This window comes from Rattus rattus, chromosome 16, assembly GCF_011064425.1.
Source record: "Rattus rattus isolate New Zealand chromosome 16, Rrattus_CSIRO_v1, whole genome shotgun sequence".
NCBI lineage: Eukaryota > Metazoa > Chordata > Mammalia > Rodentia > Muridae > Rattus > Rattus rattus.
The window spans coordinates 4200187-4343748 of record NC_046169.1 but is presented as its reverse complement, the minus strand read 5'-3'; the positions used below and the strand labels follow the sequence as shown (position 1 = coordinate 4343748).

General features: G+C 47.9%; 2 protein-coding genes across 2 annotated transcripts; one reads left to right on the top strand and one right to left on the bottom strand.

Moving 5' to 3' along the window:
• Positions 1 to 47184: 47184 nt before the first annotated feature.
• LOC116885856 (WD repeat-containing protein on Y chromosome-like) lies at positions 47185 to 97266 on the top strand. Its single transcript, XM_032887189.1, has 19 exons — positions 47185 to 47357; positions 49280 to 49385; positions 57457 to 57608; positions 63431 to 63533; positions 65232 to 65329; positions 65413 to 65492; positions 66374 to 66428; positions 68149 to 68194; positions 69513 to 69572; positions 73353 to 73513; positions 76608 to 76612; positions 78325 to 78420; positions 79655 to 79713; positions 80098 to 80239; positions 81233 to 81272; positions 82279 to 82367; positions 84542 to 84735; positions 92046 to 92143; positions 96945 to 97266. The coding sequence occupies exons 1-19, from the start codon at positions 47185 to 47187 to the stop codon at positions 97180 to 97182; spliced, it is 1995 nt and encodes a 664-aa protein (XP_032743080.1). The 3' UTR covers positions 97183 to 97266.
• A 5682-nt stretch (positions 97267 to 102948) lies between these two features.
• Hsph1 (heat shock protein family H (Hsp110) member 1) lies at positions 102949 to 122217 on the bottom strand. The gene is made up of 18 exons (XM_032886479.1): positions 121836 to 122217; positions 119687 to 119744; positions 117776 to 117916; positions 117143 to 117265; positions 116579 to 116678; positions 116152 to 116285; positions 115608 to 115852; positions 115037 to 115265; positions 113302 to 113408; positions 113023 to 113156; positions 111223 to 111431; positions 109743 to 109874; positions 106487 to 106624; positions 105833 to 105958; positions 105091 to 105198; positions 104871 to 104990; positions 104508 to 104669; positions 102949 to 103801 (listed from the first exon to the last, which is right to left on the bottom strand). Exons 1-18 carry the CDS (start codon positions 121940 to 121942, stop codon positions 103598 to 103600), a joined length of 2577 nt encoding a protein of 858 aa, XP_032742370.1. The 5' UTR covers positions 121943 to 122217; the 3' UTR covers positions 102949 to 103597.
• Between the last annotated feature and the right edge of the window lie 21345 nt (positions 122218 to 143562).

Sequence of the window (143562 nt, the reverse complement as noted above, 5' to 3'; positions counted from 1 at the left end):
AGACTGGGTGGGGGAGGGTGAGCCAATCTCCACTTCAGGCTGTTCTTCCCGGTTTTTTCAAGCATCTTCTGGGGAAAAAACAATCACACTGGTACCCAGAAGCAAAAACGCACTTCATGCTGTGTCTTGTCTGCATGTCCCAAGGGTACTGTACAGGGTGTGGATTTCAGTCCGTAGAATGTACCGTACTTCGCAAAACTTAACTTCCTTCCTATTTTGAGTTCCTACCACCGATAATAATATCAGCTACCTTGAGGATTCCTCAGTAATGCCGCTTTCTAGGGCGCTTTGATGGGCAGTGTCTACTCTTGATCAACTGACCACATAGGGAATACTAGGCAGATTTCTGTCACTATAACACAGTACTTGGGATAATCAACTTATAAGAAGCGAAAGGTTATTTGGGTTCACACTTTTAGAGATGTTAGTATTGCCGCTGTTACAGACCAATGGTGGTGTATGGTTGAACAAAGCGGAAGGGAGGAGACCACAGGTCTCCCGGCCCCTTCAGGGTCATACGCACCCCACCTCCCCACCCCAGTGGCTAACGATTTAGGGCCCTGCATCATTTGACCCGAGCCTCCACACACAGTGTCCCACGCCAGCCTCTTTCTGACTCTGGGTTTTAGCTTTCTGTCATACCTGGGTTCGCTGAGAGGTTTCCGCCCCCTAGCCAGCTGCATCCATTACTTCAGACCTGAGGTTGAATATCATGGCAGGTAGATGAGCAGGAGGAAGCTGCTCACACATGGTAGACAGGAAGCCGCTGGCTCTAACTCTAACCTTGATAAAGTGCACGCCCAATGGCTTACTGCAAATGGTGGGTCAAGTCCTTCCTCCCAGAAATAAGACTCAGACTCACAATGTATTTACAAATACCTTAGCCATGAAGCCAGACTCTTCTCTGACTAGATCATAACTTAATATAATCCAGTTATTCTGATCTACATTCTGTCACATGGCTGGTACCTGCAGTTGTCTAATTCCATCTTCCCAGGTGAATCTCCTGCACCTGGCTCTATCCCAGAATTCTTTCTGCCTTCTGGAATGTCCTGCCTTCTATCCTACCCTTTCCTGTAGGCCATAGGTTTTTAATTGACAGGTGACACATCCAGACAATGCATAAGATACTCTCTCTACAACTTAACTCCAGCCAAACCCTCCTCTCATGGGTTCTTATTACCTTCCCAAAAGGCACCAGCAGCTGGAGACCAAGCACTCAGCATGGGAGCCTGTGAGGGTCATTTCACATTCACCTTCACTCCTCTTTGGATGCTCACTGCCTTCCTGCCCACACCTGGCCCCCACACCTGGCCCCACACCTGGCACCCACACCTGGCACCCACACCTGGCACCCACACCTGGCACCCACACCTGGCCCCCACACCTGGCACCCACACCTGACACCCCACACCTGGCACCCACAGCCTTCTTTGCCTCCCTTCTCTTGTAGTTCTTCTTCACCTAGTTTTCCTCCAGCTTGGAGGGTTCGTTTACACTTGGGAAGATCTTCCCATTATGCCTGCCTGCCGAACCACCATGTCCTCGTTCTCTCTGACCCCTGCTTATTCACTTTGCTGCAGGACACCCACTTTTCTGTTCTTCAAGCACCCTACACTCCCTAGCAGCAGAGCATTTGCATTTAGCATTATCTTGGAAGGCCCTCCTACTTGTGCTCCTCAATCCTTGTACTCTGCCCAGAGAGGCCCTTCTCCCACCCGCAGACCCAGAATTCTTTGTGACTCTCACCTGCTTCGTTTACCTCCATGACACTTTCCATCACATGACGTATCTTATACATTAGGCTCAACTTGTTTTACAGACCCCCGCCCCCATAAAAGCACAAGTGTCATGATGGGAGAGTCCTAATCCATTAATGCCCCAAAGGTCTAGAATGAAGAATGGATGGATTTGGAAAAGTTCCCAGAACCTGCCAGGCCCTGTGCTAAACGCCACACTTATTTAATTGGAAGCAAGATGCAAGCAAGCCCTGGTTCGTTTGATCGGCAACTTGATTGGATTAGTAAATGCTTGGTCAATTAGTGAAGCTCACCTCTGAGTGCATCTGGGAGTTTCCAGAGACCATGAGATCATAAGGACTCCCACCTGGTGGATAATTTGATTTCTTGACAGCCTCATGGGTGGGAGGCGAAGTAACTGGAGACGTGTCTTTGGGACTCCATCTTGCTCAGGTCCCTTTCTGCCCTCCTTCCTGGCCGCCATAATGGGAGCTGTTTGCTCTGCTCCCTGGATGCCAGAGTCAGATAACTCTGCACCACCATGCTCTCCCCACCTCAGGGGGCTGAGCCCTTGGAAGCTGTGAGCAGAATAAGCATTATGCTATAACTCCCGTTTGCTCACAGCAATGCAACGGCCTCCATCCCGCCTTCAGATTCCTGCCTTAAATTTCCACCCTTGATTGCCTCGAGGGACTGCAACTTGCCCCTCCCCCCGTGATGCTTTTGTTCACAGTTCTAACACCCCAGGAATGGGTAGGACAGCACCCTTAAGATGGGTGTGTGGCGAGTGCGGATAAAACATCTGGAAGGTTCAGGGATGTGGGAGGGTGCGGGGGTGGGGGCAGAGCTACAGAGGCACATAGTAGGAGTCCTAAGTCTGAGGCAGGAATGGATCCAGATGGGCCTCTCCTCAAGCAGTCACAGCAAATGGCAGAGATCTGGGAATCTACACGTTGTACGCGGGCAGACGTGATGCCAAGAGGTGGGGGTCGAACCATCCAGTCAGTACATTGAAGTTCTGTCCTGCATGTTGATTGGCACACAGCAAACAAGGAGAGCTTTATGAGCGACTTCCCCTCCAAAAGCAGAGGTCGCTATGTCTTCTGTGCTGACCAAACTGCAGGGAGAAAAAATAAATAAAACCCAGTGGGCTCAGGAGTTCATGCTGGAGTGGAAAGAGATGAACAGCCGTGCTAAATCCACACACTGTCTCAGAGAGAGTGAGGGTTGAGGGGAGCCCTGTGACATAGGAGAGACCAGAGAGTGACAGGCAGGGGGCTATGGCAGAGCAGAGGCCAGAGGGAGAGTGTCAATGGCCCCTGGGCAGCCACGTGAGTCTGGAAGCTGGACGGCGTTAGCACAGCTGGTGTGTACACACAGGCAGTGTGTGTGGTGGCTTGGAACTGCTTGACGGTTGACAAAGCCCCTATGAGCCTGACATTATTCCCCACACAGGAGAATGGGTGGGAACCCCACACCAGTAGAGCCCAACCCCTAGATTAGTGTTTCTCAACCTGTGGGTCAGGGCCCCTTGGTAGTCAAATGACTTTTTCACGGGGGTCACCTAAGACCATTGGAAAGCACAGGTTTTTACATTAAGATTCGTAACAGTAGCAAACCTAGGAGTTATGAAGTAGCAGTGAAAACAATGTTATGGTTGGGGGTCCCCACAGCATGGGGAACTGTCTTAAAGGGTCTCAGCATTAGGAAGGCTGAGAACCTCTGCCAATGGTAACCAGCCACATAATACGTGACCGCCAGGATGCCAGCAAAAGCAACCGTAGAAGGGGGAGAGATGGCCAAGCTGTTCTTGCAGAGGACTCTGGTTCAGCTCCCAACACCCATGCACTGACCCCTCATGACTTCCTATAACTCTAGCTCCAGAGGATCTGACAGCCACATGGACTGCATGGGTGCCTGTGTGCATAGGGAGCACATATGTACACATGTATGCATAAAATACATCTTTACTAAAGACCAATGCTAGGGACTAAGAGGAGCCAGGTAAGGGCATCAGAAAAGCAGTGTGTGTGTGTGTGTGTGTGTGTGTGTGTGTGTGTGTGTGTGTGTGTCTGTGTGTGTGTGTCTGTGTGTGTGTCTGTGTGTGTGTCTGTGTGTGTGTCTGTGTGTCTATGTGCATGTGTGTCTGTGTCTGTATATCTGTGTGTATCTCTGGATGTGTGTGTATCTCTGTGTGTGTGTGTGTGTGTGTGTCTGTATATCTGTGTGTATCTCTGTGTGTGTGTCTCTGTGTGTGTGTGTGTGTCTGTGTGTGTGTCTGTGTGTGTCTCTGTGTGTGTTTGTCTGTGTGTGTCTCTGTGTGTGTTTGTCTGTGTGTGTATATCTGTGTGTGTGTGTCTCTGTGTGTGTGTGTGTCTGTGTCTGTGTGTCTGTGCCTGTGTCTGTATGTCTGTATGTCTGTATGTGTCTGTGGGTATGTCTGTGTATCTCTGTGTCGGTGTGCCTGTGTGTGTATATATGTCAGTGTGTGTGTCTGTGTCTCTGTGTGTGTGTCTGTGTGTATATATCTGTGTGTGTCCATGCATGTGTCCTTGTGTGTATGTGTGTGTCCATGTCTGTGTCCGTGTGTGTTTGTGTGTGTCAGTGTGTTTGTGTCTGTTTCTTTGTGTATGTGTGTGTCCATGTGTGTGTCCTTGTGTGTGTGTGTCTGTGTGTGTCCATGCATGTGTCCTTGTGTGTGTGTGTATGTCTGTGTGTGTCCATCCATGTGTTGTGTGTGTGTGTGTGTGTGTGTGTGTGTGTGTGTGTGTGCTTGTGTGTGTTAGTTCAGAGAACTGAACCGGAGTTAAAGCCTTGTGACCGATAGCTGTTCTTACCAGTAGCTCATATGCAGCAAGCGAGGGCTGAGTCTGGAGAGATCGAGATCACAGGCAACTGCTGAAGAGAAGAGGGCTGAGGCCGTCCATGAGCTTTGTCAGCACGGAGACCACAGCACACTGTGTGGGCAGCTGCGGCAGGAGCTGTCAGAGAGCACGGGAAAGGAGAAGACAAACGGTATTACAGCACCTCGTTTCTCTCCCCTGGTGGGAGAAAGGGCATGTGCCCGTGTACTAGAGGGAAGACTCCAGTAAAAACTGAAAACCATACAATGTAGAAGAAAAAGAGGAGAAGGGCTGAGCTGTCACCCAGGGTGAGATGGGGTGCGACCTAATGCATGTGTCAGGGCTGGCTTCTTGGGTAGCGTGGCTGGTTTGTCTGGAGGGACCGAACACACACACACACACACACACACACACACACACACACACACACACACGTACACGTACACACAACACATGGACACACACAGTTGTATCTGTCTGGTCCAGATACAACTATGTATGCTTGTGTGATAAGAACTAATAGAGGGTTTCTTTGGATCAATTTCTCCATGCTCTAGAAAGTTCCTGGGCTGGCTAGGTTTTGTCACGCTGATACAAACTAGAGTCACCTGGGAAGAGGGAACCTCAGTTAAGGGATTGACCACATCAGATGTATCTATGTAGCATTTTCTTGATAGATGATTGACATGTGGGGGACCAGCCCACTGTGGGCGGTACCATCCCTAGGCAGGTGGGCCTGGGTTGTAGAGGAATCAGCCTTGGCACACCAAGGAGAGCAAGCCATAGTTCTCCATGACCTCTGCTTTCAAGTCCTACCTCCAGGCTCCTTCCTGGAATTCTCGCCCTTGGCTTGTCTTAATAATGAACTGTAAGCAGTAAGACAGAAGAGACCCTCTTCTCACAGCCCACTCTCTTCAGGTCCCTGTTTGATCAGAGCAACAAGAGATGCAAACTAGGACAGCTCCTGTGTGCGAAAGGGCCCTGAGGATGAGGTCATGGAGATTTGCACTGGAAAGGGGAGAATAAAGATGAGGACCAAAGTGCCCGGAGCACTCAGAACCCATTAGTGGTTTGTGGCCATGAATTCGATGACAAGCCACTCAGTTCTGTGGTTTGTCTCCAGCCACATTCGAATATGGAGGAAGGCAAATCAAACCAGGCTTAACCTGGAGTTCTGCTTTGCTAAGCAAGGACGGACAAGGAAAAGGAGCAAGGGAACCATGGGGGTAGAAGGAAAATGGCTCTGCTCTGTTGAGGGGTTCAAGCCAGGCAGGAAGTGGGGACCGTGCCACAAGGGTCTGTGTATCAGTGTGATCTTACCCATCAGAGCTGGATAAGAAGAGAGTGTCCCAGTGACTACCAACGACAAGGTCAAGGCAAGGACAGTGGCTGAATTATGGTAGAAGGCGAGACTATGAGGAGACAGGAGATCAAGGAAGCGAAAGACCAGCAGACCACAAGAATTGTTTAAAACGGATACGACAATCACCAAGATGTATATATACAGGTGCTTTCCGCTTTATTCTGCCTCTGTGACAAATTCCATTGCCAAAGCAACCCAGAGAAGAGAAAGGCTTTATTTCAGCTTAGGAGTCACAGACCATTACTCAGGGAAGTCAGAACTCGGGCAGGAACTAGAAGCAGAAGCCCCTGGAGGAGCAGTGCTTGGAGCTTTCCCTGCTGAGCCTTGCTTAGTTTTCTCCTCCAGCTCAGGATCACCTGCTCTACGGGGGGCGGAGTCCTTGTCCGGTGACTGACAGTTCACAGGCACACCCTCAGGCTGTTTGTCTCCAGGCTTTCCCTCAATGGAGATTCCCTTCTCAGGTAGCTCTAGACTGTGTCAAGTTGGCAGCTTGAATTAAGCGCGACAGCAGGTTATAAGGAACTAAATTCTTTCTTTAAACTCTAACGTAGAAACACAAGCTGCAGAGTAAAACAATTTTCTGGTCCAAAGAGGCATCTTGGCAGCAGTGTGGCTTCCTCCTCCTCCTCCTCTTCCTCTTCCTCCTCCTCCTCCTCCTTCTTCTTTTCCTCTTCCTCCTTTTCTTCCTCCTTCCCCCTTCTTCTTCTTCTTCTTCTTCTTCTTCTTCTTCTTCTTCTTCTTCTTCTTCTTCTTCTTCTTCTTCTTCCTCTTCTTCTTCTTCTTCTTCTTCCTCTTCTTCTTCTTCTTCTCCTTCTTCTTCTTCTTCTTCTTCTTCTTCTTCTTCTTCCTCTTCTTCTTCTTCTTTTTCTTCTTCTTCTTCTTCTTCTTCTTCTTCTTCTTCTCCTCCTCCTCCTCCTCCTCCTCCTCCTCCTCCTCCTCCTCCTCTCCCTCCTCCCCTCTCTCTTCTTCCAGATCTATTCATTCTATTTTATGTATATGAGTAGTTTTGCCCTCATGTGTATATGTGTACTATGTGTATGCTCTGGTGCCTCAGACATCAAAAGAGGACGTCAGATCCCTTGAGACTGGAGTCATGGATGGCTGCTGACCATGGTGTGGTGGCAGGAACTGAGCCTGTGTCCTTGCTGCTGGCTCAAGCATTCAAACACTCTCACCTAACACTATCGGTATCCCGGGTGACAGAGTGTGCCTTTGCTGGACGCTCTGCCTGGTCTCTGCCAGTCAGTAAGACAGGGCTCACTACCCACATCTAACACTCCACACTCCTCTTTCCCACTTCCACTCTGCCTGAAGGCATGGGTTGGCACATCACACGTACCCAGAAAGAACCTTCACAAGGACCTCGCCCAAGACATCAAAGAAAGCTTGTATAGACAGGAAGTCTCCGTGGTCCTCCATGGAATACTCAATGCGGTCAAGATGCTGAAACACCAACGCTAGATTCAGCATCCAATCAGAGCTTCTGTGAGATCGTTTTTGGTTTTTTGGAGCTAATCCAATTTATTCTAAGTTTGTTTGGAAGAGTAAGTATGTGCCAATGCTAAGAAAATTGTTGATAAAGAGGAAGGACTTAATTAGAGCTGCCAAGCCCTACCATCGAATTAAAGCCGGTGAGAGCAGTGGGAAGTGGCTACAAAGGAAGTGTGCAGGCCGGAGAGCGTGCGTGACACAATCCAGATTCCAAACTAGGGGAGCTGTGAGGCGGCTTTTGTTGTTTGCTGTCTGAGTTAGCTTCAGTGGCAAGTTCACACAAACCTAGTCAGTCTGGGGAGACGGAACCTCCTCAGAGGAACTGCCTTCGTCAGGGTACCCTGCGGGCATATCTATGGGACATTTGCCTGATTGCTGATTCCTGTCAAAGAGCCCAGCTCACTGTGGGCCATGGCAGGGTAGAGGGTTCTGAGTCATATAAGAAAGCAAGCTGTGTTAGCCACAGGCAGCAAGCCACTAAGCAGCGTTCCTCTAGGGCCATGGTTCTCAACCTTCCTCATGCCGTGACCCTTTTTAAAAAAATAAAGGCTTATTTATTTATTCTATATAAGTACACTGTCGCTATCTTTAGACACAGCAGAAGAGGGCATCAGATTCCATTACAGACGGTTGTGAGCCACTACGTGGTTGCAGGGATTTGAACTCAGAACCTCTGGAAGATCAGTCAGTGCTTTTAACCACTGAGCCATCTCTCCAGTCCATGCTGTGATCCTTTAATGCAGTTCCTCATGTTTTGATGACCCCCCCCATACTGGCTGGTTTTGTGTGTCAACTTGACACAAGCTGGAGTTGTCACAGAGAAAGGAGTATCAGTTAAGGAAATGCCTCCATGAGATCCAGCTGTAAGGCATTTTCTCAATTAGTGATCAAGGGGGGAGGGCCCTGCCCATTGTGGTGGTGCTGACCCTGGGCTGAGGGTCCTGGGTTCTATAAGAGAGCAAGCTGACCAAGGCAGGGGAAGCAAGCCAGTGAGTAACATCCCTCCATGGCCTCTGCATCAGCTCCTGCTTCCTGACCTGCTTGAGTTCCAGTCCTGACTTCCTTTGGTAATGAACAGCCATGTGGAAGTGAGGGCTGAATAAACCCTTTCCTCCCCAACTTACTTCTTGGTCATGATGTTTGTGCAGGAATAGAAACCCTAAGACACCACCACCCACCCTACCCCCAAACATAAAGTTATTTGTGTTGCTACTTCATAACTGTAATCTTGTTACTGTTGTGAATCCTAGTGTTAAATCTGGTATGCAGCACATCTGATGTGTGACACCCAAGGGGGTCCAGACCCACAGGTTGAGAAGCCCTGCTCCAAGGGCTTTGTAAACTCCCTGCCCCCACGGTCCCTGGATAGTAGACTCTGACCTGTAAGCCGAAGTAAACCAAGATTGGTTTTGGCCAGTGTTTTACCACAGCAGCAAAGAGGCAAACTGGAGCACACGTTACCTAGGGAAGAAATTGACCCCCTGTGTTACGTATGACAGTAAATCCCAGGCACAGGTGAGGTGAAAGTGCAGAGGTCAAAAGAGGGAGGGGGTAAGGGAGAAGAAGGAGGAAAGAAGAAGAAAACCAAAGCAAATTTTTTTTTTTTTTTTGGAAAAATGTCATAACAAAACCTAATGCTTGCATGCTGAATGAATGAATGAATGAATGAATGAATAGTCCAAGTAAGGCAAAGATTTAAAAGTTTTTAAGCTGTATGATAGAAGAAAATATAAGGTAGTTTTTTTGTTAATTTATTATTATTATTGTTGTTGTTGTTGTTTTTGAGATAGTGTCTCATTAAGGGCTGTAGCCCTGGCTAACCTAGCACGTGCTATGTAGACCAGGCTGACCTCGAACTCACAGAGCTCAGTTGCCTCTTCCACTGAGCACTGGGATTTAAAGGCCTGTGGTTCCGTGGTGGGTCAGGGGAATTTCTTCACCATGGTGGGGCAAGAAAAAAATGTCTGCAAGGACAGGATGGCAAAGGTGAGAAACAGAGCTCACAGGGATGGAGCACCAGAGTTTGTCATTTTAATTTTATTTTTTTGTATGCAGTAAAGGGCTAAGGTGCCGGAACATCTAGGACAGGCAAAATACAGCTACTTGGGCTTTCACTTATGACCATACCACTGTCCAAAAGAGGAACCAGAGGTACTGACAGTGCTCAAGACAGAAGGCAGTGTACAACGGGATTCTAACACACACGTTCAGAACGAGAGGAAAAGTGAAATATACACACAGAGATAAAAGTCAATAAGTGAAATATAGCCCTTAATACCCTCGACAATCTTAAGAAACAAACACCATCTTTCTCCTTGAGCTGCCCAGATTTCCGGAAAAGCACAGAAACAGCCTCTGGCGTGGGGTTTAGGCAGCGTCTAAGAGGGTGGTTCTAATTAAAGTGTTCCAGAAAGGGGCAGTTCTCAGATGTTGACCCAAGAAAGAAACGCGTTCATCTGCCCCTCTCCGTGTGGAACTGGGTAAAGCTGATATTCACGGATGCATGACCATTTAAAGGAGTCACGCCATGGCCGCCAAGCCTCGCAGTGACTGTGGGAGGGATGTAGCTGGTATTTTCACTTCCTCCTGTCCAGTCAGCATTGTGGGAGTTCTGAACACAGTCCTGGGGCTTGTCATGTTGCTTCCTGTCCTGTTCCATCTACCCCCTCCTACACAAGTCTTTCTCCATTAGGAGACTTGCTCCCCTAAACTCTACTCGCCCCCAACACATAACGGCATCGGAAGGTAGACAGTCACTCAAGTGAATTTCCCCTTCCTTCTGATGGGACAAATGGGTGGATAGCCATGTCGGGGGAGTTCCCAAGCCACTGAGATGGCACATGACCAACTCAGAAAGCCTACTGGCCCATGCATCTCCCTACGGGTCTCTCAGCTCCCCAACTGCACCATTTTGTTTGCTTGTTTTTGTTTGTTTTTGTTTTTGTTTTTATCATGAATCTGCATAGCAGAAGTAGACGATTAAAGAAAGATAGAAAACACTGCACGTCCAGGCAAACAAGTGTGCTCCCAAGACTGTGACAAACAAGGCTTGATGAGGAAGCCTTAGGGAGCTCCTGTTCCCCGTGCCCTGTGTGAAGATGGTGTTTTGTGTTTCTGTCTTTGCTTTAGCTCCATGGAGCCTGACCGGTGCCTGATCCTCTATGGCGATGACCAGGTAGGTGTGGTGGTGCCCTGAATCAAGAACCATAATGATGTCTACTGTGCTTTCCAGGGGTGAAGTAGGGGTACTCCAGTGAAGTATCTGTGTCCTGAGCCCGAGACAGACCAAGAAGGAAAATAGAAAGGGAAACAAAGTGGGATGAGAACAAGAACATTCAGAGAGCACACAAGTGGTGCTCGCTAACCTTTGTGGTGCTCCCTAACACTTGAGGGGTGCTCACTAATGTGAAAGGTGCTCCCTAATGTGTGGTGCTCCCTAATATGTGAGTGATGCTCCCTAATCTCTGTGGTGCTCCCTAATATTTGAGGGGTGCTCACTAATGTGAAAGGTGTTCCCTAATGTGTGGTGCTCCCTAATATTTGAGGGGTGCTCCCTAACATGTGAGTGGTACTCCCTAACATGTGAGTGGTACTCCCTAACAGGTGAGTGGTGCTCCCTACCATCTGCGTGTGCTGCTATCATGTGCATAGTCCTCCCTAATTTATACATGCTGCTCCTTTACATGAGTGAGGTGCTCTCTAGTGTGTGAGGTGCTCACTAACATACAAATCAGACTCACTAATACACCCACTGTGCTCACTAAGAAGCCTGATGCTTTTAGTACTTTCTATTCACATCACTACACTCCAGAAGGCAGTCACCATCACTGCTTATAAGAATGAAGAAACTGAGGTACAGTGCAGCTATGCAGTTTCCCCCAGGTTCTGTCTTCCAGAGATGAGTGACTAGGCTGTGCGCTTGGCTCCAGGCTTTCTTTCACGATCACCAAGTAAACAAACAAAACTGTTTCCCATTAAACAGATGCTGGAAGACCCCGGCTAAGGATAGAAGACCCTATCTAGAATCCCTGGAGCCCTGCTGAGGAAAGAGGGAGGGAGGCTGCCTCCCCCAAGATAGGTTTTCACTCAGCCAAGATAGAGAAATCCTTCAGCCGCATGCATTTTGCTTCACAATTAGAAATAAGCTTTAAATGCTGATTTCCCCAGCAGAGGAGACTTAGTGACCCAAAGGCAAATTGTGACTGGATAACTGGATTTTCTAGACTCTTCCTGGCGAGCTGATTTAGGGAGGTCAGGAGGGAATAAGGCAAGCATAGAACTGCACCCGCCCTCTGCCACTTCCCAATCTCTCTCAGGCACTGTCTGTCTGTGGTACTTGAAATGTTTTCACACAGAGGCTTTTCTTAGGAGGAGAGGGAGCAGACAGGACACACACACACACACACACACACACACACACACACACACACACGCATGCACACGACATATTTAATCCTACAGAGACCTGCAACCCAAGCCCCACATGATGGAATTGGGGACAGGCAATGTGCTGCCTGCTGTAGGGAACACCATTCATAAAGACTGGTACGGGAACGGTGCCTTGGATTAGCACGACACAGCCTCCAGGCTGGAATTCCCCAAATGGAAGCTGGCACGACTGTGTGGCAGGGGGAAGCCTCTCTGTGTCCTCGATGTCCTGTGGCAGCCAGCCCCCGTGAGTGGAGTTCCCTGCCTCTGTCTCTTCTTGGATGCTTTCCTGGGTATGGGCAGGCCTGGTTACTGCCTTCCAGCACAAGCCAGAGAGGGAAGCCAGAACAGGTCCGGGCAGCGCGGGCTGCTCATTAGAAAGGAAGCTCATTGCTGAAAATGCAAATGACCCATTTCACCTTATCCTCCTGACAGACACGCTGGGAGCGATGACTGGTTGCTCCCTACCTGTCACCACTGCAGCTCTGATCATTGTGTGAAGCGCCTGCCACACTTGAAGTGCATAGACAGCAGCCATCACGAGCGCCCTCCAGTTGGAGACGCAATCATCCACTGCCCCCTAGTGGAGTCCATGCGAATGGCACGATAGGCGCCCTGTGTGTGCTGATTTAGGATTTAAGCAAACTGAGGTTGCGGTTTATTTTAAGAATGGCTTGCAGTGCCTGCTGATTTCATCTCTGCTGCTCGTATCTGTGCCTCTTAATTAGCAGCCCTGAGATGGAATAAAATGTCAATCACGGGTGACTTTGCGGAGCTGCGTTTGAATGTTAAAAAACTCTTGGCATTTTCAAATCATATTTAAGACCTCATTTGATGATCATTCAAAAAAATTTTTTCCCCTTTAATCTGGGAAAAGATTTAAAACGAATGTAGTGTTAAGTATCTCAGGTTGGCATTTCGCTGAGGTTTGGGGTTATGTGAAAGAGAAACAAGATTATTTGTAAGACAGAGGCAGTAACCGAGACTGCTTTGCCATCTAAACTGTCTCCTGACCCTGCTCTGGTAGATTTCAGAGGCTTCACAGTTTGCCTCGTTCTTTATTGTCCTGTAGCCATGGCACCAGGGACCCAGTCATACTTAGCATGAGGCGAGCCACATGTGTGACAGGGGACCTTCTTTATCACTGCCCTTGTGAAGGTTGCTTCCTGAGTGACTGTCCTGTAGTGTCTGCAGACCCAAGGCTCATAGCATGAAAAGGGACAACAGTATTTAGCTGTGCCACAGTAAGTTCATTAAGGGCTCTGCTTCCTTGGGTAGGAGAGAGGGGGGGAGGGAGAGGGAGAGGGAGAGGGAGAGGGAGAGGGAGGAGAAGGAGAGGGAGGAGAAGGAGAGGGAGGAGAAGGAAAGGGAGGAGAGGGAAGAGAGGGAGGGAGGAGGGGAGAGGGGGGAGAGAGAGAGAGAGAGAGAGAGAGAGAGAGAGAGAGAGAGAGAGAGAGAGGCTTAATTTGTTATTTTTCATTATGTGGGTCTCCATGTGTGGGTATGGACACATGGGTGCAGGTAGCCACAGAGGCCAGTAGAGGACGCTGGATGCCCTGGAGTTAGTTGTGGATGCTGGGAACGACTTGGACCCTCTGAGATAGTATTCACTCTTTTTTTTTTTTTTTTTTTTTTTTTCGGGGCTGGGGATCGAACCCAGGACCTTGCGCTTCCTAGGCAAGCGCTCTACCACTGAGCCAAATCCCCAACCCCCGATAGTATTCACTCTTAACTGCTGAGCCATCTCTCCAGCCCTGCTTCTTTTATCATTATTATTATTATTATTATCATCATCATCATCATCATCATCATCATCATCATCATCACATCATTATCACTATTACTATTATTATTATTATTATTATTACATTTTTAGTGTGTGTGTGTGTGTGTGTGTGGGTGTGTGTGTGTGTGTGTGGTGTGTGCAGGCAAGTACGAGGCACTCAGAGGACAATTTGCTGGAGTCGGTTCTCTCCTTCCACCATATGGGACACGGGGATCAATCTCAGGCTTGTCAGTCTTGGGGCAAGTGCCTTTAGATAATGAGCCATCTCACCAGCCCTAAACTGAATACCCTGTGGATGATGGGAGCTGGGCCAGGTCCTCTGGAAGAGCCGCCAGTGGCCCCTAACCACTGAGCCACTGCCCCACCGATCAGTCCATAACTTTTACAGTTTCTACGGGAGTCTCTTATGGCTAGGACGTTTTACAAATGGAACCATGCCAGAGTTCAGTGTCTTCCTTGTTCTTTCCTCCCCGTGACTCTGTACCAACACCTTTCTAGCAGTCAGGACTTTTACCATCCAGACCTTTGTGGGAATGTCTGGGTCAACCCAACCACACCCTAAGGCTGTGCTACATGTGGATTAGCTTTCAGCGGTACTTGAAGAAGGATGGTTTGAGAACATTATCTCTCAATGCTCTGGGCTGTGAGGCCCTGTTGGGGAACCTGAAGAGACTGATTTGTTGGGGGCAATCTGGTCACAGACAGTGTATCCTCCTGGTGAGACAGTCAGAGACCCTCCTTCCCAGCCTCTCTGTTCAGTGCATGTGTTCCCATCCGGCTGACTGTGGGTCACTTAGCCCCAGGGAGAGGAAACTTCTAGAAGAGGAAACCATTCGCGCATACACAGGAAATAGAACGCAGGCAACAAAATTTTCCAGCCCGTGTAGATCTGAAACCACGGTACGCAAGGTGCTTTGGGGACCTTCCTCAGCAAACTGGTTTTTCCCCAGCATGCCGCGCAAGCTTCTACTGGTGACTCATTGTTTTAAACTTTTCCTCTTGAGTCAGAAAGGAACCGAAGCGAGGCTCAGTGTGAAGGGAAAGCTACTGTCTGGCAGGTGACTTCCGTCGAGGGCGGGTCTAGACTGCTTACGGCAACGGAACAGAAATCTCCAGGGCCGCTGAAGAACTCTCTCTAATCCAAATCAAACTTGCCGGGGGTGGGGGGTGGGGGGGTGGGGGTGTGGAGTGTTGCAGCCTGGCTCAGTGAAACCAGTTTGTAAAATTGCTTTTTTATTTATTTATTTTACCCCATTGCCACCTGGACATAATGTTACAGTGCGGCCCATGCCCCTCGGGTGGCTCCAGACCGTCTGGTTTCAGTCAGTCGCTGTTTCATGTACCTTGAATGCTTATCTAACACATAAAAAGTCCTGGGTTCAGTCTTCAGAACTAGGAGGGGGAGGGGGGCAAAACTCATGTAAACAATTTTAAGTAATTTTTTAAATAATTCATATTTAAAATTACAGCATTTCTGCTTCCTAGGCTTCAACTAGTTTCATCTGGTACTAAGGTCACCTGCCCAGAGAGCTGGTGTCGTATGAAGTCAAACGGTAGGCAGACAGGGAAGCCCTGTTCTGAGCTGGCTGTCATCGGGCTAAGAAGCAGTTGTCTTAGTGGCGTCCCAAGTGTCGATGCCAGGCACCCGCTCCAGCTGCCTCGTTGGAGCGGCTAGAGTTCCACACCAGGAGAGTTTTATGTAAGGGCTTCAGAGCTACAGCAGCCACCGCAGTGGCTCTAACCTGGCCTTTCATGTCTCAGTCCAGACAAACGGGTGATTGAAGAAAGGTTTCATCCAAGCCCGTGTCACGTTGGCCATCTGGAAAACCGCCAGCCGCTCATTTAGCAAATGACTTTGTTTAAAGGCTGCAGCGTTTGCGCTACCAGGATGGATCGCGTAATTCCTCCGCCTTGGTTTATCCGCGCGGGCTCCTCTCGATCTGCCTAGCAACTTAAAAGGCTGTTAATGTGTGACAAGGCACTTGACCCGCATGATTTCCAAGCCGAGGGAGAGCATTCGTCTTGTACTGGATTGTCCTCTCCTCCAAAGCAAGGGCACTACGCCCGCGCTTCCTGTCTTAATGAAGCCTGCCTTTATTAAGAAGCCCATTAAGCTGCACAGGGCCCAGCCATCCAGCACCGTAAATATTACCCCACAGAAAAGCACGCAGGGCCTGGCGCAGGGTGGGGGTTGGGGGCACGTTAAGTGTTCACCCATCCTGCGGGTCTGGAGGGGACCTCGGCTCTCTGCTGAGGGAAGGTTGCTGTTTGAAGGTTGCTGGTCCCTCTTTGTTTGGAATCCTTAGCAGGTAATGTCACAAGGCCCCTGGGGTGGTTTGAATCAGAGAGTTGGAAGCCACCCGACTGCAGAATAGCAATGAGTTCTCAAGTGTCTGATCTGGGTTTTCTTCTCCCAAAAGACGAACGAGAAAAGAAAAAAGGAGCCCACGGAGGTTCAGAGGGTTTCTTATCAGGATGCTGCCGGTCACTTTGTCCCGATGCGCTTTATCATCTGTCATTTACCAGGGCGAATGATCTCGGTGACTGTTGTTTCTATAAATTGCTCGTGTGGGGTCATGGTATTATTAAGTCTGGGAACCAGAAGCTCGAATCAGTGAGTGGATCAAAGACATAGCATGCGTTCAGTACCCAACTAGGCCCTTTTGGGGGTGGGGTGGGGGAGGATCGCAAAATAAATGTGCTTTGGAAGACCTTTTTAAAAAGTGTGTCTGTTTAGTGACTAGTAAAGACTCAGACTCGGTGTCAAACGCTGATGGGGAATTAGACCAAGGTTGTTCTGGTCCCCTCGGAAGGAAAACAGGACATTTACCTCTCTGAACTATTTTTGTAGAAGTAACTGAATTAGTGATTACGTATGGTAGGATGTTATCCCACCTGATATGTTTTGCAAAGTACAGTATGCTGTGGTGGGAGGGGGTGCCTTAGTGGGTGCCCCCCACCCCCAGGTACCAGCCATACAACGCCTACCCAACTACTATAAAACGAAGTTTACTTAAGGCATGGGAAGGGGGTTGAGAAAGGAGTAGAGGTAGAGAAAGAGAGGGGGCAGAGAAAGAGAGAGAGAGAGAGAGGCCAGAGAGGGGGTGGTCAGAGAGAAAGAGAGAGAAGGGTCAGAGAGAGTGAAGAGAGGCCAAACAGTTCTTTTTATAGCAGCCCAGGCTCCTACTTGGCTGTTGCTAGGTAACTGTTGGGCAGAACCTAGAAGGGATGCTAACGTGCTGACACTACTAAGAACAGGTATGGGATGGTGATGTTAGCATTGGCTTAGAGAAAGTAGTCGTTGGACTGGAGCAAGGGAGGAGACCTTTATGAACCAACTCCATACTACAAGTACCGAGCCCAGGTAGGGAAAGGATAACCAATGAATGGCACCCCATAAACCAGGCACAGCCATGGTGGGCAGGGAAGGAAGTGGGCAGCTAGGCGGACCGGAAGGAAGCTTTAGTTCACAGCACAGGAGTGGAAATAATGAACGGATGAGGGGCCCCCTTGGTGGAGGCTTGAAGGCCGAGGTCTCAACATGATCTAGCTGGTGAACCACATGACCAAGGCTGCCATCTTGCTTTCTTGCAGGAGAGCAGCAGAGCAAGAACTCTGGGTTGGTATGGGTGAACGGATAGGTCACCAGAGAAGATCGAAGCTAGGACAAGGGGTCCAAGGCCAGCCATCACCCCAGGACAGATGGATGAGGCGTTCGGTGGAGGATGAATGGGAGGGAATGAAGCTGGGATTCCCTTCCAAAGCAGCCAGACCTGACTGACACCCAGAGAGCACACGAGGCAGGAGGGAGAAGAGAAGGGGAAGGTAGCCTTTTTGGGACAACCAAGCTGGTTGCTTTCCCTGCCATGTTCCAAGGATAGGTCCCTGGGACATCAAGAGAGTGTCAAGCCTTTGGAAGTCAATGAAGCCAGGGAGTTTTCTGGCTGGCTACAGTAGGGATCATAGGTTTGGCTTTAAACACGATCTGAGTGAAATGAAGGGCAAGTGCAGGGGTCCATGGAAAGGCGCAAGTCTCAGAGTCTCATGGGAGCCACACAGGTGTGAACACCACGGGTTTAGGGAAGACAGCTCCATGATAAAAATATAAACAAATAAAAAAATAAAAAATAAAAATCCTGCAAGGACTCAGAGTGTCGCAGTGGAGCTGCAAACCCCTGAGACCCCAACTGTAATACAAGAGAGGGGCTAAGAGAAGCAAGATGCCTGCACAGCCCCGGGGCTGAGAGGTGCTGAGGTGGGAAGGGGTTGATCATAGCTGAGGGAGGTAGTCACCAAGAAGATGGCATTCAGAAGCTTGAGAAGTGGCACCATCTTGAGAAGAGCTGTGGGTGGGTGGGGCAAGGAGAGAAGTCAGGTGGCAAGGCTCTAGGGAGGGGCGCACAGGGAGACCGAGGGGTCTTGGGGAGAAAGGGGGTGGAGATTCCTATATAGAGAGTGAGTAGCTCCATGACAGTGTAATGGCATGAGAAGGAGGTGAGAGACCCACAGATGCTGACGAGACCCCATTAATAGAGTACGCACCGGAATAAACTTACGTAAGAGATGCGTTTCCAGGGGTGTGTCATGCTTGGGTTTTAAAAAGCCAAGGAATACACGCGCCCAGAGTAGGTGGTTGCCTCAGCTAGGGTTTCATTGCTGGGAAGGGACAACATGACCAAGGTAACTCTTATAAAAGAAAACATTTAATTGGGGCTGGCTTTCCGTGTCGGCGGTCTAGTCCATTACCATCATGGCGGGAAGCAAGGCAGCCTGTAGGCAGACATGGTGCTGGAGAAGGAGGCAAAAATTCTACATCTGGGTCTGAAGGCCGCCAGGAGACTAGACTGTCTTCCGCGGGTATCCAAGAGAAGGGTCTGAATCATCCTGGCCAGACCTGAGCATCTGTATGAGACCTCAAAGTGAGCCCCCCTCCACAGTGACACACTTCCTCTAACAAGGTTGCTTCTCCTCCAACAAGGCCACACCTTCTAAGAGTGCCACTTTCCATGGACCAAGTATATTCAAACCACCACAGTGGCTTATCAAAAAAAATGACACAAGGGCTGGAGAGATGGCTCAGGGGTGAAGAGCATTGTCTACTCTCCCAGAGGTCCTGAGTTCAAGTCCCAGCAACCGCACGGTGGATCACAACCATCAGTAATGGGATCTGATGCTCCCTCCTGACACTCAGGTGAACACGCAGAGAAAGCATGCATGTGCATAAAATAAACAAATCCTTTAAAAAGGAAACAAAGAAAAAAGAGAAAAGAAAGAAAGGCCACAAACCACCCAGGAACCAACCTGTTCTGACTCAGCCAAGATTCTGGCTACTTAAGTTCATCTTTCTAAACTCAAAGACACCCCACCCCCACCCCCACCCCCAACATGGCCCCGCTCTGCAAATTAGTTTCCATTGCCTCGTGAACATCGTTCCACTTCATTCTCCCCATCTTGGAGAAAAGAAAACAAAGCAGAAATCATAAACTCGGCAGCCAAATGACCTCATCACTGTCGCTGTCATTGTCGTCATCATTGGTTTTTGTTTTTTTTTTGAAAATATGTCTCATTCTGATGTCCAGTCTAAACTTGAACTCGTCATCATCCCTCTGCCTCAGCCTCCTGAGTTCTGAGGTTGCACATGTGCACCACCATGTTCATAAATCCTACAAAACTAGTGTGGAAATTTAACGCACTAAAATATGCAACACCATCCCCTGTCATATGGGGGTGGGGCCTGGGGGCGGGGCCTTATTTCACACCGTGCTCTTATGCCCTGATTTTCCGCCATATCAAATGCAATCCCGAACACTGCTCACTCTGCTGCATGTGCTGGCGTGATCAAGATCCTCTGGGTGCCACAGGGCAGTGCCCTGTGACTCTGAGGCCTGACACTCGGACAGGTGCAGTCTGGCTGAGCTCATGCCCCACTCAGGGTTATAGCAGCCCAGTGTCTCTGCATGTGACATCCCATCTGCCTGGGGAGAGGGGGGCCATCTGCAAAGTCACCCACCCCTTTCTTGTGGAGAAATGCTGGTTGCTGCCTCTACTGAGAGTGCACGTTGCTAGTACTCTCGGGACAAGTGGGATATTGCCTTTTCGCTCATTCTTCTCTTTCTTTTTCAAATTGATTGCAGGGATGTGTGAACATTCTGGTTCTGACATCTGTAGGTGAACTACTGAGGTAAATATTGAAGCTTAAATCCAGTGGCGGAAGAAATGGAGCCATGTGTTTTCAAAGCAAATTTTTTCCCACAATATTTTGTATATGTATCGTCCTAGAGTTAAAAGACTCAAGCAAATGTTCTCAGGATGTCCGAGGGGCTTGGGGAAATGGCTCACCCGGTAAAGGGTTTATTGTTCAAATGTGGGGAACTACACTCAGGTAAAAGATGAAGAAAAGATGGGTGCAGGTGCAGCACACCGAAAGTCCCAGCAGTAGGGCTGGAATGGCGACAGGTGAGTTGCTGGGGGAGGCCAGCTGACCAAACTACCTTAATTGAGCCCCGTGCTCAGTGAGAAGCCTTGTCTCTAAAGAAAGTGGAGAGCAAGTGAAAAATACAGCTAATGTCAACCTCTGACTCCACATGCACTGGACATATGAACCTGCATGCTTGCACACATGCATACATGCACACATGTGCACATGCACACACACATGTACACGTGTATACATGCACACATGCACAGCACACATGCACACACACATGTACACATGTATACATGTACACATACACATGTACACATGCACGTGCGCACACACGTGTACACATGTATACATACACACATGCACATGCACACGCACATGCACACATGTATACATGTACACATACACATGTACACATGCACAGCACACATGCACACACATGTACACATGTATACATACACACATGCACATGTACACGCACATGCACACACACATTTCGGGCTTGAGGGCTTTGCTCTTCTCCTTTCTAATTTCCTTAGGCTCGCATTCCCACCTCACACTCTCGTTCCGTTCTGTATTCATCTCTCAGCTCTGCCTCGTACTCCTGTCATGACTACAATACCAGACGTGCCTCCAAAGCCAGATTCATTCATCTATTCAAGAAACAGTTCTCCATATAACAAAGCACATGATAATAAAACCAGTAATACAAAAAAAAAATCGAGATGGGTATTTCAAGTAGGCATAAAATATCCAGAGGACCAGATAATCAGCTCTATAACTCAGAGGGAGCAAGCCAGGTGTAGTATTTTGAATAGGAGTGGCCACCATAGACTCATAGATTTGAATGCTTGGTCATTTGGCGGTCGAGCTACTTGACAGGGATTAGGAGGCGTGGCCTTGCTGGAGTGGGTGTGGCCTTGTTGGAGGAAGTGTGTCACTGGGAGTGGGCTCTGAAGTTTCAAGTGCTCAAGCCAGGCCCAGTGTTTGTCTCTTGCTGCTGCTTGCCGATCCAGGTGTGGAACTCTCAGCTCCTCTCCAGCACCATGTCTGCCTGCACGGCCCCATGCTTCCCGCCATGATGACAGTGCTTAGTTAAACCTCTGAAACTGTAAGCCAAGCCTGAGAACATGTTTACCTTTATAAGAGCTGCCCTGGTCGTGTTGTCTCTTCACAGCGATAGAACGCTAATTACGTAACAAACATCCCCCAGTTCAGTGAGTTTTCACCCGGGAAATTCATTTGCTATTCAAATCATAGTTTAAGTAATTGTCCAAGTAATAGATGGGTTTGCTGGGCAGCCTCCATGCAGTGACTCAGATACCAAGCCTCTCCGACACCCAGAGAGCCAAGTGGGGAAAACACAAAGAAAAGGAAGAGTTTCCCACTCCTGCCTAACATATTAGTCACTTTCCTGTTGCTGCGATGAAAAACGCCATGAGTGAAAACAACTTGTGGAAGTAAGAGTTTATTTTGGCTTACAGTTCTCGGGGGGAGGGGGGGTTGCGTCCATAATGGTGGGGGAGGCCTCTCAGCAGGCTGAGAGATTCTTATTTCTCATTCAAACTGACACAGCCTGTGTTCCGGGGGCCAGTTACAAAGCCACCTTTACTGCACCTTTCTCCCACGCCACCATCCCGAAAGTTTCTCTCCAACAATCCTGGGATCCAATCCCGTCTCTTCCAGAAAGTGTCCCAGAGCACAGTTCAGAGCCCTCTTCTTCGATGCCCACGGCATGAGTCACACCCAGCACCTTTCTTACCACCAAATGCCTTTGGCGGGCTTTCGGTTCACAGTTGTGAAGGCAGGGATGGTGTCTGTCAGCTTTGTAGCACCAAGATAACATACCCAAGATAGACACCTTTAAAGAGAAAAGGGTTCCTTTTGCTCGGTTTGGGTGATTTCAGCCTTTGGCCACTTTGCCTGTTGCTTGTAGCCCATAGAGACACAGTACCATCTCATGGTGGTCTACAAAAAAAGGAGACAGGAGGAGGAGGGGCCGGGATCTCTTTCTCCCTCTAAGCTCACCATTTCCAGGTTCTAGCACCTCCCACCAGCTGGACAAAGACTGAGGACAAATACAGCCTTTGGGGAATTCTCTACATCCACACTGTAGGGGTAAGAGGATAGAGCACATCAGCCCAGAGGTGTGGTCCCTGGCAGGGACTTCCCCTGCCTCTGAGTCCTGCACAATCACCCAGAAAATGTTACCACCCACCCAGAGCTGGTTGAGATTTGAAGAAGGTAATTCAGACACATCCAGGAGGAAAGACTCACTCAACTAATGAGGCGATACAGGATGTTCTGAGGTCAGGACTTGAACGGCAAACCCATACCTGTCCTGGAGAGGAACAAACTGACCCTGCGGACTGGCTTGTTGGAGATTGGTTCTAAGGCTTTGATTCAATAGGGAATCTGTGTGTCCAAATGCTAAAGGTCCTTGTCCTCAATTGGCTTTTTGATCCATCAATAAAAATGCCAGTGGCCAATGGTTGGGCAATGGGAGACTGGGTGGGAGGGCCCTTTAGAGTTCCCCGGGCTAGGATGCAGGAGGGAAGAGATGGAGGGTGGCCAAGATACTATAGGAGAACTGCAGAAGAAATGCCAATGAGCCATGTAAGAATTCCCGATTGGGCATGGCGTAGCAGGGGAAGGTTTAGGAGTGACCAGGAGGTAGCCAAGGCATTTAAAAATTAACTGGTGTGTGTGTGTGTGTGTGTGTGTGTGTGTGTGTGTGTGTGTGTGTGTGTGTGTGTCCCATTTGCAAATCCAAAGAGTTCTTAGAAGCATGTGACCCACTGGAACTTAAAGCAGTGTAGCAAAAACTCTCTGGACAGCTACCTGGCCTGCTTCTTGAAAACTGGAGATGGTGTCCTGAAGTGACTCAGAAAGTATAAGTCAGAAATAAACTTGTCTTCTAAGTTAGCTAAAAAGGCCTTTTTGCAAACAAAAAAAGGAAAGATGTTCAATCACCATATAGCCACAAGCTAAGGATAAACACCCCTCCCCATGTGTTCCGGGTTCCAGGCCATTCCATACCAACACGTACAGGGACTCATGTATGATGCAGACATGATCCATCATTTGATACTATTTGATGGGGCCTCTCCTGTGCTCTCTTCTGTGCTTTATTTATTTTTTAAAAGATTTATTTATTTATTAAGTACACTGTAGCTGTCTTCAGACACACAAAAGGGCATCAGATCTCATTACAGATGGTTGTGAGCCACCATGTGGTTGCTGGGATTTGAACTCAAGACCTCTGGAAGTGCATTCAGTGCTCTTAACCACTGAGCCATCTCTCCAGTCTTCTTCTGTGCTTGAAACTGTCTCCGGGTGACACGTAATACTTGACGGAATGGAAACGGTGCGCAAACATCGTTGGTTGTCCTGTTTTTATGGAACAGTGGCAGGAAGACTCTGTTCAGTCTAGAAGTTGTTTGTTCCGAGCATGTTTGACGCTTGCTTGCCTGAACCAGAGGACGCAGAGCCTGCACAGAGGCAGGCTGACTGTGCAGCTCAGGCCTTAACAATCCCCGTTCAGATGCTTTTGCTGCGGCCTGGGGTTGATTCCTGAGATGTTGCCCATGCTGCTAGGGACCTAGTGGAGAGGACCCATAGATGGGAGGGGAGCAGGAATCGCTCTCACTGATGAGCAGCTGCTAGGTGAGCCTATCCCATGTAGGAGCCTTGGGTAAGAGGGTGAACTTCCTCAGCTCAGGTCCCTCACAGCGAGACTGGGAGAAAATGCCAGTCTCCCTGTACCCTGAGCATGCTGGTAGGATAGGGTCATTCCTCCCGAGCATAGGCTGCAGAAGCAGTAGGAATAACTGTCCTAATGTGGCCTCTCTGTGAGGAGATCTGGGACTCTTCCTAACAGAAGTGTCCTTGTTTGATGTTCTCTGTGGTGCATCTTATTTCCAAACTCCCTCTGGAAGCAATGGACAGAAGGGCAGGTCTGTCCTTGTGCCACACTTGCAGTGCCCTGCAGATTGGCAGGTAGGGAGGGCACTTGACACACTACCTCCTCAGCGTCCACCAGAACAACACTGGAGGTGAGTACGTGTTTGTGACACTGGGGTATGAGAGGGGTGTTAGTAGGTGACCTAGGGATGGGTGTAAACACTGCATGACCGAAGTGTACACACACACACACACACACACACACACACACACACACACACACACACACGGTCAATACCACCTCTCTCCATAGCCACTGGGAGGGAACTATCCTCGCATCAGACGATCAGGCGAAGGCTGGTCATTTCACCAGAGGCTTTTGCTGACACTTACTTGTAGCTCCAGAGGGGGTGGGGAACACCTGGAAACAAGGAGACATATGGGCAGATTCCTCCCCACTCCAGAGTCATGGAGAGCATTACAGATCCTCCAGGGACCCAGTACAGACAGTACAGATGTCCCACAGTCACCTCTAAAGATCCTATATATCATACAGAAGCTCTCAAGATAACCCAATGGACATCCACACCAGAGACTTTAACATATACCCTTAAGCCCCACCCCTAAAAAAAAAAAGTTCAAATACATCCCCCGTACAGTGTGGGACATCTCTGACACATTCTCCACAGGTCACCTTTGTCACATGTCCAAATGAAGCTTCTAGTTTCACCCTATGAGCATGGACTATGAAGCAGACACCCCTTTTCCAAAACACCCCATCGGGGCTCCTGATTCTCACATAGTACGCCATAAGTAAGCTGCAACACACCCCAGTAAAAATGGAAAGAAAAAAAAACCTTATAATGCCTGAAAGAAACCCAATCATACACCTGTGCACACACCGTCACTCATACTGATTCTTCATGACAGACAGACAGACGGATGGACAGACAGACAGATGGACAGATGGACGGAATCCCCTGTAAGTACAGTCTCCTACACACAGCCTTGCTCACTCAGGCGCAGGCACGGTGCTGGTACCCATGATAGTGCCCCCACCTCAGGCAGATTTTGCAGAAACCACTGGGGGCTTCCCAGATGCACTCCCCTCAAACTCAGGAGGACACGGATGGACACTCCCTGTCCTGACACACTCAGATGCAAACACAGACAATCGACATCTCAGACAACCTTCCAGCCAGGATCTAGAAAATCAGTGCAATCCGTTTATAGTGAACAACCAGGGTTACGGTACGGTACTCCAGCACGAAGTGGTAGGGAACAGAAAAGCACGCAGATAGGATCACGCGACCCAGTGTCCTGCCACTCTGGCTGACCCCTGTAGAAGCAAGCAGGTAGGCATCTCTTTTGCCAGGATTTCGAAGAAAAAGGAGCAGAGAAAATTGGAGAAAGCTGTTTCAGGAAATAGTCAGTTCTGACCTCTGTGACGCACGGGGTTCCCAGGCTGCCTTCAAGGCAGCCACCCATCTGCCTGCTGGGTCATAAGGGCTGGGGCTCTGTGTGGCTCTGCAGCTGGCTACCCCTATGATCCAAAAATTACAGGAAAGGAAGGGGGCTATTCCCCAAAAAGAATCTTCAAGATTTTCTTAGAAAATTGGTCCTCTCACACTGAGCTTAGAATTACGGGTGGGAGAGGGAGGAGGGGACAGACCTAAGTGATCAAAAAGGAAGGATCAAAGGGTTGGAATGCAAGAAACAGCCCTAGGCGGAGGACCGTCTGGGAGCTCTGAGAACGGGGAGGATTCTAGCAAGTGGGCACCGCTTATCATGAGAGGAGTTTACAGTCTTCCAGAGCTGGAGCGAAGCCAGACTCGTGGGGCTACCTACAAATCTAGCGTTCCCCACCCCACCCCCAGGTTTAGTCTGCAGTGCATCTGTTCCTATCCGCAGTGGACTGACTAGCCAAGGGCATCCCTAGTTTTAGGGGATACCAGAAGGCTTCTGGGGGATGTACCAGGATAGAGCGCATGCTCTCCGGATGTCAGTGGGAAAATAGAACATGAATAAAAATACTTGACATTTGCCTTAGATGGAGTTTTCTGTGAGCTGTACGTCACCACGCCAGCCTACCTGACAGAGAGAGCTTAAGGAAGAACGTCTTTTGACCACCCCGTTTTCAGAGAGGGTTCGGCTCATAGTGGATCATCTCTTGGGCAGAACGCCACGGTTGCAGTGTGTGGTGAGAGATAGCCTCACTTCCTGGCAGACAGCCTTCAGGATGACAGGAAGGAGCCAGGAATAATGTCCCCAAGAATCCTCACCGAGGTGACAAGCTTCCTCCAGCCTTGCCTCCCATCCAAAGTTTCGACAGCATTCATGGCAGCGGCGGCAGCTAGCACCAGCACGTGCCGTGTCCTTTGTACAGAGCATGAACCTGTGTGGGGCGTCCATCATTTCAATCTGACAGGTTTTGGGTTTTGTTTGTTTGTTTGTTTTTAATGGTTTATATAAAGAAGAATCATCCTAGCTTGGCTATTTTTCCTGTCCCGATACCGGGCACCAAGTTGTGCCTATTTTAACTCCCATGATAGCTCTAGCCTTTGGCCATCTCCAAGGGACCACTGTTCTCATTCGACCTGCCCTCAATATCGCAGACACGAGCTTCTACCTGGTCCCTCTTGCCCTCATTGCCGACCCCTTGTTTCATTTGGTTGGTTTGTAGGGTGTCTTAGTCAGGGTTCTCTGGAGTCAGAATGTATGGACCTTCTCTGTTATATTGAAAGAAATTATTGGAACGACTTACAGGCTGCAGTCCAACTAACCCAACGATGGGCAGCTACAGATGGAATATCCAAGCGTCTAGTAGCTCAGACTCACAAGGCAGGTGTTTCAGCTGCTTTTCCATATAAGATGGGATCCTGAAGAAGCAGGTTCTAACAGATGTGCAGGCCAGTGCAAAGCAGGCGAGGAAGAGTGAGCCTTCCTTCTTCCAGGGTCCTCATATAGGCCTCCAGCAGAAGGTGGGGCCCAGATTAAAGGTGTGCACCACCATGCCTGGACCTAAGCTGTTCTTGGAACTTGCTCTGTCCCGGGCTGACCTTGAACATGTAGATCTTGCTTCTATCTCCTGGGATTAAAAGCCTTGCTTGGACCGAGGCTTTTCATGACCATTACGCCTCAAGATCCGGTTCAAAAGCCTGTGCCTTCCAGCCTCAAGGTCTGGATCGCAGGTGTGCCCTCCATTTCCGGAATGTAGTTCATTCCAGATGTAGACAAGTTGGCAACTGGGAGTAGCCATCACACAGGGGAAGGGCATCCAATTGTATGTATGTTCAGCCAATATTAACTGAGTCTCTACGATGGCCTGTCTCGGCTGTATGTGTTTACAATAAACATCTCAGTGAACGAAACAAGAAATCTCTGCCCCTGTGGAAATTTCAGTCTAGTGGGAGCAAAATGAAACAAAATATAGCAAGTTATATGATGTTTTCGAAGCTGGTAAATGTTCTGAAAAAAAATAAAAGAGTTAAAGGTGTTCAGTATCCACATGTATGTGCATGGGTGCCCAAGGGCAAGTATGTAGTGTTTGGTGAGGAAGCTGAGATAGGCCCTATTGAGACGTTCATAGCATCGAAGGGGGGAGGAAGGGAAGGGAGGGCACCATGTGAGGGCCCAGGGGAGGGGTATTTTCCTGAGAGAAGTGCCACCGTAGATGGGCCCGTGGGTGGGACATATCTGAGGAACCTGAGGAAGGGCAGTCAGGCGACGATGGCTGTAGCAGGATAGAGAACAAGAGTGGAGAACATGAGATCAAAGCTCCAAGAGGTCTGGAAGGCCAAGATAGATGGAGGCCTTGTGATGTTGGTCAATCATTGTGTAAAATGTGCTGCGACTTCTCTGATGACAGATCCCTGTCGTGGTGATGTCAGGGAGTAGAGGAGATGGTGAAGTTGATGGTGCCTCTCTTCTAGATAAAACATTTCATGACCATTTCATGTACCCCACAAAGCATGCCAGGATAGAGAGCCAGTTTAATTTTCTCCATGCAATTCTTGATGATGCCTGCCTAACCCAATGACCCATCACAGTCTGAAGCAGGTGGCCCTCTGACGAACACTGTCTTCTGTCATGTCCTTTGCATCTGCCTTGGAGGCTTCCGCTGTCTGCTTAGAGTCTCTTTCAGGGCCTTCATGTGGCACCTTTTCTTAGGGAGGCCTCCCAGTCCTGCCCAGCTTACATTCCCAATGTTGCTGGGATGGATGCACCTCATTGGCTGGTCTTATGCCTCTGAAGCAGGATGTCTTCTTCATATTCTCTCTGTCACTACACTGGAGCTCCCATAGCATAGAAATTACAAGTTTTATTTATGAATCCCGGTAGACTGTGGATGGATGGGTAGATGGATGGATGGATGAGTGGATGGATGGATGGATGGATGGATGGGTAAGTGGGTAGATGGATGAGTGGATGGATGGATGGATGGATGGATGGATGGATGTGTAGGTGGATGGATGGATGAGTGAGTGGATGGATGGATGTGTAGGTGGATGGATGGATGGATGGATGGATGGATGGGTGGATGGGTAGGTGGGTAGATGGATGGATGAGTGGATGGATGGATGGATGGATGGATGGATGGATGGATGGATGGATGGATGGATGGGTAGGTGGGTGGATGGATGGGTGAGTGGGTGGATGGATGGATGAATGGATGGATGGATGTGTAGGTGGGTAGATGGATGAGTGAGTGGATGGTGGATGGATGGATGGATGGATGGGTAGGTGGATGGATGGATGGATGGATGGATGGATGGATGGATGGATGGATGGATGGATGATGGATGAGTGGATGGATGGATGGATGGATGGATGGATGGATGGATGGATAGATGGATGGATGTGTAGGTGGGTAGATGGATGAGTGAGTGGATGGATGGATGGATGGATGTATAGGTGGATGGATGGATGAGTGAGTGGATGGATGGATGGATGTGTAGGTGGATGGATGGATGGATGGATGGGTGGATGGGTAGGTGGGTAGATGGATGGATGAGTGGATGGATGGATGGATGGATGGATGGATGGATGGATGGATGGATGTGTAGGTGGGTGGATGGATGGGTGAGTGAGTGGATGGATGGATGAATGGATGGATGGATGTGTAGGTGGGTAGATGGATGAGTGAGTGGATGGATGAATGGATGGATGGGTAGGTGGGTAGATGAATGGATGGATGGATGGATGGATGGATGGATGAGTGGATGGATGGATGGATGGATGGATAGATGGATAGATAAAGAATGGATGGAGGGGAATGAAGACTGGATAAAGAGTGGGTGAAAGAGACAGGAAGGGTGGATGGCGGGTGGTTAAACACTGGCTTTCTCATCTGATCTTGAATTCAAGGGATTCTATTTTTTTTTTTTTTGTTTCTTTTTTTCGGAGCTGGGGACCGAACCCAGGGCCTTGCGCTTCCTAGGCAAGCGCTCTATCACTGAGCTAAATCCCCAACCCCAGGGATTCTATTTTTAGTTTCTAATTAGTTAAGCATTTTTAAATGGTCGAAACCTAACAGTTTAACATTTACTTCTCTGCTACCAAGAGTTGGCTGAAAGAGTCTTTACGAGAAACTGTAAGCATGTGGACTCATCAGTTGTCCTTGGTAGGTTTTTTGTTTTTAAATCAAGTTAAAAGAAAGGCTTTTGGTAAACACAGTCTTGCTTGACCATTGACGAAACTTCAGAAATGCTTGCTTTTGTTGACGCACTTTTCAATTAGCCGTCTGCACTCTCAGTTCACCTTCGTCGGCTCCCCTGTACCTCTTAACCTCTGTCACATGCGTCTTGCAACTGCAAGCGGTTGACTTCTGTCTGCTTCTTATCAGGGAGGCTTCTCTCTGAATGCTTTCACCCTGCATGAACACCTCTAGTTCCTTTGTGTTTTTTTTCCAATGTTGTCTGTAGCAGTGAATTGGTGCTACACCACTTCTTGCTCCCAGAGGATCACACACCCACTGGCCCAGGAGCTATCTTTGGATCCTTGAATCACACACACACACACACACACACACACACACACACACACACACACACACGCTTTTTTTTTTTCTCTCTTTTTTCGGAGCTGGGGACCGAACCCAGGGCCTTGCGCTTCCTAGGCAAGCGCTCTACCACTGAGCTAAATTCCCAACCCCACTAGCTTATTTTTAAAATGCCTTGGCTATCTCAAAGACTGGGTATTCCTAAACCTTCCCCTGCTACCCCAGGTCCATTCCGGATCTGGATGTCTTTATCTCCTGCCACTCCTGTATCCCATCCTTCTTTCCCAAGTCCTAGCGATTCACTTTCCTCTCTGCATCCTAGCCAGTGCAACTCTAATGGTCCCGCCCTGTACCCAACCATTGGCCATTGGCATCTTTATTGATTGATCAAAAAACAATTGGGGACAAAGATCTTTAGCATTTAGACATGCAGATTCCTGATTTAATCAAAACATTAGAACCAATCTCCCATAGTTGTCCGTGGAGAGTTTGAGGTTTGAGACATCCTTTTTCTTACCTCAAGAGAAGTTGCAACATTTTATTCATTCTTTGAGAACATCACCTAATTTTATTAAGAATGTCATGAATTTTTCCCTTGGATATTTTAATAATTCACATAAGGGCAGTATACTTTGACTAATTTATTAAAAGTTTTGACTACTGTCTTAGTTAGGATTTCATTGCTGTGAAGAGACACCATGATCATGGCAACCCTCATAAAGGGAAACATTTAACTGAAGCTGGCTTACAATTTCAGAGGTTCAGTCTGTTGTCATCATGGTGGGAAGCATGGCAGGTAGACATGGTGCTGGGAGAGCAGAAAGTTCTGCATCTTGAACCACAGGCAGCAGGAGGAGGCTGTGTCACACTGGACAGACTTGAGCATCTATAAGAAACCTCAAAGCTCCACCTTCACAGTGACACACTTCCTCTAGCATGGCCACACCCCCTAGCATGACCACGCCTCCTCTAGCATGGCCACGCCTCCTCTAGCATGGCCACACCTCCTCAAGCATGGCCACACCTCCTCTAGTATGGTCACACCTCCTCTAGCATGGCCACACCTCCCCTAGCATGGCCACACCTCCAAATAGTGTCACTCCCTTCTGTCAAACATTCAAACACAAGAAACTATGGGAGCTACTCCTATTCAAACCGCCACAACCACCTTTCAAGTATTAAGTTCACATGTTTTAGCCCACTGAAAAGTTATCTCTCTTAAAGACATTTAATCGAATGCACTCCAGAATGGAGGACCAAGCCCTGGAATCAGGCCCATCCCCCATGCTTATGCTTTAACCTTGGACCTGTGGCCAGGGCATCTCGTGGGAATGTATAGGTACCTCAGTCTTGGTATCTCCATTTTGGGGACACTTACTGGAAGATCTGAATCACAGTTCTGAGGTTTATTGAACGTGAGACCATCATCATCATGCAATTGTGAACTGGTGGTCAATCCATTCAGAACATTTTGCCCTTGAAATTCAGGTTGCCCAAGCTGTAATTCCGATGCTCCTAGTTCACATTGGGAAGTCCTTTATCTTTTGTGCCTCTGTTTCCTCCTCTGGGAAAGGGGACAATAACACTGTTCACCCAGTAAAGTTCTTTGGGTTTGTTGTCATTTTGTTTTGATTTTGATTTTTCGTTTGTTTTGGTTTTTTTTTTTTTTTTTTGCTCCCTACAGAAACTCAGAGGTCTCTAAAAGAAGCACATTTGCCTTTTTGGGTTATACAAACGTCTCATTTTTAAAAAGCAGCGGGCGGGAGGTATATTACTTGTGGCAGTTAAACGCTTAGTGGGTTTTTTTTCTCACTGCACTCTAGAAAAGGGGTGTGCACATTCAGAGAGATCCCCTTTGACAGAGCACTGGGGGTTTGGAGAACGGACAAGGATGAGAGGAAGGCAGGAGGCGTCTCTGACCAAAAGTTCCCCAGAGGCAAGGCTCCTGGCTGAAGCCAGGGTGTAAAAGGGCAGGGAGCTCTACCTTTCCAAGACTCGTATATCCTTCTCCTCAGAACATGGAAGAAGATGCCGAAAGTCGAGGACATGCCTAGCATCGCCCTTCACAGCGTCATGGCCTCTCCAAATGCAGAGTATGTCCGCTGGAAGGCGCACGGAGACTTCGTCTCTCAGGTAAAAATAGACAGGAAGCCTGCCCGAGCTTGCAGGCTGCCTTCTCTCTGGCCAGGTTCACCGCCTGAGCCAAGGGCAAGCACAGTCTAGACTGCTTAGGAAGCCACCAGGTCTCCTGAGGCGGCTTTGCAAACCTAGCTGGGAACAGACATCACGTGAAATCCATAGACTGCTTTAAGAATAACTAGCCGGTTTAGTGAAATGAACCTCTTGGTGGGAATCGGCCCTTGGCCAGTCTCCTGGGGTCTGACGATTGTAGGTCTCTTTGGGGCTGAAAGAAATTCATCTTACTCGACCCGAATGGTTTAGGATGATAGTGGGTTGTATTTGTAGGATTAAGTCCCTGAACTTTCTACTGGCCTAACCCCTTGTTTCTCAGATATGTAGGAAAGCAAACACTTTTTTTTTTTTTTTTTTTTTTTTTTTTTGGTTCTTTTTTTTCGAGCTGGGGACCGAACCAGGGCCTTGCGCTTCCTAGGTAAGCGCTCTACCACTGAGCTAAATCCCCAGCCCCACAAACACTGCCTTTTATACTAAGAAAGTTCACAACCCAGAGTGGTGTGCAGGGACATCAGGACTGAAGGTAGACACAAGGTGGGCAGGAAGTCTTATACCGTGGCTGTTCTCCCTGACTACAGCAGGCTGAAGCCAGATGGATAAGATTCTAAACTAAGAGGCTTATGCGGGAAAGGAATGGTGTCTTAGGGTTCTACTACTGTGAACAGACACCATGACCAAGGCAACTCTTATAAGGACAGCATGTAATTGGGTCTGGCTTACAGATTCAGAGGTTCCATTATCATCATAGCAGTGAGCAGGACAGGGCACACAGGCAGACACAGTGCTGGAGAAGGAGCTAAGAGTTCTACATCTTGACCTGGAGACAGCCAGGAGAGCCGGTCTCTTCCACAACGGGCAGAACACTAGGAGCCCTCAAAGCCTGTCTACACAATAACACATTTCCTCCAACAAGGCCACGCCTATTCTATTTTAACAAGGCCACGCCTCCTAATAGTCTCACTCCCTGTGGGCCAAGCAGTCAAACAGTCTATGGGGGCCAAACCTATCCAAACCATGATAGATGGTAAGAAATGGTACCAAAATAGCTCAGCTGATTTAAATTTAAAAAAAAAAAAAAAAAAAAGTCCTGCTGCCAAGTCTGGGGACCTGAGTTCAAGGACCAGAGAGAGAACTGACTCCCACAAGTCACCCTCTGACCTTCGCATGTGTGTCGTGCTGTACACACACACACACACACACACACACACACACACACACACACACGTAGAGAGAATCTCTTATAAGAAGCACCCGTCAATAAAAAAGCTGATGGCCAATGAGCTGAGGCAGGAAACAGGAGGTGGGACACTGGCAGGAAGAGAGAGGATTCTGGGTAACAGTGAGAGAATAAAAGAGAGATTGTCCCAGAAAGACGTGATGAGACAGACACACGTTACCTGAGCACAGGTAACCAAACACATGGCAGAATGCAGAGGAGAAAAAAATGGGCTAATTTAAGTCATAATTTAGTCAGAGAAGAGCCTAGCTGTATGGCCAAGGGATTTCTAAATATATTTTGAGTCTGAGTTTTATTTCTTGGAGCAAAGGGCTGGGATCAAAACCAAACCAAACTTCTACACATATACACTCTAACCAACAAACCAACTAACAAAGTTTTCTGAAGAAATGTTATTGAGTGTAAGAAAAGAGTTCAGGAAACCATTAAACTTACTTTGAAAGGAAAAAGAAAAAGTAAAGGGGAGAGAAAACTTGGGTCAAGAAAACAGTTCGTTTTACTACAACATAAAGACCAGAGAAACATCAAAGGCAGATTAAGAAAACAAAACACCAATCCCAGGACGGACAGAATCCTCTTCATCAGCCTAGATGGCCCTTCAGAGGTGCCCACTTCAGGCTGTCAACATTCTATACTTTTGCCATTGAAGTTGTCGCTGGTGGCCTTTTCATGTACTAAAGAAAACAAAAGACAAGACAAAAGCCATACGATGCACGCTTCAGTTAGTATAGACGGAGCCAGACTTCTCACAGAGTGTAACAATCCTGCCGCACAAACCCGGCTGTACAGGAAGTGCCCTGCAGAGGGCTGGTTGGGGGTTAGGGGTGGAGGGTGGGGCGTAGGGGCAGGTTGATGCGCTGATGTTGATGCCTTTCCCCTGAAGTCCTGGACCCCGAAGAAAGTATACCGCAAGAGTTTTCTAGGCCCTGCCATCCTGTTGTTCTACCAAAGGAGGCGGGGTGGGGGTGGGGGGTGGTTGCTGACCTTGTTGAGCAGGCTGACTGTGACGAACAGGCGAACAGGCGCTTGCCTCTGCACCCTTGCCATGCTCTGCTCTGTAGGTGGTCCTGTGACACTCCCCACACCTCACTACCAGCCCCAGCCGAGGCTCCAGCCTCCATACTCTGTTTCCATTGAAAATTTATTTTCGGTCCCTTTGGATCTCTGGCTTCCGGTGTCCGTGAGGATCAGAAGCGAAGGTTGCCTTAGTTTCTTTTGAGTTTGGCACCTGCCCACATAGACCAAACGATAAGGGAATCTATCACTCTTGTAGATCACAGTGGCTCTTGTTGGTCCCAGCTTGATCCAATTTACAGCTTAGGGCTAAGGGCTTCCGCTGGGGAAGGCTGCCTGAGATAAGAACTCACACCCAGGGTTGGGGATTTGGCTCAGTGGTAGAGCGCTTGCCTAGGAAGCGCAAGGCCCTGGGTTCGGTCCCCAACTCTGAAAAAAAGAACCAAAAAAAAAAGAACTCACAGCCATCAAATATGGCTCCTCTCATCTGAGACTGGCTCTCTTCCTCCATCAGCGTCCTGCCCCAATTCCCTGAATGTCCTGTCCCCACACACCTGTCCCAGGTTCAGCTCAGTCTTCAAAAACAGGAAAAGGAAGTAAGTGGAAGATACTCATTCTCCCGGGATGATGGTTAGGGTCCCGTCTGATACAAAGATGATTTCCCGAGAAAATAATAATTTTCTCCTCAGACTGTGTACAGCTTTCTGCTTTTGTCTGAGTGAGCTAAACTAGCAGGAGAAGCTGCTCCAGGCTCTGTCAGCCAGAGAATGCCCAGGGAGTATTTACTTTGGCACTAACTTCCAACTCTTTAGAGGGTTGAAACAACCAAGCCACCTACCTATATGTGCCCACAAAAAAAAAAAAAAAAAAAAAAAAAAAGGGTAGTTTTAAAGCCATTCTTATTCCCAAAAATGTGGACCCTTCTCCCTTCTGAGAGCACTATGGGAGAAGTGCTGTAAAAACAGTTATTTGACCTTGTGGGTGACCTCCGTAATTACATTTTTCCCATTTTTTTTTCTCTCTAGCTGAATTACTATGACTCTATGAAAGCTGTCATTTCCAGCTCCAATCACGAGCCCACGGCTTTAGTGATAGGTATGGTTGTCTATGCTGTTTATGGGCGGGGTCTCCCACCTTTTGGGCTTCCGTGCCGCGATAGACATTCTACATGCTGAGAAGGACTCCTCGGCAACGCCGCTCAAAACGGACCTCCTCCGTTGTTTAATTGATAGTTAGGCTCCTGAGTCTCACACCACGAGGCTGCTGTAGAGGTGGAATGAGAGAAGTTGATCAATATGCATTGAGTTAAAATATGAGCAAAATCTATTTACAGCAATACCAGGCTCTGCCGTCTGAGTGCTTCAAACACGCTGCATGATTTTATATGTGTTGGGAATGCAGCTATGAAATGGAGTGATGGAGTGTTTGCTTGAAGTGAGGGGGTGGGAACTTTTTAAGAATGCAAAAAGCTGGGCTGGAGAGGTGGCCCAGCAGTTAAGAGGGGGTTAGTTTGCAATACCTACATGGCAGCTCACTTCCGGTCTGAAACTCCAATTTCAGGAGATCCGACGCCCTCTCTTGGCCCCTGCAGGTACTGCATGCACTTGACGCTCTTACATGCCCTTGGAACAGCCATACACATAAAATTATAAGCTAGTTCTCAGTGAAACCACCAAACTAAACACGCATTTTACTCATGGATAGGAAGAAAGGTTTATTGGGGGGGGGGGCTGTGTCAAACTGCCAAGTCTGCCTCAGGGAGATGGGGGGGAGGGGAGCAGAGAGGAAAGCAAACAAAAGCAAAATGGTGGAAAAGCAAAACGATTTAGTGGGACAGGGGAGGGGCGCGCCTTTGAGCTGGTGCAGGCTGAGCTAGATGCCCTTGCCTGAGGCAGCTGATTTTTGTGGCGAGATTAAGGGAGGTCTTAATCCAGACCCACCTATGGGATTCCTAAAGAATGCTGAATTTAGGCTTCTGTTTACACCATAGCAATCCGTCTGTTTACGCGGTAGGAGTCCTCCTGTTTACACTTGGGACATAACAAAAATAAAATAATCAATATTTTTAAAGGAAAGGGTTTTTGGGGGGTTTTTGTTTGTTTTTTTTTTTTTTTTTTTTTTGTTTTTTTTTTTTTTTTTTTTCAGAGCTGGGGATCGAACCCAGGGCCTTGCACTTCCTAGGCAAGCACTCTACCACTGAGCTAAATCCCCAACCCCTTGTTTTTTGTTTTTTAAGATCTATAATGAGTCAACACTTGGGCACACATGGCGTCTGAAAGACGAACTTACACACCAATGAATTCCAAGACAGGTCAACCCATGATAGAAACACAGATGGGCAAGAGAGGGCGTTCCAAAGGAAATGGCCTCGTTTCTGGTCTATAGGGGAGGCCCCCCATGACACGTATTTCTCCACCGGTTCCCAGCACTGCTGCATTGTGAATTAAAGTTCTCAACACATGAACTTGTGGGTGACACAGTCCAGTGTTGCGTGCAGTTTTAAAAACAAGCTACTGCCTTATCCCAGGTGCTGTGAGCACGTTACCAGCCCCTCCCGGCGCTCCCTTTTGCTCCGGGATTTATCGAAACCATCCCCTAACCCGGCTTCCTTTTCTAACCCGCTTTGCTCCGGCTTGGCTCTGGAAGCCGCTGCTGCCAGCCCCAACCCAGCTCCTCTCTCTCCTTGCCTTTGCTTGGGGAGGGATTGCGTTACCAGCCCATTCGGGAGACCCTAGAATCCTCCGATAAAGGACACAGAGACAGCTTTATTATTTTAGAACTTGCTGGATAGGCACAATTGCTGGGCGCAGAATCTCCTGCCTGGAAAGGCTTGCCCTTGTCAATTATTATCTCTGTTTCTCTGCCTGCCTTAAACTTAGTGGCTTGTATCAGATGCTAACCCCTGCCAATCTCGCTGGCCCTGCTCACAGTGGAGGCCGCAGGCCCAGGTCTTAACTGACTGCAGTGTCCTCTTTCCTCCGATGCACAGCAGAAAACGCCCCTTTTCCTTTCCTGCATCTCCCTTTCCTCTTGGGACCCGGAAGTCCCACCTCTAACTTCTGTCCAGCAATTAGCATACACATACAAACACACATACAAACACATGCACACACACACGCATGCACGCACACACAAGAACCAATTGGGGAACAAGACCTTAGTGACAGAACCTCCCCTTACGGTCCAGCCATAGCACTCAATCCCACTTTGCTTCTCTGCTCCTGTCTTAAACAACCGACCAAACGCAAAAACGCAACTTGGGAGAGAAAGGGTTTGTTTCAGGTTACAGGCTATAGTCTGTCATGGAGGGAGGTCAAGTCTGTAAATCAAGGCAGGAACCTGGAGATGGAAGTAAGTCACCCCCTTGAAGGGTGGTAGGTCTCAAAGAAACCTGGGACGAGCCTCACTCCGTATGGCGGCTCCTCCCAGCTTGCCCCTTACCTTAAACCTCTCCCTCCTGCAGGCTGGGCTTCTCTTTCCCCAGCTTCTCTGTTACATAATCCAGCCATTTTGGCTGCACGATTTCTTGGTTCCCTTGGTCTCTTAGCACCGGGTTCCTCTCATGGTCTCCTCCATCTTCCTCTTCCTTCTCAATCTCCCTGTTTCTATCTCCTCTCATGTTTGGGATCAATCTGGACCCTTCCAGAGACCTCTGGCTGTGGTCACCCTCACATCTACACTAAGCCTTCTCAGCTACACCTTCAAGCAGTCATGACCTCGTTTTCCATTCAAAGGGTATATTTCTGTCCCCAGAACCATCCCCCTGCCCCTGATCTCTTTTTTGCTTCCACGACATGAGGTGAGCTTCTTTGCCCCTCCATGTTTACCACCACCCTGCTTCCACACAGCCTGGAAGCCACACAGCCTACTGAAAGCCCTGAACCTAAGCTAAAATTAAACTTCCTCCCCTTAAGTTTGTCCCAGAAAAGGGAAGCTGACTGTGTGCAGGCCCCACCCTAGAGCTACGGAATGAGTCTGCAGCTAAATCAAGTGATGGCTTGCATACATGCTAAACTCTGGGCAGCATTTATTCTTTTGCCATGGCAACATACTGACTCTGTACTAGCTAGCCCCTCAAAGGTGTCCTCAGGTCTTCATAATTACTTCATTATATTTCACAGTTATCTCGGGACGCCATGTTGGAAAACCCCCCGACAATTATTCAATGGCACTGGCATCACGTTCAGTTTTTTGTGTCCATGCTGATCATGATCCCTTTCACGGTTTAAAGAAGACTTTGACCCTTGTCAATGTCCTGTTTCCAGTGGGATCCCCTGTGGAACTTTGTAAAATCTGGTTACCTGAGTTTTACCCTCCAAGATTTTGGCCCAGTTGGTCAGATGAAATTCTCAGAAGAATGCCTCCCCTAACCCCCCCAACCTCCCCACCAAGACCCTTTGCTGCGACTCAAATCAGCCACCCACAGGTCAGCCTAGTTAGCCCTGAGCATTTTTGAGCCTTTGGAAAAGCATCACACACACACACACACACACACACACACACACACACACACACACACACACACACCTTTGCATCCTCTAAAAGCTAGTTCCACTTGGCCACAGAGCATCACGGAAAATCGATACAGCTCCTAGCAGGGTCTCAGCTTCCTGGGAATCAGCTCTCTTGCTGATTTCTTGATAAATATCATTGATGCCTCCTCCGACTCCCTGATTCATAGCTCATGTCCTAGATTTTCTTTATAGATTTCTGAGCCTTTGACACTAAAGTCCTCAGAATGTTACAAAGAAGCGGGCAGGGATTGGATTTCTTGGGAACTTCCATTAGTTTTTCTTGGAACTAGAAAAGCTTCTTTTCTAGAATGCTATCGGGTCCAAATTCTAAGAAGCCAGGGCCTGGCCTTTGGAGGCTGCAGCAGCCCATAATGGCAGTGCTTGCTTGGGGACATCAAAAGTAATTGTTCCTGAGGAAGGAACAGCCAGTTCTGGCTTTGACTCCGGCTGCTAATGCAACTGTGGTGTTGGGCCTCAGGTTGCTTTCCTTAAATAAACAATGTGGTCTAGGTTTCATTTAAATGTGTCTTCCAAAAGTTCGTGTGCTGCGGACCCAGTCTCCAAAGTGGTGGCAATCAGAGATTGTAGACTTTTATGATGTGGGGTCTGATGGAAGGCACAAAGGTCATGGGGGACATCGTATTTGGAAGGGATTAGTGTAGTTCTCCTGAGGCCTTGGCTAGTATCAGAGTAGGGTGTGTGTGTGTCTGTGTGTGTGTGTGTGTGTGTGTGTGTGTGAGAGAGAGAGAGAGAGAGAGAGAGAGAACCTTCTGCTGTAGCTCCATATATTCTCATGCTCCTCTGTTTCTTCTCTCTCTCTCTCTCTCTCTCTCTCTCTCTCTCTCTCTCCACACACACACACACACACACACACACTTCTACTGTCATGGCATCCCTCCTATTGTAATGTAATATATTGTAATGTAATGCCTTAGCCAGGTTTCTATCGCCGTCATGAAATACCAGGCCCAAAAGCAACTTGGGGACAAAAATGTTTATTTCATCTCACGCCGTACGATCCATCATTAAAGGGCACGTGACAGGGCAGGAACTCAAGCAGAAACTTAGAGGCTGCCACTGACACGGAACCCTGTTCCCTGGCTTATTCTTCAGGCTAATGGTCGGCTACCTTTCTTATGCAGCCCAGGACTACCTGCCCAAGGACAGCACCACCCACAGTGCATTGGGTCCTCCTCTCACATCAATTATTAATCAAGAAAATGCCTCGCAGCTTTGCCTGCAGGCCAGTCTGATGGAGTTTGTTTTTCTCAGTTCAGATTCCTTCTTCCCAGATGATTAGAGCTCATGTCAGGTTGAAAAACAAATAAACACCCAGCCAGGACAGCACCTGAAAACCTTCACCAGAGGTCTAATGCGTGTGCTATCTGATCCTAGAATTCAAGTCTCTAGAATGTCAATGTAAATACGCCTTGTTTGGTCCAGCTAAGCTCTCAAGATGCTGGGGCAAAGGGATCACAAGTTCGAAGTCAGCTGGGGCTATGTAGGAAGACCCTGTCTATGAATAAGCACCTCTTTTCTGTCTGAGCATTGAGTTTCAGGCATTTTATCATAGAAACGTAACTCAGACTGGTACAGTAAGATAGGAACTCCAAAGACCTTACCAGCTCAGATTCTAAGAGCTCGTTCTGCCATAAGTATCCAGATTGGCTGCCGTCTCCCACCACAGAGAGAGGGAGAGGGAGAGGGAGAGGGAGGGGGAGGGAGAGGGAGAGGGAGGGAGAGGGAGAGGGAGAGGGAGAGGGAGAGGGAGAGGAGAGGGAGAGGGAGGGAGAGGAGAGGGAGAAGGAGGGAGAGGAGAGGAAGGGAGGGAGGGAGGAGATCATAAAAATCTTTCACAGCTCTAAACTGTGATTTTTGTCAGCTAAATCTCTCTGGAGAGCTAGATGCCTCCAACCAGGAAGAATTAGTCCCAGATCAACAACATTCTAAGGGCTTTCTTTTGGTGTTTAGAATGTGACAGGGAAGATACTGACTCTTACAGAGTCTATCTATGGCCAGAAGTTCCGCCTTTCCTCTTCTGCCTCAGCTATTAGCCCTCGACTCTTTATTGAACCAATCAGAAGGTGAGGGAGGTGTATGTTTACAAAGCACTGGGGCACATGATGAATAACGCAGAGACAACCTGTACACTGTGCTCAGGAAGATCACCCACACCCTTCGACCCAGCCTTGATCCCCGCCATCGCATCAGAGGTACACCAATGTCCTTCATGCTTCTAATTCTATGAACTAGTAGTAGCCATCTATCTCGTTCTCCCTCTCTGGGTCTGAGCTATCCGACCACCCAGGCCTCCTTCCCGTCTGTCTCTCCCGTGCCTTCAGAATTCCATCCTCCCCTGCTTCTCTTTCCATCTCTGCCTCCCGCGTTTCTTCCGTCACATCGCCTTGACCAAATGTTGGAGCCTCCAGTGTTCAGTCTTTGGCTATCTTCTTCCGATCTCTGCACCTTTCCCTCCATGATCCTCACAGCACCATTAGCACACAGTCTACTCACACCTCTCCTCATCCCCTTGTGGGATTTCTAACCTCCTATTGGTCCAGATAGATACCCACACCATTATTACATCCAAAGAGGAATCCGATCTTCTCCTTCACACCTCTTCCACCATCTTCCCCACCTCAGCTAGGGCTAAGTCCATCTTTTCTAGATGTCAAAACAAAGCAAAAAGGTTGGCCTTGAATCTTCTCTCCTGCAGTCAATAATTGAGCTACCCGATGCACCAGGAACGAGGTCACCTCCCACCAGGACCATCTCTTGCTTCACTTCTCTAAGTCACTTCCGGAGCCTCATAGCTAGTCTCCCTGCTTCCACCTTGCACCCTAGCACCCCACATTCTATTCACCACATACCAACCAGAGAGAGAGATGGTAAAACAAGGTGTCACATCTCCCAAGGCTCCCCGATTTATTACTTTTCTCTTTATTTCTGCGACAAAAGTCCATGACCAAAAGTAGCTTGTGGGGGAAAGGATTTATTCGGCTTGCATGTTCTGATCATTTTACATCAGCAGCAGAAGTCAGGACAGGAACTTAAGCAGGGCAGGAACCTGGAGGCAGGAACCGAAGCAGAAACCTTGAAGGGTGCTGCTTACTGACTTGCCCCGGTGGCTTATTCAGCCTGATTTCTTAAATCTTCCCAGTACCACCTGCCCAGGGCGTGGCACCACCTATCGTGGGCTGGACACGCGCGCGCGCGCGCGCACACACACACACACACACACACACACACACACATCAGTAAGAAAACACCTACAGGGCAGTCTTACTTGTAGTCAAACTACAGTTGAGCAGTTGAGTTTTCCTCTTTCCAAATGATTCTAGCTTGTGTCACATCGGCCAAAACTAAGCTGTACACTTGGTGAGCCTCCATTTCACTTAGAATGAAAGCCATAATTTGCAAGGCTCTGTGTGACCTACCCCCAACCGTACACATTCCTACATAGCTCATTCCACCGTCCTCAACTCCGCTCATCTGTGACTTCTCACTCACCTTTATTCTGCCACGTTTTCCTATTTGGGAAGTGCCTATCCATGTCCTTCCTTGCTTTGGCCTTCCCTTGTCTGAATCCACAGATCTAACCTCTTCTGACATGTTGTATGTGTTCCTTATAGTTCATTCTTTATAGGGAGACCTCAGTGCCAGGAACTCTTCTGATTCACCTCCCGGTGCCAGGAACTCTGGACTGTTTTACTCATTGTTAGCTCCTAAGGGTTTAGAATGGCACTGGGCATCTAACAGGTACTCAGCAAAGATGTGAGTGCGTTTGTGAAGCCAGAACTCAAACCTGTTTCTCACACAGTGCTGCTGGGGGCTGGTCTGGAGCTGCTGCTCCGAATTCGAGTGCTGAACACTGGCTACAGGGGCGTGCTTGCCCCCAAGAACACCAAGCGATGCTATGTAAACCTTGCTTTCCAATTTAAAGTTAATTGGTTAAGAAAAGGCTAGGATCTGTGAATGTGCAGTAGAGAAAAAGGTGCAGCTTGAGGATCAAGTGAGGGGTCTCAGGAGAGACCAGGGAGAAGAAAAAGGACGCAAAGAAAGGAAGAGGTTGCCATGAGAGGAGATGGACCATGAGCGCATGGCCAGAAGAAACAGCAAGCGACAAGAGATATATGGCTGGGGTGTACGTTAGAATAGTCCCAAACCTGCCCAATCTAAGCTTACAGCTTATAATAAAACACCAGGATCGTGTGTCCTTTACACAGGCTAGTTAGAATATATAGATATAATTATGTCACACGGTGCTCTGAAGTGCCACACTGAGGAGCAGCCAAAGGACTGAGGCAGCAATTGTCAAATAATTTTCTCACACGTCACTGTCCTTAGAGCATCCCACCTCCCCAAAGTCAAGTCTATCCATGTAGTTCTCGGTACCTGCTGATTGCTTCAGTCTGTGTGTGTACGTGTGCCTCTGTGTGTATGTGTATGTGTGTGTGCCTATGTATATGTGTATGTGTGCCTGTGTGTATGTGCCTATGTGTGTCTCTCTGTGTGTATGTGTATGTGTGTGGTGTGTGCCTGTGTGTATGTACCTATGTGTGTGTGCCTGTGTGTGTGTATGTGTGCCTGTGTGTGTGTATGTGTGCCTGTGTGTATGTGTGTGTGCCTGTGTGTATGTGTATGTGTGCCTGTGTGTATGTGCCTATGTGTGTCTCTCTGTGTGTATGTGTGTGTGCAAGTATCTGTGTGTGTGTGTGGGAGTGCCTGTGTGTGTATGTATGTGCCTGTGTGTAGGTATATGTATATATCTGTATTTGTGTCTGTGTGTGTGTATGTAGGTGTCTGTGTCTAGGTATAGATACATATGTGTATTTGTATGTCTATGTATGTATGTATGTATGTATGTATGTATGTGTGCCTGTGTGTGTAAGTATATGTATGCATGTGTATTTGTTCATCTGTGTATGTATTTATGTGTGAGTTTATGCATGTGCATGTATGTGTGTGTCTGTGTATGTATGTGTATGTGCCTTTGTGTGCGTTTGTGTATGTGTGTATGTCTATGTGCATCTGTGTCTCTGTGTGTGTATATGGGTTTGCTTGTGCGTGTGTGTCTGTGCACATGCCTGGCACCAGCCTTCGCCCCTCAGGAGCATCTCAGCAGTACCTCATCACAGAGGTAACTCTTCCATTCCTAAGACTCCCCATTGCCCCGTTTTAGGAAGAGACAGAGCCCGATGTCCCCTCCTTTACATACTTGGGGGCTTTAAAGCTTGCCCTTCGAGCTGTCGGCTGCACTCCCTATGGCCGGCTGCACTCCCAGGCAGACTTACCTTGTGAAAGGTAACAGAAAGCATCTGTCTGCCTGCTGAGCACCGCCGTCCACCGTCAGGCTATTAGAAGCACTTCCGGTGCCGCTGTCTATTTAAGGCAGGAACATCTAGCTTCATTTTTGTCATTAATGAATATGCAAGGGGAAACATCTTGGTTAAGGCTTCAGGGAAATCAGGGCTGGATGCTTAAAAATGTCTTGTCTCCTACAAACGGGACCAGGGTTCCATTTTGTGACCCCAGCTCTGTGGGGTTCCCACTCTGGTGAGGAAAGTAGTGGAGAGCAAGGGGAAACACTGGGTAAGTAAGAGACGCCTCAAAATACATCTTGAGTCAGAGGACGCAAGGGCTAAGCTCCAGGGGAATATATATGGTCACCTGGCTGCTGGCCCCACGGGCTAATGTGAATCTGGCGTGGAAGTGGCACCTGGGTCGGCCTGTTGCTAAGAATCAGACTCTCAGATCTTCTAACCTCATCATCCCTGAAGACTTGCCTGCTAGCTAAGGCGCTGGGGATCTGAACCAGCACCGAATCTGTTCTCGGTTTCCATGGAAATCACTTAAACTTCTCATCATCCTTCCTTCAGACCTTGGACAGGAGCTATGCTCTCTGGTTTCCATGACAACCACTTAAACGTGCATCCTTGCCTGGCTCTATTGGAAGAGAGTCTCGCTAAGGTTCATGCAAATGAACTGGCTGACTCTCTTTTTACTTGGAAAACAAAATAGAATCCAAATAGAGTAACACACCTGCTCAGAAGTTTCAGAATTCTGTTCAAAGACGAGGCGGGTGAACACCGTGTCAAGCTGCTGCTGAAAGCTGGCTCAAAGTGTGTCTTTGACACTTAGTGCTCACCCTGATGGTCTGGCTAGTTCTGTTGTCTTATAAAGGAGGGAGGCGAGGCAGGGTCAGAACGGCTGGCCGGTTTCTCTAGCCAATGCAGTGAAAACTGTTGGGGAAGGGCAAACAGGGCTCTCATTTCACTTCTCTGTCAGGAGAGTCACCAAAGGTGAGCCCAGACTTGGATAGCAGCTGGGAATAACATGGAGGCCATATACAGGTTGCTTGTCAATATTCTGCATTCTCTAGCAGGACTCAAGGAATGGAGGGCTAGCACAGATGAGTGAATGCCCTCTCTAGATTTCTAGACACATCTCTGAACTCCATTGGTGAGATGTCTGCCCATACCAGAGGTGCCAAGAGGCAGACCACGGAACAGTGGCCACACTGAAACTACAGGTTTGCCCTGCAGATAGAGTCTCCATGTTTCTTTTGAGGAATCAGAAATCCTAGGGCAGAGCTGTATCTGGACATGGTCTGCTTGCTGAGTGGAGTAGCGTGTGTCTTTGAAGACGGAGCCTGCATCACAAGGCGCTTTGCAGAATGGCACGTTCTTGTTCCTGATTCTTGAGGAAGTGTTGACTGTTAAGTTCCAGTCACAGGACGAGCCACCGAAGTGCCTGCTTAACATGAGTGAACCTCCAGGTTCTCTGGGCATCCCTTGGTCGATACTTTACAGGGCATGGCTGGCACATTCCCACCCACTTCCCTGAACTCTCCAGCCCAAGGGCTGGGCTACCCTTCCCCCAGAGGCTCTTCCCTAAATAATCCAGACTCATTGGTTAGCTGCCCCTCTCTGCCTTTTCTTTCGCTCCTTTTGTGCCTTTGGCCTCCTGACTGCTGTACTTGGCTCCCTTCTCTCCCTTCTCCTCCCTCTCTCCCCTCATGGTTCAGGCTCAGGACCTCTCTGGACTCTCCCAGATGTGTCTGCCTCTGACCACGTTCTCCCACATATCCAGGATAAACTTTCTCCTCCAGCATACCTAGGAGCAGCACTTTCCTTTATCTCTTCTATTCATCCACTGACCTTGTAACTTGTAGTAACAGATGTTAACACCCAAACAACTCTAACCCTAGCCCAGTGGAGTCACAAGCAATAAATGGAGAGTGGGGAGATGAATATTATCCTTCAGTCTTCCTTCTCCCAGGCTCTCCTAAGCCACTTGGAACACAATGGAGGCGAGTGTTCTAGAAAAGCCACTGACAGGGATCGACAGGCCCTGCTGAGTGTATTGAGGATCCACTTTTTTCATCTTCAGGTCAGACCTGGGCTGGAACCTCTCAGGGGGACATCGATACAACCATTGGATCTGATTGTTAACAGAATTCATAAGTCAACCAATCGGTCACCTGAACTTAGCTCTCCAGATAAACATAGGAAACGCATTTCAGTGTAGTTTCAGACAGTCCTGGGTTTCGATGACTCCTTCTGATATTTTATTTGTAATTTCAAAATAATTTTTATGTATGAGTATTCTTCTGTGTGTGTGCATTCCATGTCCTGTGGAGGCCAAGAGGGCATTCGATCCCCTGGAAGTGGAGTTACAGAAGGTTGTGGGTCACCGTGGGCATGCTGGGAATCAAACCCAGGTCCTCTGCAGGAACAGCCAGTGCTCTAACCACTGAGCAACCTCTCCAGGACAGTTCTGATGTTTTTCTGGATGGCAAGTGTTCTGTGCTCTCTCACTAGAAGATGGAGATGGGTGTGCTTGAATCACTGAGTTTCTCAAAGACTGACACAAAAGCACTGTCGGGGATGCCAGGCCGAGTGACGAGAGCCTAGATGGCATGTAGCCTTCATGCTGTGTCTGCCCTCCCAGGTGTCCAGGTCCCTTTTTTAGAAAAGTGAAAAGAGTCTTTTCCCAATCCCGTCACTTTTATTTTCAGGCTGTCTGGAATTTAACCCCAGGGGATGAAAGAAAATACCGGAGTCATTACTGAGAAAGAGTCTGGGACCTTAATAAAAACAGCAGGCCGTAGGGGGAGGGGGGACTGAGGGATCGCATTATGAGATGGTGCCTTGTTTTGCTGTGAATATTTTTAGGGTTCACTGTGGGAGCAACAGATGTCAAGGAAAAGCTGAATGAAATAAGAAACGTTGGGAAGAATGTCATGATGGGGAGCAGCTCAGCATCCCTTTCTCTGGCCAAAAGGCAAGCGGAATGTAATCGCACCGTGTTCCGTGTCCATAAGGGAGTCAAGGCGTTCTCCTTCTGCAGGAAGAAAAACCTGCTGGCGACAGGCGGGCTGGATCGAATCGTCAGGGTCTGGAATCCTTACCTGCCTGGGTAAGCTGTCTCTCTCCTACCAAGTGTCCTGCTGCTGTTGCAAAGTAAATGGAACTGTGACCGGAAATTCCCTACAAAAATCCATTAAAAGCCTATGTCCAAATTAATCTCCCCCTCACAGAGCCTGGGGCATTTTCATTTTTAGCCTCTAAAAGTTCACTATGGGAGCTGCTGGAGAGATGGCTCAATGGTTAGGAGCACTGGCTGCTCATCCAGAAGGCCCAGGTTCTATTCCCAGCACCCACACAATTACTCAAAATTATCTATAATTCCAGGCCCAGGGAATCCAAGTCCCTCTTCTGGCCTCTTGGGCCAGGCACATGATTTACGCAGTAGCAGGCGCCCAGAAATAGTTTGGTTTTTATCTACTTTGTTCTATTCATATGTGTGCAGCATGCACGCATGTGTGTGCACATTGGCATGCCTATTCGAGTGTGTGTGTGTGTGTGTGTGTGTGTGTGTGTTTTCCTGAAACTGACACTGAGAATCGTGCTGATTTAGACTTTTGTCAGCTTGACATAAACTAGAGTCAGATGATAAAAAGGAACCTCAAATGAGAAAAAGCCTCCATCAATGATGGACTGTGATGGAGTTGTAAGGAAGTAAACCCTTGTCCTTCCCAAGTTACGTTTGGTTGTCATGTTTACCCCAGAAACAAAGCAGACCAGCATCTACTTCAGTCACTCTATCTCATTCGTTGACAGAGTCTCTCCGTTGAGCCCAGAGTTTGCTGTTACCAGTAGCTAGCCGGCTTGCTCCCGGATCCTCGGTCTCTGCCCTCTGAGTGCTGGGATTACAAGCAGGCTGCCTCTCCCATCCAACATTTCCGCGGGTTCCAGGGATATGAGCTCCATTCCTCACGCCTGCTGCTTGCACAGCAAGCACTTTATCCACTGAGCCATCTCCCCAGGTCTACCTTCATGGTTATGTACTGAGACCTACTGTGTCGTGGTGTGACATCTGTAACCCATCTCTGGCCCCTGCATCGGGTCCACTTACCGGTCGAGTGTCTGGAGCCCAGAGAAACAATGGCAGAATCAGAACCCCATAAGCAGAAGGGCTATAGACAAGTGGGGACTGGGGAGTGCGAAGCTGAGCTTTCTGTTCTGGTGAGCAAGAATCACATGGGCTATGTCCAGGTTCCTGTCTGAGGAGACCCACAAGGGGATCCTGTGTTCGCCCATGGTACAGGTGATAGCCAGGACCATGAGGAACAGCAGGGTAAGTGCCTTTGCAGCCAGGATGTTCTCCTGCCCAACTGCAACAGACTCCGTTTCCCCATTTACAGTTGTGACAGGATACTCGGCCTCTAGGGTCATAAAGAGGATAAATAACAGAAAGACCCAGAACAATGTGAGGTACATAAGAGAAAAAGGAAGGCAGTTTTCTGCCTGGTTCTGCTATGGCTAAAACAGGCGTGTGCTCCCTTCTCCATCAGCCTCAGCCAGGCTCTCCCTCCCCTCCCCACCCCACCCCCCCACTCTCCCATCCCCCCCACCTCCCTCCATGTCCTGACCCTCCCAGTACTCAGCTCCTGCAAGGGAGCTTTAAAATAGCCTTATGTCGCAAAGCACAGATTTTAATGCCGTTCCCTCAAGTCCATAGGAAGTACCCATGGGTCACGGAATGGATGGATGGCTGCCGCGTTCCTCACCGATTCCTTTTATGCAGCTATTGTTGACAGCTGGAGAAGCAGAGCTCCGGGCTTCCTTTCGCCTGGAGCTCCGTGGCTGAAACTGCTTATTATTTTTGCCTCAGTCCTTTTATTACACGGAATCTTTACTTGTGTACCATCAGAGGGAAGTCTCAGCCTCCTCCAGGCTGAATACAACCGCCACACGCAGGCCAGGCTGAGGTTTGCATTTTTAAAGTAGGAATAGCAGGTAGAATGGCTTTGGGCTCATCTGTCCTTTCCTTTCTAGAAAACCAACAGGTGTGCTGAGAGGCCACACGGCCCCTGTGATGTACGTACACGTAGCTGCGGAAGAAAACAAAGTGTTTTCCGTGTCTGCTGACAACACAGTCAAGGTCTGTTCCTCTAATGTCTTGATGCACACAACCTTTGGGGGGGGTTGTCTATTAGCTAATTTATTTGTATTTATTTAGTTTGAAACATGTTCTCCTACTGTAGACCAGAATGACCAGGAAGTCCCCACAATTCTCCTGCCTCAGCCTCCCAAGCAATTCGCCTGTCTCCATCTTTGGCAATGGGGGCGGGGGTGTCTCATGAGGAGTTTATATTTGCTTTAGGAGGGTGTGTGTATGTATGTGTGTATGCCTACATATGTGTCTGTGTGTGTTTGTGTATGTGCGCATATGTGTGTATATGTGCATGCATGTATATGTGTGTTTGTGTAATGTATGTGTGTGTTTGTGTGCTGGTGGATGCTTGTAGATGTATGTCTGAGTCTCTGTACCCATGTGCACGAGCAGGTGATGGTTTTGGAACTCTCCATGCCGGCTCTTGGTGTGGTATGTAGCCCTTCCAGCAGGTGTGTCTTTGCCTGCACACTGTCCTGGTAGTCCCTGTCCCAAACATTTCTCCACGTATCTGGGAGACAGAGGGATGGAGCCGGGAATTCTGCCCCCTGCCACCAGTGGCTAGCTCCTATTCCGCAATACACGCTGGACACGTGCCTTCCTGAAATGGTACCCATGAGCCTCAGAACCTAAGCATTTCTGACCTAGAGAGAGGCAATGACATCACAGTCTGGCTTTGTTTCCTTCATATACTGAACATCCTGTCCCTGTCCAGTGCTTGCTTGGCCTAGAACCTCTGCAGTGTGCTGTTTTATGCAAAAGCCGTCTGACTAGCTCCCTTCTCCGCCATTACACCCGCTTCAGAGGATGCGACTAGACGGGGCGACCCAGCTGCCTGCTTTGCTGGGCTGTTGGTGGCCACAGGGTAGGAACTTGAAATAAATTAGTAGGAGGTGGGAGATCCTGTCTCAAAAAAAGGAAAGAAAAAGAAAAGAGAGAGAGGAAGAGAGGGGGGAAAATGGAGAAAGAAAGAGAAAGACAGAGAGAGACAGAGAGGGAGAGGGGAGAAAGAGAAAGAGACAGAGACAGAGAGACAGAGAAACGGGGAGACAGAGAGGGAGAGAGAGTCAGAGAAAGACAAAGAGGGAAAGGAGACAGACAGACAGACAGACAGAGAAAGACAGAGACAGAGAGGGAGAGGAGGGAGAGGGGGAGGAGAGAGAGAAAGAGGGAGAGAGGAGAGAGACAAAGAGGGAAAGGGAGGGGGAGCTCCATGGCCTTGGGCTAGGCATTAGTTTCTAAGAAATGACATCAAAAGTTCAAGAAACAAAAGAAAATAAACGAGGCTTTGTCAAAATTAGAAACATCTGTGCTTCATGGAGCATCATTAAAATAAGGAATAGACAACTTACGTAATGGGATATCCAAACCATATGCCTAATAAGGAACTCGCATCTAGACCGTAACTTTCACTGCTTAGTAATAAAAAACCACGATAGCCAACTGAAACATGGGGCAAAGACGTGAGCATTTTTGACACTTTTTCGAAAATGGCCAATCAAGGCATGCAGTGCTCAGCACCACGGTCATGGGGAAATTAAACCCAAACGACAATAAAATACAACGACACCTTCATGAGGATGCGGGAAGGGGGAGAGATTAGCAGATGCTGTTAAAAATGAGAAGACACTGGAATATCTATATATTGGTACAAAAAAAATGCCATTCAAAAAAATAATTTTGTCAGCCCTCGAGTGGTAAATTGTTAATATATGACCCGGGGTTTCCACCCCCAGGGATAGGGTCAAGAAAACTAAGAGCATGCAATTCTCGAAAATGTACTTGTCGATGTGTATAACAGTGCCATTTACTACAGGTAGATGCAACTCAAATGCCCAGCAACTTGTAAACCGGGAACATAAAATAAAAATGTAGTGTGTTGGGGGCAAAAGAATAAAGCATCCATCTGCATTCTAACATGAGCTGACCTTAGAGGCGTGATACGAGGTGAATATTTGTACAAAACACCCAGAAGACACCAAGCGACAGGAGGTGTTTTAACCAGGGACTGAAGTGTGGACAGAATACAGAATGGCCGACGATGGGCACGGGCTTCGTGAAGGAGCAGACAAGGGTGCCCTGATAGTAGGTCGCGTGACTCCACCGCCTGCTGAAGGCCTCTGAGATGAACGCGTTAAAAATGTGAATTTTGTGATGCACGAGTTATAGTTCCATAAAGCAGTTTTTAAGGCAAAGGAAGATTCAAGGGTGACACCAAGATTTGGAATCTAGGCCGACGGGGGAGATGGCAAATGAGGGTGGAAGACCAGAAGCGAAGCTGCGGGTCTGGGACAGAGTCAACCCGGATTTGCAGGGCGGGGTGGAGGGTGGGTGGCAACGGCCCGGGTTATAAAATCAGGCTTCGTTAGCATTTAGGTAGAATCTTAAACTCTGGACTGGGTAAGATGGCAGACCAGTGAGCCGAGGAGGGAGAAAGTGTGCCGAAGACCGTGTGCCCAGCCTGGGATGTGCGGAAGCTTCCTCTCTGTGGTTCCAAGATGGCTGCAGGGCCCCGCCCCGCGAGTGAGGTTGGAAGCGAATCTATACAAGGTGAGGAGAGAACAGCCAGCAATAGAACCGGGGCCCAAACGCAAGCAATTCAGTCCTCCGGGCGAACTTGATTAAAATGATGAGATTTATGAACTCCACAGTTTGATTTATTTTGAAAATCAAATTCATCTGAAGGCTTCATCCAAAGTCACCGTGCAGAGGGCTCCAAGTTTTTAATGAGCTTTTTTTTTTTCCCTTCGAATCTTGCGGCTCTCAGATAATCATAATTCTGTATGTGGGGACATGCCTTCATCCTATTTTCTTTCCCCATCGCCTCTCCGTTTTCTTCCAATCTCAACTCGTGATTACAAGATTAGCATCTCGCCGGTGATGATTCAGGCATGTTGAGTAGCTTCCCGATGTGTATTTAAGATATATTGAAACCCCATCTCGGAAATATGGTGTGGATGTTATTTCAGACCGTACTAGTCCTATCAAACAACAGCTAATGAACCAGGAGCCTAGGGGCTCAGTGTCTATCCTGCCTGAGCAGAGCGTCTTCATTCTTTGAATTGCTTTTCAGCCCAAATATTTCACTCTTCCAAATCACAGGGACATAGGGATAATCCGGGAGGCTGCTGGCTTCTGGCAGTCTCTAACGGGGAGTAGAGTGACGGATTCAGATTGACTTTTTCACTCAGGATTCTCTATAAACGCAATGCCACAAACCACAAACGGGGCTATCGTTCGTCAACCGGAATTAGAATTCAGGGAAACTTATTTCGTCTAAGGAGGAAGGCAGCATGGCGTGCTAGCTAGCATAACATGGGCACCTCTCTCAGACACACTCCGTGCTTTCTCTAGGTTAAGACAATGGGATTACTTCTGTCTGTTTTAACCCGGCACCATGGTTCTGTGAGTGAGGGCTCCCACCCAGGGGCCGGAGTCTCTCCAGTTAGGGGCTCCATCCTCCCCAGTGCCAAGAGGCAGATGAAGAGGGCACTGCTGCCTGTTCCAACTCCAGTCACCTCTTCTCATAGTCAGAGCAAACTTCACAGCCATGGCGGGTGAACAGGAAGTGCCACATGCCGTAGGTACCCTCTTCCCGGCAACAGCTCTGCAAATGGATGAGGACGTTCGGATTAGGGAGAGGATGACAGCTCTGGACACCACCACAAGCCAGGTGACTTGGGGTGAATAACTCAGTCCTTCGAAACTGACTTCGCTCTTTAGTGGTTGACACCGGCCCAAGATGGGAGAAAGACCCACCTTGTAGAGGAATTGTCCTTGTTAAAGGCAGTGCGTGCACACTCGGTTCAACACACAGTGGTTTTAAGGGCAGGCTGGATGAACACAGAAATAAAGACAGAAATAAACTGGTGAGGAGCAGGGTTCAAAAATGGGCTTCCCTGCTCAAGCCTCTTACTTCCGGTCCTTGGTAATATTAACCTGGTGAGCCCCTACATCATGTCGTCTGCGTTTGCAGAAGCTATTTTTAGTTGGCCGATTTGTTGTTAATTTGATAACTCGGTCTAAACTTCTATGTAACAAGTGTCTGCCTACCTTCCCTTCATGGATCTTCAGCACTGACTCATCCCGCCTGAGATGGCTTTTTCCCAGACTCCAGAATTTCCTGTGTTTCCTCTCTGGAATCTTATGTATTTATTGTTCCATTCTTTGGTGCTATAACAAAATAACTGAGACAAACCAATTTACAAAAGAGATCAGGCTTGTTTATTTCATGGTTCTAAGGCTAGGAAATCCAGAAACATGACACTGGCACCTAATTGGGGGTCTTCTTGCTATGTCGTTGTATGAGGCAAAGCAAATGTGGTAGCTTAGCCCTGTCTCTTTGTTTTTCAATAACAGTCTTAGCTGCCCAAGGTAGAGCCCATGATCTTGCACATGCTAGGTGTCTTAGGGTTTTAGTGCTATAAAGAGACAATATGACCATGACAACTCTCATAAAGGAAAACATTTAGTTTGGGGCTGGCTTACAGTTTCAGAGGTTCAGTCCATTATCATCATGGTGGGAACCATGGCAGCCTGCAGGCAGACACTGTGTTGGATAAAGAGTTGAGAGGTCGGGGTTGGGGATTTAGCTCAGTGGTAGAGCCCTTGCCTAGGAAGCTCAAGGCCCTGGGTTCGGTCCCCAACCCCAAAAAAAAAAACAAAAAAAAAAAAAAAAAAAAAAAAGAGTTGAGAGGTCTACATCTTGATCCACAGGCAGCAGAAGGGCACTGTGTACCATACTGGGCACAGCTTCAGCACAGAAGACTTCAAAGCCCACCCCCACAGTGACGTACTTCCTCCAAAGCCACACCTCCTGACAGTGTCAAAGCATTCAAACCTGAGAGTCTGTGGGGGCCATCCCTACTCAAACCACCACACCAGGCAAAGAGTCTACCACTAAGCCCCCCCCCCCCGTCTTTCCTGGAGTCCCATCCTCATTCATCAAATCCTGATTGCCTACCTTTAGATACCATTAACATATGAATTTAGGGGGCTGGGGATTTAGCTCAGCGGTAGAGCGCTTACCTAGGAAGCGCAAGGCCCTGGGTTCGGTCCCCAGCTCCGAAAAAAGAACAAAAAAAAAAAAAAAAAAAAAACATGAATTTAGGGATTGAGTTTGCCACAGAAATTTTGGCGCATACGCTCCAATCACAGCACCTCATGTCAGGGAGTGAGAAGAAATCAGTGAGGAGAAATCAATACCCACAGCAGGGGAGCTGAGGATGGCGGTGTGGGTTACCTTTCTTTCCAGTAAAATGGGTGTGCTCCAACAGATTAATACCTGAGAAAAATGGCAAGCAGCCCTCGGGTCTGCGCTTCCGACAGGGATTCAATATTGGTTGGCCATGCTGACTTCATAACGGGCACAGATCCACACAGATACAGGGATGAGCTGAAACTTTCCTAGCCAGTTTGCTAGCGCTCAGAGAACAAAGGGAAAATAGGCAGATATAAACTCAAAAGTTTAGAGTGTGTGTATGGGGGCGGGGTTAGTCAAGGGGCGGAGTCTTCAAAGGGGTGGCACTTGGCCTCTGGGTCAAGAAGACAAAGCCCCGCCCAGGGTTGCAAGCTCACTCTCCTGTTTCCTTAGCCTGTAAATTCAGAACATCATTTGGAGTCAATGGATAACACCTACCTCACAGAGCTGGCCTAAGAGAACAATGGTGTGCGAGGCTGTGCTATTGTTTGGTTCAATGACCTTGAGTGTTAGAGGCTTTGTCACCAGTGCAGAACTATCAGGAAGTGGAGGAACCTCTACGAAGTGGGATCCAATGCCTCTTCAGGTTGTTAGGAGCATGATCTGGAGGGAAGCAGCGAGACCTTGTCCCCCTTCTTGCTTTTTGCTACCTGGCCATAGGGTGAGCAGTTCTGTGTGCCCTTCCCCCTCACTCATGCCTCTGCCATGAGGGGCTGCTTGCCTAAAGGCAGCAAGGCCACCAAGACTTTATGTTGGACTCCCCGTAACTGTGAGTCAAAATGGACCTTTGCTCTCTCTAGTTTTGAAAGTACCCACAATAGTGATAGAAAGCTGACTCCCTTGATCTGGAGAGATGGCTCAGCGGTTAAGAGCACCGACTGCTCTTCCAGAGGTCCTGGGTTCAAATCCCAACAGCCACATGGTGGCTCACAACCATCTGTAATGAGATCTGGTGCCCTCTTCTGGTGTGTCTGAAGACAGCTACAATGTACTTATATAGAATAAATAAATTAATTTTAAAGAGGAGGGGAGGGGAGGGGGGGGGGAGGGGGAGTTAACTCACATTGGCTGCAGTAACAAAGTGCCAGAAGAGACAGAGTGAGTTAAATAACAGAAATGCACTGGCTTATAGTCCCAAGGCTAGAAGCTCAAACTGTCAGGTGGCGTGGGGTCTTTGGAGGGCTGTGAAAGTGGGGTGGACCCAGGCCCCAGGCCTGCCTTGTAGTAGTCTGGTATTCTTTGGTTGGATATGCTCTGTCCTGATCTCTGCCACCATGGACGTGTGCATCTTCCCACTGTCTCCTTCTAACTCTCCTCTGCTTGCAAAGCTACTCACTGTGTTGGATCAGAGTCTAGCCTATTCCCTGAGGACCTCATTCACCCTCACTACTTAATCTCAACAACCCCGTTTCCAGATTGAGCCCCTTCCTGAGGAACTGGGGCTATTCACCATTTGAAAGGAGGGTAGCAATCCACCCACAACAAAAAGTGAAGGAAACCAGGACTCAAGGTAGCTGACACAATGGTGGACACAATGGTGGGTGTGTGTCGATTCAAAGCGCAGCCACTGTCTCTCTGATGGTCGTGGACGTCCTCATTTTGTGCTTGGCCCAGCCTGCTCTTCTCTCCTTTATTTTATTATTTAGTTTGGTTGGTTTGTTTTGTTTTCTGGGTTTTTGTTTGCTTGTTTGTTTGTTTGTTTTTGAGACAGGGTTTCTCTGTGTAGCCCTGGCTGTCCTGGAACTCACTCTGTAGACTAAGCTGGCCTCAAACTCAGAGATCCCCCTGCCTCTGCCTCCCCAGTGCTGGGATTACAGGTGTGCGCCACCTGTACCCCCGACATTCCCCCTCCCACCCTCACCAACCCCTCCCCTCTGGCTCCAGCTGCTCCTCTCTTGCTCTAAGCCCCCACCAGCTCACAGTCTACAAAAGAATGCCAGAGCCAAGGCGTGGTTTACAAGCCTAACAAGTGATTGACAGCAAGATCACTGCAGTCATGTTGACCCATTATTATATTTTAGCCACTTCTCTAAGCGTTGTCTATAATCAATTTTCTAAAATTCTCTATGCAACTCCGTCAGAGGGAAAGGTGCCTCCTCCAGGTGGAATAGAACTGCCACGTCCTGGCCGAGGTGAATTTAGATGTGTGCAGTGTGTGTGAATGTGTGTGTGTTTACATCTGTGTGTCTCTGTGTAATGTGTACATATGTGTGTATACCTGTGTGCATATATATGTATGCGTTTGTCTGAGTGTCCGTGTGTATGTGTCCTCTACATTACAGACAGTACTGAGGGGAAGCAATGTTAGGCTACCCAGGTGGAACTACTTGGATTCCAAACCAGGTAGATAGACTCTCTGGTCTGACATGTCCTCGGACAACAGCCACATAGGAGGCCATTCCATGTGACTTCCAAGTATCTGCCTCGTGACAGGGTTGGTGGTCTTGTATTAAAAATTGGAAACAGGTTTGATTATTAAGGTTGATTATTATCCCAAACCAGATCCGAGCTGCGGAAGCTGGATCCATGGAGAATGAGGTGACTGGTTACTTCCTTGTGGGATGGATAGAGACTTGTGGTCACAATCATCCCCTCTCTTTGGTCACCCTTCACACTCTTTCAGCATTTTGACTGTAAGTGGGGGTGGACATGGGCTAGAGTTTAAATTCAGTCAGGTCAAGCCTGATCCCACAACAAACAACTGTAGGCATATAGCAAATGTGCAAACCGTATTACTACAGAGTGTGTGGCACACATAGGCTTTAGAGTCTGCAGCCAGCCTGGGCCACATAGGGAGAGCCCACCTAAAGAAAGAAGAACCAAATAAAAACCTATTACTTTCCCCCATTTTCTCCACAGATCTGGGATCTGGAGACCCACAGCTGCTGCTGTACAGTCTCTTCCAAAGCCAGTGGCATCAAGGGAGAACTCACAGCCTGTCTGTATCTCCCCAGACCTAGAGCCCTGTGTGTGGCCACGGGTACCCTGGCTCTCTTTCACCTAAAAGCGGGGTAGGAGACTGTCTGTCATCTGAGCTTTGCATGTACGGTGTTCTAGAGGGTTCTAGAGGGTCCCGGTGGTGCGGTCAATATTCTAGTCAACGCTCAGGTCACAGGCTCTGAAACTGCAGCTTATATTTGATGAGTCTCTCTCCACGCTTCCTCTAGTGGCAACAGAGCAACCTGTACTATCTAGAAGTGACTTCCTTTCGTGCCTGTCCCACCCACCAGCCTTAATCCTATAGTACATAATTCATTATATCTGGATCCATATGTCATCATGTGTGTGGATCCGGAGCAGAGTCCAGATCCAAAGGCAGAAGCTGAACAGGAGATCTGGGGTGAGGGGAGTCTGGCGTTCCTACAGTGCTGTTGCCTCTGCCACTCCCCATGCCTCAGAACCCCTGTGGTGGTTTGAACAGGTTTGGCCCCTCTAGAACCATGTGCTTGAATGGTTGACTCACTCGGAGTGGACCTATTAGGAGGTGTGGCCTTGTTGGAGGAAGTGGGATAAACTCAAGCTACGCCCAGTGAGCTAGTCTCCTGGTCACTTATGGAAGACATCTCCTGGCTGCCTTCAAATCAAGATGTAGAACTCTGAGCTCCTCCTGCACCATGCCTGCCTGGATGCTCCCATGCTTCCCGCCTTGATGATAGAGAACCAAACCCCTAACCTGTAAGCTAGCTCCAATTAAATGTTTTCTGTAAGAGTTGGCTTGGTCACATTGTCCCTTCACAGCAATGGAACCCTAACCAAGTCACACCCCATCCCCCATCCATAAAGCAAGCTAGCCATGCAGGCAGCACATTCCAAAGTGATGGGGACCCCTGAGTAGATTCTCTTCCCTGGTACCTGAGGCTATAATGCCTTGGGAGCGGCGTCTCCCCAATTCTACACACATTCTAGTTTCCTTGACACCCCCATACTCTACCCCAAGCCCCAGCTATAGTACCATTGCCTTTTTGGCAAAGAATAGAGTGGCCAGTTGCCTTTTCTTCCACCTCTGCCCTCCCTGGGCTGGAGAGGACTCTGCACACCAGGCCCCTTGGCTATCTCTGGCCTTCCTGAACCGAGGCTTTCCAGTCTTACAGTAACATCAGGTGTGCAGAGGTTGCCTAGGTCAACCCTTTACAGATGCATAAGTAGGAATCCATTAGATGAGGGTGGATTGCCAAGGTGCATGGGAGCCAGGGGCAAAAACAAGACATCCTTCCTGGGAAGGCTTCTGGCTTTTTTCTGCACCCACCTGCCTGCTTAAATGAATCAAAAAGGAGAGGGAACCTTACATGAAAAAGCAAAGCAAGAAGGAAAAAAGACACAAGGAACGTAGAGATGTAGAGACACACAAATTGGCCCTCACAGAAATCTAAAACTCTAAAATTGGAAACTATCAAACAAAAGCCCAGAAGCATTATGAGACAACAAACCTCGGATGCCACTGAGTTTTGTGTTGGTCATGTGCTGCTGGGTATGGGGTCTGGCCTTACGAGTGGTTCCTATGCCAAGTAAGACTCCATTAGAGGAAAGGAAAGTTTCGTTTGGGAGTGGTCATCAGCTGGAGATAGCGTCTGGGTTAGGGATGAGAGCTTGTATCCACCTGCACTCTCAGCTCTGGGACTGCAGTCTCTGTGCATGCTGCCACGGTCGCCCTGAGTTCACACGGCACCGGTCCTGCTGTGTGTAGAAGGCCTCGTGCCTCTGGTGTTCTCCGTCCCCTCTGGCTCTTAAAATCTTTCTACCTCCCGCTCTGCAGGATTCCCTGAGTGCGAGTGGAGGTGGATGGAGATATCCCACTGGGAGCGCTCCAAGGTCCAGCTGTGGGCCTCTGTGCTTGTTCCCATCCACTGCAGGAGGAAGCTTCTCTGATGGTGGCTGAGCAAGGTGCTGGGCTTGCTCATACACTAGAGAATATATAGTACAGCAGAGTGCCGTTAGGAGGCGTTCTGCTGCTGTCTTCCTGAGGTAGGGTGGTAGTATTTGGTTTCCCCTGGGTCCTTGGCCTATCTAGCCTCAGTTTGTTGGCAACCAAGCAGTGTTGGGCATGGGTCTCATCTCATGGAGTGTTTTGAGCTTTTAGGGGATTTCTATATGTGCCAACGTGCATCTCTGTCTATATGTGCCAGTGTGTGAGCCTCTGCATCTATATATGCCAATGAGTGTGTCTCTGTGTCTATATGTGTCAATGTATGTGTCTGCATCTGTATGTGCTAATGAGTGTGTCTCTGTGTCTATATGTGTCAATATGTGTGTATCTCTGTGTCTATGTGTGTCAATGAGCGTGTCTCTGCACTTTTATGTTCTTCTTGTGCTTTTTCTTTGACTTCTTATTTGTTCATTGTTCATTTGTTTTCATCCTACTAGAGTTTGTTTAGCTTTGCTTTTGTCTTATTTAAGCTTGTTTATTTTTTTTTAGATGCCAGTTTGTTTTCTAATGAAAGAGCAGAGGAGAGCGTGAATTTGGGTGGATGGGGTGGTGGGGAGGACCTGAGAAGAGCAGGGGCAGGAGGAACCATAGTCAGAATATAGCTTAAGAAAAAAGATCCAACAAACAAACAAACCCTAAGGGTGGGGAGGGAGGATTCAACAATTAAGAGCGCTTCCTGCCCACATGGGGGAGGGGGAATCAGGTTCAGTTTCTGGCACCCATATTCTCCTTGGCAGCTCACACCTATCCATAAACCCAGTTCCAGGGGATCCCATGCACTCTCTGACTTCTCCAGGCATGAGGTGCCCATGCGGTACCCATACATACATGTGACCAAACAGTCATGCACATTAAGTAAACACAGAAAGAAAGAGAGAAAGAGAGAAAGAGAGAGAAAGAGAGAAAGAGAGAAAGAAAGAAAGAAAGAAAGAAAGAAAGAAAGGAAGGAAGGAAGGAAGGAAGGAAGGAAGGAAGGAAGGAAGAAAGAAAGAAAGAAAGAAAGAAAGAAAGAAAGAAAGAAAGAAAGAAGCAAATATCAGACAAAAGGACATGTCCTTCTGGTGCCCTTCCCCACAGCCTAAAGACCCAAAGGCAATGGAATAAGCCTCACCCTTCTGTGGGAAAGGAATTCTCCCCTGCCCTGCTAGTTTGAGAGTTGGGGGGCTTGGCATATGCTTTAAGAACTGTTAGGCTCTCTGCAATCCAAAAGCATGGCCCTCATTACAGCCAGCCTGGTACCAGTGTGGCCCATTTTTGTTTTTTGTTTTTTGTTTTTTTTTAAATTTCTTTCTTTCTTTCTTTCTTTTTTTTTTTTTTTTAATGTGGATACTGGGAATCAAACCCAGGACCTCTGGAAGAACAACCAGTGCTCTTAACCATCTCCCAGCCTCGTGTGGACCACTCTTTATCCCCTGTTATTCCTCCTGGCTACACAACATACATTCCTCCCCCCACCACAGCTTCTCCCAATGTTAACCAGCATACACGGTCCAAGACAAGGATGCAGAAAATCCTTAGAGTGGCCGTCATAGCCTGAGGGTCTCAGGTACTTTTTCAAAAGGGTGACTGGCTTCCTAAGCCCTCTGTCCTCCCATGCCTGCTCTTGATTTGTGAATGTAAGCACAGGCGGGCATTTCTTAATTCATCTGCTGTACTCAGAGGTCAAACTGCGTGTCAGGAGTCCATTTCAAGGGACCTGGGGATGGCTCAGTGGGCAAGAGAACTTCCTGCTCTTGCAGAGGCTCCAGCTCAGTTTCTCGGACATCGGGCAGCTCACAACTGCCTGTGACTGTACTTCTAGAAGGCCTGACACCTCTGGCCCTTACAGTCAGCTATACGCACGTGCCTGAGCCCACACGCAGATACGCGCTTACACATAATTACAAATATCTTTAAAATTAACTTCACCGGAAAAACAAGCACATTTCACAGCCTCGGGTGTGACCTTGGTCTTAGCCACCCACTCCCTTTCTAATCTCGGTGAAGCCATGCGGCCAGCTAGAACGGCTCGGAAAACTCAAATAGAGGCGCAATGGAATGACTGGTGTAGCCAGGCTCCTCAGAGAGCTTGAGTGCTTCACTCAGGATGCCAAAGCAGCCCGCTGGAACTGGAAGCTTCTGCCAATCAAACTCCTGTTTGTTCTGCATGATGGAGTTGTGTAGAACAAACAGCTCACTTGATTGATTCCTTTTGGAACGCAGTGACTGGAAATTCTGCCTCATGGCAAACACACTCTCAATCTCTAGTGCTAACAATTAGGTGCCAGATCCTGTCTCCTGTCCTAGCCCACCCCATCCCTGCTGTCACTCGGGAGCTGTGCAACCCAGAGTTACCTGGGCCCTCATTTGCAAAGCCTAACTCCTCCCCCAGCATCTGGGGGAAAGGATCAGACTGGCAGCCAAACCCAGAGTTATTTCTTCTTTCCCTTGGTTCCTCCTTTCTTAGGACTTCCTGCTTCCTCCTGCCTGCCCCAGACCCAACATTACCTCCTCACACCCAGGGACACGCTGCTCGTTCTTGCAGAACTGAGGCTGCAGATCTGTGGGAGGCCAAGCCTGAGGATTCACTGCAGAACAATGAACAATGAAGAGGGAGGTGGCAGGGAGAGCACACGTGGAATTAATGCTCAGTATTATGTCCACCACATGCAGACATTTATGTGCATTTCCTCCTAATTATTCCTCACATCCCCACAAGGGGTTGTATTTTGCAGATGAGGAAATGAGGCCAACGGGCTCAAGTGGCTGTTGAGTGCTGGCTTCCCAGAGGCAGAGTACGACTCAGTCCGATCGCTCTGACGTGCCCTTTGCACCTGGGTGCCCCTGGGAGCCACAGCCCAGGGCCTACTGCCCTCACCCCTGCAGTCACTGAGAAGTGATGCCTTTGGGGCAGAAAGATTCATAGTGTACTCATTTGTTTACGTTAGCTTGGGAGGAGATCTGAATTCTCATCGCTCTAGATCATTCTATGAACCATCCAATCACACTCCTCTGCCCTTACAAGGCGATGCATGGCCGCTTGTGGTGGTACACACCCGTGATCCCAATATTGCTCAGGAGACGGAATCTCAGAAGGATCTCGAGTTTGAGGACAGCCTGAGCTACAGGAGAACCTGTCTCAATCAATCAATCAATCAATCAATCAATTGGAGGTGCATGCTCTCTGCTTCCCTCTTTAGTAGTCATTACACCTCATCACGCGCCAGTCACGTGTGTTCTGAGCGTGTCTTATGTGTCAATCACGTGTACTATTCTGAGAAGATGCCCACATAGCTTTTCCTATTTAATCCCCATGTCTATGGCTATGATGAAATGCCACAGCTGAAGCAAGTTGGGTAAGGGAAGGGTTTATTTGGCTTGTGCATCCACAGCACTGTTCATCATTGAAGGAATCAGGATAGGAACCCAAACAGGGCAGGAACCTGGAGGCAGGAGCTGCTGCAGAGGCCATGCAGGGGTGTTGGTAACTGGCTTGCTCCACACGGCGTACTCAACCTGCTTTTTTTATAGCACCCAGGACTACCAGCCCAGGCATGGCACCGCCTGCTGTAGGCTGGGTCCTCCCTCATCAATGCCCAACAGGCTTGCCTATAACCAGATCTTACAGGGGCGTTTTCTCAATTGACTCTCCCACCTCTCTGGTGACTGTAGCCTGTGTCAACCTGACATAAAAACCAGCCAGCCAGCCCTGTTACAACCCTGTAAAAGGAATCACTACCCCCATATCGCAGATTAGAGGGTGGGATTTTAAGCAGTTAGGCAAATTTCCCAGGGTCCTAGATCCATCGTGTGGATCCAAAGCCTTTCTTTCCTGCTGGTCACTGTGTAGCAGAACAGCAGATAGCCCCCCTCCTGGGTCTCCTAGCAAGCAGTCACAAGTGTCTGTTGTCTCTGTTTTTCCTGAACTAGATCTGTCCCAGAGCCCCACCTGCTGCGTTCCCACCAAGAGCCCGTGGTGTGCTGCAGGTACAACCCAGCCTTCAGGCATGTGGTCAGCTGCTGCGAAGCCTCTGTAAGTGTCCGGTCCTTAGCATTGACGTGTCCGTGAGGTAGCCTGGCCTCTCCATCTTCCCATTAAAGCTGAGCAGTGTGTTCTGTTCCTAGAAATCAACAGTGGGGTGGACGTTCAGTTCTGCTCTGTTAATGACCCTGTACTGTTTGGACAATCTTTGCTTAGAGTCAAGTGGACGTGCCTGGCGTCTCTCCAGCGGCTCTCAGTATGAGCTCTATGGAAGGAACATCGTTCTGAGAGTATTATATTCTTGTGATTATCTCGTGTGTCGTACAGCAAATACTTCTCATTAACTGGTTGAAACACTACTCTACCGTCTGCTCAGAAGACCTTGAGAGCAGGCTGAGAAACCCTCCCCGGGGTGGTTGGTAACTGACTTCAGCCATTAAGACAGAGGATATTGGATTCCTGGCGGAGGATTCTCATTCAAAGGCTGCTCACGGGTTGGGCATGAAATAGAGTCATTGCAGGAAGGAAATCAACTGTGCTGAGGAAGGTCATAGGAGTGGAACTGTAGACAGCACAGGAAATGAATCCCATCGCCACCGCGTCAATCAAATATCCAATGAAACTGCTGGGCCCAAGGGTTTATTTGAGTTCATGTTCCAAGTTACAGTCTACTGCTGCCACCAGGAAGTCAACAGGGCCGAAGCTGCAGACAACTGGGCATCACGCATGTACAGTCCAGAAACATCAACCGAGGTCACTCATGCTCCATCCACAGCCCACAAGTGTGAGTTCAGGTCACACGGCATCCACGGTCCAGAAGTGTGAGCTCAGGTCACACTGCACCCACAGCCTGCAAGTGTGAGTTCAGGTCACACTGCACCCACGGTCCAGAAGTGTGAGCTCAGGTCACACTGCATCCAGGGCCCAGAAGCATGACCCTAGGTCACTCTGCATCCACAGCCCAGAAGTATGAGCTTAGCTCCTCACTCATTCCAGGACTAATTTAAGGAACTGTGCCTCTCACACTGAGGATGGGTCTTCCTACCTCAGTTCACCCAAGCTTAAGAAAATCCCTGCCAAGGCTGCCCGAAGGTCAGCCTGATCTAGAGAAGCCCTCGCTGAGACGCCCCTCCCTGGGGATTCTAGATCTTGTCAAGTTGATGCTTAACACTGTCACACCCACCAACACCCTGATTCTGGACTTTGAACCTCCAGACTGTGAAACAAAACATTTCTGTTGTTTAAGAGATCTGTCTGGGGGTTGGGGATTTAGCTCAGTGGTAGAGCGCTTGCCTAGGAAGCGCAAGGCCCTGGGTTCGGTCCCCAGCTCCGAAAAAAAGAACCAAAAAAAAAAAGAGATCTGTCTGGCCATGGCAATTTCCTATGGCTGTGCTAAGCTGATGGATAGGTTCGTGGAAGCCAGCTTGTGTGTGAGTACAGACAGTTCCTAGGCAAACGCTTATCTTTAAGATTTATTTATTTTTACGTAGTGTGTTTGGGTGTTTGGCCTGCCTGTACACGTGTTGTTGTACTGTCTGCAGAGGCCAGATGAGGGTGCTGGGTCCCCTAGAACTGGAGTTACAGATGGCTACGAGCTGCCATGCAGGTGCTAGGGGCTGGATCCCTGGTCCTCTCCTGCTCCCCTATACCGTCATCTTTGATATTTACGTCACTAGACTTCTAAAAGCAAAGTTCCTTTCATTTGATGGTCATTATCCCTAAGCCATCTTTCTTTCAACTTTGATACAGGTAGTGAAAGTGTGGGACCTCGAAACGGGAAGATGGGTGTCTGAATTTATTGGCAATGCTGGCATCACCTGTCTGGCCTTTGACTCCAGCGGAAGAAGGTACAGCCTTTCTCTGGTGTGCACGAGCCCCTCAGCAGGGTGACCTGAGTCCTGTCATCCTAGTGGTACAATCTGGTCCCTAGGCTTGTTACTGGGGGAAGAGATGGCGGTCTGAAAATATGGAGCTACAATAATGGACACTGTCTGCACACCCTTCAGCATGGCAAGTGAGGCGGGGACTCCAGCGAGCGGTCCCCATAGAGTGCGTTTATCATAAATGGAAAATGAACCAAGTAAGATCGAGCCTCCCAGGTGTATGGCATCACTCTACCCCCTTTCTCTCTATTTCATGGTATTTAATGTTTCTGGACTTACATATCTTGGAGATACAACCACACAAATTAAACGCAAGTCTCTTATTACAAATCTCACCTGGGGATGGAGAGATGGCTCTGCAGTGAAGAGCACTGGCTGCTCTTCCAGAGGACCCGGGTTCAATTCCCGGCACCCACATAGCAGCTCACACCTGTTTTTAATTCCAAGGTCTGAAAGCCTCAAACAGACATGCATGCAGGCAAAACACCAATGCATATAAAATAAAGACAATATATATGCACAATGTAAGTATAGATATATAGATACTAAGATATATAGATATAAAATCTCACCTACTCCAAAGCTACTCATTTATTTGCTATGTCTAATCTTGGTTTAAAAAAAATACCCTGATTCTGGCCTGTTGAAGGCCAACAGAGCAGGTAAAGAGCATATTCTTCACCGTTTAAAAGGGAAGAAATAAAGTCAAGGTGGAAGAGGCATGAAGCTAAATTCATGAGCCTCACCCTCGCACCTGCTTTGACCATCTGCCCATCCACTCACTCCGTGTCGTGTGCCTATCCAGAGAAGCCAAGCCTCTTCCTGTAGCAGATCAAGGGCAGAATCAGATGGAGAAGGTGGTCACAAGCAAACGGTGCTTTAATGGAACAGGCGTCTAGTGAGTAAACAACAAAGTCTATTCTGACACATTAGGGCAACCCTTGAGAGCTGATTCGAGCGAGAGTTAGTAAAGAAATTGTTTGACATAAGATGATAATGTATTTCTAGATGAAAATCAAAATGAAGTCTGCGACTGTACCTACATGGAGGTGAACCGAAACGGGTGAGTTCCATCCAGCCTGGGGTTGTGTTAGCTAGCTTTTCATCATTGTGGGGAAAAAAATGCCTCGAGACCTCAGCCTGTGGCAAGATGGGGACGTCATGGTTAGAAGGGCAATGGCAGAGAAGAGCTGCTCAGGTCATGAGGAAAAGTGAGAGAGACCAAAAAGCCAAGGACTGGACACAGCTTTCAAAGGCATACACATCCCTGGCAGCCCACTTCCTCCAACCAAGACCCGCCCCTCTTTCCGCATTGAAATATTTACTTCTTTATTATGTGTGTGCATGTCTGCCTACATGAGTTCACATGTGTGCAGGAGTCCCTGGAGGTCAGAGGGTATAAGATGCCCCGGAACTGGAGTTACAGTTGGGAGCCACCGGGTAAGGGAGCTAGGGAACCAAAACTGGGTCCTCTGCAAGAACGGTCAGTGCTCTTAGTTGCTGAGGGCCTGGACCCCACCCCTTAGATAAGTTAGCACCCTTTAATCCAGTCACCACCACACGGCAACTAAAACTTCAACATCTTAGCTGTTTGGGATCTGATGGCCATAATGACAGTGAAGAGAATTTTCCAGAATAAAAAGTATTTGGGGATCCCGGATGCTTCCGGGAGGTAATTTAGGCAGCTAGGCTCTGCCAGAGGGCTGAAGGAAATCTCTGCACATTGGGACAACTGTTTAGAAAGCTATGTCCCCACTGTTGAGGTTTAAATCTCAGCCCCCGTCCAGACAGAACACACCAAGCCAACATGGTTCCACGTGGAAAGGTTTAATGAGAGAAGAAGAGTAGGGAAGGGAAGAAGGACGCCAGTCATGGGCACATGAAGGGAAGAGGGGGGAGGGGAATGGACAGAAAAGGGACAAAAGGGAAGATGCACAGAAGAGGGCACCAGAGCAGAGAAGAACAAAGAGAGAGCAAGAGAGGAGGGGGCAAGCAGTCCCCTTTATAGCCAGGCACAGCTGGCTGTTGCCAGGCAACTGGGGGGCAGAGCATACCTGGCTGTTGCCAGGTAGCTGTGGGGGTGGAGCTTAGACAGAGTACCAATACCCACCAAGTGATTTATTAACTAGAAAAAAATCAGCAGGGCTGGAGAGACGACTCAGCGGTTAGGAGCACTGACTGCTCTTGCAGAGGACTTAGGTTCAATTCCCAGCACCACATAGTGCTCAAGAACATCTGTAACTCTAGATCCGGGTATCTGACACCTCCTGGACTCCTCAGGCACCAGGTGCACAAACATAAATGCAGGCAAAACAGCCATATTCATATAATAATAATAATAATAATAATAATAACTATTTTTTAAATGCCAAAGTAACAAATCACAAAGTGAAGCAAAAATACTGTAACTCCTCCCCGAATACCCTTTAAGAGAGAGAAGCAATCCTTAGGTTATTTCTGTGAGTAGCCTTGGCTGGAGAGTTCAGACACGCTCTGAAGATCAAGTAAATCTCCCCTTTCCACTTCCCCCACCCCGCCCCCGCCTGCCCCAAGGCAGCTGCTTACAAAGGATCTGTAGACCTCAGACTTAAGGGGTGGCTGTTCCTGGCTCCCGGTGCTTTAAAGGCTGACCCTGATTTGTCATTTCCCGTTGTTCTCCATAAGCAACGGAAAGTATCCTATCCTTTCTTTTATCCTGTGGATAAGGCAGGGTTAAGCCATAAAGTTAATAACAAACCGAAGCCAGAGTGTTATAAATGTATCTTTTGTTGTTGTCGTCTTAGGTGTGTCATAGCTGTTGGATGGGACCGAAGAATAAACGTATATTTTGTAAGTACAATGTAACAAATGAAGACATTTCAAAAGCCCTCCTCTCCAATGGACTTCCTCCCTCCATCTCATTGTTTAGATGTATTTGTATTGTTTTTGTAATTATGCGGAGGTTGGGGGGGGTGCATGTGAGTGCAGGTGTTCACGGCCGCCAGATCTCTGAGAACAGAACTCAGGTTTTCTGAAAGAGCAGCCAGAGCTCTTAACCTCTGAGCCACCCCTCCAGCATCCTACTTCTCCTTTAAAAATAGATTCAAGCATGTTTTTGCTGCCTGGAATAAAGCAAGTGACACACACAGGAGTCCCTTTATTTCTCCTTATTCTTTCCTCTCCTCTTTTCTAAAGACTTTCCTCTCAGTGTCTTCCCAAAGTTCCCCTTTAGAAGATGTACCAGCTAGGAGAGCTTCCAGAGCCTCTGGGTTCCTAGGAGCCGGAGGTGGTGCAGGTCTTGAGTTCTATTCCTGACTCACGCCTCCCGGCTTCCCCGCCCCCAGCTCCTCCTGGCCCCTCCTCCCCAGCCTACTTGCAAAGACCTAAGTCCAAGTAGGAGGCTACGCTGAGGGGTGGGGGGGGGTGGGGGGGGGGGGGGGGGGGGTGGGGGTGGGGGTGGCCGCCATGGTAGAGGAGTGTGAAAGACTTTTACTTTCTTCATTCCTCCTGACCTGTCTCCTAGAGCGGCTCCAATCAAAAAGAGGCAATAAAAGGCCACCGATAAACGTCTCTGCAGTCATGAAATCCCTCTTTATGGAGGGGATTAGGAGACAGAAGTTTAAAGTAGCGCCCTCAAACTAAGTTTTAAATCTACCTGTGACATTCTATTGCCCTGCTTGCTCTGCTGGGTGGTCCTGCGTTTCCTAATGTCTTTAAACACTGTCCGTTCTCCTTATTCATTTCAAAGTTCACTATATTTCACAGCCTAAGCCTCGCATCCCGAGAGTGATTTGAGGGATGACTACCTGGGAAATTTCAGCACTGAATCTGTCCTTTGGTATTACAACTTCCCGGGCTGATGGCGTTGGTTTAGCCCTTGAAACAGCCCTGGGTCTTATTATAAAGGCAAAGCTATGCGGTGGATCCAAGAGCTTGTCAGTTGACATATGATTTGCCGAAATGCAATCACCCAGACGTCAGGAGAGGATTGCTTTTCATTCCCACTGTCACTTGGGGAATTTGCTTTGACATTTCAAAAATCTGCATCAGTGGTGGGGTGAGGGGTAGGGTTATGAAATGTGCCAACACCTTCTCTTCTGACGTCGCGAATGTGTTGGCAGCTCATTTAATGGCTTGCACAATGGGTCCTGTTTGGCTTTGTATACAGGACATTCCTCGTGATTTTCATCACTTCCGGAAGCCTCAGCCCCACTGGCAGGATGACCTGGTGAGCCCCAGCCCACTGTCTGGCCCAAAGTAGCACACAGTGAAGACCTCCTTCACGATAAAGGCTCCCCTGCGCGTCCCGAGCCTGCCACGCATGCTCAGTTTCTCCGAAGCCTCTGCTACTGACCGCCAGACTCCTGCCTGAGTAGTACATGGTCCAGGCAGCTGCCTTCTCTCTGGAAGAGGTGGTGTGATGGCCCCATGTTCAAGTTGAGGTGTGAGGCCAGAGGGGCAGAGTTAAAACCGCGCTCCTTGAGTCCAGCTGGGGAGTCCCCGGGTGCAGGAAGCTCAAGGTGGGGAGGGCGTGTTTTTTAATCAAAGTTTTTCCTTACCTGTTCCTTTTTGGTAAGCCAAATTGTATTCGTGATGTCATGGCATTCCTGACTCTGTGTGGCTTGTTAGAGGCCCAATGCTTGTCATGGGTCAGAATATCCCCAGCTCCCTACAGTTTCTCAGGGATGAACGACATCCTTCAAAACTGTTTACATGCCAAGGCATTAAGACACAAAATACAGAAACTAAGGTCACCCCACCCAGCTGCCTGTCATAGGACCAGCTATTCTGTACCCTACCAATATTCCACAGGGCACATGTCGCTAAAATACAAACTCCATTACCTGAGTTAGGGCTACTATAGCTGTCATGAAACACAAAGAAACTCAGGGAGGAAAGGGTTTATTCAGTTTATGCTTCTGCTTCACAGTTCATCATCAAAGGAAGTCAGGACAGAAACCCAAAGCAGGATCCTAGAGGCAGGCATTGATGCAGAGGCCGTGGAGGGGTGCTGCTTACTGGCTTGCTCCTGATGGCTTGCTCAGCCTGCTTTCTCATAGAACCCAGGACCACCATTCCAGGGGTGGCCCCATACACAATGGGCTGGGCTGTCCCCCATCAATCACTAATTAAGAAAATGCCTTACAGGCTTGCCTACGGCCTGATCTTATAGAGGCATTTAATCAATTGAGGGTCCCTTCCCTCTGATAACTCTAGCTTGTGTCAAGTTGACATGAATTTAACCAGTATATCCAGGTAGCCAGTCCTCATATGACCTCCTCTGTGGTCTGGAAGACCTTGTCCAGAGCCCAGTTCATAATAATTACCCGGTAATATGTTTTCATTCATTCAGCTTCTACTAAATGCCTCTTGTGGACCAAATATGTGTTGTTTACGGGAGTTCCAATTGTAATAAGCAAGCTCTGACATGGTCTTGCCTTCTTCACAGAGCTTGCAGTTTCGCCAAGCACCAAGGGAAATAACGAAGTCATATGCAAGGTTTCCCAGGGGAGCCATGGCGTCTGGCTATCAGCTTAGGTCAGTGAAGGACATAAACATTTAGTATTCCAGCACGCACACGTCTTTTTCGAGCACTGGCATACTCGTGCGCTTAGTAGGCAGGCACAGAAGAGACGAATGCGACTCTTAAGAAGTTCACAGGCAGGTGAGGACACAAGCAGAATCCGGGAGATCGAAAGATCACTAGGGGTTCTTTAGGAAGGGAAAGACGATCTTCACGTGAGCAGAAGGAGATGCAGGAGCACAGTGCAGAGGCACAGGAGCGTGTCTTTTGGAAGGACTGTGGAGAGTCTGATGTGCCAACATCTTAGAAGTAGGAGAGCAGATATGCTAATGAGTTGCCTTAACAGAAAGCACACCCTACAAAGCCTAAACAACAAAATTCTATCTCCCCTCCCCCTCCCCATACCCTTCCCCCACCTTAACCCCCTCCCCCACCCTCCTCTCACCCCCACCCCCGTTCCAGGTCCTGAGGCCAGGTCCTGGTGAGGGCTCCCTTTCTGGCCTTCAGATAGAAAGCTAGTCACTGTCAGCCTCTTTGATATGTCTCCGCATAGCAGAGCAAACAGGAACTGTGTGCCTCTTCCTGTTCTTGTATGGACACTAATCCCGACACGGACCACATGCTCATGATCTATGTGACACCAATAACCTCTCTAAATACCGTTGCCTTCCTTACTTCGGCTCAATGGTTCTCAACATTTCTAAAGCTGTAGGACCTTCAGTACAGTTCCTCTGTAATTTTGTTACTGTTATGAATCATAATTTAAATATCTGATGTGCAACTCCTGTGAGAGAGTCGTTTGACACCGCTGCCCCCTCCCCAACCCCAAAGGGGTCACGACCCACAGGATGAGAATCACTGGGTTGGGGTTCTGACATGTGAATTTTGGGGACTCAAACATGCAGCCCAAGAATAGGAAAGAAAACATTATTCTACAGTGGGGGTAGGACATCTGGCAGTAGAGGATCATGGGAAGGCGATATCTAACAGTCTTTGCTTTCCCAATAGTCTCACAATAAAATCCAAGAGCAAACAGAGTCTCTTTGGCAATTCAAGCCAAGTTCTCAAGGGATGCTCTCTGGCAAGCTCATGAAGACAAGGTTGGGATATTTTAATATGGCGGAGAGAGAGCAATCGTCATTACATAGCAATCACCCACATGAGAAATGTAAAATGCTCATCGCCAGGGACCTCTGAACTCTGCAGCTCTGCTCTCCACACACCAGGCTCAGGTTGTTGTCTGCAGCAGAGGCACCTGGGCAAAGTGCCTCCTCTTGAGAGAAGCCCATAGCTTCAATTTCCATTCACAGTTGTGCCTCAGGGGAGGGCAGGTGAGTGCACTCTACTCTGGTATGTGGGTTTCCAACTGGTAGGAAATGGTAGAGGTTAGGCTCAGTTCTTTCTTCCAGACCCATGCTTCTAGAAATAAGACTCAGATTCAAAATATATCCATAGATAGCTTGGCTCTACTCTGATTGGATCATAACTAAAACAACCCAATTATTTTAACCTACATTCTGCTGTGTGACTGGTTACCTGTGCTTGGATACCATGTGTCTATCTCCTTGTATTTTCCTGGGTGGATTTTCCCTCACCTGGGTCTCTCCCAGAATTCTTTTCACTTCCAGATGTCCTACCTTCCATTTGCTACCTAAGTCATAGGCCATAGGCTTTTTAATTGACAGGCAATGCAGCCATACAATACATAAGATATTCTCTCTACAGGAAACCAAATCTCCTCAGACCATAGCTTAGTTCCCTTGTCCCACGTGTAGCCTGAGAGGGAATGTGAGGTCCGAGTTGAACCTCTTCCGGGACCTCTTGAATGACACTCACGGAGGCGCTGATCGTTGCAAAAGCAAGAGGAGTTTAATTCCAACACACCGGGGTCCTCCCACTTCAAGGGAGACGACTCCGAGCAGACTCTGACAGGGACTTATATACCTTGCAAACAATTGGGGCAGAATTCAAACAATTGGTCACTAGGCAGGGTATTATTGATGGGGCAAAGTGACCTCCAAGCTGACTCGTGATCAGTGGACCATTCTGGACTTTCCAGAGTGGATGGTTGGGAGTCAAGGGGAGGTCGGTTGGGAGTCACAGGTAGCTTTGTTTGACAGTTTGGTTTGCAGTTGCTCCAGGAACTAACTACTCCCTGGAAGGGAGGGGTCTTTGTGCTTGGAGGTTTGCGGTAGAATTTTCCCACTGGCCTTAGATAGACCCCAACCTGGCTCTTTCAGGAACAGCTTGTCAACAACCTGCTAAATTTGGGATTTATCCTAAGTTGCAATCATCCCTAAATGTGGCATCCCTACTGCACGCATCTTCCACCCAGCCACCAAGTCATCTCCCCCAGCATCCCCTCAGCGTCTCATCCACTGGAAGCTCTCAGGCTCCCACACCATCCCTGTCCTCCACCTCCACTGGTGGCCCGTGACCCACAGACTTGGGATCTGGTTCCTCAGCTCTGTCTTTCTTTCTTAGAACCATGGGCACAAGGAGGACATTCTCTGTGTGGCTCAGTGCCCCCCTTTTCTTCTGGCCACCTCCAGTTACGACGGAGAGATAATAGTTTGGAATGTCATCTCAGGTCACATGTACTGCAAGCTGAACACTCCCAGCCCCATGGACCCTGGAGAAGGTAGGTAAGGGGCAGGTTCCACAGCCTCTGTACACAGACCCTCATTAAAGGAGTCGTCTCCCTTCTGGACCTCAACCTGCTTGGGAGGGACTGCTCTTATGTCATGTCCATCCTCCCCAACTTCCCGTCCCTGTCATGTATCTGTCATGGCCATCCCTGTCCATCCCCCTCCCTCAAAGCTGAGCAAGAGGTTAAACGAGTAAAAGCCCAGCCCCCCATTCCTGATCATAGAAGTCTATCTCAGTATCTTTGAAGTCTTTATCTGCTCCCAACCTGAAGGATGCTCCCACTGAGACCCCCGGTTGTACTGGTAACTCCTTCCTTCCCTTTCATACTCTTTCTCTCTATTACCATCCGCTTGCCACACTCATCTTCTACCCGCCAGCTCAGCCCACACAGCATCCCCTCAGTGTCTCATCCGACTGGAAGTTCTCCATGCTGTCCATTTCCTCCCCCTCCTCTGGTGACCCACGACCAACAGATCTCCAACCTCAATCCATCCTTACTACTTGAGTATTCAACTGCAAAACTTCACCCCCACTCGCCACTCTTTGGAGGGAAGCTGGCTCCGTTTCTTCTGGGTCCTCTCTGTCTGCCCAGGAGCATGGCTTCATTCCTTTCTTTTGTCGTCAAAACAATGATGGTGTACCCCTGAAGTGTGCCTGGTCCAGTGCTTAGCGAACCTCTTAGTAACCATGCATGGCAAACAAGGCACAAGTTGAAATGTTTCCGGTTTTACTGCTGGGTGTGCAGGGCTGGGAAACTGGCTATAGCCAATTGGCAAATAGGCTTCCTTCCTTCCTGGACCCACCTACCGAGCCAAGCCCATCCTTCCAAAGCATAGCTGTCTGCTTTGGAGCCACAGGAAAGGAGATTGTTAGAGTTCCTGGTTCGATCCCGGGTTTCAGCACCAATGTTAAGTTTTAAATCTGGCCTGTGACAGAAGGCACCCAGACACCATGGTTTCACGTGGAGAGGCTTAATGAGAGAAGAGTAGAAGAGCTGAAAGGAGGCCAGCCATGGGCATGTGGGGAGGGGGGCATGGGGAAGGGGGCAAGAACAGCGAAGAACAAAGAGCAAGAGGTAGTAAGAGGGGGAGGAGGGGCAAGCAGCCCCCTTTATAGTCAGGCACAGCTGGCTGTTGCCAGGGAACTGTGGGGTGGAGCATACCTGACTGTTGCTAGGCAACTGTGGGGCGGAGCATACCTGCCTGCTGCCAGGTGGCTGTGGGGGTGGAGCTTAGAATTCCAACAGAGATGACACAGAATGTTGGTTGTTTGGGCATATAATTAGGAAGGCCTTTCATTTCCTGAGGCCCAACTCACAAATCCTCAGCAAGCCATGAGTGAAGGAGATTAGATCCCTTGCTCTAGGCATTTAAAAACAAGACAAAACAAAACAAACACAGAAGCTCTGAATCATTTAGTCAGAAAATACTTCTGACCTGTTCCCAGGTGCATAACACTCTGAGACGTGACGTCAGAGGTATAAGATCTTAGGGCTTCTGGTCCTAATGCAGAGACAAGGTTTGGGTACCTATCAAGTTAAAAAAAATAATAATAATAATGGTTAAGTCACGTGGTCAGCTTGAGTGCCACCTAGAGGGGATAGACGGTGAAGCCTGTGGCAACCTAGGCGTCAGAGTGGAATTCTGACCCGACTCATCCATCACCAGTGCTTCTGATCCCCACTTCTCCACTTGTTTAAAAAAATTATTCTCCGAAGCTCCCTCTCTCTGAGAACACCAAACTGTTCCTTTTTGTTTGTGTTTGTTGTTTTTAATCTTCGGGGAGAAAGAAATGGCATTCGTTCCATTCCGGAAGTTTTGTTTCTTTGCCATTAAAATGAAATTAAAGTCACTGGCTTAGGATGTGAGGCTAACACTTCAGGAAGCAATTCTGATGCAGAACCCACAAGGACTGTAGACCGGAAGCAGTCTCTTTTTGAGAATCCCTTTTGTTACAGAAATACAAATCCAGACATCACTGCAGTAACACTTCCGCAAGGCAGATTTTCACACACACACACACACACACACACACACACACACACACACGCGCACGCACACATGCACACACACACACGCACACACGCACACACACACACACACACATGCACGCGCACACACACACACACACACACATGCACTTGGCGTCTCCCGTGCCCACACACAAAGGCATGGGTACACAGGCACATGCACACATGGTTTGTCCACCCTTCCATGAAGGAACAGCCTGGCTGTTTCTTGACAGTCACACCAAAGCCCAGGGGTCTTTCTCACACAGACTTGCTGAAGAGGATGCCATCTTCCATGCAGAACCACAGTTCTCTTCGGGAAAGGGCTTGCAAAACTGGACAGAGTGAAGTCTTTATTCGGCCGATTCACGAATGTTTCGGCTCCATTTCTTCAGCCTGAAGGGGACTGTTGATTCCTCTTCCACATCACAAAGAATTTCACTGTGAGAGAAAGAAACCAGGGGATCCCAACCAGGCCAGAGTTCAGGAAAGTCGGCCCATCTGAGTCGGAGGAGGTTGATATAGGAAAGCCATCGCTACCCACTGGGTAGCTCTGTCGCCAGCCATTTTCCCATAAGCTTGTTTTATCTACTGCTCACACTGACCCCGAGAGATAGGCGGTGTCTGCCTGCTTACGTCAGCAGGCGCCTGACACTTGAGAATTAAACTGGTCTCTTGGTTAACAGCTGCCATGGGCTGAGCAACTTTGAGAGAGGCACTGTGGGGTCATTAATCCCTTCAGTCTTCACAGCAAGGTTATATAAGAGACTCGTGTGGTCTCCACCGTGAAGGAGAAGGTCATCTCCATGTGACAGATGGGCATAGCTGAGGTGGTGCAGGGGGGCCATACTCCTACCCTGCATGAGTAAGAAAGAGGTCGACACACTTTTGTGCCTCTGTAACCACCCCTGTGCTAAACACGAGCAGATAAACAGAGAGGTCACCTTTAGGACCTCTCAGAGACCACCTCCTAATACCCTTACATTGAATGCTGGCGGCCACAAGCCTTCGGTGCCTAAGAGCCCCTTATTTGCACCGAGCTGCCCTTCCTTCTCTGAAGCTCCCACCCCAGCTTGGCTCAGGGAGGGTCACGAAAGGACCTCGCTTTTCCCAGACTCCCTTTCCACAGTATTCTTTGTGGCTCTTGAGTTTCACTTACTACGAGACACCAGGGGACTAGGTGGTGGGTCCCAAACGCTGGCAGATGATGGGACTTAGGGATGTAGAGCTGGGCTCATTGATTTAGGACGCAGTGTCCACCGAGTCCCGGTTTGATGGCTGCCTCCTCTACCGAGTCTTCTCTGCCTAGGCCGTCTTCCCAGAGTCAATGCGAACGCCCGCGTGAGACACCTTCCCTGGCTCTGTCCCTTCCTGAACACACCAGCGGCATTTTGTCGGTGGCCTGGGAGTTTTCGTTAGCTTAGTTTTGGGTCTGTGCTGCTGTTTGCCCTACACTTGGCATGTGGCCCTATCCGTAAGTCAAGTGTTGCCCTGCTAATTGAGGTCCAAGTCTACCGTTGCCTTCTGGGCCCCGTACAAAATGGCAGACTTCCTTTACCAATAGGGCTTATTTTTCTCTGACCTTGTCTGGGGAGCTCGAACAAGCCCACCCCACTCTGCCCCACCCCACCCCACCCCACACACATACCTCTACATACAGAATGTCACACAGCCTTGGTGAAGATTACAGGTTCAACGTTTTCCAGATGAGAACCCATTCGCCCAGCACCTGAGACCCCCTGGAATGCCTTCCCATCTAATGAGGTCACTCCGTACCTTAGCATTCAGCCAATGACCTTTGCCCACCCTGGATGTCCCTACCCCTGTCCCCCAAACTATGTAACCCTTGATTCACCCCCAAAATAAAAGCTCCCCAAAGCTGGTCCTGGTGTGTTGTCATTACCATACATATTCACAGAGCTTCGGAACACCCCACCCCTGACACCCCACCTCATCCCCAGTTCCCTTTCATTGTCTCTGCTTCATTTGCCCCCGTGGACCAGTATTGGCTAACGACCCTGGGGGGGGGGAGCAGGGAGGGTCACAGAGAGGCTTAGATGTAAATGAAAAGTAAACAAAAAGGTATGTCGATCTTTAGGTCTGAACAAATCTTCCCATTTAAGCAACTGGGAATCTCCCCTTCTGGCAGCAGCCTACCACTGTATGGGTGAAGGTGTGTGTTTAACTAAAGGTTAAATAGAAGTTGCTCAACCAGGAGAACTCTGGGGGCTGTGATGATGCCTACCCTCACCCAGGGGCCTGGCTGTTTATGCTGCCTGGGTTTCTCAGATTTCTCAGCCTCTTTCTGTAGCTCATGCCACATTCCCATTCCTCGTCTCGGAGGTCCAAGTCCTAGGGTTGGAGGCAGCAGTTCAGAGCGTTCATAGGCTGCTGGAGCCATCATCTTTCTATCCCTGGCTGGGTTCTTAGTCCCTAAGGAGACTGCCTTCTTCTGTTTGCTTTCCAAATGCTGCTGGGGCCGCTACATGTGTGAGAGAGAGCTGATGTGTGCTGGAGAAAAAGAAGGAGAGTGAGCAAGTGAGAAAAAGATAGAGGCGCAAACGTGTGCGCCTGCGCGAGGAGGGGTGTGGCGACAGAGAGAAGCACACATGAGCATGCGCAGGGGTGGAGGGGTGCAAGAGAAAGACAGAGGCCAGGAGGGAGAGGGGAGAGAGACAGAGACAGAGACAGAGACAGAGACAGAGACAGAGACAGAGACAGAGACAGAGACAGAGAGATAGATGGGTCCAGGCAGGGAGATTGTGAAAACAAGCCAACAGTCTTGCCTTTAACTTCTAGGCCCAGACAGAAGTGTTTCCCGACTCACCTTCCTAAAGACACGGCTGACGAAGTTGGATTCAACAGCTGCTTCCCTCATCAGCAATGGGCCCCGAGGTGAGGCCTCTTATTTCTAAGATAAGCTCATCCCAGGATGGGTGAGGAAGCCCCTACCCCACCCCACCCCCAAGTCCCTAAGTAGCACAATTGACCTCTGCTATTTCATCGCCAGCCTTACAGATCCCAGGTTAACACTCCGATCTGCTCCAACCCCAGCCCATCCTACAGGAGGGCAGCCATGTAGCCAGGATGCCAGCCCATCTTCCTCCAAATCAAGTCTCTCTGCCCTGTTGTTCCTACAGCCTGCTGAGCCTAGGCCACCTTCCAGGGAGACTGACCTCAGGAAGAGACTTCCAGGCCCACCAGGACACCATTCAATTGGGCCAAACAGAAAAGCACACGTCAAGGGAAACTGGTTTAGGCAGCCACGGGTAGAGGAACCAAAGAAAGGCCAAAGGGTCACGTAGTGAAGAGGTAGCAGGCTGCTGAGGTCAACCTGGAGCTGGCAAATCCTAAGGAGAAGGAAGTGAGGGCTCAGCAGGGGCGATGAACAAGCTAGCGGCAGGAACATGACCTCCAAGCTTCAACTGTAACGAGTGGGCCCAGATCCAGGTCCCAAATACTCTAGGAGTTTTAGTAAAATCACAAAGGCAGTGGCAATGCTGTCCCGGTAGCGGCCAAGGCTAAGCTGTGTATATTTGGTCCCAGGGTGTTTGGTTGGTTGTCGCTGGTGAGCGGGGCTGTCTTCTCCTTGTCTCAGTCCCACACTGCAAGTCTTATGACGTCAGGGCTGTTGGGGGCTGGGGGAAGGAAGCTCAGCTGTCTTGGACTCCTTCAGGACCCATCCCCATTCTGTCTGCTTTACCCGAGGGTTGGAGGAGCATACAACCCCTTCCCCCAAAGAAGAGCAGGGCTCTGCAGCTATCCCAAGATCTATCTGCTTGGGGTTCCTCACTTCACAAAGGCCTGCTAGTGAATCTACATGCAAACCACAGGCAAGAATTGAGGCCACTAGGCCGGTACACACACACACACACACACACACACTGGGAGACATTAATTCTCAGCACAGCACATGTTGTACAGTTGGTACCCTCCTCTGCCAAGGTCACCCTGATTAGTGGAGGAGAACCTGATCCCCAGTATGGTTTTATAATTCTAACGGAAGGAAATGAACCAAATAAGGGAAAAATGTTTGCCCCTGGTATGAGATCATAGAGTCGGCCCAGCACATATTCAGTCCTTGGGTGGCTGGGTTCAGCACACTCCTTACCGCCTCCCTCTTACCCAGGTTCTGTCAGTTTCTGGAAGCTCTTTAGTGGGTCTGGCCTCATTGCAAACTTCACTCCGGTAAGTTGGGGGAACAAATGGGTAACTTTCAGGCCATGGTTTGCTTTACTGTTGTTGTTGTTGCTGTTGTTGTTGTTGTTGTTGCTTGTTTGCTCCCTGACACATCAGGATTGTCCGCTAGGTTCCAATTCTCTGCTTTGATATCGTCCTGACATTTCTAAGTGGCTGAGGGTGAGTTCCTGGTTTTATTTCTTTTGCTTTGTTTTGTTTTTTGAGACAGGGTTTCTTTGCATAGCCCTGGCTGCTCTGGAACTTGCTGTGTAGACCAGGTTGGCCTTGAACTCACAGAGATCCATCTGCCTCTGCTTCTCGAGTGCTAGGATTGAAGGCCTGTGCCAACACCACCAGAGCTACCTTATTATCTTTGCCTTTGCTATTTCTCAGGCCAGAGAAAAAGCGCAGGTGAGTGGCATCGTGGTGACATCAGGAGACACTGTCGCCTACCTGGCTGACCAGCATGGATTTATATATGTCTATGACATCCAGGAGTATGGCCTCTGGGGAGCAGAGCTGCAGCCTCCCAACAGTACGCAGTGAATTTCTTTGTGTTAAACCCCAGATAAGATTACTTTGGCTCTTGTGAGATTCTCTTGTGGGAAAATTAAATTGTCCCACTGCAAGGGTTTACTCTTAAAGCTCTTGGGAAGAAGAATCCCAGAAACATAGTTTTCTGAAAACATTTGATGTCAGCGAAGGCGCGGGAAAGGGGCATCCGTTAGCGCCAAACGGGGTGATTGCTCGCTGGCTTCTGAGGGACACACGGACAACCTGTGTCTAATGCTACACATGGCCGTTCTACTTGTAGAGACTTGGCAAAGGAAATGACAAATGTGCCCAGAGATTTACTTGCAAGATTGTGCAAAAAGAGGCTGTTTATCAGAGAGAGAGAGAGAGAGAGAGAGAGAGAGAGAGAGAGGAGGGAGAGGAGAGACACTACATGAGGACTGGTTGTACTTCCAGTGTTCATGTAAAAGCCAGGTGCAGAACACACACACACACACACACACACACACACACACACACACACACACACACACACACACACACGTGTCCCCATCTCCTAAGAGAAGATTGGTAGCCATAATATAATCCCAGCAGCACTCAGCAGTCAGAGACCGAGGATCCCCCTGGGCAAGCTGTCTAGCTATTAGACTCATCAATGACCGCCATGTTCAGCAGGAGACCCTGCCTCAGTTAATGAAGGGAAGAGACAGCCAGTATCAACCTCCACTCTTTACGTCTGTGTATCTGTGCCCACACACTCGCAAACATGCCAGCACACCATGTACATAGACACTCAAAATAAAAATCACAGAGGAAAGTCATCATTGTGTAAGCATGTTTCATTGGTCCGATTTCATACACTTTCTGACCTGGCATGGGGGAGGGGAGAGCCTTGCACATAGTGGGGCCTGGTGCTCACTTAGGGAAATAAAGCAGAAAGACCACCACCACCACATCAGTGCCACTTCCAACTGGACACACATCCTTACTGGACTCCTTTCTCTCTTCATGTTAGTGGTGACATCCTGGAGAGCTCACGTCAGCATGGTGACTTCGTGAGTACCATCCTTTTGGAGAGTTCAGTAACCTATAAAAGAAGGAAAACAACTTTTTGAGTTTTGGTCACAGAGGTTCTTTCAAAATCCCTGAAAGGTGACTGGAGGAGGAAAACTGCATTTCCGTTCTGCTCCTGAGGAAACAAGAGGGCGGTGGCCTTCTTGGAGTCAAAGGGAGAGATGTTGGGGGCTGGGCTGGTGCTGCCATGTAATCAGATGCTAAATACTGGCCCCCAGGATCTGGTTGCAACTTCCGGTTGCTCATCTTAGTCTCTGATGGTTAAATAAAAATGACCTAAAGCCAATTACTGGGGAGAAGAGAGGTAGGCAGAGCCTTGATTAACAGGGGGGAGTGGGGGGAGGGGTGGGGGTGGGAAGAGGAGTGGTGGGAGGAGTGGGGGGGAGGGGGATCACAGGTAGGAACCTTGCCGATGGATGGACAGTTGGGATAATGTGAGGGGAGGAGAAGAAGATGGAGAGATCAAGAGGCCCTTTAGATGGGCTGGACCAGGACCATGTGGCCCAGAGAAATTTCCCTTGAGGGCAGGCACCGTCCCATGAGACTCAAACAGCGGGTGACTTAGGGAGTACAGCTGAGAAATACCCGGTCTAGCATAGAAAAATAGTTCAGGGGTAATCACCTAGTAATTGTGCTAAAGTTAATTAAATACATTGATAGGGCTCTGTTTTGACTATTGGGGGGTAGAGGGGCGAGCCAGGTCCTAATCAGAACTAATGGAGTTATCAATAACAATTACAACGGCACACTGACCTGGGGTTCTACTGCACGTTTATGAGCTCAGTTGGTCTGGATTCACCTGAGGCTTGAAAGGACTGAATGCTGAGAGAGAGAGAGAGAGAGAGAGAGAGAGAGAGAGAGAGAGAGAGAGAGAATTTCCACCCCACTTGATGCCTTGGGGTGGGGGGGTGGAGGCGGGGCTGGGATTATGGAAGAAGCACACTGTGAGGGAGGTGACCAATCTCCTTCTCCCTTTTATCTTGCTAGTCTGGAGCTGGTCGAGGGAGATAGCATCTTACTGTCCTCCTCCCTTGACTGCACAGTGCGCCTGTGGAGCAAGGATGGGGCATACATAGGTAAGACCGGCCTCCGCTCAGTTCAGGGCCAGGGAGCCATGGCCGCACAGAGTCACACACTTCTGGTAGTGTGTTAGTATGTCCAGGCTGCCATCAGCGGAGACGGGGTAGCTTAATGAAAAGTTATTTCTTCGGAGTTCCAGACTTTGGCTCCAGGATGGTAGTCCCCACGTGACCTGATGAGGAATTTGCTTGGCTTTTCAGAGCGCTGGCCTCTTGATCCACACATGATGGAGATGGCTCTCTGTTGTCTCTTACAACAGGAACACTAATAGTATTAGGTCTTATGACCTTATTTAAAGCTAATTTCCTCACCAGGGTCCCTGTCTCCAAATGTAGTCTGGGGGAGAGGAGTTGAGGCTTCAACATATACAGTTTGGGGGGCTGTGATTTGGTCTATACCATAACATCAGCTTTTTATCTTCAAAACTAGAAAAACAAATCAAAGATACTTGAACTCATTGAAATCAGTGGGCCGAGGGTTGTCACTTTGGGAAGGAACTGTTTTATCATGAAGATCATAGCCAGGTAGAGACATTCAGCTATGTGACCGGCAAAGGCCTGGCATATTTGGACCATAGCAATGAGAATAGCCTGACCCATTACTTAGAAAGATGGTGCCCCACATTGGGCACAATATGTTGTAATAAATATTGAACAGTCATGGCACGAATTTTTATTTATTTTATTTTTATGAGTACACTATAGCTGTCTTCAGACACACCAGAAGAGGGCATCAGATCCATTACAGATGTTTGTGAGCCACCATGTGGTCGCTGGGAATTAAACTTAGGACCTCTGGAAGAGCAGTCAGTGCTCTTAACCACTGAGCCATCTCTCCAGCCCTCTACCATATTTAAAACTAAAAAGAAAAAGAAAGAAAGGAATTCTTCACCCCCTGTTCAGCAGGAAGCAGTCACAGAAAATTGTCATCCCAGTCCCTCAAGTTGGGGTGTCTAGTTTTGGTATTTCATGAATTATAGATACGTTGTTGGTTTTTTTTTGTTTTTTTTTTTAAAGATTTATTTTATTTTATGTATATGAGTACACGGTAGTTGTCTTCAGACACAGCAGAGGAGGGCATCAGATCCCATTACAGATGGTTGTGAGTCACCATGTGGTTGCTGGGATTTGAACTCAGGACCTCTGGAAGAGTAGTCAGTGCTCTTAACCTCTGAGCCATCTCTCCAGCCCGATACATTGTTGTTTTAAGGGATAGTTTGCAAATGTTGTCATTTTGGGCAGGGAAGAAACTAGAGAGCTTAGACTCAGGGATTTCTGTCTTTCCTTCCCTCTTCTCTGTCCTTTCTTTCTTTTTTCTTTTTTTTTTTTTTCTTTTTTTCGGAGCTGGGGACCGAACCCAGGGCCTTGCGCTTGCTAGGCAAGCGCTCTACCGCTGAGCTAAATCCCCAACCCCCCTTTCTTTCTTAGGTAAAGGGAAGGGGGTTGAAAAGAAAAAAGGGGGATAGAGCAACCGTATAAGAAATTAGATGAATGGGGAAGGAGAAGAAGCTGCTGTGGGATAAAAGAACATGTAGGGGAAGAGAAAGGAGAACCACCCATGGGTTAACTGAGCATAAAAAATGTGGCCATGTTGTCTGGCCAGTTGGAGCCAAGGACAGCTCAGATGAAACATAGTAACTAGTAAGTGATAACTCGGGGTTACCGAGAGGGAAATGGATTCTGACAGCACGGAGGGTAGGCAGCTGCCCAGCTACTGTGCTGCTTAAAGCATTAAAATATAAAGTCTCTGTGTGTCTTCCATCCGGGAGCATAACTGGTCTAAGGAGGGAAGGAACCTCTCTGCAGGATTATTCAATATTTATTACAACAGAAAGACCATACGGCATTTCCGGCATCTTGACCCGTACCTTGTGTTTCTTGAAATAGATCTGTGTCTGGTTGAATTTATCTTTCAAGTTCTTAATACATTATTGAGTAGCCTGCCCCTATGTGGTAGGAGGCCTTCTAAGGGATTCTCTTTCAAGGGTGAGTTGCCCCGTATTTGTTTGCTATAAAGCAACCAGGGAATAGCTTATCTGGACTGAGGCGGCCCTGCCAGTCTTAAGGAGGTCTACCCATCTTAGCAGTAGGCTTCACTCTGGTTAGAAGACAGGTTACCATTTCCCACTGTGATCTTCACGGTACTTGTTCATTTCTCTTTATTCCCCTAGGGACCTTTGGGCAGAATCGCCCCTGGGATGTTTTCACTCCTGACTCCTGGGGTCACCCAAGAGTCCCCTTGGAGATTCTAACAGACCCTCAGAGCATGCCTACCCACCTGGTACTGGAAACGGATGTTCCAGCTGGATGCTCGGGAGGACGGCAGGAGCAGGGCCACACGACAGAGGAGAAGGTCCTGTTTGAGGTGGGCGTTTGAACCAAGCACTTGTGCTTCCTTTGTGGGTTCTCTGCTGATCGGCAGGATGCACACATAGGATAAGGAATTCAAAGCGTCATCTGCCGAGCCAAGGCAACAGGAGGAGATTGTGTCTCCTCCATCCTGGGCAATGGCACTGATCTGGACCAGGAGCACATGTGATCCATCAGTGAGATGAAGGATCTCTGGGCTCTTTTCTCCTACGGACAGGCAACTGTCCCTGGCCTTGGGACATAGCAGCATGCTCAATCCTAGTATCGAGTCTAAGACAGGCAGACCCTGCACACTCAGCTCATACCTCTCATTCTGAGATGCATTTAAAAGCATCTAATAAGTGGGAGGAAGCTATGATCGGCTTAATGCCCAACTCCATGAGAATCAACGTCGGAGCAAGAGATTTGGAGAGGGCCCTGGGAGATGCAGCCTTGATTTAGAGCCCCCATGAAATATATTCATTTCCAAGAAATGCTTGCCCTTTAATGAATGGAGAAGGAGGTCATTTCATGAGCTATTGCTTGCCAGATATGTCACAACTCGAAGCAGGACACCTGCTCTGCCAGCACAGTCTTTGGGTTTTTTTTTTTTTTTCTTGGCAGCCTCACAGAATACAGATCTCCCAGTATAACCCAGCTACCGACTCCAGCTTAGAGCCCCAGAGATGTTCGAAATAGAAACAAAGGATCCAAGCAAGCACGTGCCGGGAACAGCTTCTGCCTCACCTGAAGCTCCTCTGCCTTCTCGTGCTCAAGGTTATTGAATGATAGATACCCCAGTGGCAGGCAGTCTGGGGAGACTCAGAATGTGGCAGGCACTGTTGGCTGATTTAGAAACACAGCCGTTTCAGCTAGCCTTCGATATGGAACACTCTAATGTGTTCATTAATTCTGATAGGCCCGCAATTTAGCAAACAAAAGCTCAGGCGGAGGTGGGAAGAGAGAAAAGAGAATGAGGGGGGATGGGAAGGGGGGGATAATGACAAAGCTCCAGCCAGTTCTTAGTTCAGAGACAGATCTAGGGAGAAATCAAAATTCAGGCTCCAGGGGAGGAGGTGGGGAGAGTTCTGGAGGGCACAGTGGGAGGAAGAGGAGACAAAGAAAGAAAGGAGAAAGGTAAGGCAGGAAGAAGGATGAAGGGGGCAGGATGCTCAGTGCAACAAAATCAGGGTACTGTAATTCATAGTGGGCTGCTTGCTCTCCAAGGATGGACGAAGTCTCCTGGGTGATTTTGATCTTGTATAAGATAAGGGTCCTTCACACCAGGGAGCTATGGTAGCAAGTCATGTGACACCTAGAGCAGAAGCTGAGAGCTCACACCCTAAAGACTGACTCGGAGAGTGAGCAATGGAGATGGGTGAGGCTCTGCAAGCCCCAAGCCAAGAGAATGCACTACAAATGTCACCAGTCTTTAAGCCCCTCAAAGCCCACCCCAGCGACACCCTTCTTTCAAGATGGCCACAGTTCCTAAGACTCTCAAACAGCACCACCAATGAGGGACTGTCCCGGCTGATATTATGTCAACTTGACACAAGCTAGCTGAAAGGAAGGAACCTCAATTGAGAAAATGGAAAATAACTCCATGAGATCTGTTTGTAAGGCAAGCCTGGAGGGCATTTTCTTAATTAGTGATTCACAGGGAAGGGCCCAGCCTATTGATGGTGGCGCCACCTCTGGGCTGGTGGTCCTGGGTTCTGTAAGTAGGTAGACTAAGCAACACATGAAGAGCAAGTCAGTAAGCAGCATCTTATGGCCTCTATATCAGCTCCTGCCTCCAATATCCTGCCCTGTTCAAGCTCCTGTCCTGAATTCCTTTGGTGAAGAACAGTGATATGATGTGGAACTGTAAGTCAAACAAACCCTTCCCTCTCCAACTTGCCTTTTAGTCATTGTGTTTCATCATAGCAGTAGAAACCCTAACTAAGACAAGTTGGTACCAGGAGTAGGGTATTGCTGTGACAGACCTGACCGTGTTTTGGAAAACATTAGGATAGGACTTTGGAAATTTGGGCTTGAAAAGCCATTGAGTATTGGAAGCTAAGAATGTTGAGAGCAGTGACGACTATGGAGGCCTGGCTTATAAAGTTTCAGAGGAAAGTTTAAAGACTCTGTCGGCGCCATTTGCTATTCTGAGTTGAGAATCCATGGTTCCGGTTAGCTAGGCCTGAAGAATCAGCTGTGATTTTAAAAAAGAGGACAGCATTCTTGAGGTGAAATCTTCTGGAACGTGTTTCCTCAGGGCGAGCACACAGAAGCTGTGTTCCAGAAGCAGCCAAGTTTGTACACCTCATGCTGGCAGCCAAACTTGGTAGAGTAAGAATCACTTAGGTGGTGCTGATTTGGAAAGCCTGGAGGAAAGCAGCCTAGGCTTGGCAGTGTGTAGCAGGGCTGGAGTCTGTGAAGAGAGCCCAGGAGAGGCTATTGTTGAAAGTGCAGCCGGGTTCCAGCAAGGGAATCCAGTAGTTTTGGAGATGCCAGTACCGTGGGATGACCACAATGACTAGCAGCAGGTGTGGAGTGGAACTGGCCTATATGTATAGGCTTATAGTTATCAAAGCCTACTTTCATAGGGGTTCTTCAACCACCCTTATAGCCCAAGTGACCAAAGGTAGGAGAGGAAAATGGCTAATCAGACAAGGGGAATGTGGAGCTGTTTAGAAGTGGTTGCGTGGGGTATCCAAGCCAGCTCAGTCAGTCAACAGGGTCTCAAGGGAGGAATTGAGGATTGAAAAAATAAAAAGACTATTAGACAACACAATAACATGACTCCACTCGGTGCTGAGGCTGAAATGGCCTTATTTTTCTCCAGTCTGCTTTTATATCATTCTAAGTACATGCAAAGAATAAGGTCATTTCTAGGTCAAGAGACAAACAAGGCAATAAACCAAGTCCCATGGTTCTCGGGTACTTACCAAAATCATCAAGATATCGAGCCTACTTCCTTGTCCTATCCCAACATCAAATTCCTGCCTGAGCCTATTTCCCTGTCCTGGCCCAATGTCAAATTCCTGCCAAATTTCTAGAAGTGTCCCCAAGAGCTCTCCACATCTCGATGAATCCAGGCTTTGTTGCCTACAATCCACCCCACTAGCAAAACACCAAACACAAGTAAGCAGCAGTAGCTCAATCCAGAAGAAACCATGAGGCCCCCACTGATCGGCATGAGTCCGCTAATGCAGCAGCCAGAGCACCACCGGAAGTTCTTTGGTGTGGTTCTCGCTACAGAGTCACAGCAAGCAAAGATCTGAGGATAAAGCGAGGCACACCAATGCCACAGCGTCATCAGCAAAGCCCAGCAAGGCACACCAATGCCAGAGTGTTGGCCACTGTCTGGTGCATTATACTCTTTCCAAACATGTGTCCTCTCAAGCAAACCAGCAAAACATCACATGCCCTTTCACCAGACATCTTGCAGAAAAAACACCGGATGTCTGTTCTCCACAAAACTTCCTGTCGAATATCTGCTTCAACAAAACATCCTCTCCATAAGATGGCTTCCTGAAAAACATCACATGACACCACCGAGCCTCCAACGAAACCGGAAATCCCCATTTCATGTGTGTGCTGCAGAGGGCTGAGCTGTAGAAGCCACCCCAAGCCCTTTGGAGGATTGTGAGTGAGCTCCAGACATTGGATATTATCTGTACGGTTGGAGATTGGTTTTGCTTTTATTTGGTTGTGATTTGCTCATCCATCTTGAAGTTAGAAAGCATTTCATTTATTTTTTTATTTTACAGGAGCCCACAGTTGAAAGACTGAACACTATAAATGATTTTCAGGTTTTAAAGAGAAACTCCCGATTTAAAAAAAAAAAAAAAAAAAGACTGAATTTTAAGGTGTTTGATTTTGTAAAGACTATGAAGCTTTTTTATTCTTCTCTCACATATTATATCCCAGCCGTAGTTTTCCCTCCTCTCCTCTCAGGCCCTTACTCCCAACCTCCCTCCTCCCCCAGATCCACTCCTCCTTTGTTTCCCTTCAGAAAAAGGCAAGCTTCCCAGGGATATCAATCAAGTGTGGCATATCAAGCTGCAATAAGACCAGGTATACCCCTTCACGTTGCTCTCCCTGCCCTCATGGGTTCATCAGCCAGTGTGGTCTCTGAGAACAAAGGGAGCAGAGATAATGAGTATGTGGTGGTGGTGGGTGTGTGGCAGGCGGTGGCATTTTGGAAGCCCTGTACATATAGTGAATGACCACATTAGGACCAGCTGCCGGGAGGCAGATCAACTTTACTTTGGGTGATTCAAGGCTTATAAAGTTCCCAGGGATGGTGGGTAGAAACATCCAGGAAGGGCAAAGGTCACTGGCTGAAGACTTAGGGTACTAAATTGGCATTTCAAGAATCTCAGGTTCTTACTGAATAGGCTCGCATCAGGAGAAAGGAAGTTGATCCTGTAATCTAACTGAGCCTAGGTAACATTCTTCAGGTAGAGAGGTGTGGGGTTTTGAATTTCTCAGACAAGGTCAGAGAAGGAGAAGCCCGGCCAATGAAGGGAGTCTCCCATATTGCACAGAACTCAGAGGTTATCCAGTCATGATGGACGTCGACCTTAATTAGCAGAGTTTTCCCACACCTTCAAATTAAGGCTGGGCAGGACAATTCAGTAGGGGTAAAAAGAGTCCCAAAAGCAGGCGAGAGTCAGACATAGCCCCCTTCCCACTGTTAGAGTACCCAAGAACACCATGCTACACAACTCTAACAGATATGCAGAGAATTTATCTCAGACCCATACCGGCTCCCTGATTGTCGGTTCAGCCTGTGAACCTCTGTGGGTTTTCTCGTGGTGTCCTTGACCCCTCTGCTCCTACGATCCTTCCTCCCCATCTTCTGCAGGGATCCCCCACCCCAACTCTGTCTAATGTTTGGCTGTGAGTCTCTCCCTCTGCTCCCATCAGTTGCCGGGTGAAGACCCTGACGACAATTATGCTCAGCTCCAGTCTAGGAGTATAGCAGAGTATTGCTAGAAATCATTTCATTGACTTCTCTTGAAATTGCCTGTCTTGTTTGATTCTCTCTTACCCTAGGCTACCCAGCCTCTGGTTCCGAGCCCTCCAGGCTGGGTCAGGTATAGGCTCCCTCTCATGGCCTGGGTCTCAAGTTGGACCGGTCACTGGTTGGCCACTCCCACAAGTTCTGCACCATCTTTTCTTCAGGACATCTTGCAGGCAGGACAAATTGTAGGTCAAAGGTTGCGTAGCTGGGAAGACTATGGGACTTTTAAAGATTGTAAAAATGCTTTATACTGTGACATTGATGTTAATGTGTGATCTTGGGAATGAACCAGAAAGGAAAGGTTATGGCTATGAATGTTTTTGTGTCAAGTTGACAGGGATCAATTGTCCTGGCTAGTTCTATGTCGTCTTGACACAAGCTAGAGGCATCTGAAAGGGGGGAACTTCAATTGAGAAAATGTCCCCATAAGATCTGCTCATAGGGCATTTTCTTAATTAGTGATTGATTGAGGAGTGATGCCACCCCCAGATTAGTAGTCCTGGGTCTGTAAGAAAGCAAGCTGGGCAAGCCATGTGGAGTAAGCCAGTAAGCAGCATCCCTCTGTGGCCTCTGTCTCAGAGGTTCCTGCCTCCAGGTTCCTGCCCTGCTTGAGTTCCTGTCCTGACTTCCTTTGATATGGTATGGAAGTCTAAGCCAAATAAACCCTTTCATCCCCAGTTTCTGGTGGTCATGGTATTTCTTTTTTCTTTTCTTTTCTTTTTTTCGGAGCTGGGGACTGAACCCAGGGCCTTGTGCTTGCTAGGCAAGCACTCTACCACTGAGCTAAATCCCCAACCCTGGTCATGGTATTTCATGCAGGTATAGAAACCATAATAGAAGAGCTAGGCAGGCGCAAGGCCCTGGGTTTGGTCCTCAGCTCCCAGAAAAAAAAAAAAAGACAAAATAGCAGAAACCATAATAGAAACAAGACTTCAAAACACCACAAAGTCATGTCTATGATTTAAAAAAAAGGGCAGAAAACAAAACTCCAAGCCCTTATATGGTGGATTTGGACCAGGAATCCAGTTCATTCAGTCATGTGATCTTTAGCAGTCCCTCCTGCTGAGCTATGAAATGGTGTGTTAGGCAATCTAGAATTTTCTTTCCAACCTTCAAAACGATGGGATTGTCTTATTTTCTGTGCAAGAAAAACTTATGTTGTAAGACCCCATAGTGGCCTTACCTCAGGAGCGCCACCCACAGAGCACAGGTTGACAGAGTGACCGCTGCAATAGCATGAGGGTATACGGTTTTTATTCCACGTACGTGGGGTTGCTCATCCACGCAGGGAGAGGCAACCCCAAACCCAAAAAGCACACAACTTTTATTCGTTACAGAGGGCAGACTTCAGCCACAGGATTAGCTGGCTCATTCTCATTGGTGGTTCACAGGACAAAGGATCTGGTCAGGTTTTGGCTGGCCTGCTCAAGGGGCTGTTCTTGGCTCAGTTGGTCACTTTCCTCATCCAGCCCTACACCTGGCCTTGGTGAATCACTGGGAAAGGGCTAAGTTGGCACGTCTCTTGGGGGGGGTGGTGAACTGGGTGGTTGGGCAGGGTCAGAATGACATCTTGTGGTTATTTTTGGAATTTACCACAGGGAGGGTTTGGGGGTCTTTCTGAGAACAGTTGTTTTTGTTTTGTCCTAATTAGCTTAGTCAGAATTGCCTCAATATCTTGATCACCAAAACTTTATCATATCACTGGGCATCCTGATGTCAGATGTATCTCTCAAAAAGGTCACAAGTTTGTCATAGGCGTCCTCACCACCAGATGTATTTCTCAAAACCTTGCTTTTACAGCTTTGTTTTTTACATCTATGAAACTTTTTTTTAAGATTTATTTATTAATTTTATATACAGCATTCTGCCTGCATATGTGACTGCAGGACAGAAGAGGGCACCAGATCTCATTACAGATGGTTGTGAGCCACCATGTGGTTGCTGGGAATTGAACTCAGGACCTCTGGAAGAGCAGTCAGTGCTCTTAACTGCTGAGCCATCTCTCCAGCCCACATCTATGAAACTTTATTTCTTCACTTAATGTGTTAATTGGACTCTGGAATACTGACAGTGCCTCTTCCAAGATGCCAGGTGACTTCATACAACCATAGTCCAAGTGAGTTGACTAGACGCTAAGACGCACTCACAGGAAGACGCTCCAGGGGAAGGTCTCCTGTCCTCTGGCCAGTTCCGCCAGCCTGAGTCTTGTCCCAACATGGAAAAGACACATGCCTCCCTGTTGGCTCTTGGTCTCGGTTACCAGAGTGGTTATGGCTTCTGCTCTCACTTCTCTGTCTTTTTTCCTCCAGACTGAAAATACCCCCAACCCTCCGTCCCCAGAAGGCCCCGTTGTTGAAGTGGAGGCGAAAGCAGATAAAAGCCGATGGTCTGCGTTTAGCCATGACAGGTCAGTCTGGACAATCAGGCCGGTCAAAGGAGCTACTCCCTCCTTCACCCCCACCCCCAAAGAATGCATCAGTCTTTGGCTGCCCTCCATCTCCTACATGTGTTATTCATCTCAAAGCTCCCCCAAACCGTGAGTATAACTGGGGTTGCTACTCAGGTGTCACCCACTGAGCATCTTACCTATGTGATTTAACACCACCCCCACCCCCATTTTATCAGGCTACCACCCATGACCAAGGCTCATCTGTTTGTCTTTGCCTACAGCTCTGCTCCTTGGCAGCACACGAGGCAGTGCGGCCTCACCATCTCTCCCACAGGTACCCTATATAGCCCTTCTGGCTCCCAGAGGCCCTGGGGTGAGGATAAAGGCCCCAGAAACCCACAAAGCTATAAATCCCAGGCTACCTCAAAGCCCCATGTGCACTCTAGGTCCCTATACACTGGCACAGGTCAGGTTCTAGAAAAGCAGAGTGTTCCCCACCACGTCTCTGAGATGTTCCTCTCTAGGTCTCAGTCACTAAGAGACCCAAAGAAACAGTCCTTTCCATGACCTCTGATGCCCCTCTCACCATAGAATTTAGGTCAAGTGCCTGGGTGAGTGGTGGCTCCATCATCACCGAGTGCCATGTTCATCAAGAGCGTATTTCCATCTGCACAGTATCTAATGGTAAAGACAGCTACAGGGACCCCATGCCTTCCACCTACAGCCCTGAAAGTACAAACAGGGGCCGAGGGAGTTGGGGGATCCATCATGTACTCTCCAGCTGACTCAGCATGCTTTCTGGAATATTTTAGGAGTGTCTCCTTACCTCTGCTCACATCTTAAGGGGCAGCATATAGTCACGTGACCACAGCTGTTCACAACTGAGGCCATGTCTAAGGAGAGGAGACAAGTAGCAAGCTCCGTCCCAGAAGCTAAGAATGTAAAATGCTTTGGGTGCTTTTAGGATGAGAGGGTCTGTCACACAGAAACTCTGTCCGCCATGATGCATCACTGCCAGAGGGTGTCTGGAAACCGCAAATCCAAAGTTTATCTGGGTCAAATAGCTGATTTATGGGGAAACCACACAGACTTGGAATTTAGCAACCGTGACTATGAATCATTTCAACTTCCTGCCTATATACTTGGAGATCTCCCAAGAAGGTGTGGGATATACAGTAAGATGCCGGATGTGGTGGTGACCTGGACTGTGGTGTGAGTTGGAGCCTGGAAACAGGAGGCTCCTTCCCTGTCACCGACACCATTGGCATCTCCACCTGGGACCTATTGAGTAAACAAGGCAGCCAGCAGCTGCAGACGGAGCCCTGGTTTTTGTTTTTTTGTTTTTTTTTTTTTAAGATTTATTTATTTTATGTATATGAGTACACTGTAGCTGTCTTCAGACTCACCAGAAGAAGGCATCAGATTCCATTACAGATGGTTGTGAGCCACCGTGTGGTTGCTGGGAATTGAACGCAGGACCTTTGGAAGAGCAGTCAGTGCTCTTAATCACTGAGCCATCTCTCCAGCCCTTGTTTTTGTTTTTCGAGATGGGCTGTCCTGGATCTTATGCTGTATACCAGGCTGGCCTCAGACTCACAGAGATCCTCCTGCCTCTGCGTCCCAAGTGCTGGGATTAAAGTGTGCACCACCACACCCATCGGAGCCCTGTTCTTTACACACCTCCTCAGGCCCTCTTTTGCCTCAGGTTGCTCCTCTCCTCAAAGACACTGATGCAGGACACGAGGTAGGAAAAGGTCCCGAATGTCATTAAGAGCAAGTACAGCAAGAAGCCAATCGGATTTGACTCTCTGTGTTTGCTTACCACAAGGATAAAATAAGCAAAATGTGAAGAGAGAGATACGCAGGGAAGGACAGAGGAGGAGGCGGGCCTGTGGGGTGGGTCCTACCCCATCAATCCTGGTGGTTGTTGGGTAAATTTTAAAACGTAAGCCTCTTAAGACAGGATACATTAGAAACCATCCACACATTCTGTCAATAGGCCATTTCGATTTGCACATTCATTCACTGGTCTTTGGATGTTCAATGAGCTTTGATTTCTGCTTTTACAAAAAAATAAAAATGAAGCTTAAAACATGTAAGCGCATTGTTCTTCCCAATTTCTAGAATTTCCCCAAACCATCGTTTATCCTCAGTTCTCTATCATCCGCCAACTGAGCGCCTTCACCCCGGCAGAGGCTCCTTTGTTTTTCTCATTAATATAATTTTTGCTTTGTTCAGATGAATTTATAATCACAATGAAGTGTCCAAGAGGCATGGGCAGGTGTGCAAACAAACACAGCTGGTTCTGGCTACACCCACACCGCTCCCCTTTGGGTAGAAGGCCACGGTTGCTGTCTGGCATGTGGGAGCATTCGCAGGGCCGTTGAGCATTTACAGGGAGGGTATTTACTGACGGAGTCCTTTCAGAAAGCATCTACTGCAGTGTTTCTTTATGGAACATATTCTCCGGAAGTCAAACTGTGTTTTTTGTGTGTAGCTTGACTCTATGTAGAAAGCAGGAGAGATCGCGGTGGGGAAGGAGAAGACCGCATCTACAGCCCGTAGAACGAGCCATTCCTCCCTCCACTGTGTGGAGGATCTCCTTCCGAGGCCATCTCAGACGTTTAGGCAGGAAATTCAATAAGACTTTGTTCAGTTTTCATTCTATTACTGGAGACGCCCAACTGGGGATCTCTTCAGAAAAGGAAACTGAGGCTCAGGGAGACCATGCTGCTTACCCGACGTTAAATCAACAGGAGGTGGCCAGGCGTAGAGAGAGCTTAGCTATTATTTGGTTTTCCTGCAGCTCTCCTCGGAGACCAAGCCTTGGGCTTTTCCGTGAACATAAAAAGAGAACACAGACTGTACCTGCTCTAAACACGGGGATGCCTTGGGCAAGTGGCAGATGGTTGTGAATCAAGCATCCACCAGCCTGCAGAATGCAGCCCCAGGGTTGGCGCTAGGGCATCTCACTGACGAATTTGTTGCCTGGGGTCCCTTTAAAGTTGAAACAGAATGGTGGGAAGATGTCTGGAAGATGTCGCTTCCCTGACTCTGCAGGGTGAGGGGAGGCCCAGGAATCATTTCCAGAGAAATGCTACCAGGGAGGTGAGCAGACAGCCCGAGAAGATGTGCACAGAATAAAGTGGGTAATAGAATAGCAGAATCTGCATTTTGGTAGAGAACGCAGGCCAAGCCAGAGAACAAGGGACCAAGATGGCAGCAGAGGTCCCAGAGACAAACCATGCTGTAGGAAGCAGGGTTAAGTACTCCTCATTCCCCTGAGCATCCCGTCTTGTCGAACCTCATCCCGGAGTGCCTCTGGGGAAAGGTTGTTAGACGTTCGCCTCACAGTATTTGTTTGGGGCTGCTCTGTGCCTACTCTGCAGTGTAATAAAACACAGGGGACACCCCCACAAACAGGGAGGAGGAGTCTGTCCCGAGAAAGGGAAGACAGGTCGCCAGCCTCCATGGCTTCATCGCGCAGCTCTTGCATAATGGGAGGAGGAGTGTGAAGCATCTTGGGAACTTCGGCGCAAGGCATGATGGGAGAGTGTTTGGAGAGAGGGGATTCATGCTGGTACCTGAGAAATATTAGTGTCAGTGTGAGGGTGTGGCCACTTGAAAGGGGATTTAGAAGGAGATGGAAGTTCTACCATGTGTATGAGGCTGAGGATTTTGTGCTAAGTTAAACAAACCAGTCGCACGATGACAAATACTGCCTGATTCCAAGGCACGAAGTACCCAGAGTCATCAGACTCTCCCAGTCAAAGTGAAGTGGCCACTGTTAGGGGCTGAAGAGAAGGGAATGACTAGATGCTGTGTGTTTCCAGTTTTATGAAGTGGAAGAGCTTAGCAGCTGACCAGGCTGGAAGGTGGATGCAGTCCTGGCTCTTGGGAGCCGGACGTAGGAAAGTCAGGAGTTCAAGGTCACCCTCTGCTGTATAGGGAACTGAAAAGGCCAGCCCTGGGCTGCGTGAGACCCCGTCTCAGAAAACTAAAAGTTCTGGAAATGAACAGTGATGGCAGTTACACAGCAGTATGAATGTATGAAATATGTATTTGGCTCAGGTAACTTATACAATGCATTTAATACCGCAATTAAAAATAAAGAAGCGGGAGGGGGGGCGGCAAAAAGGTGACTTTGGTTAAGGACACTTGTGGCTCTGTTGGAGGACCCAGGTTCAGTTCCCAGCATCCACATGGCAACCCAAAACCATCTGCAATCAAGTTCCAGAGGACCTTCTGGTCTCCCCAGGCTCTGTATACACACACACACACACACACACACACACACACACAGCACACAGACACACTCACACGTACTCACACGCACACACGCACGCACACACACTCACGCACACACTCACACATGCGCACACACACGGTGCACAGACACACATGTAATCAAAACACCCATACAAACGAGACAAAATATTTTTAAAAATTAAAGTGCTGAGGTAAGCATATGAAAGAGCAAAGCCCTTGAGGACGAGGGAAGAGGGGCCATTCTAGCTTTGAGTAGTTCAGTGTAACTGAAATGGTGTTGGGTTGCGAAAGCCATTGGAACAAGAAATGAATTCTAACCGGTAGGAGCAGTTGGCTTTCCAAGGTGCCTAGAAATGACCAGAAGGAAAGAATTGGTGAGAGACAGTCCAGGGAAAGGGATCACACAGACACGTGTATTCGGAAGGCACGCTGGTGTGCTCGTTGGTGTGTGTGTGTGTGTGTGTGTGTGTGTGTGTGTGTGTGTGTGTGGTGTAGCTGCCAGCCTTCAGACACCCGAAGAATCCTTACGCTGTCTCTCTCTTCCCCCCAGACTATTGTCAGCTCGAAGAAAGCCTTGCTGGAAGGTGCCTGAGCTCAAATGGCCCAGCATTTACCAGGCCCTCCAGTGCCATGAGCTCGCCTTTGTGTCTGCTCTCGGAGAGAAGCCAGATTTGTCTGTTACCGGCTCTGACTTGCTCCCTGTCAGTTTCCACAGCCCTGAAAGGGAAGTCGAGCTGCTGGAAAGGAAGAGACTCTCACCCTGGAGCGGTTTCTTGCCTGAGTGCTAAGGACCTCGACCTCCGCGCTTGGCCAGCGTAATGGAAGGGTCTGGCTGAGATTAAGGCTTGTCCCTGAGGCACAGAAAAGAACAAGATGAGAAATGATCTCAGTCCCTGTGGGCTCATCCTGCAGCAATTAGAGCTGAAATTTCAGAGAACAAATTGGATTCGCAGTGTTCTTTCTAGAACGTCAGCGTCTCACTGTGTAGAGGAAACCCAGAGCAGGTGGCCACAGCGAGTGGCCCCAAACAGCTCCTCCAACGGGCCACCTACCACTTAGGGCATCTGCCTGGGGTAGGCTGAGGACAGTGAAAAGCAGGGAGGCTTCTGGGAACAGAGAAGACACTTTGCTAGTTTGTTTTTTGCCAGGGAGGCCTGCTCTCAGACAGATGGGAGTTTCTCATCAATTCCTAACAATAGACACTGTCTGCAGCCATCTTACCAACAAGGAAAACTGGGACTTCCAGATGTTTATCCACTTCTTGTAGGAGATCCATCAAGAGGGGCGTGGCCTTTTCTCAACGCCACTACTCATGATAGTCTAGGTGTGGCTCCTAGGAGCTGCGCGCCAGTTCCTCTGTGATCTGTTCAGTAGGCAGATCAAAGGTAATGGCTACTATGTTGTCCCCGACCCTTCCTGGGCTGCCAGTGAAAGACCTCTGCAGACTGAAGTATGTTCCTGATCTTAAGATAGATTACTGTGCATTTTTCTGGTGTCCTCATAAGAGACATATGGGGATAAGGGGATGAGGAGGAGTGAAGGGAGGAGGAGGAGTGCGGAGAGATGGAGTGGGAGGAAAGGGAGGAAGAGGAGGAGCAGTGAGGGGAATAGAGGGAGAAGGAAGTAAGCCGGGTGGCTCCCAGACACTGAAGGAGGCAGCAGGATACCCCCAGATACCCCCGGAGCACAGTTCTACCCATATCTTGGTTCCACACTTCTGGTCTCCAGAGCTATGAGAGAATAAATGTGTGTTTGAAGGCAGCCTTTGGTTTCTGTGCACCAGCTGCAGGCCCAGAAAACTAACACAGGCACCGCGCTTTCTAGAGGACTGCGGATTTCCCTGGGGGCCCACGGAACACAGGCAGTGCAGTGCTGAACTGCTATTTCGCTCCCTCCCTCATGCCGCGCTCACATTTCAAGCGTACGCCAGGCCCCTGCTAAGCTCTGAAGCCACAAACAGAATTAGGGGTCTGCTCCTGTTTTCAGAGATCATGCAGTCTGGTGGCTTGGAGATGCTCGACTCTATGAAGTAGCATTAAAACAAGATGGGGAGAGGCAAGGAGGTTTGTGTAAGAGCGGGGTGGGGTCCATGGGGAAGGAGCTCCTGAGGGGGAGTGATGGACAGGTAAAGGTAGCCTTCCCATTACCCTGGGCACTTTGATCATTTCTGGGCCGACTCTGTATATAACTATGTATCCGAGAGAGACAGACAGAGACAGAGAAACAGAGAGAGACAGACACAGAGAGAGAGACAGACAGAGGTGGGGGAGGGGGACATACATCTGACGTAGGAGGGCAAATGTGAATAGGCCAAAGAATAGATTTGGGGAGCACCATGACCCTTCCTACCAAAGCCCCGCCTCCCCTGCTGCCCTGGTTTCTTTTAAGAGAAGAGATTAGGTACTATAGTCCTACAATTGGTCTGGGAAACCCTGGGCTGGCTGACGAGGACCCAGAAAATAGAGCACAAGAAGATAGTAAGGCAGAGCCTTGCAGTGCTCTTGTCCTGTGCTTCCTTATAGGCCGGGTCTCCCTCCTAGATTCCTGGCCAATCCTTTGGTGTCTTTTAACACCCTCAGTGCTAGCCTTCTGAAGGTTTCTGTATGGAGCTTCTCTATTGGTCAGTCGACAAATACAGTCTACCAAGATGAAGAAGATCCTGCCATGTTTTCCTCTGCTTGAGAGAATGAGGCTGGGTGCTGAGCAAGAGGCAGGCTGGGTTCACAGGGAACACATTTGAGCATCCAAGCCTGCTGCCTGGACCACTGCCTGCTTGGTCTGCTGCAGTGCGGCCTTCTGAGTTCCACACTCACAGTCCTGCTGTCACTATTGAATGCCATAGCCTCCGTCCTTCCTGTGGTCCACCCTTTGGACCATGTGCGGTAGCTGGCTTTTTTTTCATCCAACAGCCAATGGCTGGTCCAGTACAGAGTAAGCAGCACCTCCTCACTGAGGACCAGGGCTCAAACCCATACAGAGAAATCCCAGGCAGCTAGGAATTGTGAGAAGCATGACCAGAACACAGTCCCTGCTGCTCAAAATGCATCAGCTCAAGAGCACAGAATGGGCTGGAGAGATGGCTCAGAGGTTAAGAGCACTGATTGCTCTTCCAGGGGTCCTGAGTTCAAATCCCAGCAACCACATGGTGGCTCACAACGATCTGTAATGGGATCTGATGCCTTCTTCTGGTGTGTCTGAAGACAGCGACACTGTACTCACAGATTATATATATATATTACATACACACACACACACACACACACACACACACACGCACACAAGCTTTTTTTAAAAAAAAAAAAGCGCAGGAGACATGTTTAGCTGTCTACACACAGAACACTGTGCAACCAGGAGAGGTACCACAAATTTTATTCTTGTGCCTGTTAGACCCAGACATCATGTGATTTTAGATATGTACCATCCAATAAGGACGAATTGGCTTTTTAATCAGGTTGTCCCAGTAGCTTTAATGGTCAGGTAGCCAAATGCTTTCTACACAATGTCTGCTTTTCTCAGTAGATGACATTTAATTCTTCAATGGCTCTAAAGTGACTGGTCTCTCTTCAAGCTACTCTGGGGATTAAATGCTTCTGTTTGGTAAGTGGGGAGCATCCAAAAATTCTCTTTTTTTTTTTTTTTTTCAGAGCTGGGGACCGAACCCAGGGCCTTGTGCTTGCTAGGCAAGCGCTCTACCACTGAGCTAAATCCCCAACCCCCAAAAATTCTCAAACAAAACTTGAATCAGAAAATGGGCTGATTTAGGGTAACCGAAGTCAGTCTGTGATCTTGGATTGTGTCCTAGACCCAAGAAACAGCCGTAAAGGACATTTTGTGAGAGAATGAAACCTGAACCTGATGAAAAGATTGTGGCAGAGTTTCCTGGGCACAGTGGGAGGCGTGTCAGGGTGAGACGCCCCCGTGGGAAGTGCTTGGGAAGATGCGGGTTGAGCCTGAGAGGAAGTGGCTGCAGGTTCACTGCCCTGCTCCGCCTATGTAAACCAGAGATAAGAGCATCACAGGAATACGGGTTGATTTGATATTTAGTTTTGTTAAAAAAATGTTTTCATATATGTAGATGTATACATATATATGTATACACACATATATATGTATATACATACACATATATAAATATACATATATATGTATATATGTGTGTATATATATGTATGTATGTATGTATGTATGTATGTATATGTATGTGCTGAGGGGGGGGGAGATAAAATTTGTATGAAAGCTGTCAGAATCCAAAAGGAATTGTGTCAAGCCAGAAGCAACAAACGGAAAACCCCAGAGGTTTTGGTAAAGTGGAGAGCCCCACAAGCTTTGCTAAGATGACGAGGATCACGGCCATCAGGACCTCAAATGTAGGCCCTAAGCCCCTGCAGAGACTCCTCCTTGGCCCAACCCTGAGTCTATCAAGCCTGGCCTAGCCTCACTCTTGTCTGTCTCTAGATGCCTGTAATCTTCACTCCTGAGCCCAAGAACTATGGATTCAAAGCACATTGTGTGGTTATTTTGCCTTTGATCTCTCTTCCTTTGAGTGTGCCTGTATTTTCCACTATCTGAGAAGGTGCTTCTCAACCAAGTCAGGTAAATGCACAACTCAGGAGACCCTCAGCAGGCAGCACACCTTTGGGTCCAGAAAGAACCGTCTGGTGCTTCTAGGCTACAAATCGATTCTCTAGACGTCATCATTGTCAGCACCTTCTGGCTCGCAGATGCACATGAACCCAGAGACAGCCCTGGCCACTCAACAGTAACAGACTGGATTTCCATTAAACACCCAGCGGCTGTGTGGTTCACTGGTCATGGAGAAAGGCATGTTCTTGTCTCATGGCTGTGTTGGTTGCGGAAGCCACGCTTTCAAACAGCGCCAAAGTGGGACCGTGCTCATGGGTGCGAAGTTGGCAATGCCGGGGTACTGGAGACACTAGGGATTGACAAGCAGGTAGCTTCCTAGCTGTCACCAGGCCTCACTGGGTGCTCACTCTGCAAGTTCACACACTGCACTAACTAGTTGCTTAAGTAATCCTCAAGCAGGAGCTGACTTTACAGAGGGAACAAGCGGAGGGTAGGTCGCATGTTCTATGGAAAACCACCAGGATCTCAATCAAAGTGTATGAGTTAGCGAGCAAGCATTTGATAATTTTGCCCCGATCTTCCTCCCTCCCCCCTCAGCTGAGTCCCTCTGTACTTTTCTGTTGTGTATTTTACTGATCAGGAAGAAAACTCCAAGCACACCGGAAATGGTGTTGCTTGGACAAGATTTATTAAGGGTTCACGTGTTGGACATGCCAAGTCCTCCTAGAACTAGTAGGATCTATGGGCTGGCGAGATGGCTCAGTGACTGAGGTCACTTGCTGCTCTTGCAGAGTGCAGTGGTTGACAGCACCGACGTCATGTCTCAGCCCCAAGTCCTGGGGATTTAATGTCCTCTACAGCTTCCACAGACAAGTGCATGCCTATGAATTAATCTGCCCACAAGTAACTTTAAATCTTAAAACAGAGAGAACCATGAGGTCTTGGATATGGTGCCCTCGGGGTTAGTAGGTATCTTAGGGGACCGTGCTTATTGCTCCAGAGAAGCAGGACAGAAGAGCAGTTCCCAGTCTTTCTGGCTCCCCAGTGGAGCACAGCAGTGCTCTCCATCCCACCCTTGAGGGCACTCGCCATTGTGTGCGCGCGCATGCACATGGCTCAAGACAGGGCTTCTCTGTGCAGACCAGGCTGGCCTCAGAGATTGTTCCTGCCTCCCAAAGTGCTGGAATTAAAGGTGTGCCATCACCCTACCACCACCCCTGCGCCCACCATGTTGTGGTTCAGTCAGGGAATTTCCCAGAGCTAGCGCTACACTAATTGTACTTAAGCTTCCCTGATGGTAATGTGCCAACCTTCGGGCGCTTTTGTTCTAGCTACCAAAACTCAGCCTCAGGATGGTGGCAGTGCACAGTAGACGTTAAGCTTCCCACTGCCCAAAGACTACAGCTAATAAGGTCGGCCTTGTGTTTGAGTGGGGTCACCAGCTGGCAGCACCCCTCCGTGCCTGGGGAAACTGGTCAGGCCTAGGAAGAAGGTGTTGTCTTCCAAGGTGATACTGGAGCAAGGGGGTTTCCTCTTCCCATCTGACGGATGGCGAAGAATTTCCCCCTGCCACTTGCTCTCAGACACCATGATGGATGCCCTGCCCTAGGGAGCCACACCAAGAGCAAAGGACTCTATGTAGTAAAACCTAACAAAAGAACCAAGAACACACAAATATTTTAAACTGACTGCAGAATTCACCAAAGCTGTCAATTTTTAATACTGGACAATACCGACAGGTTAACTTCTGGGTTTTTGGCTAAGGGCACATAGTTGTAGAACACTAGCAGACCCACTCCCTCAGTCGGTCAGTCTCCAGAGAACAAGGGCCAGGACGGTCACAGGTACCAGCAGGGTGTGTCCAGGGTGGGACCCTGTGCTCAGGTTATGCTGCATGGTCAGCAGGTACTGTTCTTTAAGATGGACTCCTTTCTCCAATGACATTCCAAGTCAATGACAAGGCCAACAGCTTAGAAATGACACCACAGGGTGGACTTTATTTTAAAGCTCACAAGGTGTTCACAATGATCACATGATCCACACATCTCCCGTGTCACACCTCCACGGGACAGTGCATGTATGGTGATAGTTACAGCCCTGCTTCGCATGCTGCTACGGTTCACTAGCTGTTGTATTCTTGGTAATAATAAAGCAAATCACTCTACTGGACAGACTTAATTTTGAAAGCCCTTATGCAGATCAGACTCAGTCTCATTTATGAACAACCCCGGCCACACATGCGGAAAAGAAGAGCAAATGCAGAAGAACACAGAAAACCCCTTGGCAAGAACAGCTGCTGCAGACTGAGCCCAGCGCTGTCAGTGCAGTTCACGTCCTCAGAAGACAAACGACCTCCCTCCTCAGCATATGAGCAGCAATACTGTACAGAGCTCAGTGGGGTCACAACTCCACAGGAGCCTGTCACCAAAGTCACTCTCATTTAGGGTCAGAGACTACAGACTCAAGCTTTTTCTTTTTTCCCCTCATAATACACAAAATGTCTAGACAGTCTTAAAAAAAAAAAAAAAGAAAATATAAATAGACTCAGTCTGTCATACAGAATCACATACACTATGGCAAACACATTTCATGAGTCGGAGGAGGGAGCCAGGGCAGAGCCTAGTCCAGGTCCATGCTGACAGAGCCCTTCTCATTAGGGTGGCATTCGCCGTTCTGATGCGGAGCGTCAGCACCGAGATTATTCTTGCCTTCTAGATCTTCTTTCTTGTCCATATTTGGGCCATTTGGAGTTCTCTCCAGTTTAGGTGACTCGATTTTTGGTTTGGGTTGAGTTACAACAGGTTCACAAACATTGTTCAGTTCCTAGGAAAACAAAGTGAGTCACTATGGTAAATGAGACCTGCCTGGTTAACTTGGCAACTTCCTCACTCTACCCAACGGACGGACTCCGCTCTTCTCATCAAACCTGCATAAAGGAACCACACTGATCATCCTAATCACACGGACTCCCTCCTATGGCTGCTCCTCGGGGACTTGCTGGGAAGCTATAGACGCTAATGCATGCACAACACCAGACACCGGCACAGGAGTTAGGAACTGCAGTGAGAGGGGCAAGGACTCAGGATGATATCCTTATCTGGAGTCTGGGACTGAACCTGGCTAAGGCGGCCCACTTCCCCTGGGCCTTGTTCGCGTGCACTACTTCAGATAAGCAGCACTCCCTCTGTCCTCTTTTCAGGCCGCCCCTGGTCAAATGGCGGCCACCTGCTCTTCACAGCACAGCATCCTGAGCCATCACCCTATTTTTTCTCCCCCAGGATTAGCACCAGACAGTGTTGCTGGTCTCTATCCCAGAGCAGGACAGACTGTGCACTCAATGTCTATTTCCCTCTAAGGGCAGACAACTGCTGGCACATAGAAGGTTCAAGGACACACTGCCAACTAGGACAGATGGAGATGGAACAGCTCTAAATGGCATACTGAATTAGGGAAGCCAGTGCTGGTCCAGAAGAGGGAGGCACCAGTGTGCCAAGCTGAATGAGTGGTCAGGAGCTGGTAGCACACTCACCTTGACCTTAGCGCTGATCTCGTGAGTGCGCACAACAGGGTCCTGATGGAGACTCCGTTTAGCCTGAGCATTCATGACATTATTCATCCACTCCATCACCTCATTAACAGACTTCTCAACCTTCTTCATTTCAGATTCATCTATGTGGTTGTATTTCTCATCCTGGACAGAAAATACACAAGACATTCTAGAGAATATCGACAGCCATATCTACTTGGACCCACTTTCCCCAAGTTCAAATCCACCCTGGTCCCAAACACTGACAGTTCCCCACTGAGCAACATTTATTCAGCATAAAGATCCTAGGCCATATGTTGGCTCAGTCTAGGTCACTCCCTGGGATGAGAGCAGTGCCCACCTTACCTTGCCTCTGAAGTCTGCTGCAATCTTGGCATAGTGCTGTAGGCGCTGGCCTAGCTCCTCCAACACTCTTGGTCGCTCCTCAGCTTCTTGAAATCTGATTTTTACAGGAGTGCCCATTTTCTAAAATGAAATAGGAGTTAAAAATGGCCAAACTTACACTTTAATAAACATCTACGGCTTAAGACGCAAACTGTACTTTTTAGGGGAGAACAGAGCTTACCATCAACTCTTCCAACTTGTCAATATAGGCCTGCTTGGCTTGGTCCTCTCCTTCCTCATACAGCCAGTCTTCTGTCTCTGTGAGAAGCCTCAGAAACTTCTCATGTTCCTTTACATGAAGGACGAAGATCAGTGGCAATCTATTTCAGAGGTGTCATGGCCTCTGTTTTACAGAATTTTAGCACACCACTTCTGACTCACAGAGTTGTACCCAAGAAACCCAGCTCCAGGTCATCTCAACACCCAATGCTGGGTCACGGAGGACAACTGTATCCCCACAACTGTGCCCAAAGCAATCATCTCAGTCATGCCAGGCACAGCTCAGCTGGAGGAGGTGCAAACCCAAGCCTAAGTCACCCCCACAACACACCAGGTTGTTGTCTCACCAGCCTCTTCCCACAGCTGTGCTTCTGGATTGACCCAGAGCATCACGTAAGCAAGGGAAGAGTAGAGGGGATGGTGCTGCTGAGTGACACTGCAGTGGTGTCACATGGGGACAGACAAGAGCCTGACAACACCAGCATAGAAGTGCAAGGATTCCTATTTATCTTTACGCTCCCTATGTCACATGCCACAGACTGCAGAACAGATGCTTCACCTCCTGGATGGTGACCACTCCTAGAATGACAGTGACATTCATGGCGGGCAAGCCTCTCTAGGGCCCTGCTCCTTTTGTTTTCATCAAGTGTGCACAGCAGTGACTACTGAACTCTGGACCAGCGGCCAGCAGAGCCCGAGCGTACCTGCTCACATATAAATTTCTCATATGGTCCACACAGCTTGTCTCTGAACTCATACACGCACTCCTCTACGGCGTTCTTAGCATCGTTCCTCTCCTTCTCCAGCTTGTCCTGCATGATCATCTTGCCCTGTCAGGAAGGAGTTAGGCAACCTTCAGAGATCCAAACCACACCTCAACAAGTGAAGATTACAGAAAAATCATTTCACTCTGTACCTCACACAACCTTTTCTTCCAAACCTCCTGGTCCTTAGATCTATAAATATGTGTAGATAATTTCTAAGAATGTTAGGCCATCCCACATTTCATTGCACTCTTACATTGAAACAACGAGGACTTTTAATAGACTTCTAAATTCAGTGTGCTCATCTCAGTAAAGTGGACCTTGGTCATTCTCAGTCTCTCAATGTTGAGACTATAAGCTGTGCCTGTGTTCTGCGTAACCAATGGCTTCAAAGGAACACAGCAATTCCCAGCCACACACAATACAACTCCCTATAATGTACAGAACTCACAGTACCAAACCCAACCAACTCCATTAAATTAAGCAGAAAGATCCATCCTTTTGCCTTTATCTATCTCTGAAATCATTTGCAACGTAACCCCTGGTGAGGAGTTAGACACTACCCCTGTGGCATGCTGTGAGGAGAGCACTCACCTCCGTCTCGATGTACATGTTCAGAAGGTCCCTCCCTAGCTGCCACACCAAGTTGGCTTCAACAGGCAGCTCAACGTTTACCACCTTTATTTTAGGTTTTTTGGCTTCTGGAGGCTGATCAACTTTCTTTTCATTTGCCTTAAGGGTTAAGAAAAAGAAAACATCTTAATGCTTAGAAAACAAAAACCTCTACCATTTTTGCTGATGCACGGACTCTCACTCTCATGCTGGAACATCTAAGGGCATCTACACCCACCGCCCCCCCTCGGACCTCGGCAGTAACTCAGTGTTGTCACCTTTCTGCATCAATCAATCACCATTATCTTCTCTACGCACATTAATCTTCAGTCTTTTCCAAGTCCCTTTAAACTCAAAACTAAATGATCTACTTTTCTAGTCTAGACTCGTACAATAACAACGTCACATAACCTCAGACCAACACTAGAGATGTCAGAATTTACTCAGGTGCCGACTGTCTATCCTAGTCCCTCTCTCCCAGCACAGTGCCCGTCCCAATGAGGACTAGCGCTCTCTAACTGCTACCCTGCTTATTACATGCAGAGGCTCTGCCTCCTTCCAGCCACATCATTTCTCCTTTGAAACTTTGGAGACAGCCAGCACAGTTGTCATGCCTGTCACCCCAGCACTCAGAAGTCTACAGCTATGTGTCTGAGGCCAGCTTGTGCCATACAAATGTAGCAAATGGGGCAATATGGCAAATGACAGAGTATCCCCAGTCCAAAAGGCTCTTAAATCTGAATTTGATGCCAGTATGCACCTGCCACACGTAGAAAACTCCAAAGCTGACTGCATGTGATAGACAGGTCACAGCCAAAACACAAACACCCAAACCACTGCAGAAAACTGGCTTCAGGCTTCACAAGGAGTATAGAAAACTTCCTAACCCTACAATGTCATTGTGAATGTTGACTACTAAAAAAGAGAAGATACTCAGAACATATTTTAGATTTCAAGTTCTATAAATACAAGGCTACAGAGATATCTCCTGTGACCTTTAGTTTTCCAAGCACGCACAGCTGAGGAGACTCAGTTACACAGTGGACTTAGGATGAGACAGTGTGCAGCTCACACTAGCAGGACTGCCCAAGCCAGCATGTCAAGACGGGAAGACCTGTGACATCCCACGATCCCTGCCCCTGGGAACCTGAGCTGCAAGCTACAGGACTATGAAAACCAAGTGCACTGACTGTGCTAAAGCTACGGACTACAGTGGACCGTGCAGTCAGCCTACAGTGCTAAAGCATCATGTCCGTAACTGCAGAGAAAAATCAACCCACTGCCTAGCAAGACACGGGCATGCAACTGATACTCCAGGAACAAAATGCAACCAATCCCTGACCCAACCAACGTAAGCACAAAACAGCATTCCAACACGCATGAGAAACCCTCCAATTATATTGGGTTCCCTCATCTTCTGAAGGTGTGTCCCTGTATTTTCAATAGTTGGCTGCTGTACCAGCAGAGGGAGAAGTGTGGGCAGGATGCCGGTATTGTTATTTCTATTTCTATGGCCCATCACCAGTTTTCTTTTTGTAAATGCGTGTCACTGGCCAGAAGATGAAGGTCAGGCAGCCCTCGATGCCTAAAGGCAAGAGATGGAGTGGGTATTGTCTTGCTGCTGATTGGCTCAGACTGGAATGTGACTTACTGTGTAATAAAGAACCGACAGCCCAGAGCTGGGGCAGGAAGTAAGGGAGCAGGACTCCTGGGGTAGAGGGGGTGGGAGGGAGACAGACAGACAGATACACAAAGTGGCAGCCAGCGAAGGGAGGGGGAGGGAATGGAGCTGTTAAGTAGGCAGTGAGAACCTCGTGGGTAGATAGGATGGCTGGCTGAGAGACTGCCCCAGCAAAAGGCTTTAAACTAGACAGAAGTCTCCTTCCAGATCTTTTTTTTTTTTTAAATATTTTATTTATTTATTATATCTGAGTACACTGTCACTGTCTTCACACACACCAGAAGAGGGCATCAGATCTCATCACAGATGGTTGTGAGCCACCATGTGGTTGCTGGGATTTGAACTCAGGACCTCGGGAAGAGCAGTCGGTGTTCTTAACCACTGAGCCATCTCTCCAGCCCTCCTTCCAGATCTTAACCGGACCACAGGCAGGATCCTCAAACGTCCGGCAATATCTAAGAAGTGTCTGAGGCTAAGACCCAATGTCATTTTCTAGAAAGGTACTAAAATTATCTGCAGAAAAGTCTGTAGACATTTCACTCCAAATCAAGGGGAATGATGTTGAAATGTGAGGACCTATTTTCCAAATAAATACTATCACCTCAACTCTTTTCTAATAAGAAAATAAATAAATAAAAACAGCTTTCAAAAATCAGTTCATAGGGGTTGGGGATTTAGCTCAGTGGTAGAGCATTTGCCTAGCAAGCGCAAGGCCCTGGGTTCGGTCCCCAGCTCCGGAAAAAAAGAAAAAAAGGAAAAAAAAAAAAATCAGTTCATGCTAAGAGCCACAAGATTAATCAGGACAGAGGAAAATAAAAACCTAGCAGAAAATCTATTCTGACCTCCAGCAGCCCTTCTGTAAGGTGCTTGAGTAAGGGTAAGGTGTTCTGAGAATTCAAGAGGAAGCCCGACTATGAAGGGCAGTTAACCATTTACAGAGACTGACTCTGAAATAGAGCTGGGGCTGGGAACCGGCTTCTCACTATCAACCTGACCACTAGCTTTAAAGGTCTGATTACAATCTGGCATTCTTTCAAGGGACACAATAGTTTATTTAGCTCCCAACACTGGAATAATCACTTGGGAATACAGATATTACCAGACTATCATAATTAATTAAAAATTGATAGGTTACTTGGGGAAAAAAAGAGAAAAAGTTTACTACACTCCTAAAGTCCAAGTATTAATTAATTACATTAATCAACTCTTTAATTAATCTTGCAGCACTGCATGCATCCTTCTGACTCTGAAATGAGCAGGTCCTCTTGTCCTCTAAAACGCAACAAACCTTTGCTTTCAGCTCTTGTTTTAAGAGTTGCATTCTTAAGTGAGGCTTTGGGATCTAAAGGAGAGTACTGGTTTCCCTGCTCACGTTTGACCACTACTCCTAGCTGGTTTTTAGCTGAGTAACACACGTAGAAAATGAACAGGAAAAAAAATCCTATGGCCCCATAAAATCACCAGGACCCATCTTGAAAGCACAGGGTCAAACCATCAATCATCAACCATCATACACTGCAAGACCATCTAATGCAATGAACTGGAAGAGTCACTCACTTTGTCAGCATCTGGGATTTTGTTCTCTTCTGAGGTAAGTTCAGGTGAAGGGGGAGACTGTGAGGTTTGTTGACCATCAGTTTGTACCTGGGGCTGTGTTCCAGCTTCACTGTTGTCTTGCTGGATATTTTTCTGAAATGAAAGCCCAGGCACAAAGGATGTAGAAAGCAGGTGTACTTGTATGAATTTAAAATTACAGGGCGCCAAAGACAGTACTCTCAACTTCTGAAGTCTTATTAGGTGGGCAGAAAATAAAAGGTACCAGATAAAAACAAGTACATGAAATTTTAGACATTTCAAACCTGTAAATAACTTTATAAATGATAGTATTACATAGTTAGTTACAGAAGACACGAGGGCTCTGGTGGGTAACGATCCAGAGCTCCCCTTGAAGAACCTTTCACCTAACCCTAACAGCCGGCTCTCACAAGCACAGGACGCGCGCTTCTAGCCCAGGCTCTTTCCAAAACCAAGTGTCTGAACTCGAGCAGCAGCAGCATGTACCTTAGTGGATCGCTCTAGAGTTACACGGCTTCTCAGTCCATGACTCAGCAATCTTACCTCACAGGACCTCAGCACCAAGAATCAACAGTACCCACCAACCAACAACCCTGCCAAAAATATGGCTTAAAGACAAAAGGGAAAAGAAAATTACCCCTGAAGGCTCTTTAGCAGCCCCCAGTCCCCAGCAAATGTGCACCTGCTATCACCTCTCTCCACACTGGAGAAGGAAGGCTGAACTACTCTGAGATAACGATGCCCTGCCCACCCCTGAAGACTTCACATTTCCACCCACGGCTTCTAGTCCTAAAGCAGACACCGAGAGGCAAGGCCTTCCCATACTGAAGGCTCTAGGACCTAGAGAAAGGATATAGCACTACCACTCCGGAACGGTGTCCAGATGAGAACAAACCTAAGGTTCATTGGATACTAAAGGTCCTTCGGGGTTTGAGACCTGTGGACGCCAACACCTTACACCAGCACTGCACTGTCTGCCTCTTGCTGGAAGCCATTTTTGCTGCTCCCAGAAATCCACTGCAAGCCTAAGCTAAGAAAAAGCAGTCTCGGCAGCTCCACCATCACCTGTGGGATTTCTCTCCTCGCCTCCCCCAACCCAGAAAGCTGTGTTAATAAAAATAAGTCCCAGAATAAACACCAGGGCCAATTTTGCTGTACACTGAAAATGAAACGAAATCTACTTTCCTATTTCAATTTTCATAGTTGTTTTTAAACAGTCAACATCTGATGAAACACATTCCATAAGAATGCAAAGAAAAAAGTAACTTTTCTCCTCTACTCATATTCCACTTTCTTCACAGGATCATGCACCTGCCACAATAACAATATTCTCATCTCCTGCCATCTAATTACATCACATACAATTCTCAGTGTTATATAATTGAAAATAACAATTACCCTCCTACAGCTTAGAATGAAGTCAATTCTACTTTTGAATGTGACAATCGCTCTAGCAACTTACATCCACATCCGAGCTTTCTGCTGGTTTCTGGTTTGGACACTCCATGTCTGCCTCGACAGAGGACCCATCCTCCTCCTCAGTCGGGACTTTTTCCACCATGGATGCCGTGGATATGGTGAAAATGCCATGTGTGTTCACGCGCACTTTGACTTTCACTTTAGATTTTTCTCCATCTTTCTGTGCAGAAACATTCTGAACGACAAAACGGCCTAGAATGAAAAGGAAGCACCAGTTTAGACAGACTTTGTATTTCTATAGACAGCCAAGAAAATACAAAGGCTAAAATAAAAGAAGCAAATGCGAAGGAAGTTATCACTCCAAAACTGTTTCCCAACCTCAACCAACCTCAGGTCCCTTGCGGGTGGCACTTAGGAGCAAGTCTACTTACAACCCACACCGACATCCTGACATGGCAGAAAGTCCTGACATGCTTTCAACCTCTGTAAGAAAGCACTCTTGCAGTAACACGAGCTGGGCAGACACGGAGGCAGGCTCTCCTGGATATCAGTCTCCTGCCTCCTCCTTCCCATCTCCAGTTGGATAAGACCATGGACAAAAAATCTACGAGCTAATCTACAGAAGAAAGCCCGCCATACTCCACTCCCAGCCTTTAGGGATACGGCTCTTCTGACCGAAGCCAGGCACACATCAGCACCTGCACTGCGGGGCAGGACTACAGCCCTGCAGAGTAAGGAAGGACTAAGAAGTCTGGACTGCTGTCCTCTGGTCTTCTAGACAAGTGCTTCTCAACCAGGAAGCCCAGACCCCTTGGGGAGTGAGGGGCAAACAACCCTTAGCAGGGAAAACATGGACATTTACAATTATTAACAGTAGCAAAGAAATAATTTTATGGTGGGGGGGCCACAACGCAACCAGCTGTACTAAAGGGTTGCAGCATGGTTGAGAACACTATTTATAATGAGTGCTTCCTGTAGAGCCTAGTACCTAGTCAGCCATCACTGAATGATAAGCCTCTTGAGGGAGGGCTGCTGACATAGCTCAGCAGATAAAGCGCTTGCTATGCAAGTCTTCAGTCCTCGAACCTTGTTCTTCTGGGTGGGATTCTACCCAACTTTAATCCTGGGACACACAGTGCAAGCAGAGAACCAACTTCCCAAAGCTGTCCTATGACCTCCATACAGCCACTCACACACAGATAATATTCTGAAAACAGGTATTTGCCAGGCATGTGAACCATTCACCTCTGCTCAGTACTGGCTAGAGAATACAGAAACTGAGTCCGTATCCCACCATCTCTCAGCTGCTCTACCCCATCACTGTGCAGTTCTAGGGCAGGCTGTGATAGGTCAGGACACACTAGTCTTCAGTTAAAGAAAACATAGCTGGCCAGACTGGAGTCCTTCAAATGCTTTCTCTCTCAGTGAGGTGAGGGAAGGCAACTCTTAGAGCCTGGCAGCACCAGTTTTCCCAGTCTAATAAAATACTAAGTTACTAAAACCAAAGCAGACGGGGCAATGGCACCTGAAGAGATAGGTGCCCCTTCAAAGAGGTCATAGTTCACAAGGTCTGGGAAGGGCCACCCCACTGTTGGGAGCCAAGCTTCCAATCTGAAGTAACACCCAGCTGACAACACTTACACCTTGGAGGTCTGTGTGAGTGACAAGTACTTTGCAAATACAGTCTGCACTACACACAACAGGAGAGCAAGTCTCCAGGTCAGTGTCCAACAGAGACGAGACTCCTCGCCACACTGCTACAGAAAACAAGGTCAGTTTCTACGCAGGACAACGAGCTGCAGCTCTCACTCCAAAAGCAGATGCACACCATGGACTTGCTTACCGATTTTTGCTTCTGGATATGGAACTGCTTGAGGGTCAGAATAGAAAGCTTCTAGTTCAAAGGGTCCCCTTCTCAGGAAGGTGAGCACTTTGGAGAAAGGAGCAGCATGGTTCCGACTGAACACCTCGTGAACACTAAGGAGGAAGGAAACAAAGAAATGCAAGAGCTCAAACTTGATAAAGACAAACGCCACCATCTTACTAATTCTACCCCACCACTCACAACGACCAAATGAAAGAAAGGTGTCAAGGTATGTGGAAGCGGTCTGCACCTACTTACCCTTCAGTTTCTTCTGAGTCATGGTTCCAGACCAGAGATATTGGGAAAGGAACTGCATCAGTGACGGAGAACTCTCTAACTTTAAATGCCGGAGAAAGAATTGCACACTGGAAAGGAGCGAGTTCTTAAAGGTTAAAAATATCATGAGCACAAAATTATTTCCATATATGACAGTTACACCAAGATGGGCAAACCTAGCTGCTTGCAGCATGGCTCTCCTTAAGCAGAAAGAACATGCCACCCTAACATTATGCTAATCAGTAGCACAAAGACAAACCATGAATCTTGGGCCAGCAATTCCTAACTCCAAGCTTCCTAGACTGAGAACACAGGTTTTCCAGCATTGCCTCGCTAGTGGCATTTGTAGTTACAAGCTGACTGTTGATGTGCACGCCTACAGAAAGCCCTACTTTACTTCTTCCCCATGTCAAAGAACAAAAAGGGCAAAACTCAAGAAATTCACATTTTCAGCAGAATTTATAAGTGAAAAGCAGGAGCAAATTCCAAGTCGGGACAGGACACAGCAAATTGACTAAACAAATAAAAAAGCACACTGACCCAAGGAGTGCCTGGCCAGCGGTGTCCTTAAAACAGAAGCCAAAACTCGGCTCCACCTCTTGGAAACCATGAATTAATTCCCCACAGTCTGGGGGGGGCCAGAGATAAGGATGCGCGGCCCACTATGAAGGAAAAAGAACAAGGCGGTCCCGTAAAGGACTGCCAAGGAAACGGGCTGGTTCCAGTAAACGGTGTCAAACACTGTGGACTCAGATGCATGTGACCATGTCTTAAAGAAGTCCACTGTTTTGTACAATTCACAAACTTTAATGACCCCAAAGCCAGGCTAGGCTGTGACAGACACTGGGCAGTGCAGTCTGCTCTCTTCTGCTGTAGTACTCAAGGCAAGCCCTCTGAAGACCTCTGCTCACACAATCTCATTCTTTAAACAACTGTCGGGTTGGGGATTTAGCTCAGTGGTAGAGCGCTTGCCTAGGAAGCGCAAGGCCCTGGGTTTGGTCCCCAGCTCAAAAAAAAGAACCAAAAAAAAAAAAAAAAAACAACTGTCAAGTAGATGATCCCGGCTCAAACACGGCCGACAGAACATCAGTTGCAATGCTGCAGCCTTATTTGACTGTGCTATCTTAAGTGTAATTTGGCTGTGCTATCTTAAGTGTAACCGGCATTCTCTGTTCACTGATAACATCCAGATTAGGTGAGCCTGCCTCACCGACTTCGGCTCCTGCACTGCTTCATTTGAGAAGCAGGTTAAAAGTTCATCTGGGAGTAGGGAGAGTCTCTATTTTCTAAAATCATCTTTCTTTCTTTTTTTCAGAGCTGAGGACCGAACCTAGGGCCTTGCGCTTTCTAGGCAAGCGTTCTACCACTGAGCTAAATCCCCAACCCCCTAAAATCATTTGTTAACTAATACTTTTAACCTACACCCACACACACACCCACACACACACCCTCAAATCAATTATGACAACTGATTAGCATTCTAATTCCCTCCTGGACTTGAGAGCAATTGCTCCCAGCTGGTTTCTGCCCTCTCAGAACCAGGCCAGCTTCTGGCGCTCATGGGACCATCAGCCGCATGGTCCTCTTCACCTTCCACTTCTGCACCCTCCAGTCTCTCTCGTCTTTCAGGATTTATCTAAAAGTAGCTTCCTCTGGAACAGCAGGAACAGGGTGCGTGTGTATGAACACCAGGCTGAGGGAGTGGGAAGTCACATACCTGCAGTGCGCACCCCCTAGCCACAGCCTCGTCTGCGTTGAGCGTGGTACTGACATCTTTTCCAAAGAACCTGGTGATTCTTTCCTTCACAGCTGGGATTCTTGTGGCTCCTCCAACTATCTCAATGGCGCTCACTTCTTCAGTCTTGAGGTGAGTTTGTTCCATCAACAAGTGAAGGGGGCCCTCTATTTTTTGTAGGAGCTCAGCACACAGTTCTTCAAACTGTGACCTGAGAACCAGAAGGGGCACATCATGAACCATTTCTAGGACAGGATTACTTTGTAATGTTCCACAAAGGCACTTCTGCCAAGCCTGACAGTGAAGGAACCCTGAGTTGGCCCATGAGATCCCCACGTGTACCATGGTAAGGATGCGCACACACTTCCAAAAAGCAAAAGCATTCTTCTCCAAGTGCCCCTAAGGACTAAATGACAAACAGTGGTGTCTACAGCCATAAGCCACGTAAGACACAATCTTCAAGTGTAAGGTCAACTGGCCACAAAGAACATAAGGTTAAATTTAAATGTTTAACTTTTATCTATTTCACGAGTTGAAATCAAGATACAAATACCTGTTCATCTTTGCAGAGACGTCCTTGTCATTCATAAAGCACTCAATGTTCAGCGGCAGGTCTGTGCTGTTAGAACTCATGAGCTTCTTTAACTTTTCACACTCCTGATGGAGACGAAGGAGGGCTCGAATTTTGGATTTTGCATCTAATTTGTACTTGGTTTTAAATTCAGCACAAAAATGCTCTACGAGCTTCTCGTCAAAGTTCTTTCCTCCCAAGAAGGGATCAAAAGCTGTGCCTAGAACCTAAGGTTAGTTAAAAACAAGAGAGAGGATTCAGGTTATCTCCATCATGTTTTTAATTAGAATCCTGGGAATTCCTATTCAAAAGGCTAACTGACATGCTCACACTTGTATTTAAATCCAAGTCAGGAGGGATGAACTAAAGAAATGCCCATCTCTTTAACTCTCTTAAAGTATTTTCTACAGTGAAGAGAACCTTAAACACAAAAAGCCATCCCTCCTTCAGGGTGTGCTAAGAGGACACACTGTTTCTATGCAGTGTTTCACACATCTCTAGTTTGGGCCGTTCCTTTCAACTTTACCTTCAGTTTCCCTTTGTTAAAAGCACAGGCAGACACTTGGAAAGAGGAGTGTCCCATGTCCACAAACACCACGACTCGGGGCTTCTCGTCTGCATTCGGGAGATCCTGCTTATAAATTCCATAATTCAAAGCAACTACAAGGAAAGCAAAAGCAAATCCGCCAGTCATTTTCTGGGAACTTCTTGTCACAGAAGACCCTTCACATTTCCCAAGGAATCAGGGAGCACTCTCTTCTTGACTTTTGGGTAACTTTCCATCACTCCATAATTACCCACGAGTCACAAACGGTACCAGATGCTATGTAACACCTAGTTCTAAGCACAACCTGCTAAGCGCCTGCTTACCCGCGAACTTAGTCTTTCTCAACTGTAAAAGCACTATCAGTTACTGCCACCTCTGGTGAGCACCAGAAAACACCAGTCCTTACCAGCCGTCATGTCATTCATGAGCCGCAAGCAGTTCAAGCCCACAATCTGCGCGGCATCCAGAACAGACCTCCTCTCAGCATCTGTGAAGAAGGACGGGACCTGCGAAGACGAATGCCCGCTCTCTAGACAGTGCTTCCAACTGCCTCACAATCTAACTCCCAACAGTGACCGCGGCCCCAAACACAAACAGACTTGGTTTCCAGCAATTTCCGACTATCAGAGCTACCTTTTTGAGAAAATAATTAAATGATAACAATTCCCAAAGCACTGGTTTTCAATTGAGGTAAGAATTCTTTCACTGGGAAAAGCTCATGAATGACCAACCCCCGGTATTAGAGCAGCCAACTGCCATGGAGGGAGAACCCAGTGACGCCAGTCACCCTCTCTTTTTAGAAAGCTTCATGGAGACCCCACTGCATTGTCGGAGCTCTACAGTCGAGGACCTCTGTAGTGCCAGAACACTGAGCTTAGCGCACTCAGGTACGCCAAGAGTCTGCGCAATGCAGTACTGAGTGAAGTAAAGGAGGCTGAAAGCAAGCACTGCCTGGCTGGGCTCGACTCACCGAGATGACACAATCTGTCACCGGCTTCTTGAGGTTGTTTTCCGCAGTTTCCTTCAACTTAGTCAGCAGCATGGCTGTTATCTGCTCCACGCTAAAGAGATGGTCTTCGTCCATGTACATGACCTACAATGAGGGGAAATGTTAAATACGCTAAACAGTCCAGCTAACCGGTACAGGAACTGCCAACTGTTAGCATATATCCTGCTCCACAAAATGTATTCAGAAAGAAAAAAGGAACTAAAAGAGAAAGGGAGGAGAAAGGAAGAGGAACTTTTCCCTACAGCTGAAAAAAGTTGGGAAAGCTCAGGCCGGGTCACCAAGACGTGTACTGACCAGACAACTGCTCTTAGGATCTCTGGTTGTTGCTCTACTGCTTGGCACATGCTCCCAAAGGGCTGTCTGACCGTTTCTGAGACATTATTACTTAGACTTTAATACCATAGCAACCACAGATTAATCTATAGAAATGCAATATCAGCAGAGTACGTCTCAGGGAACAGCTCCTATTAACTGTATTTTAAACGAGTCAAGTAAGAGAAAAGGCCCTACCCTAGCCCATTAATGAGGGCTAAGCTACTACAATGTGAGCATTTCCTACTACAGACTGCTCAGAGCGTGGCCGATCGGTATTACCTTTATTCCGACACCACCATTCTTCATTGGGACCAAATCATAGCTCAAGTTTTCCTTTTCCTTTTGAATGAAGGGATCATTGAATGCTCTGCCATGAAATCTCTTAAAGCTAGACACCGTATTGTTTGCATGAGTGATTTGCTGCAAAAGAAATGTACAATTTAAACTTTTTTCTAATCTTGTCACCCCCAGTCCTACAGCAAGTACAGCAATTTCAGACAGTCATTTTTGCAACTGAAATCATCGCTGGGAGAGGTATACCTAACTGTCCCTCAGTCCTCCTTTTCCATGAATGGATAGCTCCTACTGTACTTTCTTCTATGGAAAATGCCAGAAGGAAAGGCAATGGTGTCATCAGATTTTGGGGCAGATCTCAAAATCTGCAAGATAAAGGAAAAGACGGCGCAACTGTCTCCAGAGCTCTAAAACTCTGCAGCAACTGTACTGTTGTATCCCATCTTGTCCCCAAATAAACACGAGCTCAAGATCCCAACTTCAGTGAGACCTGGAGCACTGCCAGGATGAGGACTTTGTGTGTCTCTTCCTAGAACCTGAGCCGTGCCAGGGGTAGAGGGGATGAGGATGATTTTAAGTTTCTAAGTGACTTTTTTACTAGAGAGGGCAGCCCACAGATCTAACACTGAACTCACACCCATCTAACAGGCGGGACAGGCTCGTTATCGTTACAGGATGGACTTCAGCACCCCATTCCCTGGAATGCAGTTGTGTTCTCAGGTACACAGAGTAGTAAGTGGTATGGAACTCAGGAAAACTAGATGGAAATATGCCAAGTTGTTCTGAGACAGTCTTTTCTTTTTTTCTGAGACAGTCTTTTCTTTTTTTTTTTTTTTTTGTTTTTTTTTGGAGCTGGGGACCGAACCCAGGGCCTTCTTGCGAGACAGTCTTTTCTTAATCTACTCTTTGGATCATAGCGCCAGATTAAACAAGTCCCACTTCAGAGTGTAATTCACTCAAAGGTAGGCTTTCACTAAAAGGAAGATTAGAAAAGATTAAACTCCTGAAGCCATTTAAACTTGGAGGCAACTAGCGATGACTTCTTTTCTCTTGTCTTCTATGGGTTTCAGAACCTAAAGTTCAGCAGTGTGGTAGGCATGCGCATGTACTAAGCTTCTAAAACCACATAAATTAGACAGGCAAACTAAGGAAAACTATGAAGATACTTTACAGGAAATGGTTCTCTCCCACTACCACTTGGGTCCCAGGGATGGACTCTTGTTCTCAGGCTTGGCAGCAGGTACCACTACCTACTGAGGAGCCCGAACCCCACTAGCCTTTGAGAAACCACAAAGGGGGAAATGAATCAAATGTCAGTCATCTAAAAATTTTAAAGTCAAGCAAAGATCCGCCATGCACCTTTAATCCCAGCAATCAGGAGGCAGAGGCAGGCAGACCTTTGTGAGGGAGTTCCAGGCCAGCCAGTGAGGACACCCCCCCCACCTCCACCCCCCCATCCATCCATCCATCCTAAATTAAAGGCCAAATACCCAAAAGTAAGGTTGCCACTAAAAGCCTAAGGAACAGGAACAAAGGTGGGGTGGGGGGAGGTATCAATTGATAGACATAGATTTTAAAGATTTCCTTATTTTTATTTTGAAGGTGCACAAATGGGTGTCTGCATGTAGGTATGTGCACCCCGTGTGTGCCTGGCTCCCATGGAGGTCAGAGAATGTTAAGATCTGAGTCACAGGAGGCTGTGGAGCCACCAAGTAAGTGCTAGGAACCCAACCCCCAAAGAGCGACAAGTGCTCTTAATGGCTGAGCAGCTGGGCCATCATCTCTCCAGCCCCGAGCCAGAGTTTTAAAACGTAAACTAGATTAAGCTTCAGCACATCATTCTGCCGTGCTTCTAGGATTTCCCTTTAAGATGGATGACGCTCTTCAAGAACGTACCTGGTTTTTGGCTGCAACTCCAATTGTTCTGTTTTTTGGTCCAAATGATATGACTGACCTAAAATAAAAGTAATATAAAACAAATGTCTCACACACGTCAAAACAAAGCACACACCTGGCCATTTCTAAGCTGACAAGAGAGAAATCCCAACAGAAATGAAGCACAATCCTGCAGTTTACAACTTTCACCAGATATTCAAAACGGAGTCTAGCAAGTTAAAAATCACACCTCTGACAATTCAGTCCCTGCTCACATCCAAAGAAATCTGCTAGTCTGCTTGCAGCTCAATACCTGGGGTGCTAATACAGTGTCACCAGGTCACAAAGGATAGGGAACGTGGCATTATGCACAACCAACCAAAAGTCAACATAACTCTTTACCTGTCATCAGCCTCATACAACCCTAAATGTCACTGTCACACTTATTTCTGTCCTGATGTATCTCACTATCTGCTTTAGAATTGTAAAGTTTTTTATGTAACCCTAAGAGGTCTACAGATACAGATGAGGTAGGTTTCCATCTGGAAGATTCTGTAAGAAGGTCAGATAAAGATGCTGTAGAAACAAAGTTACTGCTGACTAGAGAACAAATGCTGAGGGAAAAAGAGAGGCCAAGCTGTCACGCTGGACCTGCTTTGACAAGATGAAGGGACAGCTTTCTCAGCAGAGGAAAGGGGATACAGGGAACCAGAGCAGAGACAAGATGGAGAGTGTGGAGGAGGCGGTGAGTAAGGCTTTGGATTAGAGAGTAATCCAGTGTGCGTTACTAATCCAAACCTACTTTGGGTTCAGTTCCTCCTACGTGGGTAACCGAGATGAGTAAACTGGCACTATACTGAGGACATTTAAATTTGCTGAAACAGAACCAGCTCAGACCAAGATGCTCTATGCAGGTACTCAGTGCACCCTAAAAGCCAGGGACCCTCAACCAACAGCTGAATCTTGTATGGTTCAGTCTACATGCCCTGTGATTCTGAGCTCACAGGGACTAGACACTTCTAACACCCGACTGTCTCATTTCCCACAATCAATCAACTCTAATATTAATTTAAGTAGCCAACTCCATTTTCAACTACATAGTTTGACCAAAGGTTAATAAACCACTTCAGTCGAAAATTCTGGTCAACAACCCACAGACCCAAACAGCTCCCCCTACTTTCCTCTAAACACTTTTTTGTTTCTTTTTAGGCAGAGAAAGAAGCACCTGACATATAGGAGGGAGGCATGAAAGACTAGCTTCCTTCCTACAAATTGCCGAATCACAGACCACCCTGGCTTTGTAGAGAGACAAGAGAATCAATGCCTGCTTAGAAAGTAAGTTATTAGCAAGGCTTATCTCCTCCTATTCACTCCCATAAATGTTCTTCTAATAAGGTCGGAATGATTTTACCTTCGGGTTCGATGTTTAACATTTATTATCTTGGACTTTGCACATGGAGGAAAAAAACCCTACAATGGTTTAAAATGCACGCAGCTGTTGTCAGTGAATGCACACGCGGGTCTAATTGCTTCTACGTAACCTTCAGAAACTAACCCCCTCAGAAAGTTGCTTTTTACCCTGCTTCCGTTTACCCACCCACGTTGCTGTAACATTTTTAATTCCGAGACAAAAATCCATCTTTCCCACTGAGTTTTTGCACAGCAGCCTGTTAGCGACAATGTGAAATTTGTACTGCTTACTGTAAACTGTTAAAATAAACAAACTCTGGGTCAGGAAACTCTCACGAACGTCTTTCACAATGAGCTTTAAGGACGCTTCCAAAAAGCAATTCAGGGCACCAGGGCAACCGAGAGTCGATGAGAAGCAGAGAAGGTGGATTCCTCCACCATAGCGTGTTTCTGTGGTCGCTAACAACAGTCCGCTCGCTCCCTAGGCAAGCAGCAGCGAACAGGCTCTGGAACCTTCTAGGTCATTTGGAGATTCACCATGCGGAAGAAAAGGCTCAGAGGCCAGGCTCCGCAGAGATCCTAGCTGAGGTGGGAGCGGGTGCCAGCTTGAAAAAGCTGAGTGGGGAGTCGGGGGCGAGCCTGGAAGGCCAGCCGGACCAGGTGGTCGCCGGATGTCACGGTTCTCTAAATCCCCGGATCACCATCTCCCACGGGAAGCGGCGAGCTCGAGCCCTCCCCGGCCACCCACCCTCCTACTTACGGGGTGCAGCGGTCGCTGAACTCGTTGGCGATGGTCTCGATGCCCCCGGCCCGTGCCACTGCAATGTAGCAGCTCTGTGAGCCCACGTCTAGCCCAACCACCGACATGGCTGGCCCGGTCCGCCTCTGCCTGGGATCCGCTGCGTGCTCCTCCTGCTCCCGACCGGCCGGGAAGATGCCTCGGGCTTACCCTGCGAGACTGCGTTCAGTGTTTGCCACCGCTCTCCGCCGCCCGCCGCTCGCCTCTCTCACGCAGCCGCCGCCGCTGCCGCTCAGCTACCAATCCAAAAGGGGAGGTCCCAATCGCTGAGCCTTATGTAGCCTACTGAGGAGAACTTTCCAGAATCTGCGGCATTTTACTCACCGGCGCCTCCACGTGCCACTTCCGCTTCCTTCTTCTCGAGCCTTCGAGAAAGATTCCACCCAATGGACTGCTGGTCCCCCGGCGGGCGGCCTGAGTTACCATGGTAACATGACAGCTGCTCGGGCGCCATTGGCTGAAGCAGACCGCGCTTGCCCGGCCTCCATCCCGCCCTCCCCAGCCCGGGGGCAGTCTGCATTCTAGTTGACCCGGGCGATGAATAACGAATCGGGAACTTCTGTGGCTTAAGAGATGCCCCTGGGCGGCAGTGTCCGGCTCCCAACGCCAAAGAACTACTGAAAGGGCGGAGACAGACCCCACTACTCCGGGACCCCAGGCCTCTTCGGTCACCCACTCGCTGTTGCCGAGAGCATGCCGGGAAGCGTAGTCTGGCCGGTAGATCCTAGTGCCTTGCATGCCGGGGAACGCAGTCCAGTGGTGAGGCCTCGGTGCTTTGCATGCTGGGATATGTAGTCCGGTCCGTGGTGCGTGCCGCGATCCCGCTTTGTCTTAAGGGCTCTGAAAAAAAAAAAAAAAAAGGCCCAACTGGTCGCTGCTGATTCGCGCGCTTTCTCGGGTGTATGCTTTGTTCTGTGTTCTGTGCTTGTCTGTTTTTCGACAGCTAGTGAATTGCGATTTAGGAACCTCAGTTTAAGCCACAAAAGCGGTTTTTATTTTGTAGACATTCATCTGCTGGCAAGATTGTTGCAGAATAAAACACCAGAGGGGTTTTCTTCTTCTTTTTTTAAATGAAAACAACTTTTGATTGCTATGCAATTTGAGAGGCAGCTGGTGGTATCGCTTTTTGCATATTTTGGGTACTAGTTTAAGCCAACTTTGTTTAACTCTGCCACTCCTAACCATTAATATATGGTTATGGTTTAATGTAATGGTTAATAATGTGGTTTAATAAATGGGTGTATGGTTTGTTCCTTGTTCAATCTAACCTTTCATTTTCTTTCCTCAGAAAGTAAGCTTAGGTTCCATGAAGACACAGAGAAAGCAGAGGCGGATGCTGCATGCCCCTGCTCTCAATTCTCAGGTACCCTTAAAAATGTCAAAAGTTTACCTGAGAACCCCTTTGTGTACTTTCCCTCTAGGGCATGGGAGTATGCACAGTTCAGACCATGCTGCTAAGTGTAGAATTGAATAGAGTTGGGGCCCAAGGTTAAAAACTAACTCAGGAAGTGTAAGGCTCTGCCTCTTCCAGGAAGACAAGTGTGGGTGGTCAAATGGGAGGTTAATATATGAAGTACAGAGTAAGTGGTATTCCTGGTGATTGGTCGGCTTGCCACTTAAGTTACTTCACCTGCCACGTGTAACTATGGCATTTAAAATGGGAGAAGAAGAGAGGCTATCTCCCGGCAACTGCATTTTTTTTTCATTTGAAACATGTTTATTGTCATTGTTTTCATTTTGCATCTGGGAAACCTCCACCACCCCAGCTTTTATTATTATTTTTTTTTAGTATATGAAAACTTTTAAAATCAATAGAATCATAGCTATTTTTTTTTAACAAAGAGGACCTCTAAATTATCTGATTTACTTCCCACGTTGTATATGTTTATATGAATAAACCGCGGAGAGATGTGGACCTGGGCAGATTTGGGTCAGGTTCAAATCTTAGCACTCACTGCTAACATGTATTACATAAAATACAGTACCCAGGGGTTAGTGGTAGAGCGCTTGCCTAGCAAGCACAAGGCCCTGGGTTCGGTCCCCAGCTCCGAAAAATAGAAAAGAAAAAAAAAAAAATACAGCACCCAGAATTGGACTTTCATGGGCTTGCGTCCTGCCTGTTCTTAAATTGAGGGCTATGCAAACTGATAATTACCAGCCCTTCCTGTGTACTCTCTCGTGGGGTTTTGTAATGGTCAAAAAACGTATACAAAGCACTCACCATGTAATTACCATGTAATTGTACTTAGATCTGTCAAGCTGAGCTAACCTGTGAAATATCCGGAACACCCATTCTCACTGGGATTTTGGAAGGGTTGGATGTAAATAAGACATCTCCTGTGATAATGAGCATTCCATAGATTGTAAGAAGGACCATTCAAGCCCAATGACAGAACTGCAGCCTCAACTCTTACTGCTTTTGGTCGCTGGGGTGTGTGGCCATCTTGTCTTTATTTAGCCAGCTCCCTTATCTGCTTCTGGACAGGTGAGTCCTTTCTCGAGAGGCCGTAAGAAGCCCCCTGTTTGTCATTCTCTGTTGGCTTCATTCCGTTTTATTGTGTGCTCATTAATTTTTAATCATTGGAATGTTCCACACTACTTTTATCACGCTGTTAGAAATTTTAGGTCGATACTAAGTTCGATGAAAACCAACCCTGCTGGAACGATTGCTCGTGGTTAAGAGCACTGGCTGCTCTTGCAGAGGACCTAGGTTTCCGTTCCGAGAACCTACATGACAGCGCACAGACACCGGTAACTCCAGATCTAGGAGATCCAGCGCCCTCCTCTGGCTTTGATGGGCACTGCATGCAGTAATATATATCTGTGAGCTTTTCCACCCAGCTACTTCGTTCCTAGAATAATGACTCTGAGTATTAATAAATGCTTAGACCATAAGCTTGGGCCTGCTCCCTGACTTGCTTGTTACTTATATAACCCATTAAACTAGTCTTAAGTTCTGCCACGGAGTTAGTTAGTTACCTCTCCTCCGCTTTATGAGATTATCTTCCCCATAGTTTCCAGGCAAATCCCTTTTCCTCTTTCCCAAAATCAACCAACCAATCAATCAGTAAATCAATCTCTCTCTATCTCTCCCCCCCCAACCCGGATGTCCCACCTTCTAATCCTGCCTCAGCTCATTGGCCACAGGCTTTTTGATTGACAGTATCTGAGTCTTACAGTAGTGCACATACATAGTTGTGGGCAAAATATTCATATGCATTTTTTTAAAAATAAAAAACCCCAGCCCCAACAAATCCTTGTTCTAGAAGGTATGGCCCAGAGGTAAGCCTAGAGACATATGTATTAATCCTAACTGCTATCCATAACAGTTATTGTATTTTTTTCTGCTTTAGAGAGCAAGTCCTCAAATTAGAAGTAGAGACAGCTCCGACAGAGCAATAAAATAAAAATGCACCATAGAAAGAAGAAAAGTCCAAACAAAGCCGCTGCTCACAGCAATCCTATAGAGGAGATATAAAAGGCTGTAAGCAATGTCCTTGAAAGAGGGTGACAGACAAAGGCAGATAGACACGAAAAGCACACAAGGCCTGCGACATTTGGGTGAGTTTAATTCAGTACGGTGGCAGGTGCTGAGGGTTATGGAGGGTTATAACGGCATGTTTGCTATGGTTTCTGCACAGAGCGCTCAGTTACCTGACATCCATTTTTGTTTTCTCATGTGTTTAAATCTCGTTCTTTAATCGGTTCTGCCAAAATCCACTCTGTCTTTCAGCTCTATTATAATGAACTGTGAGAAATCAGAATGGGTGGGGAAACCGTGGGGAGCCGAGCGAGACTTACACAAAGGTAGGCCTAAAATTATAGGGCGCTTTGGGGTTGGAGAGATGGCTCAGCTGTGAGACCCACTGACTTCTGCCCCAGCACCCGCCTCACGACCACTTCTAACTGCAGTTCCAAGGGACCCTGTGGCGCTGCACACATGTGGTGCGCAAACGCACATGCAAACCCTGAAACACGGGGTTGGGGATTTGGCTCAAGGCCCTGGGTTCGGTCACCAGCTCTGAAAAAAAAGAAAAGAAAAAAAAATCCTGAAACACATAAACATACATAAAAATCTTAAAACGCTGTTTTAAGGAAGGGCCTTTATCATATTCTTTAACAATAAGGACATGGGAAAAGAATATTACAGCTTTTTTCCCCTTCTAATTTACAAAAGGATTGCTGTCTTTCATAACAAATATGGCTTAAAGAATTCAGCACATGGGCAATCGCGCAAACCTGTAGACTCCCTGAACCACGTTGACTCTAGCACACGAGGTCACTGACTAGCACATGACGTCACTGCGCATCGGCCTCCTCCCACATCTATAATTGCGTGCGTTTCCCTGCTTGGAAAACTTTTTCTTCCTTAGTCTCTTGGGTAGGCCTGCTGCCTCTCAGCCTTCACACCGGGTCTGAATCCCATTTCTCTTAGAGGAGGTCTCTGTGCCCATCCAGGAAACAAGTCACCCATCCCAAATGTGCATCCGCTCTTATTGTTTCTCTTTGAGAGAAACTGGTGCCAAGAGCCGGTGACTTTGGCTTGGGCCAACCAGCACATCCCATCCCCACTCTCATTGGTTCAGGGTTGGCATGTGATCCGGTAGTCCAATCAGAGTGGCTCTTAGCATTCTAGGCCTGAGCATTATCTCCTCCATTTCCCTTTACCCCTTCCCCCAGCTCCCCTTTCCCCATCCCCCACCATCTTCCTCCTTCTCCTTCCGGTGTCTATAGCAGAAGTTTTGAGATAGAAAACCATTACATTGACCTTACTGTCATTTTGCTTGCAGAAAACCATTACATTGACCTTACTGTCATTTTGCTTGCAGAAAACCATTACATTGACCTTACTGTCATTTTGCTTGCCTCTGATCTAGTGGTTCTCAATCTGTAGATCGTGACTCTTTCAGGAGTTAAATGACCCTTTGACAGGGGCCTCCTAAGACTATCGGGGAAACACAAATATTTATATTACAATTAATAAAAGTAGCAAAATTACAGTAGCAGTGAAAATAATTTATGGTCGAGGGTCACCTTAGGAAGGCTGAAAACCATTGCTCCCATCCAAGTTTATCATCCTGGGTTCTACAGACACTTTGGACTGTAGATAACGCTGTGTTGTGCATCAGAAAGGCCTTAGTTCATCCCAGGCCACTACCCGTAGACAATCTGTCTTCTGCTTACACCACAGCAACCAAACCTGTCCCTAGATATTGTCCAGTGTCCTTAAGGCACGTTCGCTCCAGCTGAGACTCTTCCCCTGTCTAGACAGTTCGATTTAAGCCTGAATGGTACAAAGCAACATGGTGTTAGAATGTACGCATTGAGAAGAGATCCTGGTTTGCTTTCTGAACCACAGAGGCTAAGAGACAGGCAACAAGCCAGACAGCTGCATCCTGCAGAGATCCCACAGGAGGGAGCTCCCACCATGCCTGCCTCCTTTGGTCCCAAGGCATGCCCACTGTTGTGAGGGTAGACATAGCCGTTCCAGGGCAATGGTATTGGACCCCTTCGCTTCTTTACTTAGGAAATGGTCATTTGAGTGCCTGCATGGTTAATGAAAATTGAGTAATGTCTCCCTCTTGAGTCTTGCTTTACTTGCCATTCTCTTGAAGAGAGAGAAAATATGAGGGGATGTGCTAGCTGCATGAAAGATTAGACCTGCCCGGTCTTTGATCTAGACAAGGCAAAATTAACTGGCGTGTGTGTGTGTGTGTGTGTGTGTGTGTGTGTGTGTGTGTGTGTGTGTGTGTGTGTGTGTCTTTCATTCTCAAATCCAGAAAGCCCTTGGGTGGGTGAGCATAGGCGACCTGTCAGGAGCACAGAGCAGGTTAACCATTCACACTACAGGGGGAGGCAGGATCATTTTTTGCCTTACATAATATTCCGGGTTTCCGCCCTGAGGACTAAATTCACACACCAGAAATAGAGGCTCTTTTCTTCTGTGCTTTGTTTTGTCAATGCATATGAGAAAAGGGGAGCAGGAAGGAGAGCCTGTGCCCGGACTCTTTTCTATTCTGAGCTCTACTGGCAAATTCAAAATCCTTGTACCCAGACAGACACTTTGGGGTTACCTGTCCCGACCAGAAAATACTCTCCAGAGTTTCGGTGTACTTTTTTTTTTTTTTTTTTTTTTTCTTTTCTTTTTTTCAGAGCTGGGGACCAAACCTAGGGCCTCGCGCTTGCTAGGGCAAGCGCTCTACCACTGAGCTAAATCCCCAACCCCTCGGGTGTACTTTTTTTTAATGGGTCAGATAGATTGTGGGTTTGGGGTGGGATCTGCCTGCTAAGTACAGATGTTTGCAGTCCCGTGCCTTTGTCTCAGTGGTACATTGAGTTCTCTGAAGCAAGGGTGTGTTCGCTTTCCCAACGGAATTAATGATTCACACAGGAAAATGAGAATGGCAGAATTAAAAGAGAAAGAAAGAAAGAAAGAAAGAAGGAAGGAAAGGAAGAAAGAAAGAAAGACTAGTATCGTGCAGCATGGGAGGGCTTATTTTTAAAGAGAAAGGCGGACTAACATTCATGCAGCATGGCTATGCCTGAAGACTTGAAGCTCTGGTCTCCAACCTCTTGCAGATGGACCTGAAGAGCTAGTTGAGGTGAGAGGAGGGCAGCTACTCACACATCTTGGACCATAGACGAGTCCTCTGTCTATTCTCTATAAATTTCTTTTTTATTTTTTTTAAGATTTATTTATTATATGTGAGTACACTGTAGCTGTCTTCAGATACACCAGAAGAAGGCATCGGATCTCATTACAGATGGTTGTGAACCACCATGTGGTTGCTGGGATTTGAACTCAGGACCTCTGGAAGAGCCTCTGTCTATTCTCTTTGACCAAGTGTGCAGCCTTGCAAATGATGAGGGAGGAAGGGAGAGCGCCTAGCCAGCCAGGCAACCCTGATCAGTGGGTGACAGATGCCCCCTCAAATCCACGACCTTTCTTTATCAAGCAAGTCAGAATGATTTTTCCCTTATCTGCGGCCCGTGAAACGAAATTCTTCCTCCTGGACACTCGGGGGGAGCTCAGTACCTTTGAGAAGCATCACACTTTGGCAGGCAAGGAAGGGTACAATCACAGTCGCTTGTCAAGCGGAAGATGGCTAGAGTACTGTGAAAATGAGAACTTAACACCAAGCAACACAGATCGAAGTTCTATATTTAATTCCACGACCCGAAGGAGAAACTGCACACAGGGAATCTCTTGCCAATCCGGAATGGTGGAACGCTCTGAAATAGGTATTTCAGCTGCCTCGTGTGTGAGGAAAAAAACAAGGTAAAATCGGAAGGTACGTGCACACCTCTAACTTCCTGGAAAAACAGTTACTAGGCCAGACGCAGTAGCACATGCCTGGAATCCCACACTTGGGAGGTAGAAGAAGCAGGAGGATCAAGAGTTTAACCCTTTTCCAATACCCAGAGAGTTTTCAGCCGTCCTCAGCTACATGAGGTCCAGCCTCAAACAAATATAAAAGACACGTGCAAAAATACATTCTCTTTGTGCATCCCAGAGAGCATGGTTCATGAACGCGTGAGTTTTAATACACAGAACATGATGCACAGGGCAGCTCTCAGTGCTGGTGGTGTTGATGGTGAGGTTGTCTCCAAGAATGAAGAACTGACGAATGTGACCTGCCTCACTTGCTGTTCCTACAGAGGACCTGGGTTCATTCGGTTCCTAGCATCCAGGACTCTGTATGTACAGCAGGCACTGTACCAACCAAACCGTCTTCCTGGATCCACATTTATTCTCGAAGAAACACCGTCCTGTGTGCTTGTTGCCGGAAAAGGAATGAGGGATGCTTGGCAAGGATGGCGAGGAGGGGACCACGATGGGATAGAGGTGTCCAGTCGGTGGGAAAGGAAGTGAGCAGAACAGAAGTAGGGGTGGCCTTCAAGGCCTCACCATGGCAAGTTCCTCCAGTGAGCCTCTCCCTCCCAAAGCCTCTACAACCTTCCCAAACAGCCTGTGGAGAGGCATTCCGTCTTCAAACCACAACACTGTGGGTCTCCATGAAATTGATCATAACAAAATCAACACGGTCACATTTTTATGACTGCCAATTCTTCTGTATAGCTTGTATAACAAAACTGTCTATTAACCTTCAACTCTCAGTGTGTTTTCCCTTGAACTGTATTTCTTTTGAGTAGTCAAAACTACTGAGAATACACAAGCGCACTCAATTGTACAGGTGTGCGTGCATGCGTGTGTGCACACACACACACACACACAGAATAAGGAGGTGGGCTTATGAGATGGCTCACTGGGTAAAGCACTTGCTGATCTTAGCTTTGCTCTTTTGGTTTTATATATTTTTACTCTTTTGACTTAAGAGTCTCTCTCTGTAGACCAGGCTAGTCTCACACTCACTATGTAGCCCAAAGGAGCCTTGGACTTGCTGTTTCCCATCTGCCTCAGCCTTCTGACTTCTATTCCACCTGGCAAGACCTTGTCCCTTGTCGATGCCCACACCGACACAGTACCGAGAACCGGGCATAAGCCTGCGGGATTAAAACACACACACACACACACACACACACACACACACACACACACACACACACACACGGGTTATTCGTGTTAAGAAAGAATGCCCATTCTGTAGCTTTATTTTCCAAATATATACCCCAGGTTGACCAGGTGGAAAAATCTAGGAAGCACAGTGGGAAACCCTGGCTCGAGACCAAAGACCGAATATATGTGCCCCCAATTTACTGGGGAGAAATCCAGGAAGACCAGCCTAAATCTCAAAAACAAAAGACTGGGAAGACAAAAGACAGGAACGAATTGACCGTCGCCCAGGTGGGGCGGGCCAGACTGTTCCTTTGTTAGGAACAAAAGGCTTCCACTTGCATCAGCAGGGCTCAGCAGGGGTCAAACCCTGCAAGGGACCCAGAAGGGTCTGACAAGGGGGTGAAACATGGCAGGGGAGGAAGACCCGGTTTACTCATCTTACAGATTACAGTCTATCATAAAGGGAGATCAGGGCAGAAACTCAAGGTGGGAACCAGGGGCAGAGGCCATGGTGAAACATTGCTTACTGGCCTGCTCTCTCACTCAACTAATTTCTGACATATCCCACAATCATGTGGCCTAGGATGGGGCTGTCCACAGTGAGCTGGGACCTTCTACTTCAATCATCAATAAAGAAAAGGCCTACCTACTTGTCAGGCAGGCTAATCTGAGAGAGGAAATTCCTCAGATGAAACTATTCCCAGATGAGTGTAGCTTGTATCAAGTTGAGAAAACAAAACAAAACCCTGACAACCACAAGGGCCTTTATCCCTACCCTCAGGAACCAGTTCTTTTCTTTTTTAAGATTTATTTATTTATTATATATAAGTACACTGTGGCTGCCTCCAGACACCAGAAGAGGGCATCAGATCCCATTACAGATGGTCGTGAGCCACCATGTGGTTGCTGGGAATTGAACTCAGGACCTCTGGGAGAGCAGTCAGCGCTCCTAACCACTGAACCATCTCTCCAGCCCCTGAAGCAGTTCTTAGAACTGCCCAAAGTTTTGGGCCTGTCCTGCACATTTGGTGTTACCATAGCAATCACTGAAGATGATACGTTGAGCTCTGTTGTGAGAAGACACAACTAGGTTTCCATCTGGGGAGCTACAACATCTTTGGTGGAAATTACTCACTTTCTGGGAATTTCACTTTGGAAAATGTGGATAAGGAACTCCCCTCCCTGAGGTGTTAGAGGGCCGATTATAAAGCAATGTGACCTGAATACTTGTCATGCTTGCCATAAAAAGTGACACAAGAAGTAACAGTTACTGGGTGTGAGTGTCTTGACTCCCAAGCCCTTGTTACCCAAGGATTATAAGGGGAAACTTTGAAGCTATTGGCCTGTCTTCATACTGTACAATATGTTGCCCAAATAACAAGACTGTTCTCACATAGTGAAAATTTTCACAAATTTCAAAATGGCAGGTCTAGGAATGAAGAGATGGCTCAGTGGTTAGAGCACTGGCTGCTCTTGCAGAAGACCTGGGTTTGGTTCTCAGCACCCATGCAGTGGCTCACAACAGTCTGTATATCCTCTGCTGGCCTTTGTGGGCACTGTATGCACATGGTGCACAAACATAGCCTCAGGCACATGCACAGACACATTAAATTCAATCCTTAAAAAAAAATCTTATTTGTAGAAGTATCTTTGCAGATAATTGCAAATATTTTTTGGAATCTAAAAGTTTCTTTCTACTTTCCACAAGTCTACTAAGGACGTTCTGCATAAGTCAGGTCTTTACTGTGTAACATAGAAAGGATTAGCTTTACTCTCTGCCTTTGTCTCAGTAGCATTAAGTTATGGCCCCATTTTTTTTCTTTTCTTTTTCTTTTCTTTTTTTTTCTTTCTTTCTTTCTTTCTTTCTTTTTTTTTTTTTTTTTTTTTTTTTAAGATTTATTACATACAGTGTTCTGCCTGCATATATGCCTTCATGCCAGAAGAGGGCATCAGACCTCATTATAGATGGTTGTTAGCCACTGTATGGTTGCTGGGAATTGAACCCAGGACCTCTGGAAGAACAGTCAGTGCTCTTAACCACTGAGCCATCTCTGTTGTGTTTTATAAAAATAGAGAGAGAAGGAATATGTTTGGTGGATGTGCAGTCAGGTGTGGGGCAAGAGGTTCCTCCACGGGCCCATGCCGAGGCATCCCTTCCCTGAGGGACCAGCCACGTGATGGTGTAGTATAGAATAGAGTTTACTCAGGACATGGGGAGGGGAACTGAGAGGGTGGTAAAGCCAGGGAAAGGCAGAGAGCCAGCAGAGGAGTAGAGTCCAGCCATGAAAGGTGAAGGGGGGCGAGCAGGAGGGAGAGGACAGAGGGAGAGCAAGAAGGCAAGAGACGGGGGAGGGGCCAAGCAGCCCCTTTTTATAGTGAGTGGCTGTTGCCAGGTAACTGGGGAGGAGCCTAGACAAAATGCAGACAATCTCTGCAGCCTTCATGGCTCCATTTTCTTTTCTTTGTCTACCTTCCCCCCACCCACAAGCCCCCCAGAGCTGAGGACCAAACCCAGGGCCTCAACCACTGAGCTAAATCCCCAACCCGTGGCCCCATTTTCAACATTGTCTTAAAATGCATTACGTATGCGGCCCCGTGGATGGATAACTACAACATCATAAACTTTTCCAAAAGACTGTTGTGGTGTCATACATGAATGAGCCAGCCACCCATCTCTGACCACCCAGCCTGGAAGTTTCCCGCCCCTGGAACTCCTCCCGTGAACCCCCATTATGAGGAAGGAATGCGGTTTTTCAGAGATAATTATCGTCAACCACAAAAATAGCAGGCCTGCTGAGGTGAGAAATAGAAACATGTCTATGTGACTAGGGTGTGACTTAGTGGTAGAGAGGGCTCGTGTGGCACGGCATGAGGCTGCAGACTTGCTCTCCTGAAAAAAGACAGCATGGTAAGACAATGAAGGAAGCGACACTGAAGCCCACAGCTTGGGGACTAGAGAGAGCTCAATTTAATTTGGAATGTGTCTGAACACCTCCATCATTTTCAACTCTAAAGTCTTCCCTCATCCACTCACCAAACACGTCCACTTCGTACTGAGTACACATCATTGTCATTTACTTAGGCTCTTAAAAAAAAAATCTTACCCTAGTGCTCTAAGGCCTGTAGGCAGGAGATTGTCTTTGAGTGTTTAAAGGCATGTAGGAGTTTGGAGGACTTCTCTTGCATGGGCAGTAAATCTCTGGGAAATAATGGGGAGATGGAGAGAGAGAGAGAGAGAGAGAGAGAGAGAGAGAGAGAGAGAGAGAGAGAGAGAGAACTTTAAACCTGTCCAGAAAAAAAAAAATACACAGTGAAGATATCTATCAACTTGTAATTGCTTTTGTTTCTTTGTTTGTTTGTTTCTAATTAGTTCCTCCTTAGGGTAATCGGGAAGAAGTTGGTCCCGGTGTTGGGAGAAGGGGCTGGTGTCTGTAGCTGGCTAGCCCAACCTTGTTGTCATGCCAACCTGGTGCTCTTTGTCCAACTGTTTCTGCAGAAGGGTGATCCACCGACCCCTACTTCAAGCCACTGGTCATACCTCTGACCCACATCCAAGGACCACAACAAAGCAAGACGAAGGATGAGCTTTGCTCTTGATGAGGGCCCCAACCACAAAGGCCGCCTGACCTGCAGAATAAATTCATGTCAAAGCACTTCTGAGTGAAGAATAAACTCGATTCCGTTTGAACTAGAGCACAGGAGGGGCAATAAATCGTGGAAATGAGCATCCTATGCAGAGAGTCGGAATCCTGGAGACGTGAATTTATTTTCTTTGCCACTCAGGGGAGCCAGAGACTCACGAACATCACACAAACTGCCCAAGAGGCAGAGAAACAGTGTTTCTTTTTGGACTTAGTCACTGGTGACAAAAACCCGAGCAAACAAAGAAACTGAAAGAAGCAAAATGCAACAATAAGAACCACAGCAAAACACAGTAATAGGAAAGGAAAGGCATTAATTCTTGGGCCCAGAGGTTGGAGGGAACGCGTGGTTTAGCTGCAGCCTTGTCTACAAGGGAGTGTGGGGATGTGCGGGTGCGGGTGTCTGGGTGTGTGTGTGTGTGTGTGTGTGTGTGTGTGTGTGTGTGTGTGTGTGACGTTGTGTTCAGGGCTTACTCAGTCTCTCTGTGTCCATTTCTTGGCTGAGGAATACTCTGCTGATTTCATTCCCAGGAGCTCCAGAGTAACTATTTTTACAGCCTTGAAGACAGGAGCCAGCATGTGTCACCTGCCTCCCCTCATGTCACAGGGACACCTGGCCCATGCAAGTGTAGGAGTGTTAAGCCCAATGGACCTCAGAACCTCTGCCAAATGGTTTGGAGTGCTGCCACAGACATTAAAAAGAAAGAAAGAAAGAAAGAAAGAAAGAAAGAAAGAAAGAAAGAAAGAAAGAAAGAAAGAAAGAAAGAAAGAAAGGAGGAAAGAAAGAAAGAAAGGAGGAAAGAAAGAAAGAAAGGAAGAAGAAAAAGTAAATTTCAGGGTTGCTGACTATGGGGAAAACGATAGCATCTCAGTCCACTGCTGGGTACCAAGCCTGTGTTTTCAGATAACCTCTCAAGAGGCCTCATAGATAGATACCTTCCATCGAGAAGGCTAGGCTGATTCCCCGATGGGCTTCAAATGAGCAGTTAAGGAGTCTGCGTTTACAAACCCAGGCTTCAGGCAGTTCATCAGAAACTGTCCCACCACCTGGCCTGAAACAAGGACAATGGGTCAGCAGTTTCCAGCCAGGCACCTCGACCCAGTAATGGAATGTACTTAGAGATAGAGTAAGACAAACCCATCTACCCCAGGATTCCTCTGCAAGGTTCCAGCCACCACGCCCTGGTAAAGGTTCTGGAATGCTTAGAGACAGTGTAAAGGAAGCCCATCTACCCTGGAATTCCCCTAAGGTGCTTTAAATTGGGCCTGGGAGCTCACTTCAGGGTCTCTCTATCTTGGTAATGGGAGACCCCAGTATACTGCACTTCTGCAGAATAGAACCATCTCTGTGTTTCCATACTATTTGAGTCTGGTATCGTTCTTTAGAAAATCATGGACCCTTACACCATGATCACTCCCAGTTTACAAATGAGGGGGAAGGGGTTGGGGATTTAGCTCAGTGGTAGAGCACTTGCCTAGCAAGCTCAAGGCCCTGGGTTGGTCCTCAGCTCCGGGGGAATGAGAGGAAGCCCTTCTGGACTCAAGAGTTTCGATGAGGAATGCGTGTAAGGAATGGAGTTAAGTCCGAGTTCTGAAGCCCTTGCTGAGGAACCAATGGGGAGGGACAGAATGGATGAGGACCTGGGACAGGCAGGTGTGGGGTATGGGAGAACGTGCCTTGGAGGAATGGTTACACTTTACGCCACTGGTTCTGGATGGGTAAATTTGAGAGAATGTGACGTTTAGGTTCCATTTATGGCAGAGGCTCGAAACTGATACTCGGCATCTTGTGGATCTAAGATAGGACAAATCTTCATGTCTGGGTGGGGTCTCACAAAGGATAAACAGTTCTTCACCCTGGAGACAGGCCTGTTTTGGAGGCTGCTTTCACTAGATAAGTCCAGTCCTGAGAGGTTCATAATCCATTGGGGGCTTTAGTCTTGTTACTCGGTCGGTCTCCCTGTTAATGAGACCAAGCTGCTAATCCTTTTGGGGGATTGCAGAGTCCCGAATGGGGACAGAGTCCTAACACAGATGGCTGAGCAGGAAGCAGGGACGGAGAAGCCGGACCAGGAGGAAGAAAGGTGCTCACTGTTCTTAAGCCTTTGATTTTAAGCTGCGAGCCAAAGGGTTCCAGAAAACGAGGTACTGTAACAACAAAGCTGGTGCCCTAGTTTCTCCTCAAACAGAGGAGAATGTTCCAGGCACCTGTGCAGTGGGGACGGAGATAACAGGAGACAGTGTGACCTGGACATAGATGAAAGCTGCAGCCAGAGGAACCCTGGCCTCCCTCATAAAAATGTCATCAATCTCTGGCTTGCCGCTTGTTCTTGCAGGCCCACAGCCTGGTTCCACCGTAGTTGCTTTTATGCTATTTGCATGCCTTAGCTTTCTTTTGATTTTACTTAAGAGTTTTGAAATATACACTGCTTCCGTCATCATAAAAGAAGAAGACAAAGAAAAAGGAGTTGAATGACCTTTATAAATTGTATAGAGTTGATGGCTTTTGGGATGGCACCAAGCATCCACCCCCACCCGCTCCACCTCCGTCTGGCCTCGGCACAGCCACCTCTGTTAGTTTCCATGGAGAGCGAAGTCAGTCAATAGTTCCCCATTCCATGAGAACCGTTGCTCTGGATTGCAGGACGGATGTCTTGTATGGCAGTCGAGGGGTCCCACCTAGGTTAGCAGCAGACCTGGGGTCTTCTTTCCCCTGTATTTATCACATCCGTGTCATCGATGCACAGCCATGGAGTGTCCAGCAAGTGCCTGTTAAGAGGCAGACATTGTTCTGGGCACTGGCTCTCAAGTGGTAAACAGCGCAAAGATGTTTGCCCTTGTGAATATTACAGAAAAATGAAGGAACGGCTTACAATAAGTGCCGTGCAGAAACTAAAGTGGAACAGTGGGGGAGGGGTGTGCTCTGTGTGTGTGTGTGTGTGTGTGTGTGTGTGTGTGTGTGTGTGTGTGAGGGGGAGAGAGAGAGAGAGAGAGAGAGAACCCCTGAGGAAGTGAGGGAAAGACATCCTGTTTTCTGGAGGATCTCAGCAGTAGGGAAGCACTCAGAAGCCCTGACTGACATGTTTTCTGTTTCCCAGGCTGCTCTGGACAGAGAGGCAACCGCAGCAGTGATAGACGGTGTACTTGATCCAATTTAAACTTATCCCGCTCTAGCTTATGACTGAGCAAGACCCAGACTGTGGTTATTTAATTTACCTTTGACAATCACTGGGGGCGGAGAGGGGGGCTAACTCCTATTTTGCTTTTCTAAACTGCTGGCCTGGCTTCTTCCCCAGAAGTGTACCTGAAATATTTGTTTCTCCTGGCCACGGATTCATGTCCACCTCCTCTCATGGAGGTCCATACCCCTCCCCCTCCCTGCCCTTGTCCTTCTTTTCTTCTCTTTTTTCTCTGCAACCCCCAACCAGGTAACTCCAAACTCTCCTTTCTGTAACTACCCCCGCACACACACACACACACACACACACACACACACACACACACACACACACACACACCCGTAATTGGCTGTAGCCATTTTTATTTAACTAATAGTTTTAAGTTAAGGAACAAGGTTTGCACAGCAAAAGCTGGTAACTGTGAGAATTCACTCTTAGGCAACTAAACCTTTGGGTACAGAATTTAGCTTCACAATATATAGCAACAGACCAAACCTCAACAAGATGGTGGGTTAGCCAGGCACTTAGTGTCATCTAAGGCCGTTAGAGGCCCAAAAGACCTCACAGTGAGATATTTTATTTGCCCATGAGCAAAGCACCAAAACATTGGAGGGTCCTGAGCAGAAACATGTGACATGACATTGTAAGGCTGGAAGTGAGTCTTAACTACCGGGAGATCTCCCAAGTGAGACATGAGAATGGAGTTCAATGCAAACACAAGAGGTTTATTTTCCCAGCACATTGGGGTCAATCTTCAATCAGTCCCACGTGGCAAGTGACTAGAAGGTGACCCCCGAATGGCTATATCATGCAGGGTTTTTTTTTTTTTTTTTAACTTTTTAGGGATACAGGTTACATCAGCAAGGTTACAGTTTAAACTTATTGGCTAAGCATATTGACCTTTGAATCTATTGGCTAGCAAGCATAGGACATGCATTCAAACTCTATTTGGAACCAAACTCTATTTGGGTGGAGAATGGAACTTGGCCTAATCTTGACTTGAGGCAGTGGGTGTAAAGCTGGCAAAAGCCCCTAGGGTCCTTCACAGGAACCCAATAACCTACCTACTTTCTATCAGGCCAAGCTTCTTAATAGCTCTTACACTTCAGTAAGAGGGTCCTTCAACATGATTGTCAAAGGGTCCGATGCTGCATGAAGTCCTTTGCTTTGGTTGTTATTTTGTTTTGAGATAGGGTCTTTCTATGTGTAAGCTGACTGGCCCAGAACTCACTATGTAGACCAGGTTGGCCTGAAGAGCTCTGCCTACCTCTGACTCTCAGTGCTAGGATTAAAAGTACATCTCACTGTGTGGGCCATCAGGCCTGGCTTGTGTAAAGACTTGAGGAGTTCTGGCTGTGCAAACACAATCCGAGGGCTAGGAAGATGGCTCATTCAGTTGAGGGTTTGCTGTACAAGCATGTAGGGCTTGAGTTCAAATCCCCAGCACCCACATACGAGGCAGGTGTAGTGGCACATGTCTGTGGTCCCAGCGCTGGGCAGGCAGGAGCAAGAGAATCCCTGGGGCTTGCTGGAGATGACGTCCACCAAAATCAATAAGGGTTTGTGGGTTCAGTGAGAGACCTGGTCTCAAAAGATGAGTCAGGAGCAGTGGGGGAAGACATCTGCCTTCCCTCTGGCCTCCACACATGCGCATACACACATACGTTACCTTAGTAACTGTTCCATTGCTGTGCTCAGACACTAGGACCAAGGCAATATAGAAGAAACAGTTTGTCAAGGGGTTAAAATTTCAGAGAGTGAGTGTCTGTGACCATCATGGCAGAAGCATGGTGGCAGGCAGAAATTCAATCCGGAAGCAGGAGGCAGGGCCCGCCGGGAGGCATGTGCGTGGAAAGAGAATCTAAAAATAATGTGGTCTTCAAGACATAAGCCTGCCCCAGTTACACACTTCCTCTAATGAGGGCACACCTCCTAATCTTTCCCAAATGTTTCCACCAACTGAGGATCAAGTATTCAAATATACGAATCTATTGGAGCCAATCTCATTCAAACCAACACACACACACACACACACACACACACACACACACAATGACACAAACACATACACAATGACACAAACACACAATGACACACACAATGAGACACACACAATGAGATATACACACAATGACATACATATACAATGAGACACATACAATGAGACACACATACACATACAATGACACACACACAATGACACACACACATACAATGACACACACACACATACACACTGAGCAACAAATGTGAATCATGCATATCATTTACATTTTTTTCTAAGGCTGGGGGTGGGTGATGGCACACGCCTTTAATTCCATCACTTGGGGAGCAGAGGCTGGTAGATCTCTGTGCATTCAAGGCCAGCCTGGTCTACAGAGTGAGTTTCAGGCCAGCCAAGGCTAGGTAGTGAGACCCTGTCTCAAAAAACGAAACAGCATATTAAACATCTACACCAAGCCCCCTGTAAAGCCTAATTTTTATTAGTTAAAGGGAAAAATAAATGTGAGAATAAGTATATTGGATCTAACTTAATATGTCTAAGTTGCTAGCGGCTCAAAGCAATATAACTTATTATACTGAGAGTTTGGGTATTATTCTAAATACATGATGTCATGGAAACCTGTGCAGTCTTGTCTTGGAGGGCATTGTAAGTGTCTTGCGTGACTTATGTACGGTCCAGGTCCACACTATAGGGGATCAGGGGGAAAATGAGGTCATCGGAAAGAATTTGGAATGATGAGACAGTGAGGCAAGGCTAGGAATAGAGGCAGTGTGGGGAGGGCTGGCCCAGAACCATCCCAGAGGCCTGGGGGAACAGAAATCAAAACAAGCTCCACAAGACCGCCTCCTGGAAGGGACTAGTCCTGGTGTCGCTCTATTGGTTGCTGGTTTAGCTGGTGCTTAAAACTGTCCTCATCACCTCCCTGTCCTATGCCCAGAAAGCTCCCCCAACATGCAGGAGCCTTTCTAAGCATCCTAGAGCTTTCTCCAGAGCCTAGGAGCCTCCCCCAGAACCCAGGAGGCTCCCTAGAACCTAGAGGCTTCCCAACACTGGGGAGACCAGACCCCAGCACCCTGGAGGTTCCCAAGGCACTTAGGAGGTTACATAAGCATCCAAACCCAGGGCCTGTACTTGCTAGTCAAGTGCTCTACCACTGAGCTGAATCCCCAACCCCTTTCTCATTGATTTTAAGGGGCTATTAAAAACAATGTCATATGCCCCTAAAGAGTACCGTGAGCCCCAAGCATTGTTGGGTTTAATGGGGAATTTGGCTTTCACCCCACTACACAAACACGCTGTCTACACTTTCAAGGTTCTCCCTCTCCAATAATCAGTAAATTGGCCTCCCAAAGCCTTTATGACTTAAGATGTTTCTCCACAGGCCACCAAGAAATGACATTCATTATAATACTAAATGTCATACTCTACAGTGCGCTGTGTGTCACCATGAATAAAGCTCAACTAAGTGGGTCAGGCAAGTTTATCCAGAGGACAGCAGGTGTGGTGGCTTGGATGAGAAATGGCTTCCAAATGTTCAGGTACTTGGATACTTTGTCTCCAGCTGGTGATACTGTTTGGGAAGTGGCCTTGCTGGAGAAGTATGTCACTCTCAACGGGCTTTGAGTATTTATAGCTTCGCCCCACTTCCATTTCACTCTATACTTTGTACTTGAAGCTGAAGGTGCTCTCTCGGTTTCCAGCTGCCTGCTGCCGGGAAGAATCTCCAGTAATTCTGGATTCTCCTTGGAAATCAAACCCAAAGAACACTTCTTTCTGTGTGTTTCTTTGGTCACCGTCTTCTATCACAGCAATAGAAAAAGTAACTACTTTGCATTAATATATAAAATCCCGATAATTGTGAATCCTCTCACGGGTTTGTTTCCTTTTCTCCCTTCATGTAACACAGTCTGGGCAGAGCAGTGTCAGGTCCTGGTAGATTTTTGGATCCTTTAATTCCTCAGATACCTGCCTCTTCCCTTTATATGACTTTGAAAACCTATGGACATTGGAAAACGTTACTGTAAACTGGTGGACCTAGGAGAGGGCTTCCTTTTAAATTTGTGCCTGACCGTGTGATCTGCTTTCGACAGCACAGAGAATGGAAGTGTCCTGTGTCGCCTCATGGCGAAAGTCTTGGAGACAGTGTGTAAGCCATTTGCTGTACTTTTTCCTGGCTGTGGGTCATTGAGGTTACTGGGGGTGTAGACAGGAGCCTCTGTCTAGGAGGATGTCAGAACAGAGCCTCCTGCTGGCCCAGAGGAGTAATTACAGTGAGCAAAATGGGCCTACTGGCTTGCTTTCTCCTCTCTCCCCCAACCCCCGCCCCCATCTTCATCTTCCTTCCTTCCTTCCTTTCCACATTTTAAGGGTGATCCAATAAAGGGACATTACCTACTGGAACATGTGCACCTTACATTTCTCCAGGTTCATTGTATTTCTCCGGGTTCAGGCCCATTTCTTGTTTGACTTTCCTAGATTCTTGGAGGTCAAAGTGAAACAGGCTGTAACAGTGTGAACAAGTCTGATTGTAACATTGGTAATTCACGGTAGGTAGGAAGATACGAACACCCTAGGCTCCAGCTGAGGTTTGAATGTGTCTCCTTAGTTCATGTTATAGTTTGAATGGGAAGTAGTCTCCCTAGGACACATGGTCCCCAGCTCCTGGTGCATTTTGAGGGGTTATAGGTGGTACTGTAGCCAGCAGCAGCGAGGTACAGGGAGCAGGCCCTGATGGTGGTATCTCCTGGGGATCCCAAACAAGCCGTTTGCTACTTCCTGATCTGTACAGATGCAAGCCTGTGTCTTTGTTAGGGTTTGTGTTGCTGTGACAAGACACCATGACGGAAAACTACTCGGGGAAGAAGCTTATGTAGGTTTCCAGCTCTCAATCCACACTCCCTGAGGGAAGTCAGGAAACAGCAGGCAGGAAATGAAGCAGCAACCATGGAGGAACGCTGCTGCCTGGCTTGCTCCTCCTCGCTTGCTCAGCACACAGCTGCTGTCAGGACCACCAGCCCTCTCAACATCTGTCCCAAATCAAGGAGATGCCCTATAGACTTGCCTATGGGCAATCTGGATGAAGGCATTTTCTTAATTGAGGATCTTCTTCCCAGATAACTTCAGCTGGTGTCAAGTTGACAAGTCAACCAGGACAGTGAGCATGCGACAAGTTTGTTCCATGGTGAACAGAGCATCTCCAACTACTTCAGCCACTGTTTTAGGATTTTATTGCTGTGAACAGACACCATGATGAAGGCAACCCTTACAAGAACAACGTTCAGGTGAGGCTGGATTACAGGTTCAGAGATTCAGTCCATTATCATCATCAAGGTGGGAACATGGCAGCATCCAGGCGGGCATGGTGCAGGCAGAACTGAGAGTTCTACATCTTCATATGAAGGCTGTTAGCAGAATACTGGCTTCTGGGAGGCTAGGATGAGGGTCTTAAAGTCCACACCCACAGTGACACACCCACTCCAATAAGGCCATGCCTCCTAATCATGCCACTCCCTGGGCTGAGCATGTACAAACCATCACACTCTACTCCCTGGCCCTATAGGCTTGTTCAAACATGAGTCTATGGGGCCGTACCTAGACATAGCATAATGCAAAATACATTTAGTCTGACTTCAAAAGCCCCCAAGTCTATAGCAGTCTCAACAGTGTTAAAAGTCCAAAGTTCAAAGTCTCTTCTGAGATTCATCCCATCACTTAACTATAATCCCCAAGGCAAGACAGGAAACTGGCTGGGAAAACTCCAAATTCTGCATCTCCATGGCTGATGTCAAAAAGCAGTCTTCAGATTTCCAACTCTTTCCTCTTTGTTGACTGCATCAAACTTCTTTTTCCTGGGCTGGTTCCACTCCCTGTTAAGAGCTTTCCTCAGCAGATAGGCCACGGCTCTGGCATCTCGAACATCTTGGGGTCTCCAAGGCAACTTCAATGTTACAACTTCTTGTTTCAATGTCTGGTATCTACACATTGATCTTCTGGGATCCTCCACAGGGCTGGCATCACTTCTCCAGTGCTGCCCTCTGTAGCACTCTAAGCTCAGGTTGATCCACTCCACTGCCACTGCTGTTCTTGGTGATCATCCCGTGGTACTGGCATCTCCAATATGCTGGGGTCTTCTGCTGCAACTAGGCTTCACCAATAACCTCTCATCGGCTCTCTTCATGGTGCCAAGCCTCAAATCCTTTGCAGTCCTGGGCCATCAGCTGCAACTGAGGCTGCACTTTCACCCATGGCCTTCCATGGCCTCTCACAGTGCTGAACCTCACGCTCTTCATGATCCCTTGATGCCTTCAAAACCAGTACCACCTGGGTGACTCTTTTCTTTTTTTTC

Coding starts and splice junctions, on each gene's coding strand:
- LOC116885856 (XM_032887189.1), top strand. CDS start 47,185: ATGGGGAGCAGCTCAGCATCCCTTTCTCTGGCCAAAAGGCAAGCGGAA. Junction 65,493..66,373: donor TCTGCACACCCTTCAGCATG/GCAAGTGAGGCG, acceptor ATGTATTTCTAG/ATGAAAATCAAAATGAAGTC. Junction 92,144..96,944: donor TCTGCGTTTAGCCATGACAG/GTCAGTCTGGAC, acceptor TCTTCCCCCCAG/ACTATTGTCAGCTCGAAGAA.
- Hsph1 (XM_032886479.1), bottom strand. CDS start 121,942: ATGTCGGTGGTTGGGCTAGACGTGGGCTCACAGAGCTGCTACATTGCA. Junction 119,745..121,835: donor TTCAGCGACCGCTGCACCCC/GTAAGTAGGAGG, acceptor CTTTTATTTTAG/GTCAGTCATATCATTTGGAC. Junction 104,670..104,870: donor CAGCAGACTTCAGAGGCAAG/GTAAGGTGGGCA, acceptor TTTTCTGTCCAG/GATGAGAAATACAACCACAT.